General features: G+C 38.0%; 3 protein-coding genes and 1 pseudogene across 3 annotated transcripts in view; 2 read left to right on the forward strand and 2 right to left on the reverse strand.

Annotated features, from left to right (window-relative positions):
- The first annotated feature begins 1,770 nt into the window (after positions 1-1,770).
- Positions 1,771-77,859, forward strand: LOC140228276 (transcriptional enhancer factor TEF-1-like). The gene is made up of 13 exons (XM_072308501.1): positions 1,771-1,892; positions 22,750-23,059; positions 49,365-49,429; positions 58,107-58,169; positions 61,718-61,885; positions 67,275-67,318; positions 68,156-68,342; positions 70,684-70,746; positions 71,800-71,907; positions 72,366-72,424; positions 73,359-73,440; positions 73,994-74,146; positions 74,764-77,859. Exons 2-13 carry the CDS (start codon positions 22,831-22,833, stop codon positions 74,875-74,877), a joined length of 1,335 nt encoding a protein of 444 aa, XP_072164602.1. The 5' UTR covers positions 1,771-1,892; positions 22,750-22,830; the 3' UTR covers positions 74,878-77,859.
- A 10,994-nt stretch (positions 77,860-88,853) lies between these two features.
- On the reverse strand, positions 88,854-99,477 carry LOC140228277 (NF-kappa-B inhibitor-interacting Ras-like protein 2). Its single transcript, XM_072308502.1, has 8 exons — positions 99,373-99,477; positions 97,824-97,922; positions 96,946-97,044; positions 93,674-93,721; positions 92,279-92,380; positions 91,416-91,509; positions 89,812-89,898; positions 88,854-89,076 (listed from the first exon to the last, which is right to left on the reverse strand). The coding sequence occupies exons 2-8, from the start codon at positions 97,920-97,922 to the stop codon at positions 89,006-89,008; spliced, it is 600 nt and encodes a 199-aa protein (XP_072164603.1). The 5' UTR covers positions 99,373-99,477; the 3' UTR covers positions 88,854-89,005.
- A 13,639-nt stretch (positions 99,478-113,116) lies between these two features.
- On the reverse strand, positions 113,117-114,090 carry LOC140228914 (uncharacterized; annotated as a pseudogene).
- Positions 114,091-115,259: 1,169 nt separating this feature from the next.
- LOC140228915 (two pore channel protein 2-like) overlaps positions 115,260-144,179 on the forward strand; it is a 98,560-nt gene continuing 69,640 nt past the window's right edge. Inside the window, exons 1-17 of the mRNA XM_072309182.1 lie at positions 115,260-115,472; positions 119,001-119,127; positions 120,573-120,756; positions 122,117-122,343; positions 122,847-122,928; positions 124,061-124,132; positions 125,037-125,139; positions 126,845-126,910; positions 130,143-130,207; positions 132,750-132,853; positions 136,274-136,355; positions 138,160-138,249; positions 139,447-139,566; positions 140,606-140,704; positions 141,462-141,548; positions 143,082-143,128; positions 143,773-143,866. Of these exons, the coding sequence (XP_072165283.1) occupies positions 115,292-115,472; positions 119,001-119,127; positions 120,573-120,756; positions 122,117-122,343; positions 122,847-122,928; positions 124,061-124,132; positions 125,037-125,139; positions 126,845-126,910; positions 130,143-130,207; positions 132,750-132,853; positions 136,274-136,355; positions 138,160-138,249; positions 139,447-139,566; positions 140,606-140,704; positions 141,462-141,548; positions 143,082-143,128; positions 143,773-143,866 (1,830 nt within the window). The 5' untranslated portion in view covers positions 115,260-115,291. The remainder of the gene's footprint in view (positions 115,473-119,000; positions 119,128-120,572; positions 120,757-122,116; positions 122,344-122,846; positions 122,929-124,060; positions 124,133-125,036; positions 125,140-126,844; positions 126,911-130,142; positions 130,208-132,749; positions 132,854-136,273; positions 136,356-138,159; positions 138,250-139,446; positions 139,567-140,605; positions 140,705-141,461; positions 141,549-143,081; positions 143,129-143,772; positions 143,867-144,179) is intronic.

The raw sequence follows: 144,179 nt of genomic DNA on the forward strand, positions 1-144,179 counted from the left end.
GCCGCCTGAAAATCATTTGTACACGTTATGGTGGTGATGAACATAGATCGAGTTGTTTGTTCAGCCCGCCAAATGCGATGCACAAAAGAACTGGGGAAGATGATGCGCGAGTGCTGTGTCGAGGAACGGATCTATTTTGTTTACTTTGTATGATAACAATATCCCAAGTTTTGTGGAGTTTCGGGGAACGGGGTAGGGCGCAATATGAAACCGTGGCGGTGGAGGCTGTATTCGAACTCGCGAGCAGATAATACTGTCAGCAACTGGAAGCAAAGTGAAAGCAGTGAAAGTGCAGTCAGCTTACTCATATCAGAAAAAGGTATACAGGAAATCGTAGAATGCGTATTTGTTTTGCCGCAGACATGATATTTCACTAGGGCAGTTCTTGTCTAGTTTTATTTTAGTGTGAATGTCCGGTCCCTGTGTTGCGGTGCAACAATAACAGCCCCGCATAAGAGTGGACGCGTCTGAAACGATGAGATCATCGATTTCTCGTTGGCCATTGTTTGCATTGGAGGTTGGGAGAATTTAGAATGAAACAGCAACAAGTGAATCACCTGAGATTTGTGTTGCGGTTTGATTCTTACAGTGTATACACAAATGCACCACTCTACATTCAAAAGTGGCAAAAATTCAACCAGATCCGGTTATCCTTCATGAAGTACGTGTTGGTGTTCCTCTTACCTCATCTTATAACGATTTGAGAGAGCTTCTCAAGATAGTCGTAATTATTCTGGTTAGGGGAATCGCCTATCAGGTTGCAATGCTTGTTAAAAAAAAAAAAAAAATCGTTCATTTTGCGTAGATTCAATTAACGTCGATAATCAGGCCCCTTGAGTGCTCCGTTTTATCAAAAGATAAAATTGATTTTAAATTTCCTTACCACACAGGCTGCCATAGACTTACAGTTGAAATCAACTACAATGTATATAATCGATTTTAACTCTTCACAAAACAGGGCCCAGTCTTGCATTACATATATTAAGGACCTCTATTAAGATCAATACAGTCTTTTTATTATCATCAAGAGGTTGAGTTGAATGAGAAGAATCACAGCTAATCGTTATATTAATAATAATAAAAAAAAAACTTTAAGGATTTTATTCCCACTTAATTTTTCCATTAGCACCAAATGAAGGATATCATAATTACAGATGTTTCGCATTAAAAAAAAAAAAAGAAATCCGAAAATTGTTTTTCCTTTGCTGAGCCTATTGTCAGTTAAACATACTTCTCCCCGGCTAAGAAGTTTGTACCAAATGCACACGTACACACACAAAAGATGAAGGTATTTGCTCTTCATATTTTTTTTTAATGTAAGAAAAAAACAAACAACCAGACTAGAAGCTGAGGTTTCCCATTTCCATTCGATACTCGCTTGAAATCACGCGTTCCTTCCTTTCATCACAGTTTCCATTCTTTTACCCATTTGACACTTCTATCTTCACACACACTCTCTTTCATTCTCTCTCTCTCTCTATTTGTATTTTTTGAAGACCCAGACATTTTAGAAGACAAAGACCGCAAAAAAAAAAGGATTATCCATTCGATAAGAAAAACACCATGCAGAGTGATAATAGGACACTCTCTTCAGATCAAAGCGACTTTACAAAAGGGATACAAGAGCGAGAGGGTGAGCGCTGCGCAGGTGCGGCTGATTTGCGAATCAAATTCTCCCTCCCGTGTCTGGTCCGCGTGGCCCCACCCCCTGCAGCGCTGGTCTCTCTCGACTAGCAGCTACAGCGCGCTCATACCATTCTTCATTCCTCACATACTTTCGGAACGTCTGCTGGAACGTGAAAAATCTTCACTGAAAAGCATCTTTTCAGCCAGAATTCCGTCCATTACCGTCAAGTTCCCGTGCCTTGGACTCAAACGCCTTTGCCAATAAGGTCAGTTTATTCTATTTCCAAATTTTTGACAATTAAAACATGGTTTTGGTGGACGATGTCTTTCCGAAATTCCTGCATCTTTGACATTTTTGCCATTTTTCCGACAGCTAGGACTTCCGGACGAGTCTCGAAGTTCATTTTGTTTTGGTCGACTCCTAAATTGATTTACTTCAAGCTGAGACACCTGAAATTCATGTTACAGGCTAAGATAGTATATTTTGCTCCGTATTCCAGTGTTTGTTTGAGATGTTCTGAGATGAACGCCACAATTCAGAGGCGATACTGGTCCGCTGTGCCTCCAATCCGCAGGTAAAGTATGTGCGCTTCTGTGCATAATCTAACGTTGGTCCGAACGGCCGTGTATTGTGGACACGAGCTGGCTTATTGTATACCGCGGCATACTTCGCAATCCTGCGCAGCTCTGCCCGGACCACAATAGAAAACATGCCAGCTATTTGGTAGTCTTCGAGGCAGCTAGGAGCAGCGACTTGTGCCATGCTAGAGCTGACACGACCGCTGTCTCCGAGCCAAGGACTAGTGTTTGGGAGCAGGGAGAGTTGAGGGTTTCTTCCATATATGGTGCCCGATGCATCTCGCAGAAATGCGCGGCAGACTCGGGCCTCGAGCCGTGCTGCTGGCGAGCCGATAGGCGCTGATTTTCGTTGTGTGGTGCGAGACGACAGCAGCAAGAACATCTCATTCCGCCTGCCTATCGCTCCGCGAACATTTCACCTGCAGTTTACATAGGCAGAGCGCATACCCTCATACCTATACCTGTCTTCCTATCACTCAGACCTGAAGCTAGCCGCGATGTCATGAAAATATTAACACCTGAATACGTAGACTCTGGTGAATACTCTCCATCGTTGTATTAAATGCTATCTTTCGAGTAAGAAACCCGGATTCCTAAGGCTAATGTGTTCATACTCCACTGTAGTAGCCAGTCGAGTCGGGCCTACCATAAAACGTGTATCGATTCCTTTCACATTTCATGTCATGTGTAACAACTACAAGTAGAACAGCGAACTGTACTGCACCGTACCTTGTATAACATTCGTCTTAATTTTGATATGAGCGACATAATTTTGTTTGTAGAAAAGTAGAATCAGATTTCAAGGATAAAGGCAGCATCAATATCTGAAGATGTATGGGAAAGACATGTACACGTGTATCAAGTGTATCTAGATCACCAAATGTCATCAATCTTTAGTTTTCTTTTTTGTTGCCAGACTTGAGAAATATAGGCCCTCTTTTTTTCTGGGAAAGGAAAGAAGGATATGACAAGAGCTCTGCATGTACCCCCACCATACTACCGAGTCCTAGGGTACCAAATGAGATGGGACCTAACTGCTGTTTTACATGTTTTATACCTGTGATAGTATAATATAGAAAAAAAAAATGGAAGCCTTACTGCCATTGCTGCCCTACCATGCCAGTGCCATTCACAAGGTTCCCTAGAACGAAAGGAGGTACATGTATGTGATACCTACATGCTAAAACCTCCCATATACAGCAGTTTTACCCATGTGACATGGTTTATTTTATGGTTTTATCCCTGGAAAGGGAAGTTGACTCTAGCCGAAAGTGATATTCTTATCATCATTCATAATTCAAATTAACAAACTGACAATATTGGGAAAAAACATTTTGAAGAGAAAAGTTAGAATTTTCAAATATTCAAAAACATTTTACATGATAATCAGATATAAATCAAATGCTGGCCATCGCATAAGATCACACTCTCCCCAGAGTTTGGGGGGGGGGGGGGAGCAGAAAAATGAGAAAAATAAAGAAAAATAACAAAAATAACAGAAAAAAAAACTTTCCTCTTTTCCTGTCAGAGGTATTGCCCCATACATTCTAGTCTCTAGGAATGGTGCTGTAGCTTTGCCCACGGTAGCTGCCGCAAGCCACGGTGCGTTGCAAGCTCGCTGTATGTGTAAACAACCGTTGCGTATTGTTAGGGCAGGGGAGCCCTGTGATAAGCTAGCACCATGCCTTTGTTACATGCTGCCATTTCTCTCTCTTTCTCTCCCACTCTCTACCTCTCTGTCTCCTTGTCTATAGTCGCTTGACTAACGGTTGGTCGGACTGGGGCTTTTTTGTTTGTCAAGTCTCTAAACCTGTTATTCATATTTGTTTAATCCCAGATTTGTTTGGCTTTTTTTTGAGGGGGGGGGGGGTGGGGAGTTGGTGGTGACCAGAAATGAGACTACTATCCAACCGATAAACTCACCGATTGCATTTTATCATAGTACGTTGTTCCTGAAAAAAAAATACAATAACAAAACTCGGCAATTAAAAGCCACTATTTCTTATTTTCACTTTTTTTCCAAACTGTCTTTTTTTTTTTTTTTTTGGGGGGGGGGGGGAGGGGCTTTTCAGCACTTGAGCTGGTAGCAGAACTTTTGCGAAAACAACTCATGATTCAAGGTGTCTTATGTCCCCAGAATTGCCATGCTGCCTAAAAGATGAAAAATCTTACTGTATTAAGGCATGGCAGTGTTTAATGTATAGATTTTAATTGATGAGTCTACATTGTATGATTTCCTACAGCGGCGCAAACAGAAATATTACGTGGAAACTCAACATTTGTTCCAAGGGTTATCATACCATACCATCTACCTACTTTTAAGTGCCAAGAGACAGAAAATGACAATGGGGAGACATTTTCATTTTCTGTGTCTGGGGTCGTGTAAATCCGTTTTGGTATATAATTAAGGCTGACAAACCTATTACACACGGCATCAGGAAAAATATGATGGGGCTGAATTTAAACAGACCCATTAGCCTGTTTAGACACTGATTAGATGAATGTCTGATGGTAGGGAGTGCTAAAGGGGTGATGGAAAAACTCAGTACCTGGTAACATAGAATTTATGTGACATGTTTGTCAGCATGCATTGAAATGATATTAGGCATTCTGTACAGAAGACAAAAGAGTCTGAAGCTTTTAATTCTTGCAATTATTATGCTGCACCACAAGAAGCCGATGATTGAATATGTGACTGAAGAGTACAGGCGACTCTCATTATAGTGTAACAAAGTCCTGTGGATTGGCAGTTTCCTTTTGTTATCAGAATTTTGTTATAGCTGAACAATAATGTATGTAAAGATACAAAGATGATGATTTGGGGACTTGAATGTTTCCTTTATTTTAGCAAGACTTTTAACCATGTTTGGTATGGGAACGGGAATGCACTGTATAATACAGTGTACTACATGTATGTAATCAAAAAGGTGTAAGAACATTTTGAAGTACATGTACACAGTGGAGAAATGTCTCAAGACAACAGTTTTGTGATGATGGATATCAAATGTGATATGATGAGATTATTAGTGAAAAAGAATCATGTTCATTCAGTCAGGGGATTGTTGATTTGCGTCATGTTCTTCTGTCATTTTTGTCAGTTCATAGAACATCTATTACTTATATGACTGTAAAACAATTTTCCAAGTAATTCTGTGTTCACTGTATTTGAACATTCAAGGCAATTACAGTACTACCAACCAGTAAATCTTTAATGGCACAAATAAAGTTGGCATAAATTTACCCAAAATTTAATTGCAATTGCTGTGAGCATAGGTCCATAAAAGTTGGCTTTGATGGGGCTTACATACAAGGTCTACAGACATCAATCCCAAACTTTGATAAAAGAACCCCCGAAGACTTTGCTCTTTAAATCTGATTTTATAGGCCATTTTCTCCCAATGAAATTGTTATTTATGGGAAGAAGTACATATGTAATGTTTGATTGACTTACACATATGGATGTATTGCTTTGTTTTATTTCTTTTGGTAATGCTTGCACTTATATTGTTGTGAATGTGAGGTGTCTTTAATGATAATAATGTAGAATAGGAGGGGTATATTGAGATATTTTCAGTGTAAGGGATCTTGTAAAACTACATGTTCTGTACGTGTATATTTTGGGCCATGGAATATTAGCTTTCATATCAAATTTCTGCACATAACAAATATGTATGATTGTTTATTTGCATATGGAATATATATATATATATATATACACACTTTGTACATAAGCAGCAGACACTAGTCACCAATTTTAAAAAGAGAGAAAGGCAAGAAAAGATTCTGATGGTGTGATCAAGGTCTATACCCCATGAAGTACATTTGTACAAGGTATCTCTCCCTTTGATCTGCCTACCAGCAGCACGGTATAACATGTCACCCACATCTAGACCAGAGTGTGGCGTTGTTTTCTTCAGAAGTGTTGAAACAAAATATGGTAAAAATCTGTGCTCCCTACCGCGAGTGGACAAAAGCATAAATGCCATGTCACAACTGCAGTTCAGGAATATCATGTATTCAGATGTAATATTCACTCCTAACCAGCACATATGGGTAGCCAAAGATGATGGTATGAAAATTGTTCCCAACGGTAACTCATATAGCTCTTATGACACTTATAGATTTTATTTTAGTGTCGATAAATGTGAGTACAGCACACTTAGAGTTTTTTTTTTTTTTTTTGGTCTCTTTACTCAAGGGAAAATGGCCTAAATGTAAGATGTCATGGGGCTGCATGTAAATTCTCACAGAATCTATTAAAGTGGCCTTGCAAACACAAAATATTTAAATTATATTGGATGGCTATGAATGGGATACCAGGGAATATTGCACGAGTTAGGGCCAATATTGCACAAATCGAAGATGAGTGCAATATTGGCCCTAACGAGTGCAATATTCCCTGGTATTCCATGAATCAAGGCCATCCAATATAATTATTATCATCTATACAATCAAGTAGAGCAAGCATAAACTGCACAAAATTACGCGGCTTCTACTCGTCTTTGAAGTTGACTCGGCAGTCACATCCCAGCGCTGAAAAGGGGAAGCCCCTGAAACTGCGTGTGAAACAAACACTAGTAAGATGTTTGCGCGCTTGTGAATTGTAACAAAAACGACGCGGACTAGTAGCAAGCGTTTGCGCATTCAGCAAAGCGCTCGCGCAATAGACGAGACAGAATTGAATATGGTATGATGTTGAACGGCAAGTAACAACGGTAGCCTATGGGGAATTAATACGTTGGCCTATGCGTTTCGTTCAATATGCTCTGATGTTGAACGGTAAAAATTGAGCGGACTACAATACGCGTTTTTAATGCGCCGCTAAAACGTCCTATATAGATGATCATCTATAATCTTTCGTAAAAGTTTCTATTGAGTTTACAAAGCATGGCAGAAGTTACTGATGTGAACATGAATATGTTGCAAGATTGCGAGTGACATTTTATCTTTGGTTGCTAAAATTCATATACTGCATTTACATGTACAGTATGTCATGTTACATTTTAAAACACTTGTTCAGGAATCTTCAAAAAGGTTTTGCCATACAATGGAGTGGCATCTGTTATCACATAGAGTTTGTTATCAACTCAGAACCATGTGTTTTGATGATTGAGGTGAAGAAGCAAATATATGTCTTTTCAAAGTTGTGAGTTGTATTTTTGCAAAGTTTTTCTGTGAATTTGTGTAAGTTGTTTGCTGGCTTGACACTCCCTGAGTTTTGCTGCGATGAGGGCTGAAGTGTATTGAAGTTTAAATTCACTCACTAAACTGGACTGAGGGGAATCCCAGGTGAGTTAGTCTGATGAGAAAGTGTAAAATTTGGCATACAATGTAAAGTCATGACTTAATGTATACTATAATTGTTGTACTGTATGACAAATCTGGAGGGGATGACATCAATTTACTCTTTGCATTATATTCATATTGACTGTTCAAGAACTGTTTCATGAAAATTAGGGAAACTTCACAATTTCCTTAATTTTCATCTGATTTTGATCAAACTTTCACTGACATTGTGCTCGTAAGATTTTACTCTTTCCATTTAGACTAACTTTTATTTTAGTGGATTTACCCTTTGATATAACTTCCTTAACTACTGTCTTGATATACAGAGGTACAAGTATTAAATTGCAATTCTTCCCATGATGGCTCAATTAAAAACTGTATACGCCGAATATTTTGTGAGGTTTTTATTTTCGCTAATTTCGCGAGTCAGGTGTTATTTGCGCAATTAAAGACACACGAAAGTATTGACTCTGATCCCGATGTAGATGTGACGTATGTGTGTACTCTTCTCCGTTCAGTATTGGACGCCACGATCGCAAATTTAACCACTCATGAAGTCATCGCGAATTCCTGATTCACGAAAATTTAGACTTGCGAAATACATATGCCGTATACAGTAATTGGTAGTTTTGGCGTGAATTGCTGGGCTTCTGCTAATACCAGTCAGGGAATAATTTTTCTGGTATCTCTTCGCAATTTGCTGTGCATTTTTACACAGCTGCTACACAAACTTAACTTTTGTGTACAGTTGTAGTTTTCTTCCATAGAAGTGTACAGGATATCATTTGAAATATTGTTCATCAGCTAAAGTTCCTCGTCAAAGTAGAGTTAAAAATGTATTCCCTGCCTTTGCTGATATTGAACACAATGTCGAGCTACTCCTACCTCAGAAAAATTCTTTAAGTGATTGTATACATCACCCTGTGACCTGAAAACTACATCGATACTCACTCTGTCAGAAGCCAGTCAAAGTTAGTTGTTTGTTGTCTGGTTAGGGAGGAAAAGAACTGGGGAAAAACAGAAACTAAGAGCAGCAAAAAAACAAGCAGAGATATTGTCAAAGAGAGAAAGATAATAATGACTTCTGTGCAATGTCGACTATGAGTCATCGCAAATTGCCAATGCTTCACCTGGTCCGGACTTTGCTCTCGCCTGTTGACTGTTGAAAAATGCGTGCAAACTCCAAAGTACAAAAGGCCTACATCTCAATGTTCTGTAGTCACAAGTAGTCTGCTGCCTGTAGTCTTGGCAACCAGTCCTACAATGTAGTTTTACACTAATCTGCAGAACCTTTACTATTAGTATTACAGTTTTTGAGAACATACTTTGTTTGTTTGTGTAATGGATATGAATTTTCAAGATGCACACTGTTAGTGTAAACGAAAAGTTTTACAGCTTTTGTTTCAAAAGAAATTCACAAGAAAAATTCTGGTGGCTACATGAAGAAGAAATCGCTAATTTTGATGAAGATTGTGCTGAGAGCAATACAGTCCCATTCCTGACTTCATAAATGTCATAGACCTTTTAGTATTCTTGTAAAACTTGGTGTCATTTTGATAATTTTTACTTGATAAGTATATCAGAGAAGCATTTCTTATTTATAAAGGTGTATCACTTCATATCATACAATAACACTCCTGTATGTACAGGTACACTGTAGTCATCACACATCACAGTGAGTCTTGACCCTTGGATGCATTTATACATCCTGCATTATAATACTCTGAGGCATGTGGATTGACACAGCCAATGTCAGGGCTTGGGGGAAACAAAATGAATGTTGGGCACATACACATGACAGTGGCGGATCCAGGGGGGGGGGGGGGGCGCAAGCGGCGCACGCCCCCTTTATTTTTTCGTTAAAAACAAAAGAAATAAAAAGAAAAAATGAAATGAAACCTGGAAGTGGCACCAGAAATATTAGTTGCGCCACCCTTTACAGAATTCCTGGATCTGCCCCTAGTATACATGTGTAACTACATCTTATCACATGTACGTTTACACGTATACCCTCCCACCACAATGTTTCCTTGACAGGCACAGTAGCCATGGTCACACTGGCAAAACTAAAGAAGTTCAACTTTTGAGAACACTTTGTCAAGTTTACTAGTTCATTCACACTGAGTCTAAACTTCTGGAAGTTTCAGTTCTCGATAATTTTTTGTAGTTAGGGTCACCAGTGCGTGTGTGCAACAAAGAAGAAAGTGTGCGCCATCTGACAGCTGACCAAAGAATGCAGTGGGTACTCTGGAATGGTCATGAGACAAACTTCGTAAGATTTCACCTGCGTGCACTGAGACTGCACAAACTACACGTATGAGAAGATTTGCTAAGGGCTCCTGGAAATTTCCCTAGTTTTAGTGGGACAATTCACAAGAAATTTTGTGAAAAAGTTTTCTAAAAAATTGCAGTCCCATTCAAGAACTGTAGTTTGGCTGGTGTGACCGTGGCTTATGTACAGCTGTACATGTAATTCTGTACAGCTGTATGGGAATACATGTAGTGTATGTCTGTGCACAACAATGAATAATGTTTATTTGAATTATTTTAATAGTTCATTTTTACCTTCTCTACATCTAAGTTGTGAATGACAAGGAACACTTTCGCATCTGATGTTTTGCCAGGGCTATGACCTCTCTTAGCACAGTGTACTTTTGCAGGGTTATTGTTTCACACCTGATATTACAGAAGTTTGGCTAGCACCACAATATCTCTGGGCTTGGCTGACCATGCTTTCAAATGAGGGTTAGCAAGCACCATAATTGTAATTAAACATTGAGCTATCAGGTGCGATACTTAAAAAGACAGGCAAACTTGCATGCTTTCTGTTATTCATTATCAGGACATTGTTTGCAACTGCACCTCCATTATAAATTACAGTTAAAGATTCAAGTCACAGGTGTTCTTGCACAATGGTTTTTAAGCACATTAGTGTATATAATGCAGATTAGTACACTTGATCCTGCAACAATGAAGTTACTGCATCTTATGTTTTGGGGAATTAGTGGAATCTTCACCCTTTAAAGGGAAATTCCAAAGTTACGGTCTCGATTTGATCAAAATCAGATAAAAACTCTCTGGAAGTTATAATATAAAGTTTTTGCTCATTTTGCAAGACAGTTCTTGAACAGGTAATATGCAAATGTCATCACCTCAATTTCCCAGTGATTGTAAAAAAAAAAAAAAAAAAAAAAAAAAAAAACTGATGTAAATTCAATTTTTCTTTTGCAAAAGTGTAAATCATAGTGTTAAATTATGCTGCATGGTATTAACATGAAATTAATGATCAGTCAGATTGGACATAACTGCATTCGATAGAAATATTGGATATAACATTTCAAGATTTTATGTACGAAGTGAATGGCAAGTTGTGAGGCAGTAATGGCATTCTTATCAGAATAAGGGTGCGTTTATCTGGAAATTTTCTGAGATAGAATCACAATCCTATGTCACTGTGTTTAGAAACCCCATTCAAAGGGAGATATGAAATGCGTTTGAGACCAAGATCGCCTCTCTGTGAGTAGATAAACACAATACCGTTTTGAAACGCATTTATATCTCTGAGCTTCCATAGTCGACTTCCAGTATGGTATACGTGCTGTCTACACAAAAGGGCACGCCTCAGTTGACTTCCACTCTCCGAGTCGAACAGAGTTCCGTGAGTTGAATCCCGTATTATACGATGTTTAAATAAACGTGGAACCCTGAGAATCGTGTTTCAAACCATGTTCATAAATTTTGAAATGTGATTCTCTCTCTCTAGTTATAGATACTGTAAATGCAGCGTAACTTTTAACTGAACCAGAATTCCCATTGATAGAAAACTTAATCACTTAAAAAATCTGTGTAGATGCATGCGGTAACATGAGAAAGGGAACACATAAAATTTTAAGTGGAATTGGACAGCCAGTGGAGTAACAGAATGTAAGAAATTGTGCTGTGTATTGTAGCATCCTTTCAATATACTGTAACCCTTTCAATATACTGGGCCTTTCAATATACTGTAACCCTTCTAGTCAACATGAATTTGACCTTTAATCCTGAAATGCTGTGTACATTAGAGTTAATAAGATTTCCACAAAAATAAGATGTTTCATGAATTTTGCATATCATTTAAGATTTTTACCTCGTAGAAGATTTGTTGAAATATTATGTCATTGCAAGAGAATATAGACCAACCAAAAATGATTGATATATATATCAGTAAAGTGGTATAAAAGGCAGTACATCATGGGTGAAGGTTAATACAACATCTGTCAATCGCTAGCAAAGTTATAACCACTGGAATGTTAGTCTGTCATTTGAGATGTCATTATGTGGTCATTTTGGCATAACCATCATGGTCATGTGTCATCAGCAGGCTTTGTAGAGAAATTTCTATTTGTTTTGTGCATGAAGATGCCAAAAGCAAAAACAACCAACTTTTGTTCTTCGTTCAAGTGCACACTGGATGGCATTTAGAACTACAGTGCATAAAAGTGTACCAAAGCTATGAGATGTTTTAGAAAGTGTTCTTTGTTGACCAGTATAAGGCATTCCTGCTGCTGAAAGTTGCAGAAACAACCTTGTTTCCAGGTTTCATAATTCAGCGAGGCATTATGGAGACCTTGTTCTGAAAATTTTGTCCCCTGCATGCTGGTTTCATGACAAGTCACCCTTGACCATGCAAGCCTGCAGTGCTGTTGTTAGTCACCGAATAAAGTAGCCTTTCATTATACTAGTACTATATTACTAGTGCAGAATCTTCACAGTCGATACAATCTTGAGTTGTCGGCTACGAAAATAAATGACTAGACAAGATATCTTTAACGTTTTGTGACCTCAAACCATGACATGTGATCCCTCTTTTTGGCACCAGTCCTTACAATCCAAGTGAGTGTCAAATTTTGAACCTGTGTGCAAGGCAACATGCTGAATTTTCATGATGTGTGTGCACCAATAGTGTCTATAAATTTTTAGTTTGAAGGCAGTGATTCCTGGTTTCACTCTTGTTGGTTCAGCTCCTAAAACTACAGCTCTTAGTGGGTGCGTCGTAAGCGATGAAGTGTCATCTTTCTGTGTGCTGTCCTGTACTGGGACTTGCGGCACCTGTGACTGATACTGCCCAGTGAAGTAGTTTCCGTCACCTTCCTCTTTCTTGCGCATCACAAAAGAAGCCAATCCCCTTTGAATAGCCAGTTGTTCAAAGAGACCGAGTTTCCTTGAAGTATGAAACAGCAGACAAGGAACTACCTAATACCCCTCTAACTTACAGTTGTTGCACATGTGTTCCTGTCCGTCTGTCTGTAATGGAAAAGCATTTCAGCTATCTAGACCCTCTTGTCTGTAGAATGGAAAAGTGTTTTTAACTATCTAGACCCTCCCAGATCAAGGTGAAGTCCATTCCATAAGATACTTTTATATCTGCATCATAATTTTGCGTAGCCAGAATCATCCTCTCTATCGTGGGTGGTTGTGTTTGTTGGCTGCAATGAAATTCAGGTCAAACATTCATTGTGTGTACACACGCGCTCATCGTAGGCATAAATGAAGAATAGCCAGTGAGGTTAGGTAATCGCTGAGTAAATAAAAGATTATGTCTGCAACCACATGTACTGTAATTGGTGGAAACAAGCCTTTCTTTCGTGGATGCTTTTCAGCTCGACTGGCAACCTCAGATTCTTTGTATCTCTCCCCGCCAGGTCTCTCCCTGTACTGCACAACAGGGGGGAAGTTCAGTTTGTTAGCTCCAGGGGAACTTTTTTTTTGCCATTGGACCAACTAGTGCTGCACAAGTCTCCCGGGCGTTGGGGGAAAAGGAACTCTGTCTTGGCTTTGTTTGAATTTGGGGAGACTCTTCTGACTACATCCTGGGCCCTAATCAAATTTGTAGCTGAATTATGAAGGCCACTTCAGCAGAATTGATTGTTTCCCGTTTGCCCCGATTCTTCCGATTTTCCTCCGCGCTGTGACAACTGCTGATTTTCCACGGTGTATTTTTCATCGGGAGAGAAGGGGTTAGAAGAGAAATAAGTTGTGTTGTCATTCATCTGAAATAGTACCATTATAATATTTTTAAACATTACTAGACAATCAAACACAATGTAAAAACAAACAAGAGAACTGTAGAGACAAAATATTTTTATGATACTGTCTTTTCATAAAGTGTACTAATTTCTATACATGTGCTATGTGTATTGTATGCACATTGTAGGTTGCATCACCACAAAAAATTTGAACAATGTATATGACACAGTCTGAGCATCACCAGCATCATGCAGTGCCCTAGAACTAAATCTGGGAGACTGCATTCTCTTCTTCAAGGTGGGTGAAAGGTGTATTTTCCTGGGAGGTGGCATAAGAAATGTCAGTGTCCATTATGTTTGAGTTTTGGAGCTGTGCTTAACAGTTGGTGACAAGTCCATATATTTTGTATTGTCTCCTCTTCATGCAACATGATAGTGCCTAATTTCCATGAGGGACAGTGCACATGGAGGTGTTTAGACACATGTGGCCATATATGGGAATTCACCCAGATTGCGGGAGTTTTAGGGAGGAAAACTGATACCTGAACTCTAGCGTCTTCTCCTGCAGTCGTCACCCCAGCTTCAAACTATGGAAGATCAAAAAAAGGCTTTGCTGTAGGAAAATGCCAAAGGCAGGGATTTGTAAAACATTTTCAATGCTGTGTTTGAGCAAAGTATCCATAATTTGTACTATATGTTTCAAAGTATGTCCGATGTGGTTTAATAGAGGCTGTGGTGGCAGACATGATTATTATATACAAAAATTCATGACATTACATGTTGGTAAAGCTGTTCGCTTAATTCAGGCAAGTCAACTTTTTATATCTTAAAACTTGGAGAACCTTAGAGAATTCTCATCAGGATAAATATAAACAAGTAAAGTTCAGTGAACTGACCTTTGCAAGAACTTGTTCGTGTGAAAAGCTTCCTCTTTTACAGGAGACTGACTGAATTTGCTGGATATGAGGTGAATTGGAGAAGAATTAAGCAGCATTTATAGAAGAAAAATGGAAATGGCTGATTTACTTTGGCTTTGAAGAAGGGAGTTTTCTGCACACGATTCAAAAGACAGGTGGAAAATGAAAAGATGAGGCAAAGAGTTTTAATTTTGGACAGGCTAATATCAAATACATACATACATGTACATGTATGTAGGGCAAGTGTTAGAAATTATGTCAATCATTTAGGCTCTAATGGGTACCTGGGCACTGTTTCATGAAAGTTGTCAGCCCTGACAAATTGTCAGTCTCAGACAATCACCACATTTAAAACAGTCATTGACCAGAGCTTCTCAGCCGATCGAAACAAAGGATTGTACTGAAATTGCCAGAGACTGACAGCTTTCATGAAACGGTACCTTGAATTGAAGAAATCTATTGCATTTTGTGTACTGTGTTGAGATGTGAATTGAGAAGTTATGTGGCTTTTAATGATGAATCGACATCTCCCCAAATAGAGCTGGGTTGATTGTGTATTGTCATGATATCATTGGGGGGAGGGGGGGGGGGTAGACTGATTATCTAATTCACTCAAGTTTTGTTCAAGCCTTCATAACAAAAGTTGTTCCTGACAGCGACAACCAGGAAGCTCTGCCGGTCATAGCAACATCTATACACTTGCAAACTTAATTTCAAGTATTGAATATGCATTTAAATAGTATGTACAGGTGGGTGAAATAGTTTTTTTTTTTTCTTTTTACAACTGAGGGAAAATGTCCATAAATTATAATACATCAAACTTCTGAATAAGCAGTACCTGCCAAACAAAGGGCTTAATGAGTGCCCTTTCCTTTGACTGACATACTGTATTATGTGTTTTTCACACAAAAGGTTGGGCTTAGTTTCAAGAGAAAGTCCAAATTCATGTTCAGAAATTTGGTTAAAGTGTTAAGTTAAGCAAAGTTTGGCTGAAAATATGATTAAACCAAATTGTGAGGGCTCTTACTCATTTGGGGAAAAAAAAAAAAAGAAAGTGTGCCATAGTAATACACTTTCAAGTGGACCTTCTGCTGAAGCTCCAAGGTGTAATACATGAATGTGCCTAGCTGCTAGCAAGTATTCTTTGTAATGTTTAATACCAGTCCCTGGGTCAACCAGAGATGTGCTTGACACCCTCCCTTATTGATGCCCTGAAAACCAGATCTAGCCATCCCCTAGCTTCTATCATACCCTTGTACAGGTGCTCAGCTACATTTTTTTTTTCATTCATGATAAATGTTGATGTAGGGCATATAAAAACATGCAGGTTATAAACCAGAACAACAGATTTGCATCTTTGTGATGCGACAAAAACAGCCTTGTTTCAACATTCACATAAGTGTGAACCTCTACGTAGTTTGTGGAGCACAAGGCTGCTTACAGTGACTTCATTAAGTGATATGCAGTCGCTAATATTCAGCAGCTACAATGTAGACCGTGTGTAGATTGTCTGGAGGCTTTATGGATCAAAGAAAATCAGACACATTGTGCAGCCAGCATTTCATCTGCATCACCATTCAACAATATTCATCAGCACTGGATCTGAATGCCTGTGATCTCTAGTCATTGTGCAGAGATTTTTAGAGAGAAAAATCACACACATTTTGCAGCCAACATGCATTTAAAGATTCATCAAAATTCAACATCAGAGAGTTGTCAGAGCTCTGTAAGTTTTTTTAATTGGTCAGAGACTGTTAGGGAAAATGAGACTCATAGTGCAGCACGTACAGTATCTCATCTGTATCAATATTCATAAGCACTTGAGTCGAGTGTCAGTAGATCTAGTCATTGTTCTGTGACTGAAGGGTAAAAACAAGCCACTCAGTATTCAACTGGTATGTGTTCATTCCTGTTGTGCCTTGCAAGTGTAAATTTCGACAATGAATACTCACTGTGGCATGTTATTTCAACATGTTTGTTCTGTGTTCCCCTGGGTACATGCCCTCAGTAATGCAGATGAAAATTCTGCATCTTCACCATAATGTGGTGACTCAGCTTTCCTAGAATTTATGCTGTAATACTAAACTATCTCACCTGGGATATGGCTGCTTTAAAGGAATGGTATAGTTTCGGTTGAGATGCGGGATTCGGATTCTGACGTTTTGCGAGATGATAAGAAACCAGTTATGAAATATTAAAGAGCATACGATTTTAAGAGGAATTCAAACAAAGTTTCTTTGATCAGAAAATCAATTTTGGAATGGTCGAGATATCCAAAAGCAAAGTAAAACAAAGTTGTCCTATAAATAAAAGATACATGTAGGACCCCTTTGGTTTTGGATATCTCAGAATTCAAAACCAATTTTCATCAAATAACCTTTGAATTCCTTTTAGAATTGTATGCTCTTTCATATTTCATAGGAGGTTTCTCATTATCTTACAAAAAAAGTTGGGAACCTGAAGCCCCATCTCAACAAAAGCTATACTATCCCTTTAAATATTGTCCAATTATGCTATCTTCCCCATCATGGTAATGGTTTGACTGCCATGTAAAATGTCTGCTGTTTGTATCATTAGACTTTGTTAGCTCTTTTATCATAACATAAACAGATAATCAAACATCACTAATAAAACAACACTCACACCTGATCTGTAATTCACCTATACGTATTAAAATGCTTGTTTATTGCCTGTAAGTTAAAGAGACATTACAAAAGGGGGAAAAAAAAACTTGCCACTTGCTCTGATGGGCAAGGGTTCCATACTTGACCAGTGCCCACTACAGTAGTTTTACTAACCAGTCCAGTGACTTTCAGTTGCCCTTAGCGCTTTGGCATGGTGGATTCTTAGCATCCTGATTATGATGGGTATTCTGAAAATGTTGCACATTACAAAATGCCAAAATCCACAATTCAAATGCGTACAATGTTGGCAGTGGAAAAAGAATAAAAAGTGAGAGTAAAACAAACCCCAGTAAAAACAACTGCAAATTGTGTACTCATACCATTTGTTTGTTTGTTTTTTATTTCTTTTTTTATGGGGAGGGTCTGTATGTCATTGTGTTCGGTTGTTTGTGACCAAATTATATTCCATTTTTACCCTCCATAATCTTCATATTTTTGTCTTTTTCATATTAGTGCAAGGGTTTCTATATATGTACAAACACAGTGTATTACTGTGTATCATTCCGGAAATTGCAAAATACTGACTTGAATGCAGATGGTCATGTACATCTGTAAGACCAGGTTTGTGACATGTGTATTGAGATGTTTTGCACACCTCACAAGCTTGTCAGGGGCTTGCCCTAAGGCCTGCCTCACCCAGCAACAACCATTGAAAGTGAAATAAATTCCAATCTTGGAAGTATAAAGTTGTATACAGTTTGAAAGCAGGCGAAATCAATCTGATCTCTCATTACTGAGCACTAAAAATGGAAATGGCAATATTTATAGAGAATATTATATTTTAATGTATACAGCAACAGTGAGCCACATTGTACGTACGGTAGAACATGAAACACACTGTGTTTCACCAGTGTATGTAAAGTCATGAATGTTTCTAACATTGGAACACATTAAGAGCTCATAAGCATTGATGAGCATGCCATCACAGGAATTTATTTTTGTCTTTGCGTGCTGTTGCTAGGCTAGCTACATGTGCGTGTGGTTACTCTGAGGAGCCCTGTTTGAGGGAGTATGCACGAAGACTGAAAACATTCATGAACACCTTTCCAGCTAGTGATTTATCAAAGCTTGGTTATATTTTATAATCAGAGGCAATATCTCAAATATACAAATACACTTTTTTTTTACAGAAGCTGTGAATCCATAGCTCCTCCCCCCTTCTTCTGCAATCTTAGCAAGTCCTGAATTGCCCCAAATTCTTTATTCTGTAGCAACAATTTGTCTTTCTGCTGTTTGTTGATAGCAATACAGATGGTTTTCTGAGGTGGATGATATACGTGTACACATACTGCTTATGCACGTGAGTTTGTGGGGGGGGGGGGGGATGAGACATAAGGTAGAAGCCTTGCAGAACTCTACACCATGGCCATCTTGTTAAAAGATGTATCATTTGTCAGACGATGATTGAACTGATTGAGACCAAGCGGGACACCCGCCCCGGCAAAATATTAATGGATATCTCAGATCGAATCTTGTGTCAGAGCCGCGCCCCGCAAGTGAACAAAGAAAATTTGGTAATGACTGATGCGGATCGCTGTCTGCAATATTCATTCATGAACATGTCCTGCATGCTGTAACGCTATATGCCACTCTGACATCCCCTCCCCCACCCTCACTTTCAAATGTTTTATGAAAGGGGATCTATCACTGATGTCAATTTTCACTTACATCCAGTTGCATTTTAGTAATACCCAGCAAGTTTTGATATCTCTCTCGGTCTCCCTAGATGATGGCCCATTTAAATCTTAAAGGCTGCATGAGGAGTGACCGACAGAAAACATAGAGAGGGAGTGTGTTGTTTTTGCTATTTATTCATTGTATTTGTTTTCTTTGTTTACTTGTTGCTTCTTCATTTTTTATTTATTTTTTTTTTGCTCGATAATGGATATGTTCGGCAAAAATTCCCTGAAAGAATAGGTAGTTTCGTGGCTGTGATTTGATTTGGATATACTGAATAGGGGTTCCAGTGCTTTTATAAACACGGTATACATAAAATCAATCCCACCTGACAGAAATATTTAAAACAAATTCAATGTTTAATTGATATAAAACTGTGGTCTTAGAGCACAGAGATAAAGGCAACCAGTGGAAATGCAGCCTTGAGCATTGTACATCATTCAGTTTTATCAAGCGCAGAATTTCTACTGCGGATTGTACTTGCCAGTTGCAGACATTGTACTTTCAGTACTTTGCATTTCCTTTTGTTTCATCCGTGTATCATATCGTTTGATTTGTATCAGCATTGCCTGGAGTAAATTATTTTCAATAGGGTCCCCCTTATACATGTATGTATACAGATTGCATTTTTTTTCTGTAAATAACAATAACACTGTACACTTCTAGTAGTGTAGCGATTCTACTCGTATTAAAATAATGCTAGTTAATAATACATGAAATAGTGGCAGTGAGATCGTGTCTAATGTATTTTGTAATGTTTGCTTACATGGGGAATACCTAACAAATGTGTTGATCTATAGTGAAGTCACAAGAAGATCTGTGCCGTCAAAATGAAAGTTCAGTTCGGCATTTTGGAGTTCCGAATTGACCCGTGCACTATTCATTGTTCCCACGCTTCCTGCCCAAGCGATTCTCCAAGAAATCACAGGTACAGCTGCAAAAACGGTAGCCAGCCCGGAGAGCAACAGAACAAACCCATTAGCATGGTGCCTGGAATGGATTTGGCATTGTGTTTTCTTTCCAGTTTTGATCAAGGAAGTAGCATTCACTATGAGCAAACGATAATTTCTACAAATGCATCTCCAGGGGGGAAAAAAGGAGAAAATTTTTGAGGAATAGACTTTATAAGCTTTATCTCCTCAAAGATGATATTCTAGTATTCTGTTTTCCTTGCCCCGTATCATATTTATTTCTTTCCTCGCATGATTTTCCTGATATCTTGCTAAAGAGAGATGAAATGAAAGCAGTGTGTTGTGCCTTGCATCAATCTCCAACAGCTGGGATGACCTGATGACAGTTCTGAAAGAAGCCGGATAAGCAGCATGCAGGGGGAACTGAGTGTATTTCTTGGGCCAGATCTATTTCCATGGCTGTTGTGTAATGTATTGTAAAGCAGGTCATGACACAGTTGCATTTTTGTCCCGTTTGACTTGTGAGGCAGAAGTCTTGGTTTGATCAGGAGCTCCTGTGCAGTAGGCTCCATGGTTTGATGCATGACATTGACAACAGAGCTGCAACAGTGTTTGTGGATTGTCAAACGAACCTCTCAAGAAATGTTGGTCAATTCAATGATTGTAAATGATTTGCTTGAAGAAGAGCAAGTGACTGTTGATACTCCCAGCTTCTCTCTTGGTCTTAAGGGTTTTGTTGTTGTTATTGTTGATTGGGGGTGGGGTGTTTTGATGAAAAAGAGGATGTACGCATTGTAGAGTTACGTATGCCATTTTGTATGTGGTCACTGCAACATTCTGGGATTATGAGGGCAGCTAGTGCCCAGAAGTAGGGGGCAGGCTCGTTTGTGTAGAGTGTGTGCACATCCACTTTATGTGTACGTGGTTTGAGCAATGAACAAGTTGAATATTGATCTTCTGCTAGTATTGACCATGTGTGTACACATCTGTACATGTGTACAAGTGCTGGGACAGGTAGCTCAGTAATGCTGTACATGGTATGGGCCAGTCTCCTCAGAATAATATTTACCTATCTAGTGCTATCAAAGGGACAGAGGGTCATCATACCACGCCAGCAGCAGCACATTATTATGACTAATCAGTGAACACATCAAAGGTAATCAGTGTAAACTTAAGTTGATGGTAATATGCACTGCGCAGAACAATGCTCAATTGCTAATACATGCAGTCGTCATAAGTATCAATTCTGCAGTGAAAACGCTTTCCTTGACATTCTTTCTTCTGCATTGTAGAGTTCCAATCATCTATTATGGCAGTGCTCAAAACAAAGGGAGTACTTGGTATTGTGAGATCATTACATGTACAATGTATGTCTGATGCCATAAATGATACTGAGTGATAATGACACTGCTGGTACTACTGACCGTAGAATGCCATACTCATGAAAGACATGATACGCACAGGTATTCCACCTTCTGTTATTGAAAATGTTAATTATTTCATGCAAAGTAATATTGATGTGTAAATAGAGTCATGCATCATTTGTTTATCCGGTACTGAAAAATTGGAAATTGTCACATGAGTTATTTTTTGCGCTTGGATGGGTAAGATGAATTCTGTGGTTTTAATTTCGTGGAATCAAAACATTATTTTGTTTTTATATAGCAAGAAAAAAAAAATGTGTGCTGCTATTTTTGCACTAGTGTCTTACCACACATGGAAATGTGTGAAAACTTCCACTTGAACAGCATTCTTCCCCCTCCCTATGAATTCACACCATTTACAGCGGTAATAGTGAGAGTAACATGGTGACAGTCACATTCAGAATATGAGAAATCAGTCTCACTGGACCGAGTGAAAAATTTATAAGGCAGTATTTTTTATTTTTATTGTAATTGTGAGAATTTCAAATGGCATGATGCCACATGCTTTCAAACTGTAGATTATGCAACAATGGAACTTGTCCAATCAGTCGCATTGATGCAGATATTTTTTACAGTTTAGAGGAGACAAACAATCTTTTGTTTTGGAAAGACAAAGTTCTAGAAATTTTGTGAAGTGCAATATGTGACCTACAATTTATAAAGGTGACTATAGTGGTGAAATGAATCCAGATAGAAAGGAAGGGATGAACGTTGTATGAATATACAGTCAGCATTTATGAATACAATATAATGCAGCATGATTGTTTGAGAGCACAATAAGAATGGAAGTACAATTTGTACATTGTATTGGACACGTGCTACACCCTCGTGAATCAATCGATCACGTTGCAATGAAATAAAAAGACAAATGTGTGTATGTGTGAGTACAATTTTGTATATGTGTGAGCTTACAGATAATCTGCCAATTGGCTCAACTTTTTGTGTAGAAGTGACACCTTACTTTTACAATGACCCCAAATGTACTTTCCCTTTGTGAATAGTTGGTGTGAAATACAACACTGAAATTGTTTTTATTTTTGCACCTACATACACTGTATGTAGTTCTTCTCTCTACTACTGTAGAAACTAGGGTTTTGAGTGCCATCTGTTTGAGGAAAACAATAATTATGCTTAAAAAAATGCAAAAAAAAGTGCACAATATCATTTGAGAAATTACACATTGCTCTAAAGTTTTAAGTGATTTTCTTGTGTAGATCATTTCTCTTTCTTTGATTTCAGTATACATAAGTATAGTTGTTCATGTAATCTCTACTTCCATTGTGGAACATGTTTTGATTGTTTGTTCATTTTTCAAGATTTTTTATATTTTGATAAGTCATTGTTTTGAATGAAATGTTACAGGTTAGTGAAAATTCTACCCAAAATTCAACAAATCATTAAGGAAGTTAAGCATTATGATTGTCGGTAAATTATGTGACTTGTAGCTTGCTTAGTTTGTCTGCGGACAGTACTGTATGTCAGTCATCAATGTCAGTTATCATTTACCTGCATATGAATTAGTAGATTATGTTTTTATTTGATGATGGTTGCACACTGTCAACGACTTTGTGTTGTGTTACGTGTACAAGTTAGTTACTTCATTTACAGCGTGTTGCATCGTTTTTCTTCATTTCTCTCAGATTGTCTGCCTGCCTGTGTAGACGGCATTCTTGTCCACCATCGTCACCGCCAATCCCACCATCATTTCCGACTCCGACGACATGTCCGATAGCTGGCCCCCTGCCCAGGTGCCTCCGGCTCCGCAAACTCCGACCCCAGGGTCCCAGACTGGGGGTCAGACGACTCCGGGATCGCCCGACGACGATTTAGGGAACGATGCCGAGGGGGTGTGGAGTCCCGACATCGAGCAGAGCTTCCAGGAGGCTCTGGCCATCTATCCACCATGTGGACGACGAAAAATCATCCTGTCCGATGAGGGCAAGATGTATGGTAAGTAGCACGCGAGTCCTAGTTTTACATTTGTCGCCCTCGTTTTTGCAAACCATGCAAAGTACAGGTATTTTCCACAAATATACAGTTCACAAAGTCTGTAGACAAATGATAGCAGTAGCCATTTGAAAGATAGTGTGTGTCCAAATATGGATGTGTCCAAATATGTATCAGTCCCAATACTGCCCAGGGGAGATGCATCACATTCTGTTTCACTTCTTCTTTTCTTTTTTTTTCTTTTCATGTATGCCAAAGACTTCATGTACCAGGTAGTCACCTTGAAATAATAATTTATCATACAAATATTACACAATTCAAGTGATGCAAGTGTGTGGCCTTGACTTGTTTGCATTCTGTGCTTCAATGAACTCGCTTCCGTTGCAATTAAGGCTACTGCAAACAACTGTGTTGTTTGTCAGAGTATAATTTTACACCGTCAATCAACAGAGGACCTATGGACCTGCAGTTTGCTCACCTCATGAATAGGTAATGAGCTACTCTGCTTGTTTATGTGTTTGTTTATTGATTTGTTTGTTTGTGTGTTACAGGGTACCAAGTTCAGCTGTTCTATTTTCCATGAGTTGCTGTAAAATGGTTGTCTGAACACTCCCAGGGGGCTCAAAATTTTCCAGTAATCACAAGGAGGTGTGAACAATGCCACAACCATGGCTCAATATTCAGAGTGTGCATTTTGTGCCGAGGGCATCATAACTAAAATATCTGTGAAGGATGCACAAAATTGGAAAACCAGCATATAGGACCTATAGAAGAAAGTGCATGTTTCAGATAACAGTGCTCGGTTTCAGTTTTCTCTCTTCCATTTTCTGCCTTCTTTTACAGCAGTATCTTCTGTTGTCAAGAAGCACAAACAAATACAAACGTATATCTGGCCATATATTCTAGTATGTGCTGTGACCATATATTTTGGCATCGTATATGCCTATAGACCATCATAGAAACAAAAAAGAGATATTATGTCCGGGCATAGATGAAACAGGAGATGGTTCTTCTTCCACTGGCTTGAATGAGTACTTTGGGCAAGGCCTTTTCACCTATAAATTTTAGTTGCGTGGGGCAAGTGGGCAAACTGATAAAGGTAAGTCTGGAAACAAGATTTGCAGTCATGCAACACAGAACTGTAAATTTGAATGCAGAAGAGATAAGTAAATTGTGGAAAGGATACTACAAGTAGGCCAACCTTCATAAATCACAATTTCATATGTTTCATCACCAAATAAACTGAGCATGTTGCATATAGTGAAATATGCTGTTGAATCTCTCTTTCATAAGTAATTCTACGTATTGGTCTCTCTTCTTGTTCTTCTGTTTGTTTGTTTTTTATTATTTCTTTGTTTGTTTGTTTGTTTGTTGTTTTTTTTTTGGGGGGGGGATGGGGACATTTCTGGTTTGAGAACTACAAACCTGCAGAGCTACATGCATATTGGTGTTTGATATGGAGTTGTTTGTGTAGGTCTGCAAAGGGGATGTAGTCTGGTTGTGATGCCTGTCTGAACCTCTTTGGTATGGGTGAGGAAAATACACATAATTTGTTTGCAGGGTCAAAGTTCAAGGGTCACAAGCCAATTTTATCACAAAGCGGCCATTGGACAGTCTTGCAATGAATCATGAGTCAGACCATGTACAATCCATGGTCAGACAAAGTATATCCAGCTGCTTAGTTGCGCTTTCTGTTTTATCTTTACCCATCAGTGTTGAGTTGATTCTTTCTTTCCCAGTTAAATCTTTGGGTATGTATTTTTTTTTTTTTAAAGACATGGTGTAGCCATATTCTTAATTTTTATACCTTCTTCTTTTTGTGCAGTGATGGATAGTTTTATAGTCAAAATTTGTGTTTGTTTCCACTATAAAGGTCGCTCAGGGCAGCCTCAAAGGTTTCTGTAGGTTTGCGTTAGGCTTGCCTGAACTAGTTCATCTGCAGGCATTTGGGGCAGTAAACACGCTTGAATTGGAATAGTACTTCTGAGCTGCCCTTCTCTGACAATCTCTCTAGTAGGGGCCTATGTAAATGTGATGGAAGTGCTTGTGACTGACAAATAAGGCCCCCCTGACTTTTACTGCTTGAATGCTGATGCAATCTGTCTCAAACTCTGAAAAGTGCTACAGTAGTTCCAAATCACATTGTAGACTTCATGCTCCTTCCAAAGATGGAATTAAATACTTGTAGTATGCCCATTTGAAATACCGGTAGGCCTACATTATACATGTACAGCTGTATGTGTGTGATTTGCTATATGTGACAATTTTTCTTCTAACAGATTTGCTGCTTGGATTCAAATGATTGTGTGGTGTATTTTGGAGAAGCCAGATTTTATGATGTCACAAACATTCACACCAATTTAAATCAAATTGGTAAAAGAAGAAATGGTTGTAACATTTTATTTTTCTATAGATCTATTTCAATGCTTTCGACATGGAACAATTTTTTTCCTGCAAGAACCATGTGACCGATGAAGCTGTTAAATTGGCCTTTGCAAATAGAATTTAGAGAGCATGCTGCTTGCAACCCAAAATTCATATCAGTGTCTCAAAATTCTGCTGTCTTCAACCTGTAAGGTTGTCACATTAATGGTGGGGGGGGGGGGGGGGGGGGGCAGCCATCTGCGTTTCACACTGTTTGCTCTTTGACCATTTGTCTAATCTAGTTTTATGAGGTGTCATTTTGTTTCCCTCCCAGTCAAAGTACAGCAGACAATGGCCAGGTAACCTCCCTTTCAAATTCTATCTACCGTACTCGAGAGTCAATGAAGGCACATTATACTATTTACTCAGGCAGAATGAGAGGCAGCTCTGCTTGCTGTTTGAGTAAATAGAGCTGCTCAAAAACACTTTCTGCTGAGTTGTCAGACACCAGCAGGCACAGAATGATGAGAATTTTTTCAATGGTATAGTACATTATAGTCTAGACTGTAATTTTGCCTCCCATTGTTGTACAATGTATGAGGCTTTGGTAGCCTCTTTTGTTCAGGTAATTTTTCTTTTAATGTCTTGATAGTATCCACTTGCATATTTTTTTCTTTTTGTTTGTATTGTGTCACACTATATATTGTGTGAATAAAGTGATTATCAATAAACTAAGATGCTAGGCATTATACTCATAATTTTATATAGTGTACCTCATTTACTGTTAAAGTACGGTACAACTAGTAGGCGCCTACTAGTTCAGTTTAGCTAATCTATTGTCATCAATTGACGTCCTAATGTATAGCCTACACCATCTACGATGTATAATATAGTGCTCAAAGCTTTAAATGCATAGAGCTGCTGACATGTTGGATACATCTCCTTCCCAATACCCAGATACATGGCTGTTTGTGTCAAGTTTATACATAATTTTATGTATGATGAATTTAAAACCATTTTTAGTATTCTCCCTGTGGAATGAGCCAACCAAATATTTCTTTTTCCCTTTCCAACCATGACCTCCATCGGCAATCATTAGTCAAGGAGAAATTTATTCAAAGGGACTGGACATCAGTGCTTTGTATTCTCTGAGTCTCTGTGAAATGCTTTGTAGCACTTGGTAGAACAGTTGGCAATGTTATAACATTTTGTGCTTCAGAATGTCGTAAAATTGAAAAGATCAGAGGTTGAAAGATTTTTGTAGTGGTCAAGCATAAGTCTTAATAGATTTTTCCTGGGCCAAACAAGTCATGGTAATATACATAAAGGCTCTTGAAATTTATTACATATAAGTACAAACCTTTGATCTTACAGTCCACTTAGATTTCAGATGACAACTTAGTAAACTTTTTCTCTTCAAAATGAAAATTGTGTGTATTATAATTTGCTGCACACAATACTTCTTTTACATCAAGCAAGCACAAGTTTGATTTTCAATGCTATCTCTTTAACATTTTGTATGGGAAGATTTTTACGTGGAATAGGTTTTTTTTTTTTTTTTTTTTTTTTTTTTTTATAGACTGACCAATTTGAATAAAATTAAAAACAAGGCCAAAATCATGATTCAAGTGTCAGACGTACAAGTTTGTAGGCATCATGTGTATGACATGGCATTAGATGAAAAAGAGAAGAACACCACAAAATGTGGCAACTTTTCGTACTAGAGTAATATGCAGTGAGCATGCTGGGCTTTTGTGATTAATGCTTCCGAATGAGTTATTTTTTCATGGTGTTAAGAAGTACAATAGTTAGCATATTTTAATGTGGGCCTGTGTGCAATTTGGCAGTTGTGTCTCCAGATTCATGCCATATGTTTGCATTCTATCGCACATGATGCACTCCGTACATTGTCAGTGCAGCCAGGGGCAGTCTCTCTCCTTTCTTGGAATTCTTCCAGATCATAAACATCATCGTTGTTTGATATAATTTATGAGTTCCTTCTAGCAGGTCTTCAATTTCCCTGAGGAAATTGCTCAAATGCACACACAGTGCAACAGCCGCCGAAGGCTCGTCTTCCCAGAAATTGCACATTGAGGAGTGTACTTGCCTGAGATGCTCGGAGAAATCAGGGTTGTGAGGATCGGTCAGGGTGCAAGCGAACAATTTAATGGCAATACGATACCGACACAGATAGTGGTTGACCAGTCTCTAGAGGTTCGGCGTAGATTGATGTTGTAGATTGCAGAATAGTGGTTCTCTTTGAGCTATGCTGGCCGGCAAGTGTTCAATGTTCAGTCTTTTTTTTTTTTTTCCTCCTAACCATACGTTTCACATCATATTTCTTAGACCTCAACAGTGCTTGACTTGCGACAGAAAGAGAAGCTACAGTGTTTGCTAAAGTGTCATTTAGGGCTCTCCAACAAGTTCAGTGTATACAGGTGATACAACGAGATCCAGAAGACCGACAAGAAGTAAATGATTCCTGTTCATATTCGTCTGCTCAAGGTGACTGCTGGTAACTGTAAATATGCTTTTGTCAAGCCTACAAATAAGAGTTAAGTATTACCTGACTCACTGCATAGCTCCATACACATATAAGATGCGAAAGAAAGATCAGTCTGACAAAATCGTTGAGCATTCAATTGCAATTTGAATACTCTATCTACAGCTATAGTTGTACAATGTAGGCCTATGTGCATGGATGTAAAACAGATACCACAAATGGGGAAGAGGTGGACCCCATATGTGAGCTCACTAAAAAAACACTGTGATTAAAAAACAAACAAAACAATTGTATTCCATCTGTTATATGGTACACATGTGAGTGGAGAACATCAAAAGAAGTGCTCTAGAAAAGTCTGCATTTATAGTTTTGTAATCGAGCATGTGCAAGACAAGTAATTTTGTATCTACAGGGTTATGTGCTACTTTATGCCATCATTTGTCCTAAAAATAATCTTTTATCTCCTTTTACCTGTGCAGCGGAATGATGTTGACTTACACTGCATGATGTTGACATAGCAGAACTATGTGTATGTTATAGTTGCTATAGTGACATTAAATTAACATCAGGGTACCCAATGTCGCATCACGTCAAGTGGAAGGAAGGACAAAGAAAGGATACAGTAGTTTTTCTAAGGTTGGTTTGCAAAAAATATATGGAAGACTGGGTTTGTAAGTTTGGAGGCAGAAGGGAGATAGAGTTGGGATGGATACAGACAGACAAACAGACAGACAGACAGACAGACAAACAGACTGACAGACAGACAGACAGACAGACAGAGAGCGAGGGAGAGAGAACAACTGACTCTTCAAGACTTTCCATGTATGTACAGGGCGTAGCAGTGCCTCCATCCAGCTTATTTGTGTGGTTCCTAAGGAAGAGGTCGTGACCTCAAGTAGAGCCCAAGCATCACACAGGTCAAGAGGTCAAGATCAAGCCTCTCAGCTGGGTCAGGCCAGGGGTGGGGTCTCCTTTCTGACTGGCAGGCATCTTGTCACAGGGCTTAGTCTAGGAGCAAGGAGGAATATCTTAACTCTTTGGCTTCTAACTGTGATTACTAATTTCTCATGTGGGGCATGCTGCTGGTATATCAACTCAAGTCAAATGTTTGTTTGTGTTCAGATGAGGTATGCTACATATTGCAATACCAACATACAATGTAGATTCCAGTTGGACAAGAATATAAGATTGTTATATAACAAAATTCTGCTGCTGCTTCTGCTGAATGTTTGTTCTGAAATGCTGAAATTGTCGATCAATGATAAAAGATTGAAATATCAGCTCAGCTACTGCTATCAGAACAATCGTGAAGAAAGATTGTAACAGATTAGATAGCCTGTACAATGAAGATTGCTTTCAGAGTGACCAGCAGCTCTCATCAGCATTCAGGGCAAGTTTTTGACCACTGGTCTGCACTCATGTGGGAATGGCTATAAATTTTTGAAATTTTGAAAGGACTTGACAATTTTTTGTGGTAAACTGTTCAATACAAACTGTGATGCCATTTTTTTTGATTGCTTATTAATCCATTTTAGTTTATATTTTCTTCATTTTTTTGTTTGTTTATTTATTGTAGTTATTCCATATGTCTACCTATTTCTCTGTCTTTACATATGTTTGTTGATTGAATATGATTCATTTCATTGATGTTGAACCATTTTGCATTTAACGGGGCATCAATTTATTGCCATTTAGTGACTAGAGTTGGCGAGTGCTTAATCTTCTTGGATAAATAATGGTCATTTCTACCCACTCTTCCTTATTCATTCCCAGTATTTCATACACAAAACAGAATCTTCTATCTTCTTTTTTTTTTTCATACAGCATGTAAGTGAGCTTGTAAGTTATGCCACGTAGCTGCAACCCAAACGAACAGAGGCAATTTGTTGAGAAAGCGCTGTGTTTAGCGAATCCACCACTTTGGTAGGCCAGGAGGCTGTGCGATATCTGCTTGGTATGCAGGTCATTATTTCTTTGAGGAAATTGAAGCGGCGCTGATGGAGATCTTGTTAATCACCGCCGTTACGGCCGCATCCCCCCACCGGAGTAAACTGCGAGTGCTGGGGTATTAGTCGCGTTGACAAGTGAAAATGGACAAGATGAAAAGCGCAATAATTATTAACTTGATTGCAGACTCTGATTGCACAAGGGGAGAAGGATAGGGAGAAAGGGAGATGGTGGGAGCTGGGCAGGGAAGGAGAAAGGTAGGAAGGGAGGTACATCTAATAATTGGAGGTAGTAAAACCACTTGGTTTTTATCTGGCAAGGTACGTACTTTCATCTCTGATTTTGTGCAGTTGTATTGTCACTGGAGCATGTGTCATGTGTACTTCCTTGGGGTGCTAGCAAATGCTAAATTACTGTGCATCATTACCACATACAGGTAGCAGAAGTGATGCATGATTTTGTGGCATGCTTTAGACTTGCACTTTGTGAGGTTCTCTGGAGAAAAAAATGAAAGCTACAAAGCACAAAATTTTCAGTCTCATAAGAAACGGTGATTGACAAGCTTAATCTAAAGTGTGATCAGAATATATCTACTCTATACGTATATCAAAATCTTTACTTAATGTTGTCTATCAAGATCTATCTATCTATCTATCTGTCTATCTATCTGTCTATCCATCTATCTATCTATCTATCTATCTATCTATCTATCTATCTATCTATCTATCTATATAGATTTATCTATTTACCTATCTGTACTATAGCTGTTATTTTCGCATAGGCACTACAGGTATTTCCACAAATGGGGAAATCACAGACATTTTGCCAATTGACACCAAGGCTTATTGTTTATGCGCTGTTACTGAAGTGTGTGGCAATATTTTTGCATGTTGTTAAATCCATGGTCCTACTGTTATTTGTGAAATTTGCGAAAATTAAACCCTCACAAAAATAACAGCTTTTACGATATCTGTTTGTCTATCTGTGAACCTAGCAAGTACATGTGTACATGTAAGAAGTAAAGAATGACCAGAAGGAAAAAAAAAAACAAAACAAAAACAAACAAACAAGTAGTTGCCTCAAGAAACAATGATGCAGCAAAAATGGCGTAAACAAAAATTTCAATCTGTGATATCTCATCCCAAGTGGAATTGTGTAGTGGGAAACAAGTATCTTAAACTATTATATCTTGGTTGAGGAGTTGAAGAATAGAAAAATTTAACAGGGAAATATTATGAAGGACACCGAGATAGCGGTGTTTATGAACAGGTTGCAAAAAAACAAAACAAAACAAAACAAAACAAAACATATAGTGTACAAGAGAGGGAGAATAGAGATGAGTAGTGGCTCTGTAGCACTACAGGGCACTCAGCACAGCCTCCATTAGATTGCAGTGTTTTGGTTTTGCAGATTGGAATTTCTGGTATGCACGGCATGCAATGCATGGAGACCTGACAGGGGAAATTGACTGATGCACAGCGTTGCCGTGGTGACAAATGAATCACCACTGGCCTGGAAGTCTCATGCTCCCAGTCTCTTGGTTGTGTGGTGAGGAGTGCCGAGAAGCCGAGTATCTGACAGAGTAATATGGGTTACAGGGGTATGGTAGGGACATTGTACTGTATATACCGTAGTAGGCTGGTCTTCAAGTCTAGCAGTTAGATGAGAAGCTGTTTCATTATTGATGATATGATTATGAGATTGGGATGTTCCATTTTGATATGGGAGAAACAACTAGGAGTGAGGGAATGACATGTATGCATTTATACTGTTGTCAGAGCAAGTGATTATTTTACCAGCTTTCAGTTTCAAGTAATGGTAGTGAGACCAACAGTTTTAATCATCATTGTTTTGTTACTGAGATTTAAGTAATTATGTTTGAGAGATTGCATAAATAATGTGTCTGCCATTGCATAGATCATTATTGAAAGAAGCAACTTTTAAGGAAAAGAAAAGAAAAGACACTTGGTGGAAGGAGAGAGTGTGATATATAACGAGTACCGGGTAGCCTTTTTCACTTCTACTGGCAACTCTTGTATATAAACAGGTAATGCTCAGTTACCATATCTGTTGCTCAGGTACATGTAACCCTTGGACATTTACAGTGTATAGGCCTATGCAGTAGATCATCTGCATGCAAGTATCAAGCCTGCTAGCCATAGTAGTTATTCCAGAAATAAGCAGTCTAAAGAAAATTGATGAACATGTGCTCACAGTCATGTTTGTGATTGCAAAATACACAAGTTAAAGAAATGTAATGAGAATATGGCAAATGCTCAAGCAATATGGGTGATTTGATGGCTTGATCCGTTACGAAACTGGATGCATCAATAGCCTTGCTGATCAGTGATCATTTGTATCCTAAACATGGCAACCGTAACAAAAACGTGGTCCAACTTCCAAGCTGCATGAGTAAGTGGAGGCATTATTTTTTGTTTGTTTGTTTCTGTGATCAGTTTTTTATTCATATTTTTGTCTGGAAGTTGTGGGGACTGGCTTAGGGCAGCCTGAGGCAGGTTTGGTATTGTGGGGTTTTAGTGGATTCTGATGATGGATACGTGTTTCGAGATCAATTGTCATCAGAGCACAGTGGGAGTCTGAGTGTAACAACAGGTTCGTGAGCCACAATATTTTGAGCATTTCAAACTCATTTCAAGTGTATGGCAAGAAGGATGGATTGCACCCATCTGGTTGGGTTTGTATCAGGGTGATTACCTGTGATAATAGGAATGTCCATTTCAAGTACATCGCTGTATACGAGGGTGTCCACTACTGCAGCTGTGGATGAAAATTTCTGATGTTTTGAAGAACTTCTTGGTTGGTGCAACTGTAATTCTTGTAAGATAATAGTCATCCACCCCCGAGTCTTCTAACCCTCTGGCAGGAATCTGTCTCACTGTTTTTAAGATGACAAGGAGATTTGCTGTAACGATACCCGTCAAGTGTGAAGAAATATATCCAAGAAACTTTGCGCAAACACGACAAGCACTGTCATTTTACAGTCAAGTGTTTTGCGCTGCCATCAGTTTTCCTTTTGTGTCAACAAGTGTTGCAAGTGAGTGCGAACAATGTCGAGCGTATTTGAAGATTGCGGGGAAAACATGCACAAGAGGGTTTGGGAAGTAGTTTTCAAATAGTTTACGAGAGTGGAAAAGGAAGTGGAAATATGACAGAAATTGGTTGTTGTGAAGAAAACATGTAGTATGGTAGCATTGAGACTAACCAAGGACAACATATCATTTTCTAACAGAAATGGGAGATGGTGTGACAGAGTCAGAGTTGAAAAATTTTGGTTATTGTTTTGTCTTTCTTGCTGTGATAGAATTTCTGTTCCTATATGATAAAAAAAAAAACTCCCGTCCCTCAGAACTTGCTCATGTTTGCTTCATTTTCTTAGGATGCCCCCAAAAGCCTGTGGAAGTGGTTCATGTCTGAATGAGATGTAGGCTAGATAAGTTTGACTCTAGCCTCTTGGCAATAACAAGGACAGTCATTTTTACTTTTTCTTTTTTTTTCCTTCTTCTTTACCTTTTCTCAAAATCTATAAGAATGATTGTACATGTACAATGTATATTTTGAAAGGAAAATACACGGATCTGGCGTGTACATCATCAGTTTATTTTTCCGAGATCAGCGTGATCAGTGATGTTCGGCTTTGACCTCAATCCTTGATCTTTCATCACCATCGCACAGATCCACCACCGTGCCTCCGTTTGCCCCCCTCCCCACCGAATCCTCCACCCATCCTCCCCTCGATCTCCGATCCCCCCTGGCCTAGAGGAACAGGCTTTCACAAATCCTCCACATGTCATCCCCAGTTAAAGTTCTCCCATCAGTGCTCCATAACAGACTTACGTACACTGTGTATTAAGCTCGGAGGAGAGCCGCCATTTGCACAGTTTTGCAGAGTCATCAACCGGACATATGAAAGCAAATTTTGAGCTCGCATGCATCTGAGACTGCCAGATTGTGTCTTTTTCAACAGAGCATTGTCGTTCTCTGTTTGTGTTGCCCTATATGTATCTTTTCACACTATTTATATTTGTGAAAATCACTCCATGCTTGATGGAGGGAATCACATCATCTCCGTGCAACAATGGACCTTGAAATCTAGATGAGTGTGCATTGTGCACCTGAGACCAGATTTCAAGTTCCATAGCACTTTGCCAATTACAAAATAGTAGTCGTCATGACAGTTGTTGTTGTTGTTTTTTTCGGGGGGGGGGGGGATTGTGGATGATTTTTTTTTTTTTTTTAACATTTAGATCATTAAAGGTGGAAGCCATAATTGCCAAAATACACATGTTGCATTTGGAGATTTTGCATAGAAATCGGCCAATTGGAGATCTTGAAATAACTTACATGTATTTCTTAAGGTTAACAGATGACCGTCACATTTTTAGGGTCATTTTTTAAAGAAGAAATGTACATTTGTAATATGCTTATTGTAAAGGCTATCAAAGTACATTCAGTGTTCACGAGAAAGAGGACATGGGGGTGGGGGTGTGAGGATCACCTATCCATGTTGAACTTATGAACTGTGCTCAGTCTGAGACCTGCCCATATGAAATTGTCTTATTCAGAGGAAATATGCTGGAAAATGCAAAAAGCGCGCAAAAGAGAACTCCTACTATTCGCCAATCTGAGAAATGTGAGGTATTGCATGGAATATCACAATTTCACTCCTAAAGATAGTTTGGGCCAAGAGTTTGAGCCATCTGCTATTTTGATATCAAATCAATTCTAGCGATGAAGTTTGAGGGCTGTAAAGATGGTTTTCTTTGGAGTGTTATGACCCATAACGCTGGATGCAGATGGGAGGAAGTCTTTTATTATTGACGGTTTAATGTGGGAGCATTTCATTGGCAGCAACAATGCTTCCATTATAACTTGGGCTATGAGGTACTCTGTTATACATAGTGACAGTGAGGCATTGATAAAGAATATGAGTTGAATGGCACGTATGATGATAGATATCAAGATAAAATTATATTTGAAAGGAATACTGCCAAATTCTGAAGTTACGTCTTTGAAACCTGGTGAGTAAAGGTATTTGTGATATTTTAATCACATGCAGACTGTCTGATAGTAATGTCAGTAACTGTTTGAGATTTTAAACTCAGCAAAGATGGTGTTATGAAAGTGGGAGATGATTTGTGCAGACATGCCATAGATTTTATGTAGTACATGTACAGGGTATATGGGCATCAAGGGAAGACCATGTTCATGTTCACATTAGTTGGTCAATCTTTTTCCCCCACATATTTTTAGGCAGTTTGCAGTATTTGCAATGCTCTCCAGAACTGTATGAATTTTTTTTTAAACAATTTTGTACCAGCAGGTGACATGTTGGACTTACTAATGTTTGCATGGAAAAAGCATAATCAGTATGATGGAATCATACTTGTACACAGACAGACAGACACACACACACACACACACATGCACATGCAATTGTATGTCCTAAATAGATGCAGTCATTCAACCCACTTTAATGCATTCAAGGTTCCCTTTGCAGGCAAGGTGAAAGGGACCAATTTCCCCCCCCCCCCCCCCCCGCCAGGTTAATATGTTACATGATCATTACGTTGACAGCGCCGCGGAATGGTCAATTGCCTTTAGGATTGATAGTCGTGCATCTTTCAAATGTTAGTGTGATCTGCTGTGATTTCCGAGGCATCATTGAGACTTAATCTATTCAGTCATTGTTCGTAGGAAGGAGATGGAAAATTTTATGACAAATATTTTAAAGATGCATACACTGTATGTTTGCAGTGAAAATGATAAGGAGAGGTACATTATTGACTTGTTAATGTATCATATCTTTGAGTTCACTCTCTTAATCTCTGGCTCCTCTTAATACTTAAGGAAGGATGACAACCTTGGAATAAATAAATGGAGGAAAGGTATATCTTTAAAATTTGCTGAACCTTTGCTGAAAACAGTAGCCAGTCGATGTGTTGGTGGCATGCATGTTTAGTGTAGGCGGGATTTATGTTGTCACCTGTTTTTTTCTCAAAATATTATGCAGGATTTGGCTGTTTCTGCTGTCAGATTACATACACTGTAAAGCTTCTGAATCTTCTTATCCACATTTTACATCCAATTTCTTTAGGGGGGGGGGGGTATAGAGACTCTACATGTGACTTTTTAAATATTTTTCTTTTTTTGTCCTCTGCTTGTAAAATGAAACAATCCTGTCTTCAAAACCAACCCACAAATATTAGTTGGTTTGTTTGTTTGTTTGTTTTTTGTTATAGATATAGAAAAGCCGTATGACATTTTCAGGATAAAGGACAAATGTTCTGTGTGTTAGATTAAGGTAAATACTTCAATCAAGGAGCTACTACTAGCTCCTTGCTTCAATCCTCAGCCATACCCCCAAGAAGAGCTCTTCTCTACCTCTTATTCAATGTCCTGAGTATCCTTCACACCAGTCTGAGAGCTTTGTTATTCTTTTTTAATCCATCTTTGATTAGCATTTTTTTTCAGGTTGTGATTACACTGTATGTGCATGATAATTTTACAGAACTCTAAGAAGCAAACTGAATACCTTTTTTCTGGGCTCCTTTAATGGAATGTTATGAGATGACTTTGATTTTATGAGAACAAAAAACTGCAGCTTAAGCCTTACAGTGAATTAGATTATTTTTTAATTTCATTATTTATCGTCGCTCCTCCCCCTCCAATGTTTAAAGGAATGATAAATACTTCAGGCAAAGAAGTCGCATTCTGTGTTAGACTAACTCAAAATCCAATTTGGCCTTGTTTACCAGTTAATGGGACTTTCAAATATGTTTGATTACAAGAAATTATGCAAACTTTTTTTTTTTTTTTAAGCTGGGAGTACCACCATCTTTCTAGAAATTACTATAGGACTACATGTATGTTGGCATGTGCCAGTTGTTGTTTGTTTTGTTTTGTTTTTTTTTTTTGGGGGGGGGGGGAGGGCGTTCATGAAAAATATGCACTCAGACAGTCATTTGTTTAAAGTTTTGTCTTGAAATCATTTGGACTTGGCTTTTGCAGATGGTCCTGTTTTGATTGACCATAAAACAAACGTAACATTTAAAAATGGTTCCGTGACAGTTACTCCCATGAAATATCTGCATGCTAAGCCAAACATGAATTCTACTCACAAACATAACCCTAACCCTTATCCTAATCCTCACATCAAACTAAACCTAAAACCCTATCACAACCCTAACCCTAAGTCCATGGAGAAAATGAGACTGGAGTAATTGTCGCAGGTGCAAATGTAATGTCACCCTAGAAATCCCTTCATAACCTACTCAGTAAAGCAGGAACTGTTGAGGCCCACAGGAAATGTGCATATTTCATACTCATAACCTACCACCATTGCTGGAGGACGATAAAAAGGCAATCCAAATGAAGACAAGGTGGATATCTGTCACATTATCACATATATGCCTCAACTTGATTGTTGAACCCATGTAGGGCAGTGATTTTGGATGTTATTTACAACTGTGATGTCTACAACAAACTTTTATGTAAAGTAACATTTAGTCAAAGGTCTTCTTATTACTGACCCCCCCCCCCTTTTTTTTTTCTAACTTACTTTATCTCTTGATGTTGCCCATCACTTAGAGCTCTGTCAGAAACCACTAACTGCAAGTTAGCAAATCCAGACGGGAGACCTCACAGTACACAACAGAGGGTTGATTACATGCGGAAATCAACAAACCAAAATCACTCAACCCTGGGGTTACCCTGGTCCTGTTGGTCGGGCCAGGCATTCCACACATTCTTTTCACATTCTTCGGATTTTCCCCCCTGGTTTTTCAATCAGACAGGGCTGGGGACACATGATCTGGCCTGTCAGAATGTGTGTTTCTACACCTATTAATTTGTGAAAAGCCCCATCTAGTGCTGAGGACAAGTGGAATGGGAAGAGGAGAGATCCTCTCAGCTTTTGACGGGGGTTTTCATGGAGAAAATTGTCATGTGTATGGAGTATTGGTTAGCACGTAGCTGCTTCTCAACAAAAATAACTTGGCTGTATGATGTAGCTGTTTTGTAGCTTTTGTAGGGTGATGTTTAAGTTAAATGGTAGCTGATTTACATGTATGAGCTCTTTATTTCTTATGTACCGGTACAGTTTCACTGATATTCAGCTTGCAAGGGACTAGATCTCATTAATTGGGTTAATATCATTTTTATGAATGTGATCATCAGTATATCAAAGTGATAATTGGAGAAGCATGTTATCCACTTAAATCTTGAACTGCATTCTATAACCGGATTTTTCTCGTGAATCAAAGGAATAGAATTTTTCCTTTTTCACCCTCACCACACACACAGTAATTCTAAATTGTTGCATGGTATTTTAGGTTGTAAAAAAACATGATTTTTGTAAACCATGTACTATCCACTGTTGGTCATGGAGCAGGGACAAGTTTAATACAAGAGTAACCTTGTACAAGTTGATTGATAATAGACAGGTGAAAAAACAGTTTAGTTGAGTGGAATTCCCAAAACAAACAAACAAACAAACAAACAAACACAAACACACACTAAAGAAGGCTTTGAAAGAACGTCTTTGAGTTAATCATTTTCGTAGAGGACTTACTGTAGAAATAGGAGAAAAGGCAATGTTGATGTGTGCAAATAAAAACAGCGCAAAAATGATTCAACACAAACGAGAAGAAGAAGGGAAAAAAGACGGAAGAAGAATTGCGAATGATGGAATACTGAATGAGCTGCTTTTGAAGTTTTGATACTATACTTACCAGGTCCCAACCCCCTTGGTCAATTTACATGTATATTGCAAGAGTTCACCAGACACATTCTATCACATAGCAACTTCCATGCCTTCCTTTTCTTTGAAGCTGACACGTGATGTCCCAAATTTTAACATGGGACAGTATGGCTTACTAAAGACAAAAGGAGGATGAAGGGGGGGGGGGATAGGAGGAGGAGGAGAGGCATGTCTGTGGGATTCACATTGTTGGAGAGAATAACAAGTTTGATAGGGAGAGCTCCCTGGCACTGTCACCTGGCAGGTGGCTGCGGTTCTCCGCCTCTCCCCATCTCCTAACCCCTCCATTACCACATCGCTCATGTCTCCTCTTGTCCGCATCAGCAGCAAGTGCTGCACCCTCTGTCTGATGCTGATTGAGTTAATGACTGATGGGGGGAAACTGATGGTGGCGACAGACCACCAGCCAGCGCAGATGGAGCCGGAGTCCTGATGCAAATGCGCCGAGGCTGGCAGCCAAGTGGCCGAATTAGTGTCGGGGAAGTGATGGCTGCAGGGAGACACTGCACACGGATTGAAACAAGGGACTTGCAATGGAAACCACTAGAAATACCTTCAGGGAACGGAAACATTGGCAAGGAGGTAAAAAAAATAAATGTGGTCTGTGAGATAGCCACTCACCCCACCCCCTTTGAGATGAAAAGGGAGACGAAAACTCGTCAAACTCTTTTTGTTAACATGTCAAACCCTGGTATCTTCTGGGGTGTTGTGGTTCAACAACATTCTGAGGACTTCTCGTGGCCCACTCAGAGATGTGCGGTTAATAAAGATGTTGGCACGATGCTAACCCAATTTGGTCATTTCTTCTGGGGCAGCCTGGCGTCCATTGACGAGTGGCTACATTGATCCATCCTGGGTACGGGAGAGGATGGCTCATTGAGATGATGTAGACAGAAGGAGAATGACATCAAAAGGGATTAGTCAGTGATATTTCCACTTAGGGATTCACACTGTGCAGAACCCGGAGGATGGAAATGGAACCAAGCGAGGGCGTGTCATGGGAAGATGCTTCTGCAGCGCTTTAAGCAAAGACTGATGAGCCTCAGGAAATGCTTGTCTCCCGTTCTGTACTTGGGACATTGATCCCCATTGAATACCTTGAAGTAGAGATTTTAACCTGTTGTGACATAATCATGAGATCCAGAGTGGGTTGAGTCCTTAAATGACTCATTTCATGGTTCATACCACAAGGTGGTGTACCCAAATGTTGTGTACATGTAGCAGACCCACCTGTCAAATACAGCACTTGCCTGGATCAAGTGTAAAATGAATGTTGGGAAAGTTTTGCCCGCATGCTATCTCTTTGAAATGACATCTAGACATGGAAACAGACATGAGTGCGCAAACTGGGCCTAAAATATCTGTGGCACCCAGGTTGGGTTAATCCCTGTCGCACTAGGGCACCATCACGATCCAGACAACTCTGCCCACCTCCGCATTTACCACACTAGTCTCAGCTCAAGTCTATATGCAAGAATCAAACTAGCTCCATTGCCAAAGAGTCAAGTACATTCTCTTTGTATCATATGTCCCCAGCTGGAATTTTCTGCACAAGCTCAGGATCATATTAGAATGACAGTATTTGTCAACTTTGAAGTTATGTAACTATGGACTTCTAAAGTAATTCAGCGTAGATTAAGATCAAAATGAGACTAAATTAGCTAGTATCAACTAAGTTAGAATTTCATCATTCCCCTTGCTCTCGTGGTCTAAACGAACACAGAGACTTAAAGTAAAATGGTTGCTCTCTCAAGTGAGTTTGATTTCATCTCAAAATGATGCTATCTTACAGACATTAGCATTGCCAGAACAACCAAATTGCAACATTTGCTATCTCGATTTATGCAATCGTCCCTGTTTGCTGTAGTTTGTGCATAGACCGTATCGTCTGGCTACCCAGTCTTTTGAGTGCATCCAGGCAGCATTGGCCGGGCACTGGCATGAGTGAGGCGGCAGAGAGGCAGGCGGCAGAGAGGCGTGCATTCAATCAACCTGTCCCTGGATGGCTGCGAGCCTCCAGGACCCCCGCCTCCTCCTCCCGCTGCGTTCTGTGGCACAGGTGTTTGGTTACCTAGCAGGTTACAGAAGCAACGGACAGGAAGTAGCAGTGGTGCTGTGGGAAGGAATAGACAGATTAGCCTTTGCCCACCGGGTTACTCCCCATGCTCGTGACCCGAGTGAGTCTTTGCCTGGAGCTTCCTCTGCATGCCTGCAGCATCCCGCCTCCCCTCGCATGGAAAACAAGAAAAGATATTTTGAATGAGAAGAAATGCCTGCCAGCCTTTAATTGACCGCAATAGGAATACAACCTCAATGTAAACTGGGACAATTATCCCTTTTTTCTGTAATCGACAATATGGTAGGAGGAATTCAAGGACTGTAGCTGCTTTGACCAACAGGAATCCAACTCTTAGCATGTGGGTGATGATCAATGACTTCTACAAGTTTGTGATCATGGTTTTATCAACACTTACAGGCATGGGGTCTATTCTTTGATTCTGAATATTTTCCATAGATATCAACAGTAAAAAGGTTTTCATTGACATCCATAGTGGAGAAAGGCACATTGCAACTTTAACGATACTCAAAATAAGAAAATTATAGTTAAAGTGTGAATGGGGAGCTTTAAAAATGTCCAAACTGAGATTATCTTCAATAGGCATCAAAAAGTATAGTGTCTTGTACCAGTGAGTGTAAGAGTTTTTTTAGATCTGTTTTTGCATTGTTTTTTAGGCTTGATACTACACTGTGAATGGTAATGTTTATGTGGTGAATAGCCTCTTGTATTGTTATAATTTGTTCTCTGTACGCTCTTGTTAAAAAGCTACTACAGTAGTTTTTGTAACAAATGGCCTGATGTCATTTCCAACTTCCACGCTACTCACTTTCCTTCCTGCAGATCCCTCCCTGGTCCCCCGCATGGTTTGAATTAGCATCGGTAATTGAGACAAACGGTGCCAGAATTACCATCTTTATCCCTGTTTTCAGATCAATCTGATACAGTCGGGGTGCTAAAGTTCGATTCGCTCAGAATTTCTCCCCGTCCTGCACCCCCGTCCCTCTCTGCCCGTCTGTATCCATCATGTTTGTTTCATGTAGTTGCAGCAGGGTTCGTGATGCGGTCCCTCTCACCTAATATCTGGGGACACTTCTGGTTGGGAAGATTCTGGGGTAAACATTCTGAAGAAGCCTACAAAATTGTGTTAATCGACCTTCGCTCTGAATAGGCATTCATGAGCTCTGCTTGGCCTGGCGAGAAGTAGATACGCTCGCTTTACCTCCTCCTGTCTTTAGTTTTTTCCTCCCGCTTTATCACTGAAGAAACAGGAGAAGCTGTGTATGGTGGTGTTTCAAAACCTGAGCCGCTGATCGTGTACTGTATCAAATGTTAACAAAATCCAGGTACCGAACTTAACAGTGCAGAATTAATTGGAAGTCATTCTTTTCAGCTGTAATAAAGTTTTTTTTTTTCTTTTTTTTAAGCCACACTTAAAAGCATTTGGTATTTATCAGCACACTAACTATGAGATCAATAAATCAAATGTATAAACAACTATCGAAGGCAAAAATTATTTGCATTATGTATTATATCAAATGTCATCAAAGAGGGCCAGTATGACCATTTCTTTGTCACAACTCATTTTCATCCAATACCAGCAGGTTGCAATATGAAATATTTTCTAGAATCCAGCTGAAAGTTGGTCACTTGTGCAGGGTTTTCTTTTTGGTCAACGATCAACACATGAAGCAGAGTTCAGTGAGTGTCTGCAGCTGGATGCCATTCTGAGTGGACAAGCCTTTCAGTTAGGCCTTTCAGGGTTTCTCGGCCAACAGGTATCCAAACCTGTGGATTTGAAAGCCACCCTGAGTCTCCATTAACCCTCTGGCCCCCAAATCATCTAAACCAACCCACCGGCATGCAACAGACCTTTCCCTCCAACTCCTTCACATTACATGAAACCAATTCAATGGCGGACTCCTCCCAACAGATTTTCATTCTCCACCAAGTCTGGTTAATTATGATATGCAGTTAATATTTTTTGTATGACAAATGTGATACAGTTTATAGGGCTTTTGTATACATTTGTAGTCTTCTCTTTGCTCTAGTGCGTAACTGAGTACAAGCAGTGACTGTTGTCTCTATTGGGCAATTCCACGCCAAAGTGGACATGACATCTAAAATTTCAAATTCATATTTCCCACGCAATTTTGGTATCAAATGAAAGCTTAAAGTGTGAATTTTATTGATTTGAGTAAAAATGTTTAGTATTATAACATATTCGGGGTCAATTTTTCAATTGTTTAACTAACCTTATTAATTTTCAAAAATGCATAAATTATAATACAAATGTAGCATGGCCTGTATTCAATATTTGAGAAATAAATGTTATGAATTGTTATATTTAGAACTTAGTAATTATGAAAGAAACAGTTCATTTAATATTTTTACGGTTTCCATGATTTGTAACGCTTCAGTGACTTCCTAAAGGTGACCTTGTATTTTGTCCTTCCGTTACCACAAAAAGAGGTCTTTTTAATATTTTATGAAAAATAGTAATATAAAAACCATAAAATTTTCAGTGTAAAGCAAGTTTAGGTAGGCCTATAACTTGGCACCCATCCATCCACGAAACCCCTCCTCTTTGAATAATTATAAATAAATTAAAAATGTCCTTCCGTTACCGAAGCTGGTAACGGAAGGACAAAGGTGTGGTAACTGAAGGACTTAGAGTCTGTTTTTAGCTATTTAATATCCCTAAGATGAGAACACAAATGTGTCAGAACCTACTCTAAGTACCCTTGACTAAATTCAAATAACAAATGAAGCCACACCTCTTTCCTGAATGCAAGTCGACCCAAAATTGGCTCAATTTTGTAATTTTGTGTACAAACCCTATGGGAAATAGTGCTCTTTCATAAAACTCATAAAAATCTGATAATTTTTTTTCTTTCGATCACTTTGATTACTTGACTTTCGCTTAACTATGTTTAAAAAGTGGTCTGCAACAATTTTCTTTGGAAAAAAACCACTTAAACAACAAAAGGGAAAAAACAAAGAAATACAAAAGAAATTCAAGAAACAATAAAAAATAAAAGAATTGAGATTGATTTTGCAATTTTTTATCACTACATTTGTTTAATACCTCAAAATGAAGATCCACACCAAGAAATGTCCATAAATTGCTTCACATTAGTATTCTATGGGCTAAAATGTAATTTATTGAATAAATTTGCATAATCAATTCATATGATTAGGAATTAGCAGTATTTTGAACAATCTAACTATGGTCTCGTGTAGATTACTCTCCAGGGTGATGTGTGCAGATTTTAATCATGATTTATTTACGGGGGATTAAGCAAAAGAAAGAAAAAATATCACATTGGACTACAAGGATTAACATTAAAGTTGGAAATAACATCCTTCACTGTATGCACACGAAGCTCTTTGTCCTTCCGTTACCACACATTTAATGAAAACATTGTGCTGTAATTAAAAAACCAGGTGACATGTTTCAAAGTTGAATACATAAAAGTAAAGCTAAAACTATTCGGATCAAACTGTATACCTGCCACATATGAAAAAAATTATTAACCTTAGAGAGGTTTAATAAAAACTAACCATAACCCATCTTCCCCATACACTTTACACAGACGATCTGCATGTCCTTCCGTTACCGTCCTTCCGTTACCACACACACATGGACATTATGTGGTGTAATTAAAAAATAAATAAACATATTTGAAAGTCAAATATATTCCATTATAGCTAAAACTATGGCAATTAAACTGTATACCAACAAATTAAAATAGCTCCATAAACTTCACAGAGTTTTGATAAAAACTAATTTGCCTGAAAACCCATGTCCATTTTGATGTCCTTCCGTTACCGACCTCATTAATATGCATATTTCATTACTCTTTAGCAGGTATGACAAAAATTTTGGTGGAAATTATAGTCTTTGGCTCTGGTAATACATCTCTGTAGTTTGAAATGCTGTATCCATCAAACTTTTCTTAGAGTACTTTTTTAAACTGTGAAAATTCTGTCTGAATGTCCTTCCGTTACCGTGGAATTGCCCTTTTGACTAACGGGTCAAACTCTGCGTTCCATATCATCGCGCCAAAGAGCAAAAGTATTACATGGCAAACAAATTAAACTGTGTTCACACAGGTTTTTTTTTCCTTTCAAGACCTCACCTGTTCATAAGGGGAACATAATCTTATTTGCATTCTGCTTGTGCAGCTGGTAAATTTCTGTATTCTGCTTCTGTAAATATGGAATCATGACTCAGCATCACTTTCTTATTGCATTCTTGAATTTATGGAGATCTGAGGGCAGTTTAATGTCCCAATCATGCAGTATCAATATACTGCAGACAATGCTGTATACTCTCTGAATAGATAATGGGATAGAAATTGTAATTGTTCTGGCTATAATGCTTCTGAACTGTATACCAAACTCACCTGTGAATGGGAGATATTTTAGGTTGCCATATAATATGTTAAAAAAGTTATGTGTCGACTACTGTAAAACAATATTTTCGCGGCATGAAATTTTTGCGAATTGGAGCCGACGACCTTTTTCGCATCATGAAATTTTCGCGAGCTGCCTGTAACATTCAATGCATTTAGTGTAGACAAGAATGTTCACATGCATTTGAATTTTGCGAATCTTAGCTCTCGTGAAATTTGTGAAATTAAAATGCACGCAAACATTCCTCATTTTACAGTACCCCATCTAATTGTGTGAATGAACCTCATGTGTGTGGTTGGACGTGCAGGGTATTCTGAATGTAAGGGGAGTAATTCCCACGTCAGATACTACTGACACTGCTTGCTCGCATGAGAAATTTGGACGTCATCGATATTAACCAAAAATCAGTATCGACAGCGAGAGAGCCATATATCCCGTAGGGATGGCACACAAGCAGGCCACAAATGGGTTGCACTGCCACACATTTGTAGATGAAAATGTCTTGGAGGGGATTTGTGTATGAGAAAGAGTTGGCATGAATGAAATCCATGCATTCAGATTTCACAGATCAGCTCAAGTTTGAGCAGAATCAGAGAAGCTTTCAGAATTTTATGGCACTAAATCATTTACCAGAAGCATCAAATAGCAAGCACACATAATGGAATATTTGTGTGGCTTATACTATCTTGCAGTGTCTCTATCTTATCGTATATTGCATTTGTAAAGAAGCAGCCCTCTTTAGCACAATATTTTTGCTTTCTGTGTATGTGTGTCTGTGTGTGCATGTTGGAGGGGGGGGGTGTGAAAGATCAAAAAACAGGATCATAGAAATCAAGAGCCAGTTCATTGTGTAACATATCGTAGCAATCAATTAACGTTTTAAGGAGCATGACATTTACATATTAAAAGGGTGTCAGACCTACCTAGGAATCTATCTTTCTGTGACCAGAAAATGCAGTAAATATAAAAGGTAATTCAAAGTGTGTGTGTGTGTTGTTGTTGTTGTTGTGTTTTCTGTTTTGTGGGTTTTTTTTTTCAATTCTCATTGCCAAACACCAAGATATTAGGAGCTGAAATTTGACTCGTGCCGTTGCGAAACCGAATATCATCTGCAGGCAAAATTCTGATCGTACTGAAAGGGGTCGCAAGAGATGGCCTGTTTCGTCTTGTTTTCTTGAACTCTTTTTGTGCTCTTTGCTTCATTATACAACAAAACAGGGAGCATAGTAGTGTCAGAAGATGAGAAAGTAAGCTGCAGATTACTCATTGTGGTTTGATTTAGCATGAGATGTTTCAGATTACTTCTAAATTTTGTTCATTTCTTTTTTGAATTGGTATATTACTCCACATTTTCATGTAATCATAAAGTTTAGAAATGTCACTTGAGAGAAATATTCATTAATTATTAATCAATGAAAATCCTATAATTCAATTTTTCATTTTTTCAAGGGGATGAATTTTCAGGGTGACTGCCGTTGAATCATACTAGTGGGACTTGCCATTGCTATAAAAGCATGGTCTGTATGATGAAAGAATCGAGCTCATAACAGTTCTGGAGAGAGACTGGGTAGATATTTGTTTAGCAGCTAGCATCAGATCCAATATCACATTTTCTGTTTTGCAGATGGCACTGCAGCCGTGTTGGATGTCTCGTCCAAATCTACAGTGGTGAACTTGAGTTAGTCTCACTGTAAGGGCTTTTCAGAAAATTTCATTTCAACACCATATCTGGATTGCTTTGCATTATGGAAGTATACTAAGTCTATATTGATTACCAGTGACAGCCAGTGTAAAGGGGGAGGGGGTAAAGTTAGGTGATTCCCAACCACTAGAGGTAAACTTTCCTTCTTTTCTTCAAGTACTATATAATCAGGAAAGTGGGTTGCCATGTTGTTTCCGAGAAAAAAAGGAGTATTTTTAGTGACAGTGGCGGGGAAGACTAGGGGAGAAGAGAATTGAGGAGTGGCAGGGAGCTCCAAGACTACTCTTGACCCCAATCCAGCTAGAAACTCTCCCCTCTTCAATCTCCATGTCTGTTTCCCCATTTGTCGCAATCCATTATTGATATGCCCTACTTTTGCCCGCTCCTCTGGGGTAGCATGAATACGAAATCAGGGGTATCATGGGCTGCCGGGTGCGGAAACACAATCGTGCAGGCACAACCCGAAGAATGTCCAGAATCCTGTGCTACAGCTGATTTTTTTCCCAATGCGATCGGCCTGCGCCAAATTCTCGCAATAGCTGGAATGGTTCCTCCTTTTTGCAGCCCTTGAACAGGGAGGAATTTAACAATGGGCAAAATTTCCCACGAAATTGTTTTCTTTTTTTGCCTGTCTTTTATTTCGTATGGGCATGAAAATATGGTAAAGCCATGTGGTAGAAGGCCTAAGACAATAGACACAGTATTAATGGTAGGGTGAGGAGAGTGGCTCACAAAATCATAGTGATGATAGAAGAGGCTCTTTTCCAATCTCAGTTTACAGAAATATTAGAACCAGGGGATATTTTCTTTCGTGGTACAAGAATGGATTCTCTTCTATTCATTTTTTCTTTTGTTGTTGATTGTTAAATGGCCCTCATGGATGCCTCACTCCTTGTGAGAGATTAGAGAGAAGATAGGCCAATGCTTTCAGTTATCTGCGCTGAAGTAACTGATTCTTTGTATAGATTTCTGAAACGAGTATAAAAAGAAAAATGTCTTTCATTGCAATGAAAAACTAATAAACAAACAGAACTCACAAGCACACAGGCATTCTGAAAAAGATTTTAAAGAACAGTCTTGAGGTTATTACCCAAATGCACATGCAATGTAGGGCCTGTATGTACAGTACACTGTATACGCCAAATATTTCACGAGGTTTTTATTTTCGCGAATTTCGGGAGTCGGATGCTATTTGCGAAATTAAAGACACACAGAAATATTGACTCTGATCCCAATGTGAATGTGACATACGCATGTATACTTCTCCGTTCAGTACAGGACCCTACAATCGCGAATTTAACCACTTGCGAAATCCTCTGATATTCGCGATTCGCGAAAATTTAGACTCGCAAAACATATGGCGTATACAGTATTGTAGAGTACATATATTTCCACAAATGAGGAGGTCACAGACATTTTTTTGAGATGTTGTTTTTCGCGATTTGACACTGAGGCTATCGTAAGTGATCTAGCATGTGGTGATATTTTCATGTGATGTTAAATTTGTGGCCCAACAGTGATTTGTGAAATTCATGAAAATGACAGCTTTTACAGTGTAAAATGTAAAATTCAATTCAATCATACTACATTTCCATCCGACAAAGGTAATGATACAAGGTGGGCCTATAGGTTGGCAACCAACAGGCCTATTGTTTTAACAATGGGTAAGAAGTGCAAGTCAGTTGTATAATTAATACAAAATATATGAACAGATGCTCAACATATAATGGGAAAGCAATGCATATTTGCAAGGCTGACAAATGTATATTTGTAATGTATCAGGTATGTATTTATGTTTGTATGTTTGTATCTTTGTATGTGTGTATGCATCTGCCTGCATACATAGAAATTATTAGGGATGGACCAAATGATAGAATACTCAGTTTGGTTACAGAAAAGTCACGATATTCTCCCCTCTATAGATCGCAGGAGAAATGCTTGTGAATTGAAGTCTATAAATCCCCTTTGTTGAAGACTTGGTGATCGGATGAAGTTGAATCTGAAGCGTCAGACAACACTGCCCTTTGTGTTGGGTTCACACTGAGCGAACCTGACTTGAGCTCACCGTTGTGTTTGGTTATGTAGTCTGCTGGTTTGTGTCCACAGGGCGTCCAGCTCAGCAAACTTTGGGCAAAGGGGAAGGGAAAAAAAAACCAGAGAGGAGAAATCCCCTTATTTGTACATGTTTGTGAAATGTTTGAGGGGGGGGGGGTGGTTGTCTGTCTCATACAAGAATCTGTTCCACCCCACCAACATCAAGTTCAGCAGCAAGCTGTGAAAAGCAAGTTGCAAACAATAGACTTACTAGGAGTGCCGACAGTTGAGCCCCAGGGTCACAGGCGCACTCGGGTGTGGAAAGATGAACTCAAAAGGATAATGGGTTGAATGGTAGAGTGAGGGGTTTATAGAAATTTCTCCCCCTCAGAAGAAGAGAGCCGATATCACTCAAACAATGCATACTCAAAAACTTATAAACTTTGTGGTTTGATACAGTTTGATCTTTATGCCTATTGTTTTCCCTCTCTTCCCATCACTCAGGTCGAAATGAACTCATTGCAAGGTACATCAAGCTCAGGACCGGCAAAACAAGAACGAGAAAACAGGTATACACCCCGCTTCCAAATGGAAGAACCCCAATTTTTGTGCACACTTTTCCTGGCAAAGATGTACTGCACGATATTGCATATGTTTTGTGGTCTGTATTTTTGTTTTGTGATGATTATCGTACTGGTCTTACTATTGCTTTTCATATTTGTTTTGTGGACCCAAATGATACCTGACGAAACCTGGACCAGACAAAAACAACATAAACATTTGTTCATCATTGACATTGCATTCAAACAAAAGTAATTCATTACACCATCAAACATTATTTAACACATTGGTCACATGTTGCACATCAGAAGGGTGGTCACCATAGTGTGTCATACAATGTATGTTCAACTTATGGTCATTGTGTTGCACATTGGTGTATTCTACATGATTATGAGCTTGTCTCGCCTCCCAACAAATAAGGGCATTGTGTTTCCCTAGTTTTCTCATCCCCTCTCCATCTGTATCCTGCCATTAAAACTTTCTCAAATTCTACATTGTAATCTTGGTGGATTCACAACTCAGTGTTATTTGCAGCAGTAGGCCAAGACTTGTTGCATAAAGTCTTCTTTGCAATTCTGTTTGTCTTACACACTCAATTTGTCAATCTCATATACAATGTATATATTACATTATGTCGGGCTCTCAGAACTTAAAAGCAGACATTCAGTTTTTTGAGTGTGATTACTTGGTAGTCTATGTTTTGATGTTATCATTGTGTAGTTCTACATTGTCATGATTTCCAGAAGTGAAAATAGAGATACGGTTGTATTGTGAAGGACACAAGTTTGCATCTGTGGGCATTGCTTCAGAATTATTACAGATCACAGTCAAATGTCTTTTGGTGCAGTATAACAAAATTTGTTTCCTGTCAAAAGAAACCTTGTGCATCATATTTAGCAGGAACACGTAGCAGAAAGTACTCCTAATTACACTGTGATCTATCTTTGAATCGTCAACACTGTAGCCGGCAGACCTCTTTCTATCACCTCAAACAATCACACAACTGTAGATGTTAATCAATACGAAATCTTCTATGTACTGAACATGAATACGTAGGAGATGTGAATCCACCATATTTTCACTATCGCTATCCTTTCACTATCGCTTGCTCCAACCCCCCCCCCTTCTCCGTGGTTCTCATCAATTCAAGATTCTCTTTGAATTTCTTTGCAGAATTTTACTTCAAATTTTCCCTCATCATGATGCTACCTTCAGAATAAATAGTTGTCTAGTGACTGTATATTCTGTCTCACACTTATACTGTTTTCTTAGAGTGTTCCTCCAGAACTCCCTTTATGTGGCTAGTGACAGACTATGTCTTGCCGTCATGAAAATATAATTATTTACTCGTGCAAAAGAGGTGAAGGAGTTGGCCCTTACTGGTTTCCTGGTAGAATATCCCACATTTAAACACTCCTTATTTCTGCAAAATTGAATCAGCATATGGTGTGTGGAATGAAAAAAGGATGAGATTGATAAGCATATGCTAGTTTGATGATTTACTGGTACCATCAAATTCCTCACAGTCAGTTTGGAATGATGAGAAGAAGAGACCTTTTGCTTCTCTTGGCATTTTCTATCTCTTTGCTTTAAAAAAAAAAGAAAAAGAAAGAGATATTGTTGTCTTTGACTGACTAGTAGAATCAAATTCTTACTGTTACCAGGTTGAAAGAATCTAAACACATCCTTTCCGTGTTTGAAGAGCTAGAATATAGTGCCGTCAAATGAATACCCCCCCCCCCGTTTTTTTTTTTCTTCCTTCGATACATGTCTGTCCAAACATGTGGGACTTGAGTTTACTGGGAACGTTCCTGGGCGAAGTGGAAACGAGGGAGACCAAACAATGGGGGTATGCCACCCTGAAATGTATCATTTGATGCTACATGTACCTGGTAACTCAGATATGAGGGAGGCAGGGGGAGAATTTACTGATGTTGCCATGGGAACGTCATGTCCACATGCGCAATATGCTTCATCTGAATTACTCCTTTCTCACACACTTCACTCGTGATACTCCACCAATCAGGAACAGGAAGTCATTCGGATCCCCCCCCCCCCCCAAAAAGAAAAAAAAAAAGATAGAAAACCCCAAATGAAACAAAATAGTTAAAAGAGAAGACAAATGCCCATTGCCATGACAACTACAAACCGAAGTTCTTAGCTCCGTTGCATTTATATTATTTTCCCCCTTCCCAAGATTTCAAATGAAAAGAACCTGACAATATTGGAAGCGTTTCGTGTCCATTGTGTGTGCAGAGCTCAGCAATGTTTGTGTAGGGTCAAATTTTATTAAAAACCGAGTGATATGAAGAAGCAAAAGTCACAATCAAAGCGAGCCATGCTCTCTGTGACATTTACAGTGTCAGCATTAAAAAAAAAAAGAAGAAGAGGATGAAAAAAAAGGTTTATTTCAATGTCGCTCAAGATGCCATCCAAATCACTAGCAGCAGCAGCCACAAATACGTTAGCACCAGTGATAATCTGGGAGTGCATTGTGGTAGACGCCAACAGTGTTAACTGATGTAGTGTCGTCATCATCATGATGCAAGTAGATGGCACATCTTCCCTGCATTCTATTTGCATAGCATCCTCATTTCAAATTGCAGGATTATGACAGGTAACGGGCCACTGCAGGCATTGCTTAGTTATTGTTTTCTTTCCATTATTTTGCATTGTGAAAATATGACAATTTTGATGATCCTTCAAAATCTCTTCAGGAGCTCAAACCCAAGATACCGTTTTCTTGTCATCTAAGCAGGCATTGCTATTATTGTTTTGCTTGTAAAAAGTCCAATCACATGTTGATGATAACAAGTTACTGTATAAGCAGTTATTTTCGCGAGGGTTTAATTTTTGTGAATTTCGCGAATTTAACAACACGCGAAATTGTCTCCATGCGTTTTGTTAATAGAGCATTAACGTAAGCGTCAGTGTCTATTCGTGAAAACACATCTCGCGAAAATGTCTATGACCTCGTCATTCGCGAAAATATCTGTGCAAAAATAATGACGTATACAGTATCATATCATTGAGTTTCAACCACACAAAACAAAAACAAAGAGAGAAATTATGTTAATCAACAAATGATTTGCAGAATACTCTCATATGAGGCAGAATCAAATATAGATACATCCTAAGAAATTTAATAAATCTTAACCCTACGAGAAAATGCCAAACAATCACTCTTCTTGAATATTATTCCATGCCACATGTTTTCCACTTTGTTTATTTAAACTTCCTTCATTGGTTATGTCTTCAAAGCTGCAATAGTTGTCATCAGATGCTCATATTAACTCCATAATCCATCCCTTAACATGGTTAACAAGTGTCTCAGATAATCACTCCTCATCTCACTTGCATCTTTTGGTTACATCCCCATCATCATCATTGTCGTCGTCTCAAATTTATTGGATACAGGAGTGATATTGCCAAGTAGGAATTCATTCTGCCCCTCAGTCTAGGGGAAAAATGAAGATTAAGTACAACAAAAGATGAGCCGAAATTGCTTGAATTTCCTGCCGGATGATTTTCCCCGGACAGATGATGTATTTGCATTGCCGACAGATAATATGTGCCTGTTGATTTGCATGCAATATTGGTGTGGCAATTTGTGAAAGGGTTTTGTTTGGCGAGGGTTTAATCTCTGATCATGTAAACATAGAGTTTAAGGTTGTCTTTAAAATATGACAAGTGCATATAGAGGATAGGACCCTTGTAATGAAATGTAAAATTCATGTATGTTTGATTTGCTAAAATCATATGAATCTTCATGCAGTGTACATGGTGATGAGAAAGGGGGAAAAGGGTAAAAAGCTGTATTAAGCGTGGAATTTATTAGGTAATTGCATCATGATTGTATCCAATAAATTCTCCTGAATTCATACTATTGAAGCCCTGATGTAAGTTATTGTGAGTAATAAAAAGTCATATTTTAACACACTGTATTAGCATCATGACAGATAAGAAACCATGTAGTATTTTCTCTGTGTCTGTATGTGTGTGTACAAGACACACATACAAACAGAATACATACAATTTGTACATACATAAATACATACGTACATACATACATTTAGGTATAGCCATATATCCCTAGTTGGCACCTTAGGGAGACATATTGGGGGGAAGTGTCTTCATTAGGGAGACAACTGGTCATTAAGGAGACAATTTTTGTGTCTCCATTGCGTAAATTGCCATTGAACATGTATTTTAAAATTTGCATATAAAACAAATGGAAATGTCTTCCAAATGACCCATCTAGGAGTATATATATACACATATGTATATGGCATCTAATGTGACATGAATATGTGACATTAGAATGATGAGATATTATACTGACATTCATTATTGGGTAATGACTGGACTACTCTTTGATCAATTTTGATTGCAACATATTGTTTTGATTCTTTTGATAACACTTTAAATGTTTTATTGGTGGTTTGTCATAGTAACCAGTGCTGCTGTACCTGTGTGTGTGCACTATATGTATGTATAGACATATGATTTGTTCGATAAATTCACATATTATGAACATGAGTTGCAAACGGGCAACTGTGTTTGATGTGTGTATTATCATCACTATTGACAATGATCAAGTATTGAAGAAATCTCCATTTTGATTTATCTCTCTGTTCTCTTCAATGTTGAATGTGTGACTGATGTCACGGCTGTGTGAAAAGGCAATTATCGTGTTGTTAAGTTATGAACTGCCTGGCTTTGCTTTTCTTGTTTTCATTTTTTTTTTTTTTTTTTTTTTAGTTAGCAATACAGGGTTAATGTCTTTCACTTCCAGTTGATAACACCAGTTGACTTTTTTTTTGTCTTTATAATATAAACTTTGATCAAAATGTGGACTGTTAAAATGTCACTCAATTCACATGTTGAATACATTTCATTAAAGAATTATGATATTTGATAAGTTTTTGACACTCGAAAAAAAATGCAATAGTCACTAAAGAAGACAAGGATAATGGTTTTAAGTTAGTAGTTAATTGTGAACTTGATTGAAATAAAAGCAAGTGCTCAGTGGGATTAGTACAGGGCAATCAAACTTTTATCTTGTTATGCTATATTGTTGTTTTTGTTTTTGTGACTTGCTCTTGTAATTTTGTGAAGTATACATGTAAATATGCATCTTGTTGTCAGTTTGTGTTTATTTCTTTGATTTGCTTTTGTGCACATTTGGGGTCTAATGGTTTGGCAACCTTTGCATGTGCTTGGATGTTCTTTTTGTTCTTTCACAATGTTTTATTTTGCACTTGACACCATTATCATTGTAAGCATTCCCACCTGGCACCAGCAGCTCATGTTGGTGCCACGACCCAGGTCATGAGGAATCATGTTTGGAGTGTTGCACATTTGAGTTCACTAGTACACTAGTACGCAGTTTATTTTTGGATGTTTTATTTCTTTTTTTTTTAATATATGTTGTCTTTATACTTTCGTTAATGGCTTATTTGTGTTGTAGAATTTGGTAGTTGTTGCACGTCTGCCTGATCTATATTTTTCCCACAATATTTGTTAGTTAGTTGTTTGTACTTGTGGCATGTGATTAGTCTGTTGTTTTTTTGAATTCATGATTTTGTCAGGTGGTTGATATGTATATATCTTTTTTTTATCACTCACACAAATCCAACTGCAGCCGCACAAGTTTTAAAAGGGTTTGATTTGTGGTGATAGGATGTGCTTGTCCAGCTAAGCATTTTTGTTGTTGTTCTTACAGAAACTGTATTTTTTCATGTTTTTTTTTTATACTGTGATAAATTTTCTTCAAAATTCATTGGCGTTGAGATTTAAAGGCAAATTGAAATGCTTTGTTAGGAGGATGGAGGGCTAGAGGGCATATATCTGGCCAGAGAGCAAACTTGCTTTCCATTTGGTCGGTAATAATTGTAAATAGACCATGGGAAGTAATACAAAAAGTCTTTGTATCATTTGGATCACAAAGGAATGAGAAGTACTTTGTTTGTTCAAATTCATTCTTCTAGTAACCAAAAAAAAAAAAAGAAGAAAAAAAAAGAAGAAGAGAGAATCAAATGTGACCTTTGTGACATTTATTTGATACAATGTTCATCTACTTGAAAAAGTAATGACACAATTAAATCTAAATGCATATTACTTAGTTTGTCTACTACGAGGTGTAGATGTGATTGCAGAGCATTCACAAATTGCAGTTTGCTAGCTCATATAGCTATCAATGTATATGTATGTATGTATGTATCATGTATGCATATACACATGCAGCCAATGATAACTCTCAAAGATTCATTATTTCATCGCAACTTTTTTTTCTTTATGTAAATGGACATTTCATCCATATAATTCCTTGCCAAATTTGGCTTGTTTGTGCTACATGATCTCGACGTAGATGGCTTAAATGCATCATGTATTTTAATAAGTTGTTTATGATAGCAGGAAGTCCTTATTAAGCAGTGCAGTAACAACATAGGGGGGGGGGTTACTGCTGAGATTGTTTAGTATATAACCCTTTTTTTTCAGCTGTTTTAGGGAGATGGATATATGTCAGATATATCTTGTGGGTTGTGTACAGACATATATGTGATGAGATTATATAGGGAGGAAGTATATGTGACCCGCTACAACAAAAGGATCCAAAAGTCGGGGGAGGACAATTTTCTGGAAATGGCATGACATTATTCTCTTACTCTTCTACTTTAAATTCATATATAGCACAACTCAAAAAAGTACTCAGTTGCGGAGATATCAATAATTTTATTAGTGTATGTCAAGTGGTTGAGGAAATCAGAGTTTCGAGAAAAACGCCTTCAAAGTTTTCCTTCCGACGTTATCATGATCAAGGGCAGGCAAGACAGTTTGCACCGCTTGACAATAGAAGGCATGCTCTTAGCGACCTCCGCGATGTTCATTCAAGCTTAGCGCCAGCAGTCTAAGCATGACCAATCAGTAATCAGGATGCTACGCACTGTCCAATAAGATTTACCTCGCTGCTAGGGGCGGAGTCTATCTGCGGCGCTAAATCCAAATCTTCAGACACGTTTCTGTTACGTTGAAAGTCAGAAAATCATGGCTCAGAAGAAACGCTGATTTCTTTCCTTTCCTTTGATCATTTAGCTTCGAAATTTCGGCAGATGATAGACAAAACATTAAACTACAAAATCATGCCAAAAATAGAAATACGATTGTTTTGACCAATTTTGATGATGTGACTTAAAACTCAATTTTCTCGGCTCAGCCGTCAGCGACTTTAGGATCCTTTTGTTGCAGCGGGTCACATATATTGAACAATTAATTTGTTGTGATGGTGCTGATTTAAATATCGAATACCTGTGTTAATAGATGTATATCAAAATCACATTTTTAAACCGATACAAGTCAGGATATATTGTGTAGTAATATTGCTAATTTGCAACTAGTTCAGTTTACAGTGAGACATGCTAGTAGCAATAGGCACATAAACATTCAAACATGTAAATCATGTAGCTTATGTTTTATAGTTTTTCATGATTTTCCCTATTGTCAAAAATTGTGTATTTTTGAGCAAGTGACTGTACAAAATACAATGATAATGCCCAAAATATTCATCTTCTACCCAGCTCTCATAGATGAAAGGCATAATTTCCCATTTGCAGATGAAACAAAAACCCAGCAATAGTGCTTTGAAATAGTGCTAAATTGTGAGTTAGGGATAGAAACAACCACTGTAAAAATTTGAATCAGTAAAATCGACATTAAGTAAATATTGTTAAATATACAAAATGTGAACAATAGTTATAATAAAAATGTTTCCAGACTAAACCGTCTACAGTTACTGTTTATTAAGAAAAATACTTATATCTCCTTATATTTTAGGCTTTTTTGTGAAAATTTTATATTGCAGGATGTTTTGTGATACAACTGACCTACACATATATTTGCATCAAAAGTGATATCTTGAACATTTTTGAAATCACTGCTCCCAAATGTAAACTGGACCTTTAATGCTATTTCATTTTTACTGTGTATTTTGATTTTGTCCTGCTTCTTAAAACAAGTAAATTCCCATTCAGTGGAACATATGTGCTGTAATGGTACAATGGGTCATCAGTTATTAGTGAGAAACGCTATGAGATACATGGCATCAAATTTCTTGAAAACTCAACACTTTGAAGAGTATATATAATCTTTAATAATTCTTTGCTCATTATGACTTAACCATTCATACATAAATAGAGCTACCCAGTAGTGAGTTTTCACCATGCATGTACCTGTTATTTTTTTCATAATTTAAACTGAAATTTGATATTGAATTTAAACAAATTGAGTTTTGATAAAGCATGCTAAAAATGTTCAGTTATCTAATTTTTAAACTAAAACATATTTCTTTAAAGATCTGCTGAAATTAGTAGCCTTGCCATACCAGATGGACTTTGTTTGGTATTACATTATATCACTAGGGGAAAACAAAATCTGTCATTTTAGAATGCTTACTCTTTACATTTGTACTAATATCGTCTGTGTGAGGTTATGTCCTAAAGAAAGGGAGAAAATGCACATTATTCATACACTGTGTAGTGGAAATTTCTCATCTCACATGATTGTTTTCTGGGAGTGGGCCTTTGGGAGGGATTTTAGCGTTTAATGTAATGGATATTGAGCGCAGAAGAAATGTGAACAAAATGTGCAAACCTCCAAACATTTCCCCCCTCATTACCTCCCTCACAGGTGTCAAGTCATATTCAGGTGTTGGCGCGAAGAAAAGCGAGAGAACTCCAAGCACTATGTAAGGTACGCCACCCAAGGGCTCCCCCAGTTGTGAGCCAGAGGTAGTCTGTGCAGTGTGCAGAAGGAATCGGGAGAGCTCCATGGCTAGTATTCGCTCAAAATGAGTGCCTTCCAAATTCTCCTCACCGAGCAGAGCAAACAATTCATACAAAAATTATTTCTTGCTTATTAGTCTTTTAAAAGGACATACAATATGCTGCTTGAAGGTGGGAGTTTGTAAGTATTTTCCAGATGCATTGAATCAAATGCAATCTTGCATTTTTGGGGAATACATCAGCTTTCAAATGAATAGGCAATGTAGTCCTAGAGGGTGTTTGCAGCAATTATGGAGCACACCTATGTCAAATCCTGCTCTTGATGGTACATACACGTTAAACTTGTGCTCAGTGGTTCTTATCGTGATGTAGCACAATGATGGATCCAATCAGTGACAAGAATGATGTCCAGGATAATCCTTTTGTTTCTTTTTTTGATGATGAACTACCCACACAAGGAAAGAATTTGATCAACATAACCAAATCAGAATGAGTGATAATTGTGGGCTAAGAAAAAAAGGACATCCAGAGAGGTGTAATGCCGGTTATCACATTTCATAGAATAATTTAATTTGAGAAGGGGTCTCTAATCCCATGGGAGATACTTCCTTCCTAGCTCTGCACAGACTTATCTCTGGCTTGAACCACTGGAGACCTATGTGTTTTATGCATGTTTAAAGCCTTTTTTCCAACTCTGTTTTGTACATTGCTTGTTCTTCACCCGAGTCAGGTCTCCAGTCATATCCAAGTGCTTGCAAAGCGAACAGCAAGAGAAATTCAGAAACAGTTCAAGGTAAATGGCAAACAAGTAAGTACTAGTTTGGCAGCGGCTGCAGCCCAGCCGTTCAAACCATGACAAAGGAGTGATGGCTCCCTCTGTCACAAACGTTACCTCCCTCTATCGACAGGGGCAGGTTAGACGAGTTCATGTTGTCAAACAGCAGTTGATCTACTTTGCAAATCCTACAGTCGGTCTAGGACAGTTCAAATATTTAAGCTTTTATTAATTTCATGTGGGTGTAAATTGAATTATGGATCCTTCATATCTTTATTGACCTTTCTTCCAGAGATTCCAGTGTACCTCTGAATAAGCTTGATAGGATGTTCAAACTAGAGAATTACTGACTGAGCCCCCTTTGTCATTGCCCAATCTGAACAAAATTGAAGCGGACAATATTGACCAAATTCTCTTGTAATAATGATTTTCGCCGAACTTGAGGATACTTGAGTCTCTCATGGAAAATGGGTCCACCCTTCCACCCCTCCACCTGCTAGAACTTCAAAAGTTTAGCAAAGGAAGAAAACCGCGCTCACAGAAAATGCACCTTGACTTGATGCAATGATATGTAGCATCCTGTTTACCTCAACCGCAAGAAAGACTTAAGATGCTCCCCTGGCAGGTTTTATAAAGTTTAAAGGTCCAGTTTACCTTTGGGAGCAGTGATTTCAAAAAATGTCAAGATATCATATTTGATGCATATGTGTAGGTCTGTTGTATCATAAAACATCCTACCATATGAAATATTTGCAATAAAACCTAAAATATAAGGAGATATCAGGGTTTTTCTCAATAAACCGTAACTGTATACGGTTTAGTCTGGAAAAATTTTTATTATAACTATTGTTCACATTTTGTGTATTTAACAACACTTAACATCGATTATACGGATTCAAATTTTGACAGTGGTTGTTTCTATCCCCAACTCACATTTTAGAACTATTTTATAGCACTAATGCTTTCATCTGCAAATGGTAAATTATGCCTTTAAAGGGTGTGTACAGTTCTGGTCAAGGTGAGGATTTAGCTTTTAACGTTTTGCGAGATATTCAGAAACCACTCTATGAGATGTCAAAGAGCATGCAGTTCTTAGGGGTATCAAAAGTTTATTCGATAAAAATCGGTTTTGAAATGACTGAGATATCCAAAAACCAGGTGAAACAAAGAGATCGTAATAAAGTTGTGTCATGTCGCCTTTTATTATTAGCACTTTTTTGGATATCTTAGCCATTTGAAAACCAATTTTCATCAAATAAACGTTGAACCCTTCTTAAAATGACATGCTCTTTCATATTTCATAAGAGGCTTTTCATTATCTCACTTAGGAATATTCAAAACATGAATCCCCACCTCAACCAGTACTGTACAGTCCCTTTAAAACCACAAGTAACTGACTTTAAAAAAAAAAAATAAATAAAAAGAAACAGACATGGGCATTAACATGCCAATCATTTTGACAGTTTTGTCCAACTTGGTTGCTCACATTCCTTTGATTTTTTTTATATCAACAATGTTATGGGTACCAAAGGAGTGCCAGGATCATAGTGTTATGGGGTGCATATGTCCATGGATGTCTAGTTGAGAATTCCCTAATGTTAGGCAAAACAAACATGATGTTCTGTTTTCAATTCCAGAATGTCTGAACTTTTATTCGAGTCGTGATTAACACCACTGAGCTGAGCTGACAAAATAAGAAGAAATTATAAAAGAAATGAATATGAAAAGTCAATCTAGAGTGCTTCATGGATTGTAGTGAAACAAAAATCTGTGACATACAACTGTATGACCTGTATGTGAAAACTTCAGCTACTTGCACTCTCATAGAACAATATTTAATTCATTTTCTACCTGACTTATCTCTATTTTGGTTAACCAAAATCAAAGAGACTTTAGTACCACAGGGCAAATGAACATCCAGATCTCCACATTAGTGGTGACCCAATGGCTAGGAGCCAGTAAAAATGAAGGTTGAGCCACCAAATTTCTGAAAAGATAACCTTTTGGTAGCCTGATTGGGTAGCCCAAATTAAAAATGAAATTTTATGTTTCCTTGTATTTCAGGCCACTACATTTCTTGTTTAAGCCGCCAAAATTTTGAATCCAAAGCTTTTTCTTTCCCAAATGGGCCGCCAGAGATAAATTTTTGTTTCGAGCTGACACCAGTCAAACTCATGTCCTTGTGTTCCTTAGTGCAAGCTTACAATATGTATGTGAACCCTGTGAAAGAAAGAAGTTGATAACGCTTTAACTGTGTGATTAACATTACTGACAAATCCAAAGGGAAAAAGATTTTAATGAACATTTGTTCTGAGCCACTATATATTTAATGTCAATCACAGAGTGGAAGGTAAATGAAAAAGTCCCCATTTGTCCATTTTAGAATGGCTCAATGAGACAGTGTATACATAGTGTATATGCACACAAGTCTGGATGTAATACAACAATCCCTCATTCTTTATATACCTCTGACTACAATGTCTTCATCTTATTTTTAGATATGTCTGATATGCAGTATTCTTGTGGATGTGCGGCATCATCATGCGAAAATCAAATCAGAAATCTGAAGCACAACACAGATGAAACTTCCATATTCACATGTGGAGCTAATCATTGTTTAAGGGAAAGGAAACAAACTGCTGTTTATGTTTTGTATTGCCTGCTGGTACCCACAGTTTTGTCAAATATGTGCATATTCTGCTTGTATCTTCCCTCAACCCCCAAAATATCACCCATTGCAGCAAGATCAGGCAACCAAGGACAAAGCATTGCAGAGCATGGCTGCCATGTCTTCAGCACAGATAGTCTCAGCCACAGCCCTCCAGAACAAAGTGCCGGCACTTGGGCTGGCCGGTCTGGGGATGCCGGCAGGTGTGGCTCCGTTACGACCGCCCTACCCGGGAACACCGGTAGGTTGTTATCCTCGCAGCATGCATCATTGCTACCAGGTTGTCTGGACGAAGTCATTATTTGGTCATCTCATGCAAGCCTGTGTGGTCTTAGGAATTTTTTTTTTCTTGTTTCTCAGTTCAAGTTATTAAAGGACAAGTCCACCTTCATATAAATAAGGATTGAAAGAATGCAGCAATATTAGTAGAATACATCAGTGAAAGTTTGAGGAAAATCGGACAATCCATTCAAAAGTTATGAATTTTTAAAGTATCTGTGCAGTCACTGCTGGATAAGAAGACTACTATGGTATATGATGTTGCAAGTGTACAATGATATAATGAAAATAAAAAGAGAATTTCACAAAACTTTACTCTTTGAATAAAGTGCACATTTCTTCGTCTTGTTACTGACGTATGTTAAGGGTAATATCATTTCCACTGCCTTCTGAAAGAGGGAAGTCGAGTGTTCTTTTGTTAGGTGAGAAAAATGGAAATATGTTGAATTTTCTTTATTCTTTCTTTATATCGTTGTACACATGTGACATCACAAGCCATAGTAGTCTTTTCATTCAGCCATGACTGAGCAGAAACTTCAAAAATTCATAACTTTTGAACAATTTGTCTGATTTTCCTCAAACTCTCACTCATGTGTTCTACTGATATTGCTTCATTTACTCAACCCACATGTTTATGAAGGTGAACTTGTCCTTTAACTTGGTGTTCAGATAAGGTATGAATTATTCTCAAATATTAATATCCTATTGTTGACTTTGAAGTCATATTGGCTATACCAATCAATCTTGCTTCTTCCTAATTTTCTGTTGAAATGATGGGTAGGAAATACAAACAGTTTGACACTTTAATCAGAGTTTATCAGATACCATCTCATGTTCATGTATGGATAAAGCTTGAGAATACACACAGAGAGGATGCTCAATGGCGAAGGCCTATCTACACTTTTTTGTAGATCTACATCAGTGCGAGATAACCTCTGTACATGTGACCTGACTTTGCAAAACCAAACTGTCACTTTGAATATTCAAGCCAAAAAAGAGTGTATCTGGCTTAGAAGAGAAGCTACAATGACAGCTATTAATTGTCCCATTACACTATGACTTTGTGGTCACACTAAAGCAGTATTTTGAAGGATTGCCTAGGGGTAAACGTCTGGAGCCCCTTTCACGAAGTGGTTTGCAGTTTTGATGAGGCTGCAATGATTGCAGTCATTATGGAGGCAGTCAGGAAACAACCAATCAGTCGCCGGTATTTACAGTGCTTACCCCAGCAACTGCAATTATATTACAACACCTTTACAATAATTGCAAACCACTTCATATGAAACTGGCCTTAACTCTGTCCTCGTGACTCCGTCTCTCTTCTCCAACTACCCCGCACCTCCCCCCCTCCCCCCCCCCCATAAAATGCTTGGGTACCGTGCATATTTCCAGGGGTCAATGCACCATCCCTCACACTCCAAGTCAGAGAGAAGCATCCTACCTGTTTCCAGGGATTTGCACCCCTGCTCAAACCGGAAGAAAGAAAAAGAAGGGAGAAAGAAACATGTCATGCTCTATTTCAGTGAATCTGGTCTTTATCAGCGCTAGTATTCCCAAAGCTGTCTGGTGCAGTCCTAGCTTTGATGCCAACAAATCAATGAAGTCCCCTCTTTTTCTTCTTCTTCTTTTTCTTCTTCTGCATGTTTTTTTTTTCTTTTGCAATTTACCTCCTGTTTTCTCTCTCTTTATGTTCAGTGCAAGTTTGGTTTATAGGAATAGGTTTTGTAGCATCTCTTGAAGTGAGAGTTAAAGGAGATAATAAAAAGGCTAGGTGCAGTGAGATTCTTTCAGGAACAGATTTTATGGTGTGTGTAATGGTGACACTCACAGCATACATTATTAGCACTTGGCCCTATTCTTTTTTTCCCTTTTCCGCAAGCTTTTGGAAATAATTAGTGTATGCTCAAATGCGTACATGGTTGTGTGATGATGCCAATGGCTGTTCTTTTCTGCTGTGGAAAATTTGTGGGGCTGTGTGTAGACAGGCAGTACTTTCTTTTTCATTTCCTGTTGAGCAATGGATGTTCATGGGGTACTTTGATGCACTGAATGATGTTTCGTATTCCTAAGTTACTCTGTGAGGAGTGATGTCTTTAATGAAACAAAAAAAAAATCAAGCAATATTGACTGCTCTGCTGTCATTTAAGCCCGGAGGACAGAGAATAACTAATCCCATCCTTCAATCCGAAACATGCTAATTGATGTAGAATACAAGTCACAACTACCTCAGAATCGATGTCCTTTTCTTCCTTCCCCCACTCTCTGACCACAATTAATATGGATACTTAATTTCTATATGATACTTGTAGTGAGTTTATCTTCATGAAGGTCTCCGGTCCATGTTGACCATGCATGTCTTTAATCTCTCCATCAGTTTCTTGTTCCTTCCTTGTGAACACAAGGCGTGTGGCAATACATACCTTGAGAGGGGTGAAGTATCAAGTATCTGTCAGAGAATTGGACTCGGTGGTCTCCAGGTGCTCTGCGAGGGGGGCAAGTGTCGGGAGGGCTCCCCATGGGCGCCAAATGGCCGTTGGGTGCTACCCAAGGCTCGCCAGGATTAGGCGACCAGACGAATTGCCGAGGGGGCCCTCACGATGCGATTCCCAGAGCCGGCCCCAGGAGGACGGCCGTTGGCATGAGTCAGACAGGCTGCCATCATCACGACAGTCGCTGCGAATTCTCTCTCTCTCCCCCCTCTCTCTCTCTCCTCTTCAGTGACCTTGAATATGGCCTCAAGACAGATTAAGTCCTTCATTGTCATGTCACGGCAGAGCCTTCACAAGTTGCTTGCTCGTTGACTCTCCTTGGTAGTGAAAGGATTAAATGACTGCTTCTCTTGGAACCCAGATTCTTCCACAGTGTTTGTGGGCAAAGAAAAATAACAACAACAACAAATGGGTGCTGTCTGCAGGTGTCACACACAGGTGGACACATCCATTTCAAATTGGTGACATTCCAAGTTTTAAGGTGATCACCAATAGATTTGTGCATCCAGACATGGAAATGGCCTTCGTATTACGCACCTCACATCCCCAGACGGCTCGCTCAGTCTATTACAAAAAGAAATCCAGTTGTCCTGTGCCCCGTGTAGACTCCAGTTTCCTCTTCCTAATGTTCGCACATGCACCCACTTCTTCCTTCTCCTTTCTCTCTCTCTGACTCTATATCTCTCTATCTCTATCTCTGTCTCTTGTCTACCTAGATTATCATTTAGTTTTCATTTCCGTTCACCTGTATCTCTGTTGCCCCCCAAAATCATCCCCATATCTTTTTATCTGTCTGTATTTTTTTTTTTTTCATTCTTCTCTGTCTTTCAAACTCACCTTCTTCCCCACCCCCCACCCCCCACACTCATTCCCATTCTTCACCTCTGATTGCTTGGCCGAGGATATGTTTCCTTTGTCTGAGATCTGATGGTTAATTCAGAATATTGCCCTCAAAAGTTGCTGGGTTCAAGTATTCTGTCTGCCCATCTGACGGGGCAGTCTCGTTCCTTCTGAGTTTGACAGAGATACAAGTGCCCCCAAGTGCACAAACACTCTTAGACAGGGACGTCGGAAAGATCATCAGTCGGTCTCTTGAATCGGCTTTGGTGTCTGATGTACAATTTCCTTTTTCCTTCATTCATCTAGTGCTCAAGAACTTTGAAGTATACTCCTATGAAATAAAGCTTACTCTTTCTTCTTCCACGCAGGGGATTTTTTTTTTTATTATTATTATCATGTTCTTTTGGCTGTCTTCTCTTAGTGAGACTATCCGTTTTGCATTTAGATATTTTATCACAGATGTATCATCCTCTTCACATGCACATCTGTGACATTTTACCGCATAAAATATTTTACCCTCTCAACATATTGGGTGATGGCATTTTTTGCCTCTGAAATCACATGCGACATTTTGACAGACAGCCCTAGAGTTACAGGCCAGTTAGGTGATCTGGAGTGCCATATTCTTGGCTCTGTATCAGTGAAAGCAATGGTTGAGGGAAAGATTGAGAGCTGGTGTAATTCGCAGACCAACCATGCACTGACGAACATGATGATCACTTCCTCAGTTCCTGTTCCCTCCACATGTGGGTCCCGACTGCATAAAATGTTGGTAACTTTTACTGTAAGTGGTAACCCTGCAGTCAAATGGTAACTACCATAGCAACACTATTCTATAGTCAATCAAGGCCAAAATATTTCCAATGGGTACCATTGATTGCAGAATTACCATCAGTTGTTATGTTACCATAGTTTTATGCAATGGCTGTCCTCGAGTGCCCCACCTGAAGCATTGTACCCATGTGCCCATACCTGGGGCTTTATCACATTATCATCACGATTATTAATCATAATAATTGACACCTTTAAAACTTGGGAACAACTCAAATGCCTGAAGCTGATTGTTCGTTGTACAGCAGTGGTCATGGTAATTGCTACTGTCATAAGTTGCTATTTCTTCCGTCATGATTTTTATCTACCCCTTCAATGGAAAGGGATTGATGGTGATATTAAAATTAGGGCCAGTCAATAGTTCCTAAAAATACACATGACCTACATACTGTATATACTGCGTATGGTGTATTGAACTTTTCTTTATCATTGTGAATTTTGCGAGTCTGGAGCTATTCGTTATTTTTAAAACACACGAAAATGTTAACTCTGATCCTGTCATAAATGCAATGTGCCTGTGTCCATTTCTTTCTTCATCACTGTATTCCATGATCACAAATTAAACCACTCGCAAAGTTGTTGGGGGAGGGATCTCCTGATTGGCGAAAGATAAACTCGCTAAATATGGCATATACAGTAGTCAGTAGTTATCTAATGTAAAGGTCTGCTGCCTGTGCAGTCATGCCTCATGATTTAATACTCCTCTTTACAATAAATGAATGAGATCCTCCTTCATATGATGTCATCCTTGTCAAATAGCAGAAAGAAAGGAGCTTCATTTAACCAAGCTTGTTTGTGTAGAGCACCCTGCTACACAGGGAACTAAATAGAGACCTTCTTAATCAAACAGAAATTATCCATATATTTAGCCTGCATGATCTCTATAGATCTAGTTGGATGCACACCACTTTGCTAATTTGATTTAAATGCCTACAGCTCCACATGGATTTAAAGATATGCTGATTACTCGTAAATTGGATGCATGTTACATGCTTTTTCAGTAAGCAGCAGGGCACATACATGGTTGTCATTAACTTGGGGTCAATGTACTCTGGGGAATCGCCACAGACCATGATGCCAATTGCCACGGCATCATTTCTGACTGGTAATAGTGTGTTTGCAATCACACGTGTACACTGCATTATTAAAAAAAGGATGTCTTTGTGTGTGTTTCTGTCTTGCTCCGTACAGCAGTTATGGCAGCCGGGATTATCGCAAGCCGGGCCATCTCAGGAGTAAGTATCTCGGATATCATGAGGGAAATTCAGGGAAATTCAGGGAAGCATGCAAGTTAGGCTTGGTCTAGGGGAAGATGCATTCCAATGTCTTTTCGTTGATGATATTAGTACATTAGCAATGATTGACAGGTGATTTCACTGGCAGATTCTTGGTTGGGAAGTTTTTTGTGTGGACATATCTAAATAATCTGAAGAAAAATAGTAGGAATATAGAATATGTGGCTTGTGTTTAGATATTGTTTGGCCACATAAGTGATGATCAAGGGTATTATGAATCAATACAAGTCAACACACAGTTGTATTGCATGGTTCCTTTTAAAAATGGTGTCATGCAGTTGTAGCTATGCTACATACAAGTATACCCATAGTGAGATGAAGTTAAAGTACCTGGTAGTCCACATTTATTGACTGTTGTTTCGAGACATCTGTTCCAATCAGGGCACACAAAGCACAATAAGGGTTAATGAAGTTTATATTGCAGATATAGATCTGTAACCTCAGACATACGTGCATCCTCGTTCTCTTCCCTTTTCTTATCCTAATTCACACAAAATGAAACCTGAGAGATGTAAACGCTTATGAAACAGAATCCTTGCATGAGTCAGTGTTTCAGGAATGACTAAGTGTGCAAGAATTTTCTGGTTTCCTCACCAAGACTTGTTTGCCTTGAGAGGTTGCAATCAGCCACTAAATGTTAATGAGCAAAAAAAAAAAAAAAAAAATATATATATATATATATATATAGATCAGTGGAGTCGGGTTTGGGAGAGTTAAGTCAATGGCTGACTTTTGTCACTAAGGGGAATCCCCGCATTTTTTCTTTTATGGCCTCAGCAGCATCAAGCCTTTCACATCGGTCGGACAGCCCTACCCTCCCATCGCTACCACAGTGAGTGAGTACGCGTCGGGAATGACCCCACAGAACGTGCCACCGGCGTGGGAAGGCAGGTCCATCGGCATGCGGAGGTTACGACTCGTCGAATTCCAGGCGTTCATCGAGCGGACGCGGGATCCCGAGAGTGTGAGTTTGTTACAAGAGATGCGTTCAATAATAGAACTTTGCAATTACCAGCCTTATGGAACTGCATTTTCATGGTCTTCAAGGCTGCTGAAATTTTTGATCTCTTGGACAAGATATTCGTTTATGAGTAGCCAAATTTGCATACTGACAGTCATTGCATATTAGAATGAAACCCTATCAAATGAGAGATATATCTTTTATCAAATGAAAAGTTCTGAACAAGCCTCTGTATCTTTTACACTTTATAATGTAGTCCGATGTCCAGCAAAGAAGACTTGCGAGATGATATGAATCAATTTTTGTTGGGTTTTTTTGTGTGTACAATTTTGAATGAATGGAATTTCATTTGTTATAAATGTCTTGCGGGGGCTTAAAAAAGATAATTAGTATCTCACAGCAACTTGTGTGTGCAGTAAGTCAAGGCTTAATTAAACCTACGTGTGCCTATTGCAAGCTTTGTCATCAGCAGCCAGTTAATCCCTCCAAATATAACCTAATAGCGTAAGTTAGCAATATCTCTCAGGTTTGATAAAGTACCTCAGAACAACAGGAAGGCCATGGTGACATGATAGGGATTAGGGATTAGGTAATCTCTATTCATTTGTATTTATTGTCTAGACATCTGTGCTACAAATCAAACATAGTAAGGATTAAGGATATCCTTATTTACTTGCAATATCATTGCCCAAGACTGGAGACCTAGAACTGAGACCTAACTGAAATTAAAATCCTTGCGATATCACCAAGAGGTTTTTATAGTGACAGAAGAAGAAGTTTAACAATTAAATACAAAATATTCACAGCTTTGCTGTTTTTTCATAATTACAATGAAGTCTTTGAATGACAAGTTTGTTTTTTTTTACCCTGAAAAAAGCAACAACAACAAATGAAACAAACAAACAAAACTGAGTCATAGTATAGTTGTAAGATATGTTAGAGATAACAGTTACATTATGATCGGTGCTTCACAAAAACTTTTTTTGTGTGTGTTTTTTACATCCGCTGTGTCATTACAAAAATTGTCTGAGGATTTGAATGGAATTTTAAACAGATACCTCTGAAAATCTAGGGCAGCGGCCATTCTCATTTAATAACTGCGAGTTTATTATGCTGACTGTTCTGTGTTTTGCCATTACCTAAAGTTTTGTGTCGGGAGGAAAAGAAAAAATCAGAAATCTCAAGGTGCCTACTTGTCTGGTCATCTTCGAACCTGTAGAATGCATGGGTCTCTTACAAGGGCTGTTTAGGTGTCGCTTTTTGTGTGTGTGTGTTTGATCCTCACGTTGGAGTAACCCTTGATATAAAACATTTTCAATTTGTATATATATATATGATGATTTTTTTTTTTCCACCAGAGGGGAAAAATGTGGGTTGTTGTCTTTTGAATACTCATCCAAATATGAGCACCTGAGAAAAATTTGGAATATGCTCCGTAAGTGGGAGCTTGTAAACACTTAGCATCCTGGAATGTAGGTGACCCTTTGGCAAGCCAGGGATGGGCCCTGAGGTTGAGAGGCATTCATGTATGAGAGAGAAACATCTTATTTTCAACGCTCTTTATCACAACGGGTCGAGAGAGATGGGATGTTCTACATTGCAAACTCATTTATGGAGAATTTTCTTAAGAGGAAAAAGCATTTACTTTGTTGCACTTCATCAAGAGATTCTGAGCCTGCCAAACAAACAAACAAACCAAAACCAAACAAAACAAAGCAACAAAAAAATGATTCAGTTGAGGCAATCTCCAGATTGGAAACATGAACTAATACAGCCCACGTGGGCAGAAAAGTTTTGCTTTTTAGTTGTGAATGTGGTTATACCTTACTTTGAGTGAATGTGTATTTCAACTCTTCAGGGTAAACAAGCCCTGAGATGAAACAGGCATATTTCAATATGGCTCCTACTGTCCTCCAAAATTTGAATTTACACAATCGAATGCTCTTGTGGCATTCATACCAATACTCTTCTTTTCGTCCAACACATGTTGTTGTTTTCTCCCTTTGGACGGGGCAATGATATGTTTTCACAATCATCGAATGCAATCTAAATGCTGATTGGATAAGATTTCTACTGTTCTGAATTAAGAAATTTTGGCTGTCCGTACATATCTATAGAGTCTGATGAATGTAGCTGAATTGGCCTGGAGAATGGAGCGGAAATCAGAATGATCTTATGCATAAAAGGTCATATACGTATTAAAGTATGAAGCAATTTTTAGAGTAATTCACTTGATAGGAAAATCTGGCGAGCCTTCTGGGAAATTTCTCTTCAGGAAACCACTTAACTATCATTCTCTGTTTGGTTTTTTCTTCCACTCTGTCCATGCCCTTCCCCACTCCAGTACAACAAACACTTCTTTGTTCACCTTGGTCCAAATGTCAGCTTCTACGATCCACTCCTGGAGGTAAGGAGGAAATTCTTTTCACATATTTCTGACTCTTGAGTAAAAACAATTAGCTTGAGACAATACTCAAAAAGCTGTCTCTCACATTGAGAACAAGGAGAGATACAGACGTTTGGTTGTGCAAGACCCTTGTAGATTGAAACTATGGATGTGTTACACAAGTTCTCATATTAGAGATACTTTTTGTGAGTGTACTTGTGAAATACGTACATCACATTATAACAATGTACATTGGAATATGTGATGAAATCCTTGTGCTGCTTACGTCTCATTTTCATTTCAAGAACCCTGGTATGCCAAAATCAAGAATGTTAAGTCCCAGAGAAGCTAGTTGTTATTACATCATCATAAAGATAGCATGCAAGTCAGCGTATCACTGGTAGCACTGAAGTGTACACCTCGTGGTATTCTTTCTATTGGCATTCTCTGAGCAAGCCATGTTTAGTTGTTTTCACCTGTAAATCAAATACACATGATATACAAATATTATATGAGTTAAACGGGCAGGCTCAGTAAGGAGATTAATAACCTTTGACCTTCATTTAGCCAAGCACTAAAAAATGTAATATCAAAGAGAGAGAAAAAAAAAACAACAACAAAGCATGCAATTGCTCACATTCTTTATGCTGATATACTGCAACTAGTGTGAAAGGGACTGTTATTAGAGATAAGGAACTTCTGCTAAATCATTGCATATTATCCATTCAAGTTTTTAAGCTGCATAATATTCCTTTCATATAACAGGCATGATTATCTGTAGATTTCAGGGTTTTTTTCTCAAGTCTATATACATTTTACTTTTTCCATGTATCAAAATCACCTGAAAATGTTGATTTCCGATTTTTTCAACAAACCTCAATATCATCCCTGTATATCAAGATCTAAGGTTAAATAGACCAAGCACAAAGAAAAACAAAATAAAGAAATGAAGAGAAAAACAGATCCAATCAGATCTATCTGATATCCTTGTGTGATGAGTCCATGTTTACTATCTTCTGTTGATTCAATGCCCCGCTGCTCACACCCTCGCCTGCTTATACGCCGAATTTACAGGCTGTAGATGTCAGACAAATCTACGACAAGTTTCCCGAGAAGAAGGGCGGCCTCAAGGACCTCTACGAGAAAGGACCGTCGGAGGCCTTCTTCCTCGTCAAATTCTGGGTGAGTGAAAACCCGATGGCACGCCAACCCCACTTCTGTGACACTCAAGTCTCCGAAGATATTTCAAGAGAATTGTTACATGACAAATAATGATAGGCTGAATTCTGTACAGGTTCATTAGAATATAGTATAATGTCTCTTTATTTTCATTCAAAAGACCTAGATGTGAAATAAAAAATGATATAATATATTCATGACAAGTTAGAATAACAGGGTTGACCTAATGTGAATATGTCAACACTTCGAAAAATTTGGGAATATGTAAGAAGTACTCAAAATTCTGCATGAATAAGCCGTCTCACGGGTTTGATTTAGTCTATCTCAAGTAATGTGCTTCTCTTTTTTTTAATTTTCCTCTTGTGAAATTTATAATTGTGTACTCCATTCAAACTGTGCATAACCTGTAACAAAGACCACTGTGAAAATGAGGTTGTGCCATTTTATGCGTGTATTTGTAGGCGGACCTCAACACCAACATGTCTGATGAAACAGATGTCTTCTATGGAGTGACCAGCCAGTGAGTGTAATCTTCATTTGTCTTCAAAATGTAGAAAGCTGCCAGACAACATTGAGAAATTATGTAGTTTAATCAAATCATTATCATGAATTATTTTCTTCATAGCTGTTTGGTAGCAGACATAGACAGTCAGCCGCAATTTTCATTTTGGGGAGTTTAGTGCAAATTGTATTAATGAGCTGTTGTTTCTTTCATGAAGGCATGCATAAGATTCAGATGTAATACAACAATGACAGAAGTTTATTGTAAGGTCTTGGAGTTTGGCCCACAACACAAGCCCTTGCTAATCTTTGTTCAGCAACTTGCGATTCGCATAGTTTAACCCACAGAGAAAACAAGACGGTATTATGATTTGGCTTTTGCAAAATTTACTGCAGATTTGTGGAATTTCACACCAAGAAATATTGACAGATGAACATAACTTTGAAACATTTGAGAAGTATGAAGAATGACTGGTTACATTTGCTGTTCGATGCTGATGTAATTTGTTCAGTTTAATTACCCTTTACTGTAAAAGTGGATATTTTTGTTTGAGTAATTTTTTTCGCGCTTGGCTAGGTGAGATAAATTTCACATGTTTTTTAATTCTGCGGAATTAAGACATAAACTACTGGAACAAGCAAAAATATGTGTGTGTTTTTACTTTCACGCTAGTTTCTGGTTATGTGAAATTTGTGAAAAATTTCCACTTTTACAGTACCTGGTATAATTTACTACCCTTCACACATAAGGATTGTGAGTTTAAAGCATGGCTTAAAACATGCAAGTATTATCATATGTGTAACTTAGCTGTGCCAGTCTTTATGCTGCACAGTCAATGGACTATTGGTTGTGAGAGTAATAGTAAGGCTAGGGTATTCAATATTGTATGAATGTGTGTGTTTGCATCAAACAGTAACTAAACGACATGTTTGATACCTGTCTTTTATTGCAGCTACGAGAGTGATGAAAAGATGACCATCACGTGTTCAACCAAAGTCTGTTCATTTGGCAAACAGGTGGTGGAAAAAGTTGAGGTGAGTTTTCGGTAACTACTAATCTGCCATGGACTCATGGTGAAATAGAGGAAAAAGATGGAGGGGGCGGGGGGGCGGGATGGTGGTGAAAATCAAGTAGTAGCATATTTTTGCTTAGCGTACAATCAAACCTCACTGATAACATCCATTATCATGCTTACCAGGTATTTGCTCAAACAGGACGTTTGACATCAAAATCTCATATTGTAACAATTAAGGAGACAATGTTGGGGTGAAAAGGTGTTGCCGTGATATACCGTGGCATGACCCAGATGGGCTTTGAACCTCGAGCCCATCTCGACTGCCATGCAGACACACGGCCAGCTGAGCCACCTTTGCCGTCCCTGCCAGTGCACCATCATATAACACACCATACGACTGCACTGAAAATGTCACCATCCCAATGGACATGAACTGCCTTTTGTAGTGAGAGAGTATGGAGGAGTGATGCGTACGATTTTAAATGTCAAGTTCTACCAGCAATAGCAAGTCGCTTCCTTGCAATCAATCAACCCCCTTGTCTCTCCCCGCTCGTCTCCCCCTCAAAAATCAGACGGAGTACGGGCGCTACGAGAATGGCCACTGGATCTACGAGATTGCCAGGTCGCCCATGTGTGAGTACATGATCAACTTCATCCACAAGCTGAAACACCTCCCCGAGAAGTACATGATGAACAGCGTGTTGGAGAACTTCACTATACTTCAGGTTAGTCCACACAAAAGACTACAACAGACAACTGACAACAGACTTTGAAGACACCCATGTTTTGATCTTCAGACCATTTACTCTTTAGTTTGCTTCAGAAAAATATGCTCTCTTAAACCATTGAGGAAGGACTGATTTTGCTATAACACTAGTTTCCCATAGACACCTGCCAGAGTATTCCCGGGACTCGCCTTCAGTGGGTTAATGTGTAGTCTTGCATGTCAGAAAGCATAAAGTTAGCTAGCTGGGAAGTCCAGCTGGAAGTCCATCTGTGTTAGAGATCAAGATTTGATTATCTCTTCAAGAAAAATTTGAATTTAAAAAAAAAAGAAGAAGAGCACACTTTTTACTCCCTCACTGTTTCTCAATATGTAAGTGCCACCATCAGGCTATCTAGAAGACTTTCTCAACATTTCAGCAGAGAATCACCATGGAATAATGTCATACATGTTAGTTAATCACTTTATCTGTTCTAACTGTTCATTTCGATAGCACTCTATTACTTTGTTTAATTGGCATTGTGTTACATTTATGTACGAAAAAGAAATGCAGGAATAAAATCAATCAAACCGAGTCTGAAAAGTGTGCTCACGCTGTCTCGTATGTTTGACTTGCAGGTGATTTCCAACCGAGACACCCAGGAAACATTACTATGCATAGCTTTTGTGTTTGAGGTGTGTACCAGTGAACACGGGGCACAGCACCACATCTACAGACTGGTCAAGGACTAACGCACAGGCTGTGAGACTGATCCCTATGCTGGATACAAACGTTGCTCTTTTTTTTTTTCCTCGCAAAAAGACTCTCTAGCGAGTTTTCTTCTATGCTACCCACCTGTGCAAAAACTGCCAAGTTTTTAACTCATTTCTTCTCCTCTCCATTTTGGTTCTTTTTTGTTTGTTTGTTTGTATGAGAATTTTGTCATCATGAAGCGACTGCCAAACCAAATGCTGACAGCTAGTCTCTGATCGTGTTTAAAATGTTGGCGCACACAAGCCATCGTATGAGCTGCGTCTTGTGATGTTTAGTGGAGCCCTGCCCTGTGGAATCACGCCCAGCTGCTGCAGTGATGATTAGCCCTCTAGCGCACAGAGGCCACAGGAGTGTGGCAAGACGCGGGCCAGTGGGAGAGGCCTGGAGATTCCCCGCCGCCGTGATGGAGAGAGCTTGGGAAAGAATTGAGCTGCAGCCGCCACCTCCCCGAAGGAATCATGAAGCTGCTACCCTTGGCATCAACTTGTCAGTGTGATTCATGTTCCTGAACTCTTTCTGCAACCTCTTGTCACCGATGAAGATGCCTGATCACCCAAACTGTATTTTGTAAGACAAGTGAGGAGGTACTACTTTAGAATTAAGTCCTTCAAAGATCATGTTACCATTATTGTAAGAACTTTTGTTGCTTGTATTCTCCCTCCCTTGTTTGTAGGTTGACAGTATGCTGCAGGCCACTGCTAGGACCATATGCAATGGGGATATCCCTGTGTGCTCGGTTTAAGTGTGCCACCCTTTGCACGACGCGAGGGGGAGTTGCTAAAGCTTGTGTCTTACACCAAACAGCATTCATGTATTCCAGAATCCTAAGGTTATGAGAATGGTTGTGCAGAGTTGGGGGAAAAGAGTGGTGGAGAGTGTGGTTCCTGTCATTCCTGAATGAAGTATTCGGGATGAAGATGGTATTTGGAGGGTTTTGTTGTTGTTTTTTCCAAACTCAGAACTAATCAATGCAAAGCTTCCCAAGAGTTTAATTATTAAATGTCAGGCATAGTTGAGATATCAGAACTGGAAAATTTCTCCCCATTCTTCCGTTTCTTATGTTTTTCCACTCAAATCTCTCCAGCAAATGATTTCTTATTTTGTTTGTCCCACTCAGACAAACTCTTCCCTTTGACCTCATGAGGTCGTTTCTTGTTGCCATTTCTGCCGTCTGTGTGGGGCTCCCTCTGTGTTCACACATGTGTATGCAACAATATGTGTGCATGTCACAAGAATTTCTACATTGATATTGCACATGGGCTGTTTTCGCTAGTTATTTGTATTTTGATTCAAAATGTGCTGATTTACCTGTGCTTAAGAAGTTGAGGTCACAAGTGTAATAAATTGCAATGTTGCAAGCTACTACAATATTTAGCTTTAACTCACATGTCTTTTGAAAAGAAAATGAATAAACAAAACTGGTTTCAGCCTTTGGGTTATCTGAAACTTCATGTGGAAGTTTCGTAGTAAAGAGATTTTATCATGTTGTGAAACCTTGTCCAAGCTCTAAACAACATAAGTGTCATGCTTTTTTTTTTTCTTTTTTCCAAGGCTTGGCAGAGAGTTCAAGGGACTTTTTTTTTCTCCAAAAGATAAATGAAAGCCAAAGTATAAAGCAATGTCATGTCTGTGAAGGGTTCTGAAAGTTCAATGTGATGTTATTTGGCTGACAAATGCAAGTTTGCTAGGTAGTGCTGATGAGGAAAGTGTAGGCAATGCTGACTGTGCTCTTGTGTATGTGTTTTAAAAGACAACACGACAATCGAAGGCCATGAAGAGTACATGCCAAATCAGGATTGGTCTATCCTCCAGCGCTAGCACAGTGATGGTATTGCAAAAGAGACAAGTGCCTTTGACAGGCTTGTTGCAAGCTGTAACAGTATTATCAGATGCAGTGGCATAGGCACTATATGTGTGTGCTCAAATCCTCATAGCTGTCATCCCTTACCAGCCCCCCTCTCGCCCACTTTACACATCAGCCCACAACCACCCTGCTGCCTATGATTTGGGGCAACCCATGTGCAGCTAGAGTGCAGTGGTAGTCCATCCATATAGACCTGGACCCAATGGCTGCAACATTTGTTGGTAAATGGCTGCCGCAACGCCGTACTAAGCTGCCTCTCTCGTTGAATATGAAGAAGAGAACAGCAGCATGAATCCTAGGCCAAATTTGTTTCAAGCTTCTATGGTGACCCAGTTGATGTGATTAAAGTTTCAATTTTTGATATTCATATTGCAAGGATATTAGCCTGTCAGAAAAGAAGATGTCTGCAAAGTGATTTGCATTAATACATGGAAAATGTGTGCAGTCTTGAGATGCTCATATTTACAGGGTCATTGTAAAATTTTCACACTGTCATGAATTTTGTAGGGTTTATCACTCCAAGAAAAAATCCCAAGATGTTTTATGCACATACACAAAGTTAGCTTTGAGTTGAGCCTTTCTGACTACAAGTATAAACTGCCATGAACTAGAATGTGATAAGCTGTATTGATGTATGTAGGACCTGCTTCCACTGAAAATAGTGTTGCTATTATGATAACTAAAAAAAAAAGAAAAGAAAGAAGTTTAATAAAACCTTATTGACCTGTCATGATCAATCATTCATAGACCTGCTGTGCAACTGCTGTAAAGAACTCCCAACAAAAATTTGGATTAATGTTTAACATTGTGTAACAAGCAGATTTACAGTGACATCGCTTGTAATATCTAAACAATGAACACTGTCACTTTAAGCATCTAAGTATTTGCACTGGCCAAAATGTAAATTATATCTAAATCATATGCTCACTCACATTTTACTTGAGCAGTGTTTTGTTTTTTTCTCATGTACCTCAGATTATGTAGCACCCCAAGATTTGACAGAGGGTTCTAATAGCAAGAAACAAATCTTATCATACATGTAGTTTGGTGTGACAGTGTGAGTTTGGAGTTACCCTTTGCAGCTGCCGGAAATTACATGCTTCAGCAGGTAGGCTGGAAGTTGATTTCACTTCATCAAGTCTGTGCCCCCAACTGCTTTTATCCTCCCTTGCCTTCCCAGACTGCATACAATCAGAGCATCGAGTATTCAAATCAACAGGGCACATTAGTGGTGTCTGATCACTGCGAGATTAACTCTGTCATTCCCAGTGGCAGTCGTGCTGCTTGGGTTGTCAATGCTATATTCATGAAGTGGTCCTGAGTGGGTTCAACCCCATTGGATCGTATAGGCTGGCCAGTAACATCGCTGCACAGAATTCACCGATGGAAGATGTGTATTGATTTTTTTAGCTGTCAAGAAGTGTGATGTGATGTTATGTAATAAAAAAAAAGGAACTGCACTGGATGTGTTCTTCACAAAGGCAGATTTTCATGCATTAAAATGTGGAGATAGCTCCTGCACTATAGCACAGTAATGCTGGGTAAAGCAAACACGGAGAATGTAAGGTTGTATTGTTGTTGTTTTTATCCCAGTGTGACCCTGAGAGCACATGTGGTTACTCTACTTTGTTGTCACCAAGCACCATTTGTTGTTTGGCTGCGTGGTCCGCTGTGAAGCCAACAAAGGCAAAGAGGGTTTTATCAGTGCCTGCTATTATCGAGTGGCAGAGGTGGAGATGTTTTAAGGCTGACTGGTTGTATGTCTGATCTCCGAATAGTATTCTCCCAAAGTCACAATCATCAGACGGTATGTGTTCCTTGTTTCTCATACTTAACATGTTCAGTGTCACAAAGTGTGTTGCATCACATGAAGGAATAAAATGCCAAAGCTTAAACCAAGATTTTCATGCTTGTACTTAAACCAAAAAAATGGACTTGGGGAAACACAGGGAAGATGACATTGAGAAAGATTCTCTCTCTTGTAATTTGTTTCTCAGATTTGCATGAATGTGTTATTTTTCTATCTCATCAATCGTGTCTGGAACTCAAATCCTTTGTGTCTTTTCAGATTCTAATAGTAATACTGGAACTGAACAATATTTTCTTGAGCCTATGACAGAGAATTAGTGTTTTCTTTGTGGAAGTATGTGGTGTCTATTTTCACTTAGCTTTCTGGAAGAGGTGACATTTGTAAAAAAATGTTTATGTTTTGTACAAAGAATACTATTCCATATTTACTATTTATTGTTGCTTGTGTGTTAGCTTCTCTTAAAAGCTGTCGTGTAACAGTATGATGTCGAATTAAAGTTATGGATAGGATGGGGTCCTTGTGAACTGATGTTCTGAGAGAGGAAATATGTGCATTTGATTTGTAGGTCTACCTGTTTCTATAAGAACACACAAACAAAACTAAGTACTACCAATACATTTTTCCATGAAACCAGGGATGTGTTTATCCATGTGAAGGTAACAAGTGTGTCACCCAGTAGATTGTATGTTGTACTGCCCAAGAAACTGAGCAGCTGTTGTAAGATTGTGGCATATGAGTTTGTTAATACTAGTTTGAGCACAGTTTTCTATGAGGGACATTGCATGGTTGTATGTGCACAGTTAGTGCCACACTTACCCCCTTTTCGAACGAGAGAGTTCTCGTATCGATATACGACATATGGATATACAATGTATGGATGTAGAACGTTTTTCGCATCTGAATGCCCACATATCGATACGTTGTTTCAATATGGGCGTTTTTTTGATACGATGTTTTGAGCACCACTTCATACGATTTTCCTATATCCATGCAACGTTTTTTTGCATCTGAAAGCTCTCATATCCGTACATTGTATAAGTAGGCGGGGCTTATTTGCAACACCCGCTTGGGGCCCGACCTCTACTACAAATGAGTCCAGCACAAAATATAAATTATACAAAGCGCAAAGCCCGCACAAATTTCGTACTGCGCAATGGAAAGACTCGTACATATTCATGAGCTTCCTATGAAAATTCAGCCAAGCGTGAGGTCTGAATGCTACCATACGAATAATCACATAACGGCGCATTGTGTCTAAATGGACTTATATCAGTACATCGTATATCCACACATCGTATGAAAATACCATAAGTCGGTACGTCTGAAAGCACTATTAGATGCAGGAGAAACACATGCACATTTTTTAAATACCAACTCTGGCATTTGCAAGGAGGAAGAAATGAGAATGAGTGATTTCCATTGTGACCTTAACTGAGTTGAACTAATAAATCATTGTTGGAACATGATAGTGTTACAGATCACTTAAATTTGAATGCTTTATGGTTGTAATAAGTGTGAACAAAGGATTTATGAAGTTTGATCCTTGTTACACCCATTATTTCTGTAAAGAAATAGACAATATCTATTGTTTTCTGCTTCTGCTGTAACCTAGAATATTGGATGCCCACATCCTTTTTGTTACATGGTATGTGTTTTACTTTCTATTCCAACTCGTGGTTGTTTCTTTTCACGTAGAAACAGTAACTTCCTAGGACACTGTCTTGTGTTCATTGATGGAGTGATATTTCTCAAATACTGCTTTCAGTTGTGGTTAAATGAATTGTGTCAAAGAGTAAGACATTTCATTTCTTTATTAATTCCACAAAAGGGAATTCTTTTTGATTTAGGGGTGTTCAAAAGAAATGTAATGATTATTGCCTTTGTTTCAAACGCATCGGTGCTACGTTTCACGTTTTGTTTTCTTACTACAAAAAAAAAGATAAAAAGATGTACAAAATGTAACATATTTTACCAGAGAAACTTTTTACAAAGCTTTTGTAAAGCGAGAAGATGTTATATCATTTTACCTGGGAATAGTGTAAAAATGCAGCATATTTTCTGAAATTTTGTTAAGTGTATGTTGTAGACATTTTATAGGTTTTTTTGTGTGTGTATTTTGCATGCAATGTCTGTGGTTTTTTAATCATGATTATCACTGAATCAGTACACATTTCTATATCGTTTTGTTTGTTTCGTGATGTGCAAGCTTGTTTCTTCCATTTCTAGACTCTCCAAAACTTTTCAATTTGTGACTTTATTAGTGTTATCATGCATTTTTATCAATAGTTATTTTAGTAATGGATAGAATTACTGGGACCAAATCTAAAGGCAAAACACGTTGCTCCTTGTTATACCTGCTCTTTTTGATATATCTTCCTCTCCACAAATGCTCTTTGTTACCTACCTACCCTTCATAGAGCTGGGAAAAAAATATTGATAGCCTAGGCAAACGTTTTTGTGTACTGTTAACAAGGCAAACTTGATATCTTCGTGGATTGGATGCTTTTATGATGCTACATGAATACTTTATAAAGTTCAAGTCATATATTGGCAAAGTTTCTGATGTTAAACCTGCGTTGATTTTTGCTTAATTTTGTGATAAACGATCAGTGCCCGGAGAAGGAAAGTGCTGGACCATGCATTAACTTTCAGCACTTATCCATTCTACAGTATTACTGCTACGATACAAGACTGCTTTAAATACAGAAGATATATGAAACCATTTGAGAAGGGGGAATCAAATGTAGGGGCGCATCATCTGCCAGAACTACCATCGTATTTCTCTTGGTGTCGTCTGTTTCTCTTCCTCTCTGGTTTGGGAAGACTTTTATGTTGTCTAATCCTTCTTTCTCATTAGTCCTTTCTGTGCTAGGGACTTTGGACAGTGTGTACAATGCTATGGGGTTTTCTGTGCCAATCAGTACTCCATGCACACAAAGGGTTAAGGAATACTGTATACGCCGTTATTTTTGCGTACAGTTATTTTTGCGTACAGATATTTTCGCGAATGACGAGGTAATAGACATTTTTGCGAGATGTTTTTTTCGCGAATCGACGCCGACGCTTACGTTAATGCTCTATTAACAAAGCGCATGGCAACAATTTCGCGCGTTGTTAAATTCGCAATCCAACTGCAATTCGTGAAATTTGCAAAAATTAAACCCTCGCGAAAATAACAGCGTATACTGTATATGAGGGTGACATTTCTTTGTCCGCTGATTCAGCTGATTTTGTTCTCATTTTCTGCTCCGTCACACAAAGATTTGATTTCTTTACAACTCCTGTGTCAGTTTCAATAAGTGTATTGTGATTCAAAAGTGCAGATAAAGCAAAGCTAAGGATTCAGATATGGTATTGACCGAGGGGCAAGGGGGGGGGGGGGGAATAGGATATGTATGTTCATAAAGAATTCTACAAGTAATGGATTAATGGCAATGCGTAATTTTTTTAAGAACCGATATTCACTGTTTTGCTGCCATTAGTATTTCAATTCCTATTGTAAGGAACAGATAGATGTATTGTATTCTTGTGATTTTGACACTGCTCTCATACTTTTTTTCAGTGAAAAAAAAAAATCCAAAGATATGACAAAAACTACAAAGAAAATCTGAGGATAGATAGGTAAAATTTACAATGCTTGGGCAAACAAGTGCCTCTTGATGAACAAATGATGAAAACGTGCAAGAAATGCTGTGAAGGATTTGTTTGTTCATCGGTGGGAAAAACTGACAAAGATTCATGTCCTGTTGCAGATACCCATCTCATGTGAGGGCGATGAAGAAATTTACCTGTGGAAGTGGCACTGAGCTGGCTCACACTTTTTGAGTCCTCAACAATACACCTTGATTTGCATATTTACCATTTGTATTTTAATCTCATGAGGTCATATGAAGGCATCTCCTGTTTATTTTATTATATCATTTATTAGTATTATTATCATTTTGTTGTTGTTGTAAAGGGGCAAAGATTGTTGCTCAAGGATTGTTTGTGTTGCTGTAAGAGGTGATCTGGGTTTTCTGTAGGGGGTTTGTTTTTTTTTTTCCCCCCCTTCATTAACTGTGCTTGATATGCAAGCTAAATCGTCTATTAAAATGGTCATGTGGATATAAGTGGTAATGACAGTGTCTTCAAAATTATTTTGAGAGGAATCAATTAAACAACAAAAATGATCTCATAAGTGCCTGTCAGTCAAAGAAAAAGAAAAATCTATGGTGTTACACAAGTGAGTTTTTACTGTGATGTTTGTTTTTATGACAGTCACCCAAACTGGAATGGTTTGGGATGAGCGGAACTTACGACGTAGATGTTGTATGCGAGTCTTTTTCTGTGTTTGTAACTTGTACGATGAAGCGTACAGAGACTGCAAAAGATTCTTCTTTTCATTCATCTTTTGTACAAATAAAAAAGGACAAAAGTTTGCAGAAATACCAATGTATCTAATTTGCTTGCTGTAATCGAGTGTCTGATTTTTATTTTTTGTTGTTTACTTGAAATAAAAAAAAAAGCCATGAATAACATGACTTGCTGCATAGTCTGAGGAAAGAATTGACAAGGTTTTCAGCCTACATTGCCAGCAAATACAGTATTAATGCAACATTAAGTGTTTACATGTGCAGCTTGACATGCTTGCATTGTGACTATCACTGACTTGTGAAAACATGGGGAACTCTAAAATTCCATTTCTCTGATGTTGTGTCTAATTGGATGAAACTTCTACCATTTGGTATTTCTGGTTAAACTTCATTTTTATTGAAACCAACTTCAGTGTGGTGTAAAATCACACTTCATACTTCCAAAATTCACACCTCACAACACACCAAAAATGGGATATCCATCATGAAATGTACCATGTGTCCCCCCAAAAAAAATTGCAATAGGACCCTCCGCAATGATAACTTTAAAAAAAGTGAATCAATCCCTATACAATTTCAGGGTATGAAACTATAACTTATTGCCCACATCTTACTGAAATCCCATTTGCTTTGCTTCAGTGGTCAAAGAGAAATGAGGAATTTTGTAGAGCATGTCAGGAATCTCTTCCCTCCAAGTTCTGTTCGTTGTGTTCACAGTCCAAGAGCATCCAAGTGCTAAACTTGGAAGAATCAGACTCATGACATGCTTTACAACAAGCCATATTTTTCTGTGACCGCATAAACAAATTGAATGGGGTTTTCTGCAAAACAGAGCTAAGATGTTGTATTATATTAAGACCCTGAAGTAGCATTTAGACAGTTTAGTCATATTGGGAGTTATCAATGCGAAAATCCGATAGTAATTTTTTTTTTTTTTTTTTTTTTTTTTTTTTTGGGGGGGGGGACATACTGTACTTTAAAGTTGTCATTTTCTCAATTGTCAGTATATTTAGCTGTAAGGGTAGGTAGTTCCCAATTAATTTCTTTAATAGCTTTTAACAGAATTTGAATATGTGGTTGTGTGTACACACAACAGTAGACCCTGGTATTAACCCGTTGAGGACGAGTTTCGAGTATACTTGGGCAGCTGTCTGTGGGAAATGTGTGTTGTAGCAAAATCAGTCCGTCCACAACAGGCCAATGATAAAATGGTTTTTCTTGGACCTCCAAAGAGCATTTGACGTATGATACTCCTCCAGAAGTCATAGAGAGTATGTGCCCTGACACATCAAGGTAACAAGTAGGGGAGTGTGTACGCTTTAGAAAAAAGAGAAACTTTAAATATTTATGCCTCCATCCCAGATGATTCCAAAGGTATTATGTTTCAAATTTACACGTCCCTTCTGTCAATTCCTCTATCCCAGATATTATCATGATCTACAAACAAAACCCTCCATGGATTTACTCACTCAAGTTATGTTTAAAAAGATTTAAAAGTGCAGAAAACATTTTGGGCAAAATCCTACAAGGTCAAAGGTTACAGGTCGCCAAAAAAAATAAATAAATAAAATAAAATATCCAGGGGTAACATCACCCAGGAAAGTCCAGTGCCAATATGATATTAAAGGAAGGGTGGAAATAAAGGCAATTTTTTACATATGATCATACAGGTAGTTCAAAGGTCATCATATTCCTGCTAGCAAAAATTGTCATTTCCAATGGTAATGCCATCTGGCAAGGATAAAATTAGACAATTACTGTATACGCCAAATATTTTGCGAGGTTTTTATTTTCGCAAATTTCGCAAGTCAGATGCTATGCGTGAAATTAAAGACACAAAAATATTCTAATTCTAATTCTCTAATCATGCTATGAATGTGACGTATGCGTATACATCTCTCCATTCGGTGCAAGGCTCCACGATCACGAATTTAACCACTCGCAAAATTGTCCCGAAAATCCGATTTGCAAAACTTGCTAAATATATGGCGTACACAGTAGCTGAATGCCAGAGTGAAAGGTCATAATTCACTGTCATCTGACATACTCCTTTCCTGTAGACAAGACATTGCAATGAAACACTCACACCACCCTTCTGTTCTATTGATGAGACATTGCTGTAAAACACTCATACCACATACTCCTGTTCTATCCACAAGACATTGCCATAAAACACTCATACCGTATACCAATACTCCTCCTTTATTGACAAGATATTGATATAAATCACTCGTACCATTTACCAACGCTCCTGTTTTATCGACAAGACATTGATATGAAACACACACACCATATCTTTTTTTCTCAACAAGACATCTCTACAAAACACTCATGCCACATACTCTTACAACTGACAAGACATTGCTATAAAACACTCATTCCATACTCCTGTTCTATTTGGTACACGTATACTATCATATTCCTTTAATACTGGTAAGTCATTGCCGTAAAACACTCATACCATTGTGCTCCTATTAAAGTATCTTTGATACATCATCATGATTTATTTCATCAAATACTTGTGAACTTTGTCCCACTAAAATGTGCACATACTGTCCATGTAACTATTCATGTGCAGGATGTGTGTAATAGGACTGAATACAAACACTGGAAACAAGGTCTAAGTACAAGAGTCCTTACTCATGTGAAGTTGTAATAGATTGTGACTTTTCAATCAATTCTTAGCTACTGAGATATGATTACAGTAGTAATATCAACATGCAATCACTGCAACTCTTCATGAACCACGCCCCATATCAATTAAGTACCTGTATTATATCCCTCACAACTATCTTACTTTCTATCCCCTTCCCCCCCCCCCAAAAAAAAAAAAAGAAAATGGAACCCACATTAATGCTAGACAAATAAATACATATAAGAGTTACTTTGAACTACGTATGCATATGAAGTTGATGACATATTTCCAGCTAAGTTCAGAAATGAGCTTTGATTCACGTGCAACCCTTTTCTGATTCTCCTGGAAATGGGGCAAGAAGATAATGGCCCGAATTCATGAAGGTAGTTTCAATCTAAACCATTGTTTAGGCAAATTTCTTCTGCATAGATATGATTGACAGATTGCACACCCCCAACAGACATCCAGTAACAAAGGCGCGTTGCTACGTGCACGTCAAAGGTATGCCTATTTCATGCTAATTTTAGTCCATGGTTTAAATTCAAACCATCTTTGCAAAGTCGGGTCTACATGTTGAAATGTCAAACTGATACTAACAGCATCCACGTGCATTATTCACTAAACAGCCTGCTGTTTAGGAGAAAGGTAGTACCACATTTTCTTCACAGTATTTCATTAATGCAATCATGATTGCAGTCAAAAATGGCATATCATGGTGCTGAAGACGAAAATCCATCACATAGCCTTAAATTAATGACCCCCCCCCCCCCCCCAATTACTGAGCTCATCATCAGCTAATATGCTGATCTTGCAGTAAAACATAATATGAATCTACTAAACCTTCTCGCTTTTTCATTGCCTTTGTCCATCGGGCTTGAAACAAGAAAGCAAAGTTTGTGACGGAAAGCACAGTAATGACGACAATGCTCGATCATCCTGCTGGAATCATAGAAGCTAGCTGGTAGTGAGATAATCTGTATGACCTTGTTTATGTATACAAATCTCAAGAACTCTGCAGATTTGACTTACTATACCAGTCTTTGGTCCAAATATCACACAAGAGTACCTGGAGCCAGGATAGCACTTGCTGTTGTAAATCTGCCTATTTGCATATTAATTTAATGACTGACAAACTGTAATAATTATGGTTACTCCATTCCTTTACATGACGTGGACGGTCAGTCAAATTCTAACTTGTCATTTCATCTATGACTGCAGGTAAGAAAAAATATCATGAATACAGTCTAGACAATTGAGGTTATGCAGGTGAGAGATTTACCTAGCTACAAATACATTACTCCTACTTAACATCAGATACTCTGATAGAATATCTTTACTACTAAAGCACAACTTGGAATGTAAACAATAGCATACACTTCGTAACATAGGGTACTATAGTCCCTGGAACATTACTAAAATGTAGATGATGATAAATTGCCTGCTACGAGTTTCATTCATTTTTTTTTTTCCAAAAAAGAGAAGAAAAGCACCTGGCATTCTCTCCTGTACCGTTTACATGAATATAAGTAATCCACAATTTGAATATAAGTAATCCACAATTTACTGCTGACAGCAGTAGCATTCCATGAATGGGGCTGTTAAGACTCGTACAGACTCTCCATGAAGACATATATCCAACATGGTTTTGTAGTTAAATAGCGCAACTACATCTTGACATGTCTACTCAAAACATTGCACAATGTTGTTTTTTTTTCTGTTTACCTCACATGAGGGTCACTCTCTCGCCGCCCCCCCCCCCCAGCTCTCTCTCTATCTATCTATATGTCTCTATCTCACTCTCTCTCTTGTTTGATTCAATTTTAAATTTATCTTTTTTTTCCTTTTCCACAGTGATGTAAAGCAGGGATCGACATAAGCGGTGGCCGCGTGGCCCAGGGCCACATAAAATTGATGTCGGGCCACCAAAGTTAGGAAAAGGTTATCTTTTGGTGGTCTTATCGGTCAACCAGATTCAAAATGGATTGATTCATTTCCTTTAATTTCGGGCCACCACATATCTTTTTCCAGCCACCAAAATTTCAGATTTAACCATTTTAGTGGCCCAAATGGCCCACGAGAGAAAGAAGAAGAAGAAGAAGAAAAAAAAAAAGCTAGTATCATGCCCTGTGAAAAGACAGGCAGTCCCTATAATTTACAATCAGATTTCAGTTCCATCAAGCATACAAGACAGTGCCAGCTCTGTCCTTCCTCTCATCTTTGTATTAAAGGGGTGGTAAGGTTTGGGTTGAGGGGGGGGGAATTCAGATTTTAACTTTTTGTGAGATAACTTAGAAACCACTTATGAAATGTTCAAAAGCATACAATCCTATTTGATGAAAACAGGTATTGACATGCCTGAGATATCCAAAAATAAATTAAAACAAAGTGGTCCCAATACAAGGTGGATCACACCTTTCATTATAACCTCTTTGTTTTTGGATATCTCTGTGATTTCAAAACCAATTTTTTATCAGTTAAATGTTGAATTCCTCTTACAATTGTATGCTCTTTGATATTTCTTAACCCTAAAGGGGCCGGGCTTTTTTGGCTATGCTAAGACCGGGGGGGGGCGGGCGGATTCCGCCCCCCCCCCCCCCCGAGATCTCGGCCATCGGTGGTGCGATCGCGATGAAATTTTGCATGCGTGAGACCCGCGTCATAATCTACAAGATTGTGTCATAAGATTTTTTGAAACAATCAATTTCTAATTTTAATTAATTAATTATGCAAATTAAGCTCAAGGTGATATTTTAGCTTAATTAAAAGCATTGAGAGTCTAATTTTTGATCTGTAAATCTGTTTTAGCATATTCAACAATTGTACATCACAAAAACTTCCAAAACTCATTTCAATTCTTATGTATTTTATTGTTTTCAGAATTTCTTATGTATTTCTTTGTTTTTCAACTTTTGTTTTTTCTTTGTTTTTTCATTGGAAATTGTCACTGACCACTTTTCTACCATAATTAGCACAAAATTAATCAATGAAAGTGATTAATTGTAAAAATAATCAGGTTTTTATGCCTTTCATGACAGAGCACTGTTTTCCATAGGAAATGTACACAAAATCACAAAATTGTGCCCGTTTTGGAGCGACATTCCGTGACAAAAATGGGCGTGGCTTCGCAAAAGTATGCGCGGACGTTGCAAATTTGGTCTCAAAAGTTGCGCGAGACTTGAACGAAGAAAGTCAAGAAGCCTCGCGATGAGGCCTTCTCGCGTTACAGAATTATAGCGCGAAACGTCGAGGGGGGGGGCGGATTCCGCCCCCCCCCGGCCCTTTTAGGGTTAAAGAGGCTTCTCATTATCTCACACACAAAAAGGTTGGAAACCTGAAGCCCCAGCTCAACCAAAACTATACCATCCCTTTAACAGTTCTGTATCATTTGAAGTCATGATCTCTCCTTTGTGTTAGGCACCAGTGCCAAGAGTCTCTAACAGTTCCATCATGAATCCCCAGAGCTCTGAAGCTGGCGTGGCTTGAAATTCCGCACGGAGAGCGCAAAGCCGGATTTAGCTGCAAGACGGAGAATATTGGGGTAAAGAACAAGTGATATGAGAGGATTGCTGGTTGTGAGAATGTTGAAAGAAAATGTCAACGTGGAGATTAGGCGTTCTGCATACTAAGGGTTTTTCAATTTCAAACTCTTAGGAAGTGACCTATGGTACGCAAACAAATTTGGCATACATTCATCCCTTGTATGCATCATATCAACATGTTGCATTAAAAAAAAAAAAAAAAATCAAAACAACTCCTCAGGGCTGTCTAATTGCCCCATTCTTATCTCTCCTACTCAATGTACCCTTCTCACAATAAAACAAACAAACAAAACTGAAACAACCCAAAAGGTGAATCAGAGATGTACTTATTGATCTTAGTGTTTCTTTTTTTTTTTCTCAGACTTCATCACCATACTCCCAAGTCTTCAAACTTCCATACCACTGGAACTAAATTGATATTCAACTGTAATCCTACACAGTCACTTTTCATAAAATATATCAGATTATGGTACTAACGGTAAGTCATCATACATTTTGAGCATACATAACAAAAAAGAATGCACATATTTGTACATTCTTCATTGAGGTTAATGAATGAAGAAACATCAAATTTATTCAAGTTTCCATCAACACACACTTGCTTCCCCTTTTTCCCATCATCTTAATAGTATTTCATCACCCAAATTGTTGCTAAAATCACCAAGATTTCAATACAAGTATTTCCACTGTCTGTCAATGATACCAAACTCACTTGGGGGCACTGTTAGTTTGGTGGCCAGAAAGATGATTGGCTGCAACAGAGTGTTCCGTGTTGCCACGGTGACCTCATAAAAGTGAACTGCCATTGGAAGCAAAAGAAAACTTAGTCATAGTACCATTCCAAAAATAGTTACAATTACAGTCATATAGGTCTTTGAAATCAAGCCAACTCAGAATGACATTAATCATGCCATTAAACAACATTAACTATCTCCCAGGAGTTTTTACTATGCAATGTATCTCATAAACACTACATATAACCTTGACTTTATGACTTTATCATAAACAATGACTACTACAATGAAATCAGTAACAAATACACAGTGACGAGTTTGGCTTTATACCAAGGTGAGTCAAAGGCACCCAGTCAATGAACATTTGAACTGGATGGGTAAACAGTAAAACAGTTATGGCAATTTGATGCCAATAAGCAGGGCTCGACACTAACGGTGGCCCGGTGGCCCGGTGGCCCGGGGCCACCAAAAACGCAAGTCGGGCCACCAAAAATTCGGAAATTAAGATTTTGGTGGCCCAATTGGGCCACCAAAAAAAGTCAGATGTTTGCCTTTACTTTTGGAAATGAACAGCGGTAACAATCGGCTCCGTAAGATGCTAAAATAAATTTCAGATGTTTGTTTTTGATTTTGGAAATGAATTTAGACATGGGTACCTGTATCACTTCAGTAATGCTGAATATTTATTTTTCTATGTTTAGTAGGACCGATTTAGTTAATGTTTTTCCTGATTTTTTTTTTTTTTCGGGCCACCAGATTTTACTTTCGGGCCACCAAAAAATAAAAATCAATGATTTTGGTGGCCCAATTGGGCCACCAAAAATAAAAGTGAGTGTGGAGCCCTGCAATAAGGCATCTTGATTGTGACATTGCTTGTCGAAGGTATTTTTCTATGAAATGCCATGAGGGTCACTTTTCTGGAAGGAAAAAACAAAACAAAACAAAAACAGAAAAACAAAGAACAAAACTGTATTTCTCCATGAGTCTGCTGGAAATATGTTAAGTACATCATCCAGACAGAGAAAGTCACTAGTCAATCAAAAAGTTCTTCTAGTTGAATTATCATTTGATTTTAAATACAGTCACAATTGCCTTCCATATTCATCATTGAAACGCAAGACAGAGAGAGAGAGGGAGAGAGAGTGAGAGAGAGAAAGGGAGAGTGAGATCGAATATGAGCACTCCATGCAAATATAATTGCTGTAAGGATGATATGACAACAATGAATTCAGGAAAAAGCAATGGTTTTTATGACTTTTTTTTTTCATTTTTCTTCACAACAGGAGTGCTAATTGGAAGTTCAAAGTTTATTAGGGCATGACCACTAAAAAGGGCCTTCTTTCCCATTATTCAAAGACAAAAGCGCATTCTGAAGTCATATGTGAAAACAACAACAATAATAGTAGTAGTAGTAGTAGTAGTAGTAGCAGTAGTAGTAGTAGTAGTAGTGGTAGTAGTAGTAGTAGTAATAAGTAATAAGTAATAAGTAGTAGTAATAATAATAATAATAATAATAATAATAATAATAATAATAATAATAATAATAATAACAATAGATAAACAGGAGGAAACATGGCCTTACCTCTCTCTTTGACAGCCCAGTCACTAGCCATCCTGAAATCAACCTGTCTCTGATCATGAAGGTCAACTTTGTTGCCTATCATCACAATGGAAACCTGCATCATTTAGAACAATGGGAGGGGGGAAAAAGCATGAAGGATTGCACATCATCTTCAAGTCATCCATTACTTACACTATGTTTGTCTGTTTGTTTGTTCATTTTTCCATCTGAGAAGATGGCTGGATAGCCCATATTCAGCTACGTTAAGCGGGTCTTCTATGGGGTCCAGTTGGATGTGAGGTGGGACCACTTCACCGGGTTAAACACCCTGCTCTTTGCGATGAACGAATGAAGCAGGATCTTTTATGTGCATGAGTTGTGACTCTCTCACACACGGGACCTCTATTTTATGTCCTATCCGAGGGATAGGGATATGAGTACACAAGTACCTGTTCAATGGCATTCCTTGCCTTTTCCTGGCTCCATAATATTGGACACATATATGACCACCCCCTCACCCCCCCCCCCCCCCCACACACACACACAAAGAAAGAAAAAGAAGGCAGCAAGCAGAAAAAGACACAGGATGAGTGTAAACAACATTCCCAATGGTGATGACAAGAAGACACACTATGAGAATTAAGAACAGCATTGCGGAATTCTAAGGGCTGAAAAGGCATATTTTGGGTTGGGAAAAAGTATTTTTAACTTTCCTTGCAATAGACATGTGGTATAGTAACACAATCTGGGAAAAGCAATATCTTCCATGAATCTTGCAGTATTTTTGCCAAAAAAGACCCCCAAAACAAAACAAAACAAAAAGTAATGAAATACTGGGGGGAAAAAACAGTTGGCATTTCTGACTGGGGTTTAAGAAAACTTACCTCCTTTTTATCCTTCTCCCTAAGTTTGTCAATCTCCTTCTTGATTTGTTCCAGCTGTTTGAAGGACTCAGAACTGGTGATACTATAAACCAGTAGATAGCCCTGTGGAGACCACGAGAGAATATCACAAAGACTTCAAATATAATTTGTGGAATACTTGCAGCCAAATTTTAACAGGATGATTTTGACAAGAAATGACACCCTAAATCTGTTGAGCTCTAACAACAACTGGAAATTTGAAACCATTGAATTCTTACTTCACGCAATTGGTCTTACAGGGTATTTACAGCAATCCTGTACTAATATGAAGAGAAGCACTTAACAGATTGCATACACCAAAAGGCACAATTTGAATTACACACAAACCATGTTTTATGGAGTGATTCATCGGATCAAAACAGCAAGGAAAATGACTGCATTCACATTAAAGAAAAATAAGTGCATAACAAATGTGGTAACATTAACCAACTGTATCTCATGGTGCATCTCAAGTGTAATGCGCCTCAACCTGAACACAAATAAATATGTTATATTTAAGGTTCATTTACCATTTCTAAATATTATCATTTCACAAGAAAGAAAAAAAAATGTTAAAGTTTACAGGTTTGACAATGTCAAAAGACAAAGAAACAACAGATATGATAGCAGGAATAAATATGCTGTGGTTATTTTCTATTGCATTTTACACCCCAAGCCTTTCTCTACATAGACATAATAATCTAAAGAGGCTTCTCAGCATAATTAATGTCATGACAACAGTAGCTGCAACGATATTTACTGCCATATAACCATAGAACTGAAGCTTGTAGGAGCTAGTGTTTGCAATACCCAGTCCTGCTGACCAAACCATGGCCTGGTGAAACCTATTTGACAATAAAGCCACCCGTTCATTCAATAATACCAAGGCACTAATGACACGAGATCAGTGGCTATGGTGTTAGATAAGCCAAAGACAATGAGTAGGCCTACCTCCTGAGGCCTACTGGTGTAGGGCATGTGCTCAGACACAGGATTAAAGTACAATAAGGACTAGCCTGGGGTTGGAATCCTTTCTTTTTGCCAAGTGATAACAATGCTGCTACCTCTCAAACACACAGCCCCTCTTATAAAAAGCAGTGCAGGGTTACTGACTTGCTGTTCAAAGCTGTAATGTTGCTTATGCTCATGAGATCACTTTGCTGTGTTATACACATTAAACCACCAGGCATCTTTCACTCCATATAGCCATACATCTCATCAACACCCTTCAAATTGATATTAGTTACTGATGACAACATTTATTAATACATTCTTGTTGGTATCTGCCAAACTTGCTGTGTGTTTGGTGCACTTTATTCACCTATACCATGGCACTAGAGGAAAATTATAAACTAGAGTATGCATTTAGGTACTTACATCAGCCAAGCTGTAGTAATGTTTGGACAGTTCCGGTGAAGTTGGTGTCTAGGAAAAACACAATTAATGATAATTTAATCAAAAGTGTCAGCGTATAATGTGTATGGTTTTTTTTTTAATGCACTATGTGTGATGTTAGTTATGATCTAAAATAGCTTTATGTTTTCACAGATGAGTAATGACATCATACTGTACATCAATTTTCTGAATGACCCCATCATTTTCAAAACACAATTTGATCCACTGGAACTAAAATTTGGTAGTAACTCTTCAATCTTGATTCCTGGTATTGTGATAGTTCTATATGCACACTGGAAATGAATGTTTAGCATGGCAATCACAGCTAGGCAGGTGTTTACTGTTGATATCACCACACCCTACCCAACACCACCATTATTCTTATGGGATGTCTTCAGTGGAGATTATCCACTGGACATTCATTCAACTCTAGAGGGCAGCAGACCCACTGCCCAAACATGCATTTTTTTTTTTCTGGAACTTTGAACAGTGCTTTTATCTGTTAAAGGTCCAGTTTACCTTTATGTGTAGGTCTGTTGTATCATAAAACATCCTACCATATGAAATATTCGCAATAAAACCTAAAATATAAGGAGATATCAGGGTTTTTCTCAATAAACCTTAACTGTATACGGTTTAGTATGTAAACATTTTTATTAAAACTATTGTTCACATTTTGTGTATTTAAAGGGGCATTCCAGACGATTTTTAAAATTTCACATCATGTAGTATATAAATCAGTAGCTCCATGTATAGATTCGCGGAATTTATTGTGGTCCTCGAGCAGAGAAATCAATAAATTCAAAATCTTAAACAAATTACACTGAACAGTGTTGATGACAGCATAGCCTCACATATTTTAGAAATGTAGTAGTGTTATTCCATTACAATACCGCTTGCTCAACAAGTTCACCTGTGTAGAATCTAAGCATGCCTTCTTCTTTTGTTCTGCTTCCTGGAGCCCCGACTCATGCATTCCAATGGTGAGGCTGCCATGTCATCATCCTTGCTCATTGCAATTTGTTATAAATTTTGAAAACATTCTCATTCCTCATCCCAAACACAATAAATTCTGCAACTCTGTACTCAGTTCAACTAATTTATAGTTGTTCAAATGTAAAAATCTGAAAATCATGTGGAGGTCCCCTTTAACAACACTTAACATAAATTATACGGATTCAAATTTTGACAGTGGTTGTTTCTATCCCTAACTCACATTTTAGAACTATTCTAAAGCACTAATGCTGGGTTTTTGTTTCATCTGCAAATGGTAAATTATGCCTTTAACCACAAGAAGTGGTGTTGTTGTTATTTCATTTTTTTTTTTGGGGGGGGGGGGCAGGGGTTATTGCTCATCAACACAGTTTGTCTCTATTCAAAATCCTGTCGTACATGCAGAAATGTTTGTCTTTCACTCTTAAACAGATGATTTTTTTTTTTTTTTTAAAGGGGGAGGGGCTATACATACACACCCCATATGATATCAGAAAATCCTCTCACATTAAACACAACTCTCTTGTTAGACCCTGGTTTAGCACTTTGTCATAGTTTCTACTATCATCAGTTTCAAGAAATTCAAAGGATAAAATCTTAAGATTTGATTTGACACATACATATCATTCAATTCAACTGTAACCTGTTGAGGATGAGTTCCAAGTACACTCGGGCAGGTGTCTTTGGGAAATATGTGTTATAGAAAAACTAGAAATGTCGCTTTGGCGACTGGTATGCCTCCGCCATAATGCATGATTTTCCCAATAGGTCTAGATAGTACATGTGGACAATGTGTGATTACATTTTCACAAAATTGGCAAAATATTGAAATGACAAGATTGTCACAAATGTGTTGAATGTTCACCTTCCTTGACCTAGATTTAATTGGATGAATAGGAGAGCATGTATCTAGGGATTTAAGGACTTTAACTCGACTTTGACCCATTCATACATTTAGGCACTGAGTAATTTTCAAGGCACAGGTGTGGAGAAAAAGTGCAATTTCTGAATTGAATAGTAAATTGTTACCATTTTCATCTGGCCCTTGACCCTAAAATTCATAAGATAATCACTTTCAGGTAGAACATGCATAATATGTACTAAGTTTCAAGATAACTTGAGCCACTTCCGAGATATGGAGGAAAAAGTTAGTTCAGCACTTTCACTTGATCTTTGACCTTTTGACCTTTGAGGCAAAAAAACAAGAAAAAAAAAACTTTCCAGAGAATTTCTATTAGGTTACACATGTATGCATACACCAAGTGTAAAAAAAAAAATAACCCTGCTGGCATTGCATGATAGGAAGGAAATAGTAAAATTTTGAAGTGTTGCACTTGACCTTTGACCCCTGACCTTTGACCCCATGAACCCTACATTCTCTAGATAATCACTTCCAGTCATTATATGTATATAATATGTTCCATGAAGATACCTTGAACAATTTTCCAAGGTATGGAGAAAAAAAAAGAAGTTTTAATATTTTTACTTGACCTTTTGACCTTTGACCTTTGACCTCATGACCCAAACTTTCACCAGAGAATCTTAATTGGGTAATACATGTATACACTAAGTTTCAAGAAAATATCTTCAGGCATTCAATAGATATGGTGGAAATAGTGAAATTTTATGTATTTGACCCTGACCTTTTGACCTTTGACCTTTGACCTCATGGCCCAAACTTTCACCAGAGAATCTTAATTGGGTAATACACGTACATGTATACACTAAGTTTCAAGAAAATATCTTCAGGCATTCAATAGATATGGTGGAAATAGTGAAATTTTATGTATTTGCCCTTGACCTTTTGACCTTTGACCATGAGCATGTGCACCCAAAAGTTGATAGGCACAACTTCACCCCCTAATACACATACATGCCAAGTTTCATTACGATACCTCAACAGGTTTTGATAGTTACCTTGTCCACAAAATTCATTACGGACGGACGGAAGGACGGACGGACGGACGGAAGGACGGACGGACGGACAATCCGAAAACATAATGCCTCCGGCACCACTTCGTGGCGGAGGCATAAAGAACAGTCTGTCCTCCTGTTAAGCCATATGAACATCTTTATGTCTCAGTCAAGGACAACATATTAAAATGCCTGTACCACTACATCCAGATGGATTAAAATATCTTATTCAAGGGTCTTGCAAACTTATCTTACCAATCATATATAAACAATTATTAAAATGCCTGCAGCACTACACACAGATGGATTAAAATATCTTATTTATGGGTCTTGCAAAATTTTCTTACCAATCCCTTGGTGTCATAGAATCTCACACGCTCCCTTGTCCCTCTGCTCGTTTCAACATTGGCGACATAAATGTCCTCAATGGTGGGGAATATCTGGTCCTTGAAACAGAAACCATGATGCAGAAATACCATGAAAGTGAAGTTAGGTATAACTTTGTAATAACTACATCATATACATTTAATGCACAGACATCTGCTATCCTACAGTAAGCATAGTCAAAATACACTGTATACGCCATATATTTCACGAGTCTAAATTTTCGCTAATCAGGAATTCCCGACGATTTCGCGAGTGGTTAAATTTGTGATCGTGGAGTCCTGTACTGAACAGAGAAGTGTACACACGTACGTTACATTCACATATGGGATCAAAGTCAATATTTTCGCGTGTCTTTAATTTTGCGAATAGCACCTGACTCGCGAAATTCGCGAAAATAAAACCTCGCGAAATATTCGGCGCATACAGTACTTAATATCAAGACACTTCTCTGTGACTGTGTAACAATGTCACTTTCTTTGCATTTGAATTCTCCTTAATATCTTGAGTCAAATCAATTTGTTGTACATCAAAACCCTCATAGATGTTTGGAGGCATGGCTACCACAATTCATCATTTGGGAAAAAAAAAAAGAAAAAAAAAGAAGCTAAATTCTGTTTGAACAAAAATATTTTTGCCACTTGAAATATTCAATTTTCAGGCCCAGTACAGAAATAATACTTTCAACTCAGATGATACAATTTTACAATCTATAATTTCCTCAAGATGCATTCTGATTCTTGCCAAAATAAGCAGAGCTGCGAAGAGCTACCATTTAAATACAAAGGCCTCGTCAGTACAAAAATCAATAATGCAGCAGCAAAAATAAGCCAACTAGTACCTGACCAACACGATGTGATCCGTAGATGACCTGTTCCAATATGGCAGTCTTCCCCACCCCAGCTGAGCCACACACAACCACTCGACACGTCTTGCCCATCTTAATCAATCCAGGGAATAGCACGAGATGGAAAAAGAAAACAATAGTTACTGCTAATACCAAATGCATGCACAACCACAACTGAAGTGGTTGGGCTACACGGTTACACAAAATAAGGCTATTTAGTCAGACAATAAAATTGAACACATCATCTATATCTGTGAGGATATTGTTATTGGTGTTATGGTTTGTGCAATGCGACTTGATACTAAGTACTTGGTAGCATAGGAGTTTTGTGACTTTAAACTGGAGATGGTGGGAGAGGGTGGACTCATTTAAGGAAAAGGTAATTTAAAGGAGCCATCCTGAATTTGGCTGAATCAGTTTGGGAGATTACACTTTAAGAGGCTGTTCCATGTCCTAGAAGTAGTTCAAGGGCAGAAAGAGTTACTGTATGTATAGCAAATTTAGTATACATCTGTGTTTAAACTATTCAATTGGTACCTCAAACTGGATTGAATATCAGTTAAAGCCAGGGATGGTACTTCTGGTTGAGATGGGGATTCAGGTTTTAACTTTTTGTGAGATAACTATTAAACGTTAGAAACCATTTACACTGTATATCAGTATATGAATTAGATCTAAAGAGCATACAATTTTAAGAGGAATTCAAGGTTTATTCAATAAAAGTAGGTTTTTAATCTTAAGTGTCTGAGAAATAAAAAAAATAAACAAGTGTTGGTAAAACAAAGCTCTAAGTGGCCCTTAGATTCTAAATATGAAAAGGTGCACAGGTGGGACCCACGAATTATATTTGATAAATATAAACCTGAAATAACAATCCCTGTCTCTATCATTCCAACCAAGCTTTATTTAGCAATTAATAGATATAGCATTGAAAAGCCTGCTTTCACTATATCATGAGCTTCAGATGGAAAATATAAAAAACAAGAGGAGGTGGGGATGAAACTATGACAGACAGCTGTTGAAATTATACTGTAAACCGGTAGATGATAATATCTCAATATAGACAATGGCATGTAAATGCCGCAGTGGCATCGATACCAAGCCCTATTCATGTTGCCCCATATATTAACGTTTGTGTTAGTCAGTCGGTACAACGCAATACATGCCAAGACTCTTATTTACTGATTGTGTACCCGAAACGGTAACGTACTACTGATCAACTCAATGACCCAAGGTATTTACAACGAGGTTAGCTATCATCATGTTTTTGCCGTATTTTCAATCAATTGGCCACTTTTGTTAGCACAATGACATCATGACATTGGTTTAGGCTGGCTATACCAAGTTTCTGACGCGGAAGTGGGAAGATCGCGAGAAGGAAGACCTCAAAAATTCATGCAGGCATTCTAGCTCACCGGCACCGCGGTGCTGCTGCACTTGATTCGTAGAATTCGAGTTTACTTCTTGGATACTTGCCAGCGAAATAAACACGAACACTCAAAATTAACTACATAAAACATATAAAAAATGCATGCATAATCACCTCTGTCTCTGTCAAGGAAGAGCAATTTCGTATCCCTGCAAATTTACATGGTGTGTGTGAGTCACCGATGGGACGTGATGATGACCGCTAAGTCATGGTCCTCCTATAGCTCCTTGCTTTGCCTTTGATCGCTAGCATAGCTAGCCTGCGCCGCGCGCATGCTAGCTGCGTCCTCCGACGTTCTGCCTCGCACTGTCTTCCATGAGAGATCTTTAGGGATCCACCAGCGGCGGGTGGCTATCGATGGCAGCACTCGCTGCCACATTTCTCGCTGCAAACACATAGCCTATAGCCTATTATATATACTGTACTAGTTAATAATTATGGTACAATTCAATTTCATTCATTGTCGTCGTTTTATTTTCATTTTCTTTTCCTTTTGGTTTAATTTCATGCGTTGATTGGTGCTCACCTATTTAATGCTAGGCTGTGATCTATGGGTTTATGCATGAGTATTCATTCATTCATTCATTCATTCATTCATTCATTCATTCATTCATTCATTCATTTATTCATTCATTCATTCACCGAATTCATTCAAAGTATCACATTTCTAATTTGGGTAAATGGGTAAATGGGTAAAAGTATTATGTTGATATTGTAATGTCTATTATGCATTGAACACGTTTCTGAAATCATCACTCACATTTCTCACACTTGATGACAAAAGATGAGAGAGCCTCTTACCATCATTCTACTTTCTATCTGTACTCGGAATCGTTTATGTGAATGCCTTTCTTTTTCATGTACGATTTACTAATGATTATGCTCTCGATGAAACCACCAAGTAGGTTTCAAGAGTCATATAATCATATCGTATTCCCATTGATCCCATATTTATGCCGCCATTTAAATAACTATTTTAAGTATATTTGTGCCAAACTGGAGCTGCCACGCCCGCAGACAGGAAGACAATCTATTCGCGTCTCATTGCATATAAAGATCCACTAAAGATAGCATTACATGCAGTCTTTATGATAATTAATTTTCGTCATTCCTATACTTATAAACAATGAGCGGTATTTTGTCGGTAAAGACACTGTACATAGGATGCGCGAATATGAAATGCGCAAATAATACTATTGCCTATAAATCGCACACTTTCACGTCATATACAGCTCATATTTATATTTTGGGACAGGATTGACTTTTGTTACTTCATCATCAGTGTCATTTCATCACCCCTGCAAGCAATCGAAATATAATATACCCGATGTAGGTTGAGATCAGTCCAAAAGGATCCCGATTGACATGAGACTGGGAGTTTGTTTAACAGCAATTTAAGACTAGATAAGAAATATTGGTTCTCATCGATCCATCATAATACCATCATATACACACCACCTTATAAAGTTCAAGAACTTAAAGGGTGTGTACAGTTCTGGTTTAGGTGAGGATTTAGCTTTTAACATTTTGCGAGATAATCAGAAACCACTCTATGAGATGTCAAAGAGCATGCAATTCTAAGGGGTATCAAAAGTTTATTTGATGAAAATTGGTTTTGAAATGGCCGAGATATCTAAAAACAAGGTGAAACAAACAGATCCTATAATAAAAGGCGTGGCCTGTCGCCTTTTATTATTATGACTTTTTTGGATATCTCAGCCATTTGAAAACCAATTTTTATCAAATAAATGTTGAATCCTTCTTAAAATTAGATGCTCTTTCATATTTCATAAGAGGTTTTTCATTATCTTACTTAGGAATATTCAAAATATGAATCCCCACCTCAACCAGTATACTGTACACTTCCTTTAAAATTATGTCATTATCCATGCATGCATGCCGATAAAATCTGTAGTTATGAATGCATTTAATGTGTTTCTGAAAGTGCCTATAGCGGTGGTACATTGCTGATGTCATCCTTATTTTCACTTCAATACAACTATGAAATTGTGCACGTGCATCAGGGCCAATTTATATAGCCGTAAGACAAAATAAAAGTTGTGTCATCTCATATTGCAAACAAACTTGTTTAACTTGTTTGTTTGTTTTGTGTTTGTTTGTCGGATCTATTATGGAAGAGAAAGTGTCGTTTGTAAAAATATTGATTAAAAACGGCAGTGTCATTATTGATTGAGTCAGCATAATTAGGACTTGTAACTGTGTTAGCTGTATATATCTTGATACCTGTTAATTTCAGTTTTTATTTCAGTTTTTATTTCGTATTATTCTTTAAATGATGGACCAGGACGTTAATAATAATAGTCATCATCACAGATTTACTCTTGCATGAAAGACAAGGAAGTCTTGTTGAAGTGCCTTGTAATATGGGTACCACGGCAGGAGCGAGGGACTCGAATGAGATCTTGATATCAATGCCTATTACATACTAGTACCTCTTCTTACGCAGTGACGGATCGGGGGGGGGGGGGGGCGCATCCTTCAAGAAATAAAAAGGAAAATGAAAGGGGCGCGTGCGTCCCTTCTTTAATTTTCAATTGTTGTGGCACCAGAAAATTGCGCTGAAGTCTCCCTTTTTTTTATTTGCTTGTCAGCTGATTAAACCCGGAAGTGCATGGCTCCAGAAATATTTTGTGCCCCCCCCCCTTACGGAATGATCCGCCCCTGTTATACGTCAAGCAGTGGCCTAGGGGGGCAAGGGGGGCACGTGCCCCGGGCGCCACTCCTTGGGGGCGCCAAAAACGAAAAAAAGAAAAAAAAACGAAGAAAAAACGAAGAAAAAAAAAACGAAGAAGAAGAAGAAGAAGAAGAAGAAGAAGAAGAAGAAGAAGAAGAAGAAGAAGAAGAAGAAGAAGAAACAAAAACAAAAATCTCGCCCGCACGGGGGGAGGGAGAATGGGTGGGGGCAGAAAACCAAATCAAACAAGATAAAAACAAAACATGAATTCCATGTTTTGTAAGCTGAAGTATACAAATTTTCGGCTCGCTCGCCAAAATTCATCAAAATTTATTACATTTAAATCAGCCTCAAAAGACCCCTTTTAATGCTTGAAAAGCATATCATGTGGACTTTTTTTAAGTCCCTACCGGGATGGGGTTGAACACTGTTGGTATAAATCGTTATCTATATAAGGCCGTCACTAACTCACTATATCTTGATTAGAACTGTAATTCGAAGATTTGATAACCAAAAATGACAAGAATTCCATGTTTTGTAAGCTGAAATACAAAAATTTTCGGCTCGCCAGCTGCGCTCGCTCGCCAAAATATATCAAAATTTAGGATTGCCTATTACATTTAAATCACCCTCAAAAGACCCCTTTTAAGTGCTTGAAAAAGCATATCATGTGGACTTTTGTCCCTACCGGGATGGGGGTGGGGTTGAACACTTTTTCAGAAATTAGGGGCGCAAGTTTCGCGCTTGCCCCGGGCGCCGTTTTCCCTAGATACGCCACTGACGTCAAGTACTAAGTAATTTGATCGGTCTGGATACTCGTGGTGTATTTACCCAACTGTATAATTTTACATGATAGTAGATTCCGTGGACGCAAAAATAAACACATACAGTGAACCAAACTTGAGGAAGATCGGATTTTTTCCAATATACACTGTAGGCTGATTTTTTTCAGAGTTTTTATTGCTTTACAGGGGCGGATCCCGAAATTTCGTAAAGGGGAGGCTCCTTTACAAAAATATAGGGTGCGCACACACCACCCCCATTTTTCTTTTTATTTCTTTTCTGTTAAAAAATAAAGAGGGGCGCTCGCCTGGTGCGCCCCCCCCCCCCCCGATCCGCCACTGAATACCGTGATACAATAATCCTTACGCCATGCATAATCGCTGCATGGCTTAATAATGCTTAATAAATAATCATACCAACAATGGTGTCACAGTGCCAGGAGAGCGATCTATTAAAACAAACAAAATGTTAAATGTTCATGGTACAATGTATCAGTTTCAATGTAGTCGAAATTGGTTTGCTCGAAGGTGTCAATCAACCTCCCCCATACAATATAGGTAGGCCTACTCGTTTTGGGGCTATCAGGGCTCTCACATTCCCCCCCCCCCCCCCCCCCAGGAGGTGTACCTTTGTAAGAGACAGGGAGGTAAGACCTCGTAGGATTTTTTTTTTTTTTTTTTTTTTGGGGGGGGGGTTTCTCTCATTCTCTCGCTATCCTTGTTTTTTTCTTTTACGAGCTCACAGTGGGTGTGTATATATATATATATATATATATATATATATACATATATATATACATTTATTATATATACTGTATCGTGTATATACAGTGTGTGTGTGTGTGTGTGTGTGTGTTGTGTGTGTTTGTGTGTGTGTACTGTGTGTACCACAGAACTGTTCTGTGGTGTGTACCCACTGATTACTCCTCACGTGACATCTCACGCTGAGACGACTAAATTATGGAAAGCCGTTTCAACTTTTAAAAAAATTGCGTCTCTTATTCGTTCAATTCAATTCAATTCAATTCAATTCAATTCAATTCAAAAGAACATTTATTTCCAGATCAATTCATGTAGAAACAGTAACAATTCAGTAATGATAAACTGGAGGTGACAACTCAGTAAGCACAGCTTGAAGTGCGGAGTGCACCTTTAACATTTGAAAACGTAATTACTGAATCTGACTGAAACATAGCTAAAAAGACACTAATATACATTGACAAGACGAAATACAGATACACAAGAGACTAAAGCTAAGGATGCAGGAGGAAAACAGATGGAAGAAGGAAAAAGAGAAAGAAAAGAAAAGAGAAGAAAAAAGTAACATTGAGGAGAGGTAAAGAGAACCCAAAAATATACAATTGTATAATACTAAAACAAACCAAGGCAACATTGTACATACATGTACATGTATAATTTATATGCATTTTAGTGAATCAAGAGAAATTTAGCAGCCCTCACTATAAACTACCTTGAATATATGGATGAATACAACTTTTTCTTGAGTCTTATCTTAAAACAATTTTCCTATGCATTACATTTACTATAGGCCTACGTGACGTGTAGTACATGTATAGTAGGTTCCATAATTTATCGAAAACATCAAGAAAAGTCCTTTATTAGCTATACGAAATTAATTATCAATTATCAATTTTTAAACTAACAATACAATTTTATATAAAATACTATGGTACTTTCCATAAATAGATCCATGTGAATTAAAGCTTTACATGTTGCTTATTGGGAAGAAATGAATCTTCTTGCTGTGGTTCAAAATCCCACAAATCAAATGTCAATTCTTCTTATGAATTCCTAGTTTTAGAAATGAATTTGAATTTGATTGTGGAAGAAAAAAAAAAACAATATCCAAACGGCTTGCCATAACGGAGTGTCTCACCACGCAACAGATGATCACCGGTCAACTTTGACTTGGGTACGGTACAGGTACGTACGTGAGGCAGGCTAGGCATTTCGGCGAGTACGGCGAAACTACACGTAAAAATTTAACAGCAGGTACACAGCTAGCTAGCTGGCTAGCAGTACAGTCAGTGCAGTACCCTACCCCGAAAGGTGCCGGATGCGCGTGACACCCCTCAGCCCTTAGCGTAGGTAGGTGTTGGGAATCTTGCGTGGGCCTGGCCTGATGGACCAGAAAGACTAACGTTTTGAATAACTTAGTGTCTCTTACATCAGTACCAGAGAAGTGACCCACGGGAGATGACGAATGTGAAGTTGATTGTCCAAGAACTTCGTCAGATTACGACCGCTGGTGGTGGTGCCATAGACATTGCCGACTTCTCTGTGGCAGACGACTGCTGCAGCTGCCGGAGCTGAGCCGCCTTTCCCTAACGTTAGATCCCTTTTTGGACCCAAGCAGATGCACAAGACCTTCCTTGCCGCCTTGCTCACCTTACATACATCCCATTTAATTGTAAAGGTAACTGGTAGTTAAATGATAAAGGATTTATGTTGAAGTTGCGAGCCTGTACCGGTGAAAAAAAGAAAAATAGAAATCTAAAATTTTAATCCTCGTCTCGCAGCATTTATAAATATTTACACATAAGAATAAGAAGTAAGAACTAACTCGTTAATGTTAACGTTAGAACTTCTTACATACTGCACAATGCAAGACCTTCTTGAATTGAAGATAATCCTCATAGTTAGCACACATAGACATTCCTAATCGGTGTTTAAACATGTCTTTGCCATTCATGCTTTATCAATGGAGAACAGGTGGTTGGTTAAAACGATGAGCTTGCACAGGTGCACAGTTATGAGTTACCGTTCTGAAGAATGTCATTTTAGTTCTTTACGTTCATAGCTGAGACTTCTGCACGCGTGTAAACTAAGATACGACCAGTACGAGTCAACAGTCTGATTTGGCGGGGCTTTCTACCATAGTGAAATGAAATTAGAACTGTAGGTGAAACTGAGGAATATTTTCTAAGATATAAACTTTACTGCCTTTAATCAAAAGCTGGTCGTGTGCAAAATTGTGTTGTAGGTCCAACCATACCGGCGGTACATAGTAATATACTAATTGTTTACTGACATTACAATTTACATGCAGAGTAGACTAAGGACAATGTAATATGCCAAGGTGCCTATTTGTGGCAAGGGCAGATTCATTGATAAAACTGCCTAATCAGGTGTGAGAGTACTCCCACTTCCCATAACATGAGTATAAACTCCTTCTTTTGTTCTGTTTGTGAGATTAAGCACACTCAATCAAATGCTCTTTTTATACCTGAAACTGCTCCTGTCACACACAAAAAAGGCTTCCCGCTACAAACAGGGATACAATGTAAGTAATCTACGTAGATTACACTTGTCACTTGGGCTCAATATAGTTTCACTAAAATGTGAAACTACATGTAAGCACTGGTGTAAATGGATTCAAACTTGTTAGCACCAAAACATTTGATTTAAACTATTTTTCAAACCCCAAATCAGTCTATTTGCCTTTTAGTTTAACAACCAAAAAGAGAAATGACAGATCAACATCTCATTGTACACAGAACTGTAGTAATCCCATCCCCATGTGTAGTTTACTGTACATGGTGCACAATCTTAATTCTTAGTTTTTGGACCTGCATATTCTGAACTTGATGATAATTAGACATATTAATTATATTGTGGAATATTATCAATAGGGTCATCTATTATTATTACCATGCTTCGCTATTGTAACATCTTTAACGATGTGTGGATGTGATGGAGTATTCTGCCATTCCTGAAGGTCACGACTAACTACAAAAGCAGCACATTAAGCCAAAGATATTGGACTGGAGACTCTAGTTAGGTTGTTGTCTGTTCAGCTGACCATCTTGTGTAGATGCATTGACACCAAGAATCATAACACTTTAGCTCCATTGGACCTACAAAGCATTGTAAGGCGTGTGCGTATGAGATGTACGACTAGTGCTGTGCGTGCCTGCTATGAAGTTTGCCAGCCCTGTAGAGTTGCAAATTCTGCAAGTAATCTGTAGAACTTTACTGTACACTGTTGCCCTCTGCCTCTAGTAGGAGGTTACAACAACTGTCATTTAGGCTTGGAAAACAACAACAACAACAACAACAAAACAGTGAAAATATTTCAGTTTCAGTTGGTTTGGATGTTAAAGGGCGGGTCTTTTAATTTTATAATGCATGATCATATGAAAATACTGTGTCAATACTATTAGAAATCACATATACTTTTCTTCAAAGAGATCTGTGAACTTCAAAAAACTCAGTTGAAATCGCCTAAATCGCTCATTTTTCGGGTAGTCGGGAACGCCCCCAGAAAAAGCAAGGACCGGTCACGTGCCTTGTCAGGTGACACTGTGACGCACCAACAGGAACTCATAGTGCGACTGTCTCGCCTAAACTGTACTTCACAGTGCAGAGATCTTGTGTACCGGGGTATTTGTAGGAAAGTTGGAGAAAGTATTTCAAGAAAATGCCGAGGAAGTGTGCCGTCATCACCGCAGCAAAGACACAAAAGATGGGGTGTAAGTCTGCACAACTTCCCTAAAGATGACGCTACTCGAAAAAATTGGGTTCGTTGAGAATCATTTGCTGACGCGAGCCCAGTGGGATAGATGGTCCCTTCTACTACGATGTACATTACTACGCACTAGGTTGTACAGCCTCGTATGGAGTGATCGCTTGTAGTGGAGCTAAGTAGTGCTGTATACTCGGCTAGGATTTGCGCCCAAAAAGAGGATCCTGGAGCCCATAGCTATCCCTGTTATCAAGCTGGGAAATGGAAGCTAAACTCATCGTCAGAGAGCTGAAAAACAAAGCGGATCAGCAGTTCTGAAGCTGGATCAGAGAAAGCGGGTATGTTTTGCCACTGTGTAGACGACTTTTATTATACAGTAGCTATCGTACATGTACCGTAACTATACACAGCCCAGTCGCTGCAATAATCGCGACAGGGTTCGCACGGCGTCTGGTCGGCCTATAATTGCTGTATCACTACTAACAGTTTCACGGTTTCGATAGGTTGATAAGCTCCGTCTGTAGCGTTTTGAGTGGAACATCACTCAATGTCAGTAAAATTAAGATCATGGAGGGATTTTAATGTACTAGTAGTCAAGTTGTGTGCTCATTAAATCGTACTATACTATGAAGTGAACACCTCTAACGTTACATTACTAGACCTAAAATTTATCGAAGATTAGTAAGACATTCACTACAACACAGTTACATCGGTACCTGCGTGTAGCTATCGATTCTAGATACCACGTAGTACTTGTATGGGCATATGGGGTCAACAGTTACCAACTGAGACCGCGTACCAGCCAGCCAGCCGGGCTGGCTGGCTCTGTATATTTTCATCGCTGCTACATTAGAAGGCTTATCAATCATACATATTCAGTAACAGTTAATTCTATGACTCTGACTTCTGCTATGACAGCCTTGCTTCCCCATTGAGCTCTAAAACTTGTAGCCAAATGGTTGGATGGTGTGTTCCAAAACATATTATTAGATTGTAATTGATCCAGGACTGGCCATTATTGTTTGTCTTCACTTGCCCATTAGGCAAGTGAAATCTTCAATGTCCATTTTTTTTTCTTGCCCCAAAATGTTGCCTATATTAGTTGACTAATGTAATGCGATTTCATATTTTACATGTGGAAAAAAAAAAGTCACTTTCCTATCAGACAAGGAACTTTCTGCAGTCAGTTATTTTCAGTTGTCATCATTACAATTTCACTTGCCCTGGTTATGTGGGGAGGTACCGGTACTAATGGCAGTCATTATTTGTGATTACCGGTATTTGCTTTTCCCAAGAGTTCCTACATGCATCTAGTTAACCACATTCTTGCAGGCCTACATAAACAATTAAAAAAAAAAATTCAATTCCTCTCTGTGCCATTATTACATGTACTTACAGGGTTCATCTGGCAGCATTGCACTACAGTGTACTACACAAATTCTGACAGGCAGTGAGCTCGATAAGAGGTGCAACAGGAGATCTGCTCTACCGGATTGTGAAGACGAACAATCCTGGCTCTTCTAGCGTGAAGGTTCGTAAAGAACAGCGTAGATATTTTATGCAATATTGGAAGAAAATGAATTCACATTACTCAGAGGAAAATATTAGAATGGCACAATTTGTGAACTACACATCTTATTATTTGTTTGTCTCTGTAGAAGCATGGCTTTCTTGACCACTGAGTACACATAAAATGATCAATTTTAAAAGGTCTAGATATACATTTTCTCTTTTTTGGGGGTGGGGGGGGGGGGGGGGCAGGTCTTATGCCTGTTCCACTAATCAGAAGTCATAGAAGGGAGGCAGTCAGTTGTCCATTCTGAAGACCAACACTCCACCTGCCATGCTATATGACCAATGGCTACTTGTGCATTCTCAAGTCAAGTCTTTGCATTGAGGAGGGCAAACCCCAATTTTTATATGAATTTGCAAAGATTTTTGATGTCATTATCAAAGTGGTGGTGTCTGTTCATGACACCTCAAGAAATGTGTTGCTAAAAACCAGTGCAAACAACTTAATTCCATCTATTTTGTGTGTCTCTTTGTTTCTTTCTGTTGAATTTTCTACAGCACAGGTTATGATGTCCTTTCTGCTGTTGTGGAGTACAATGACAAAACTCCTGCACTCTGCCAGCCTTCAACGCCTCCCCTTGTGAATGCCTTTGAGTATCATCCAAGGGAGGAAGTTATTGAACATCAAAGGAGACAATTTGCACAGTCTGACAAATGATCTGATGGGTTCAGGAATCCTTGCAATTGAGATTGAAGTTCATACAATGTATTCAATACTTGATACTGTGCAAATAGTGTTTAATTGTTGCGGAATGATGTTTCAGAAGACTATTTTCATCTGTTCTTATGTCAGATGGTAGATACAAACACTCAAAATTTTGTTACACATACCCTGCATTCTTATACCTTCTATTCATGAGTGATCACTGTTGTATTGTGTCTGTATAACGTGTATGTTGCATTTCATCACAAACAATATGATGCCAATTTGATATAGTGTTTCAAAGATCATTTATTTGCCAGTTGAATATTGTCCTTTTAATAGCAAAATCACAATTCATTTACAATACAACAGTCATGTGAATACAAAAGGAAAACTGTATTTTTTTGTTGTTGATGTTTGAAGCATACATGGCCATTTTTATGGACAGATGAGCTTGCATGCTAACACAATTCTCTAGAGATATTCAGTGTTGTAATGGTAAGTTTAGAAGATTTCTACATGAATGCTGTCCCACACGATTTTACCATTGAATGTTTGCTGTTAAGATTAGAGCTCACTCTTATGATCAAATATTAATATCTTTGACAAGGTAATTTAGAATAAAATGTGTATGCATTATAGAACACAACACACTCAAAAAGAGATGGAGAAAAATATTGTAGTTTTGGGAAGGAATGCAATAATTTACTCTTGGTATATGATTCACAAATTTATGAAAAAGGAGCACAAGATGTGTGTATGTAAGGCATTAGCATTTTATATAATCTTCATCTGACATGTTGAAGCAGACTGGGGCCCTGTTACTCAAGTTCTGAGACTTGGAATGCCTCCACAAGGGGGGGGGGGGGGGGGGGGACCAAATTCATAATGCAATGCTAAGTCTAGTTGGGGAATTATTCTGTTGATTTCTATAATGGTTCTCCATACATAATCATTGAAGTCAAGCATTAAAAGTTAAATAAGCATTGTTTTTTTATGAATATGGTGTCAGGTCTCTTTATGAAAGAACAGTTGCAAGGTCACTCAGTTTAAGAAAATTTGGTATGAATTGATCTTGCTATGACTGGGACTCAGACATTCATAATCATTCATATCACATCTGCATGCAGAGGTACTTTTGAAAACGTGCACACAAGCAAACACCCACATGCACATATGCTCACATATACATTCACACATTTTTACACATTTTAAAATATTGTGTGAAAGATTGAATAACATCACTCACCTGTACTGTTTTGTATGTTTACACGTGCAATACATGTATTATGTTATCCTGAATTTGAGTTCTGTAATGTCACTGATAGATTTATGTATGAGGAAAAAAATCACAAAGCTTTTGATTTAATGTTACATGAGAATGTCTCATAGTATTGATATGAAATATACAGTATGTACATATATGTGCAAAAGATAACTCTTCTGGGCTGATTTGATTTCAAATGTGGATGTCACTCATGCATGCTTGACTGATCAGCTGTCATTGTTCCAGTGGAATAAATCCCATTTTGTTCCAACATTAGGATATGGAGATAACACACTGGTAGGGTTTTACAATCTCATTCCTGTAAGTACACTCCCCCATCTTTTCCTCATTCCCTGTGACTAATTTTCTTTAGTCTCCTATCTATACACACATCAACACACACACACACACACACACACACACACACACCTCTGCCATACTACATACATACCCACAAATACTTTCAATCAGGCATCATTGGAACACTCCCACCAATATCAAATTGCATACAGCTAGATGTACAATTCCATAGAAATCTTACTTAAATACATTGTATGTGCATATCTATGAGGGGATATATCTATCCATTCCATGAAGGGGGCATCAGACAAACATAGGGCAAATATATCAATGATATATTAGTCCTATGTGTGTCTGATGTTGGTGTGTGTTTGTGCATGTTTGTATCTGATATGCCAGGCCTGGATATGCATCAGTGTACTGAGGGTGTGTGTATATGTGTATGTTTTTGCATTTCCATGGGTCTGTATGAAGCTAATCCATTTCTTTTTGTATATAAGGATAAATTTACACTACCGGTACATGTACTGTATTACTACAACTACAAATGTATGTATAGAAAACACAACACACTTTTTTTTCCATTTGCTCACAAAATATAATTAGTGTAATCAGCTGGAAGGAATGTTTGACAAATGTATACTGGTTCATGACAGAACATTACTATATGAGCCAGTTACATTCCAGTTCAATGAGTTCGTAACCAGACTTGGTCCTGTTCTCTAAATAGAGGCTGTGAAGCTATTGCCGGAAAGGCCACAGTATCTTAATTGTATCAGATCATTATCTATTTCTTCTGACCATGACTGACAACATAGCTGTTCAACGTGTCAATTCTACACAATCAAAATTATCTTCACTTGTATGGTTGTGAAAGTGTGATTTTCCAATTGCTAAAACATGCAGTAGGCCTACATTACAAAAGAGAGAGGGAGAGCATAGCAAGAGTAAGAATTGAGACAAGAGTGCATTTGACATGCAGCCGAACCTTGTTATAATGAGGGTCAATGGGACCAGAGATATCACCCCTATATATAAGATCTTGTTATTACTACAGTTTGTCATATCAGTGCTTATAATATTGAGGTTCCACTGAACATGCATCAATAAATTACAACAAAATAATACATGATCATTTGTACAGAGAGGCTGAAGTCCAACAGCATGTTTCCCAGTTGTGTGCCTTGATGAGTGGGTGTTGGAAGCTGCATATCATCAGTATGACCACATAATGGACAAGGTGTCTGACAAAGTATGCATGTGACTTTCGCAATGTACAAACTTATCTGATGCATTTCTACAACCATGTTCCCGTTAAGCAGATCGCAATGTGACAAGTCACATTCTACACCCGATATCAGTGCTGCATATACAGTCTTATTACAGCCTATGCAAAATGAAAACGTGTCACTCTTTCTGATGGATAAGTTTATCACATTTTCCTCACAGCAGACGATGGCAGTAGGACTCTCACATTTTGGCCCACAAATTTCCAGCATCATCTCACCAGTTGCCAGTGTATGCAACATGTCTTGATCACCTGATATAGAAACAAAAGTGAAACGAAATGGAATGCAAAAGGAGTAAAATTTGATAATCCTTTTATATGACATCATGTGTTCATCTAGAAATTTATCTTGAGAATAGGATTTAAATTAGACAATGTGAATGGGACCCATGGAGTATGGTAGTCATTATTTTGTGTACCTGGTACAACTGTATAATGGCAGCATAAAATAATAATAATAATAATAATAATAATAATAATAATAATAATAACAATAATAATAGTGTAATAATTGACAGTGCTTATACAGCTCGTAACAAAAAGTGATAATGTCCCTATGCACTCAAGAAATAAAAAATGAAAAGATTATACAAATATATCCTACAAGGCTACATGTACTTTTGCATTATCTACGAAGACAGGTCCAATATATTTGAATAAATTACTGGAGTGCAGGACTGAAATCACACATGGTGAATTAGATATTGCATTCTTTTGATGGGTGCAATTGCAAATTGGCAGTATAAACAGCATATTGTCAAGGGAATATAAAATGGCAAATTTGCATTATTTCAGAAGAAAAATTGAAAAATTTGACAAACAAACTCACTCATTATCTGTGGCATCCGTTTTGGCACCTTCTCCATACTGTTGAGCATATTGGTGATAAGCAGCTTCCAACACCCATTCACCAAGGCAAACGGTGGAAAATCCTGGGTGTGCTGTTATACAGTTTATTTGAGCATCTGCATGTCGGCCGGTCGTTGTACTGCTCGACCTCCTCTAAGACCGGGTCAGCCTTGTGACAGCACAATGACTCCCGTGTTGTAGGCATTGGCACACAGTTCCCACATTGGCACCTGAAGAAAGAAATACAGGTAAATTCAGGTTTACTTGTTGTGTAACTTAATTAGTTTTAGTCATGTAGTACTGAGCTGCCACACAATGATAAATTGAGACCAATCCTTCAAGTTCAACATGCCAACTATTGCCACAGAGATTTACATCTACACCAGCCTCTTCAGTACTTTAGTCTTTAGTGACTTTACTGTCTTGTCCACACATTCCAAATAGCAGTAAGTCAATAAGCAGTAACTAACTGTGGCATTGGTAAAAACCTGTACATTGTAGAGAGTCTAGAGTATTATTACAACTTACAAGCAGCAGTTTTGTACTTCCAACATTTGTGACTTATACTTTTTTCTGGCCTATACAGATATACTACTGTTATTACTACTACTACTGTTACTAAGGTTATATAGAATATAGACTCTCAAGTAGATAATTACCAATTGTTATTCCCCAATCGTGCGGGCTCGTTGTCATCACCCCGTCCCCTGAGCTTCCTCACCGCCGACTGCTCCGGGGGCGGGAGGTGCAGCGTCTGGTTCATACTATACGGGAGTAAACCCAATCGCTGTTGAGGCCGACCAACGCCAACGGCTGCTTCTCCTGCTTGATCGGGGATCTTCGTCCTCACCATCTCGCTCGACATCCGACTCTGACTCCCTCTCTGACTCACTCGAAACGGTAGCGGGGCATGAAATGGGCGACTCGATCTCGTCGTCTGAATCCATCATTTATTCACACGTATTTTAGAACTAAAGCTACACAGGTCAGCGACCGACAGAGCTGCTAGCTAGAGCTAAGCTGAGGCGAGCGCTAGCGCTATAAGATACTCACGATCGATATAACATTCTAACATCTACCTACCTTGGATCGAGATATCGATATAAATTTAGACTGTTAACCAGTGTCCCGTAACAATATGTCGTTACGACCTGCACACGCACTCACCAGTTGCAATGTACATTCAGCAGTTAAGAGGCTGTCACACACGCCTACTTGTCTTGTTTCCTGAAGGAAATGTTTAGTCTTTTCCAAAATGTAAACATGATCCGAAATGACAAATTATTATAGGTAAAATACTCGAAAAATGTCCGAGTCGCCATTAAGTCGCTTCTGGAATATATAAACAACATATTTAAATCCTTTCTTGGGATGTGCTACTTGCAAAAATTGTGTATTTTGTGATTCAAAAGTAGAAAATCTATCTATCATTGACACGCTAGGGCAATGGTGAGAACTTCTTGCCTTCGCGGGGGGCTTCCTGTTGGTACGTCAAATCGCACTAGCCAATCGGCGGACAATTTTAGGGGGCGTTCCCACATTTGAGTGGTTTTAGAGCGATTTCTGACTACTGGTTACTTTTTAAAATCTAAAAATGTCGAAATCGTGTTAGTGGACCTGTATAGAGTCTTTGTAGCCCCAATGTTCACCCTAAAAGACCCGCCCTTTAAACAGTGACTTAGTGCTCACTAGCTTTGTGGATGTCTAAGGAGGGACGTTGTGAGACTTTGCTCCCAGGATTACATCATTGGATGCACCATTCTAGTCAGCTGACCACTCTCTCATCAAAGACAAAATTTATAAAAAGAAAATGAATAAAAAGTGTACAAGATATTTCACTTTTTGCCAGAACCCAAGTCAAATGCAGGACTGAGAATCACCAACAAGTTCTCTTGTCCAAGTATCATAATGGTGCATTGAATGTATAGTCACAATCTGCATTGCTGAGAACAAAGATAAAACTATTGGCTAACTGATATACCCTACTCAACAGGAACTGAGGTGTCAAGGCAGAAGGATTGATTGTAAGCAATGTTCCGTACCATTTATAACAAAGTCATTGATGGTGCTGCCAGCCATGTCAAACCAAAGTCGGTGATTAATTGTCCTTTGCAGGGGAACCTCCAGTGAAAGCAGACGTCATCTGTAGCCATGGAGAGATATGATAGCAGTGGTAACAGCAGTGATGACGATGACCCCACCGTTCCAATCACCTCCAAAATCTACCCCGTTTATGCTCGTCACCACAGTGAGCGAAACCAGATAAGTCCTGCATTCATCACAGGCAGAAACAGTGCAGTGCTGAGCTTTGACAGTGATTCGAATTATTGTGGTAAGTTGTGGAATCGTATAGGAACATGCGTGATTGCCTAAAAGATCTAATATTGTTTGATTTTATATACACATATACACGAATTATTGTGGTAAGTTGTGGAATCGTATAGGAACATGCGTGATTGCCTAAAAGATCTAATATTGTTTGATTTTATATACACATTCTCAAAACTACTCATTATTATTAGTTGCATATATTATGTGGAACTAATGGTATGAAGATTACTAGCAACACAAGGCATTTGAAACAAAGCATACAATGCCCCCCCCCCAAAAAAAAAAAAAAAATAGTATTGCTTGATGACATACAGTGTGATTAAAACTTTGACTCATTGTCATGACTTTCGAAAAGAGCTCACATGATTTGCATTTTGTTTTTACTGTAAAGTTAACATGCAACTTTTCAGATATAACACTCTGATGGCAAGGACCATTTACAGACAGTCTTATTTTCAGTTTGGAATCTGTGCTGTTCTGGAAAGAGAGAAAATTAAATATATTTTTGTTTACAGTCTAACAACACATCTCATGATTTGCTTTTGAAATTTGATATCCAATGTTGTAGATAAAAGTGCTTCTGTAGAAATTCCCCAACTCTCAAACCCAGGTAATATTCTCTACTACATTAAAGTTTCTCCACCACACTTTCCAACCCATTGAATCCTAACTCAGTTTCCTTTTCAGTAAAATACACCCATTAGTATAATTTTCTCCTCATCTGTTTCCCATGTTCATCTTGGCTGTTATTAATAAATCACATCATGACAATAACCCAAATATGAACTCCATTCAGTTTCAGTTTTCTTGATGTTTCATGTGGTGTACCATTGGGAACTAGGATATACTAAAACTGGATTTTACTGTATGTCAACATTTTGATTATTTAATCTCTTTTTAATTAATTTTAATCAATTGTACACTGTGCATATTTGAACATTGAATATGATCCAACTATACAGCAAAAACAAGGAATGGGGAGGGGTGGCGGAGGGCTGTCTCAGAGTAGTTCTGATAAGTCTGATCAAATTCATTCTATTGCACTGTATCTGCTATAATATTTTAGAGAGTTTGTGTTTTTGAAAATTTCACAAGCTGGATGCAATTTGCAAATTTAAGACACATGAAAGTACATTCAATGAATTAAACTCTGATCCCGACATAAAATAATAATAAACTCCAATAAACTCCAAATTTTATTGTCCAAGAATGGAAATTCATTTTGCCCAATTGATCGTGGGCCCGGCAGCCACTGAGCAGCGCCAGATCGACGTTGCTCTAACCTTTTCAACTGTTGAACGGCAAACAAGGTAGCAGCAACTCCCATCTTTTAACGTCTTTTGGTATGACGCGGCCGGGGTTTGAACCCACGACCTCCCGATTGTGAGGGCAGCCGCTCTACTCACTGAGCCAACACATCCATGGATGCTACATGGATGCCACAAATTGTCGAGAAGTCAATACAAAAAATGAGGCTCGCTAAATAAATGGCATATGCAGTGTATGATTGTAAGTACCGTATTTACATGATATAGGACAGGATATCATTGTAACCCTCTGTAATCATGCATTTAATATTTACTTCAAATTTTTGCCTTGAGTCTACATGTAAGTATCCCACCAACTAATACACTTAATATTAATGTAATACATCTACATATAATCCAATGTTCTGTATTGATCAACATGTTTATTTTACTAGTGTCATGTACCACTGAGCAAATATCAAAGCCTGATTACAACAAGTGAGGTCAGCATTGACACTCTTTATGCACTGTATACTTTATACTGCGTACTGAGGAGATGTCCTTGATTGTGCACAATTAACTGTATCGGCGAAGCTGTGGGAGATCAGACACAGGCTAGTTCAGGAGGAGATGGCTTTATGGTTATGAACATTTTCTCTCGAAAAAATGCATTGGAATTTGAAGCATCTACTGCAACATTGTTTAAGTGAAACAGTACATATGTACATAATAGATTATGTAAAAGACAGTCTGATATACATGCATGACCAATTAAATGTACTGCAATTTACTGTACATTCAAACATATACACTGAATGTAAATCAATATGTACCCCCTTAGTCGCTATATCTCTCTTTTGTGCCAAAAACTGAACATCCCAAAGCAAGAAGTTCAGAGTGGTAGTCTGTTAATGTTCTCTGAACCACAACTTCCATATTTGAGAATCTGTTAAAACAACGAAACTCTGAGAGAAGCTATGAAATGAATATGACTCCCCCTTTTTTTTTTCTCTTTTTTTTTTTTTGCGAGACAAATAAAAAGGTAACAGTTGTGAGATCACTATCCCTGGAATAAGAGGATGTTTGAGGTTTTGGCTGCTCTCATTCAAACATGTTTACCTTGCATGTATGACAAACCACATTACCATATGCATACCACAGTGCCACATCATGTTATTATTATGACAGATAACATGTTATCGATGTAGAAAATGAGGATACATGGGGGGGGGGGGGTTAAAAAAATTATAATGTTCTCAGTTGTATTTCATGGAGGCTGCTGTACATGTAGTTACAGTATCTTATGTGGATGTCTTACATTCACACAATCATCACTGTTCATGTGCCAATGTGGTTTTACTCAGAATTTCCTGATTTGTTGAATTTATTTAGTTTTCTAGAAAAATTTCTTTCACTTTTAGCAGTATCGTGTCTCTTTCATGGGATAGGCTGAACTGAACATATTGAGCATGAATTTGATCATTGTTGATTTGAAAGACTTGAATATGTTCCATTAATGGGATGCAGATGGAATAGCTAAGTGATATGAACTGTATAAATGATAGATTAAATGCACACACACACACACACTCACACACACACACACACACACACACACAAAGTCCCCATGCTTTATGTCATCAGGATAATAAAAGTCTAACCATGACTGAATCCTGAAGGGTCTACTGTATACGCTGTTATTTTTGTGTACAGATATTTTCACGAATGAGGAGATCACAGACATTTTCACGAGATGTTGTTTTCGCGAATTGACATGGAGGCCTACATAAGCGCACTACTACATTCGCGTATGGTGACATTTTCATGTGTTGTGAAATTCGCGGTCCAACTGTGATTCGTGAAATTCGCGAAAATTAAATCCTCGCGAAAATAACAGCTTATACAGTATTTCAGACATATATTTCATGGTGTATGCAGATTATTGGTACATTTGCAACTGAGTAAACTGTACAAATAATATGTACGTGTTGAAGAGTTTGACATGGAGAGTATGGAAAAGTAAATGATATCAATGCATTTCTAGTCTTAAACTTCCTGGATAATTAGGCTTGTATGATGAAGTTTGTTTGTTTTTGTTTTTGTTCTTGTTTTTTACACTAGTAGTTTATACAACCTGGTCAATGTAACTTATACCTTCATTCTCTATTGCTACTTAATACAGATAGAAAAGTTGTGTTCTTTGGTTTCACTTTAGTTTTTGATTTTTCATGAACAATGTGTAGTCTCTTTCATAGTCTGTGAGTTACTGTTATGCTTCACAGATCCCAAAGCTCTGTTGCAAGCTGTGGTCTTTGTGGAGGATGCAGTCAAATTCCGCAACATCAAACACAAGATTGATCCATTCTCTCTGTGGTACTACAGGATATACTACTCATGGCCCATTCAGTGGTAAGTTTAAGTGATTGGAAATTTAATTTGATTTGACTTCATTTGATTTGATTTCTACATTCCTTTTCTGTACAAGAATATAACATATACTACAGTAAATTGAACAAAGTAATATTTGAACATAGGTATTACGTAGAGACTGGTAAATGATTGAATTAATGTACAGCAATGTTTTTTTGTGTTAATACAAAATAGTGACAAACAGGTGTCATTTTATGCATTAAAAAGTAAGATTCCACATGCCTAGTGTTCAACAGACAAATTAAGCAAAATGTAAATGTAATATGAATGTTGGGGACCATTATCATAAGCAGATGTGTGATGGGGATAATGGCCACAATAAGCCAGTTCAGGGTTCCACTTTGAGCATAAGCAGAAAAAGGTCATCTGTACCAGCAGAGCATCTTGGTATTTAAATTCAATGAGATAAGCATCTGTGATATAATAATTATTCAAGTGAACTTTATAAGTGGTGCTTGCCAGCACATCCACCTGACAGCAAAAGCAGTATCTGACAATATCAACAGAAAGAGATTGTTAATACATTCAATGCAAAATAATGAAATGGATGCTTTCCAAAATGCCAATGGAAGGATCATTTTGGTCACCTGGTCTAGCATGTTCATCCTTTGTTTGAACATGACTGATGAATTCCATAAATCGTTATGTTGGGCAAGCTTATGCCTTCTGTCGCTTGAAACTAGTGGAATGCCTAATCAACTGAGAAAGAAGAAAGGTCATTTGTACCCATGTGCCCATGAACTAACCCCGAACTGGCTTATTACGCTGTATAATCATAAAAATTCTAGATAGCTGGACTTCACATGTGTCTGGACAGATCTTGAAATTTGCCACTGGATAATTTTCAAGTGTACAAAATGCTGTACTGCTGTATCATTTAAGTCTGTGTGTATGTGTCTTGTACGAATCAATGTCTGAAAAGGTGAATATGGGAGTGCTTTTTATGATGGCCCTTTATTGCAGTTTTAATAATGGGGATATGCAACTGTTTGATGGCCTTGGTTGTTGAATGGATCCAATCAAGTGGTCATTCCATTCAGAGCATAAATGTGTAACATGTGCTCATGTCTGGATGGTCAGTAGGGCTTTTGTGTGCATTGTGAATCTACCTTCTGAATATATTTGATTATGATTCCGATGCTCCATAAAAAATGAAAAAATCATAGGCCCAGGGCTATTTGGAAACTGATGAAAAACCTACTCTATGGACAAGTCCTCTTTTAAAGACCTTTTTGAATTGTATCAGTTTACATACGTGTTTGTATTTGTATAAAATTACATACATATTTGTATTGTGATATTGTTTTGTTCTTTTTTCTTTTTTTAAGTCTGCCACATTAAAAAAAAAAAACACACCAAGCAAACGAAGAGAGCGTACAACAATTAATTGTGTCATCATTGCCCTTTTCATGATTTCTTGGCAGGTTGTTGTATCTGGCCATCTTCACCATCCTCATGCTTGCGTTCTTCGAACCTCCGTCCTCCCTGACAACTCACATGAGCTCAGACCCACGTTACATGGGCGAACGTATCACACCTTATTGTGGGATTACCGAAGCAGTGGAGATGCTGTGCTTGCTGATCTTCCTGTATGATGTGTGCACTAAGGTAGGAGCTGATCCATTCGTACCAGATATCATGGCTGATTGCATGATTCATCTTCAGTTTTCATATTCTTTCTATATATATCAGTGGTTGAAGGAACAGCTGGCAAGGGAGAATGGAGTGTGTTGGTATGGACATATGTTGAGGAAGGGTGAGGATGATGTCCTAAGGAAGTGCTGGAGTTTAAAGTGAATGAGCCATGAGAGCGAGGACGACCAAGGAAAGCGTTGAAGAGACAGGTGGAGGAAGAGGTTGGAAATGTTGGCTTTAAAAAAGAAGATGACCCAAATGAGAATAGATGGGGAGAAGGTGTGAGAGCCGTGACTGCTCGAGTTTGGTAAATTCGGCCAGCCCTGTTATCGGGGACAGACCCAGATTAAAACTGGTGTGATGATGACGACAATGATTATGATGATAAAAAAATTAGATTTTGTTATTGCAAGAAGATTTTCCCATTGCAGATTATTTTAACGGGCATGTCTGTGGCACAATGTGCACAATATAGCAAGCTTATTTCAGAAAATCATAACAAGTTTCTGTTGGTATGAGTTTTATTGGTGAAGCAGTCATTATTTCCCTTTCTTGCTCTGTTTGTTACCACACAATGGGAAGAATGGGGGGGTTAAATGATTGACTACATCTTGTACACTTTAAACACACGCAAACATTCAGTGCAGATCACACCTAGATATTTAAACAAAGTGGAGAGGTGACACTAACTGTGAAGATTCAGTTTCCCTGTCAGTGGCTGCAGTATGTAGCGTACTATCTGCCAGTTTACACATGTTATCGTAAGGGATGGTACTGACTGATTTGAGGCTTGATGTGTAGAAACTGTCTGTAGTTTTGTATACATGTGTGTATCTTCGTCACAACCCATGGGTGCCTGTTTAAACAAGATTCCATTAGAATAAAATGATTTCTACCGTCCCAAGTATCTCATTGTAATGCATTTATCTGTCACATTTTCATGAGAGACAAGAAGACAGCCTCATCCTCATTTTTTTTTTTTTATTGAAAACGTTTTGAAATTTGTTCAGTGATAGGATTACAGAGATCCACATGAATGAGACAGAACTCCTTGCCACAGTATGTCCACATGCAAAAAAAAAAGAAAAAAAGAAAAGAAAAGAAATGTCGGACTGTACCTCCAAATCCATTCGTAAAGGTACTTTCTTTTCAGATGTTAATTTTGAGTCCTCGGAAACAATCAAGAAAGAAAGAACGCTAGGAAAAGGATTTTTGCATCCAAAACTTGGGAAACATTTTTGTACTGATATATAAATAGGACTTCCGCCTCTGTGGACCAATCTCCTATGCTCATGTTGATTGTTAACACTTCTTGAAAACCTTTGTCTTTCAGTCCTATCTCATTGGGCGAAAGGAATTGATGAAGAGCAAATGGCTGCTAGCCTACTTCTTGGTCATTGCTTTTTCCCTTGTCGACTGGCTGGTCTCTGTCAACTTCAACTGCCAGATACATACACTCAGACTTCGCCGCTTCCTCAGGCCCTTCTTCCTCATACAGAACTCGCAGTTGATGAAGAAGACTGTGAGGAGCATCAAAAACACTCTGCCAAAAGTAGCAAGGTTTGAAAACGAGAATGATTTTTCTGTGGCCTACATGTTTAGTCATCCACTTGTGCATCATTTCTCAGTTCAGTCAGCAGATTTCATCAATTTTCTCCATGAGTAACTTGCTCTGCAATGCCATGTAATTTCCTGTTCTGTGGCTAAGACAAACTCCTTGAATTGCATGAATATGTATGTTGATGTAGGGCAATTTGTCAATCAGTTGCAATGAAAACATCTCGACGGAAGGATTTCATGAATTTGAATAGCTCCCTGAATACCTTCAAGTATTTGTCAAATGTGCTGAAATCCTAAGTCAATTTCGTCTGAAAGCATTTTTACAGTGCTCATTCAGAGATAACAATCTGTAGTTGATTTGGTATATTCCCATTTGGGGGAAAGTCTCATTCTTTGTGTACATTACTCATTAATGGGATCCTGGAATTTATTGAAATTTGTGAACGTGATAAACACGTTTCTCTAAATATACATGTATATGTGTTGACATTCTTCCTTCTCAGTGTGATCCTCCTGCTACTTATCCACATCTACTTCTTTACAATGTTTGGGATGTTGCTGTTTCCACGACCTCAAATGGACAAGGTAATGAAGAGTTTTAGCCATCAATCATAATATGCTACTAGTATCATCAATCATAGGAGACTTAGAAGATGACATTTACTAGGTTTCGAGTTGGGGGGGGGGGGGAGGAGATATGAAGGCTTTAAACAATGCACTCACTGACGTTAAAAGGGACTGTACAGTACTGGTTTAGGTGGGGATTCATGTTTTGAACATTCCTAAGTGAGATAATGAGAAACCTCATATGAAATCTGAAAGAGCATGTAATTTTAAGAAGGATTTCATGTTTATTTGATGAAAATTGGTTTGAAAATGGCCGAGATATCCAAAATAGTGATAATGATAAAAGGCGACAGGCCACACCTTTTACTAGGATCTCTTTGTTTCCCCTTGTTTTTGGATTTCTCAGCCGTTTCAAAACCAATTTTCATCAAATAAACTTGTGATACCCCTTAGAATTGCATGCTCTTTGACATCACATAGAGTGGTTTCTGAATATCTCGCGAAACATTAAAAGCTGAATCCTCACCTCAACCAGAACTGTATACACCCTTTAATGTAAGGGCTTTCACATGTAACATGAAAATGTTCTACCATTACATCATAGGACATTAAAGGAAGGATTAGAGAGGAAAGTTACATGAATCTTTAGACCTTGATATTTGAATACTGAAAGCTATTTACTATGTTTCTTGTATGCTGAATTTGGGACTTTGATTTTGCATATGAAATGATTAATGTTCATTTATGCTGCACCACATCATTTCATTTAGAGTTTGTAGAGTTTTTAAGAGGTTCTAGAAACTACATACAGAGTTATAAATGATGCACATCTCCATCAAAAAATAGGACCATATCATGCAAATGACTATATTCGTTTACATACTGCTGTGACCAGCTAACACTGACTAACAATTTGAGCTAGGTGCTAATGGAAGGCAGATCTAAAGAGACATACATATGCTAATCATATGGAATGAATGTGAACATGAAAAAAAATCTGTCACAATTTATTTTAGTCACTTGTGTCACAATTTTTGATCTAACTAGTGAACAACTCCCAGTTGTTGTTTTTTTTTTCTCCTTCCTTTTCATCATGTGCAGGCAACCACTGGCTGTACAGTTATCTTTACATTTCTATTTTCATTTTCAGCCAGAGAAAGATATAAAAAATGGATCCTCAGGCCTCTTAAATATCACCATCAATGCCACTTCATCACCAATAGTAAGATTGCTCTTTTGCTTATTATTTTTTTGATGAGTATATTTGCTAAATTATGTGAGTTTTGTTGATTAAGTTTTTTTTGTGTGCACCATCTGTTAAAGGCTCACTTTGATTCTTATGCTGCTAAGTGGGAGGCCTTACAGCTCACGGGTTTTCAACATTTCATATTTGCTTTTTATGAGTGATATTAGTTCATATATATTAACCAATTTTAATGCAGTATGTAGGCACAGACTCACACACATGTAGTGAAATCCCAATACCTCCCTCATGTGCAATGTAAACCTTTCTCTAAATTGCTAGTCTAGTTCAAAGACCTGACATATATGTGTTCTTCTCATTCCTGAATAGAACAGTGTATCTTCCATACACAAACTGAAGCCTGCAAATAGCAGTTTCTATGCTGAACACCCAGAACAGATATTTTGAAACCTGTAGAAAGAAAGACTAAGAAATAGTGGGCTGTGGAGTGAAGCATCCATTATGTACCATATATTATATTATGTTTCGTTTTATATCTTTTACAGTTGTTGTTTTCTTTTCAGGAATCTTGCGAGCATTGAATTTGGGTCAAGGACTTCTAAGAGAACAGGACACTGACAAAATTGTGTGCATTTTTAACTCTTCAAGCCTGTAGAACCCCTTTAAATCTGTTTCATAAGTATACTACTGTAAATGCCATATATTCAGTGAGCCTAATTTTTTTGTGTGAATTAGGACTTCTTGGCCATTTTGAGAGTGGTTGAATTTGTGATCATGGAATACGGTAATGAACAGAGAAATTATGTGTGCAGTTCGCTTTCATGTGGAGATCAGAGTAATTAAGATCAGAGCAAACATTTGGTTCTTTCTGCTAACCAACATTGAATCCATCCTACTGGTTGCTGTCTGTGATGTCTTGTAGAATAATGACAGGATATATCAGGAGGGTCTTCAGCACTTTTCCACCATCGGAGATTCCCTCATGAGTCTCCTTGTGCTTCTCACCACAGCAAACAACCCCGACGGTGAGTGTACTCTTCCGCTACTTCTCTCCTATCATGCAAGATGGGCTCCTCAAACTGGACTGCTTTATTATTTTAGAGGTGTGGGGGTGGTGGGAAGGTAGAGAGGGTCAAAGTCGTCATGAAAGTATGTGGCATTTTACTACAGCAAGATGGGCTACTCACACCAGATAGATGAGTGGGGGAGGGGGATTGAGCTAGTGGGGGAGGGGGATTGAGCTAGAGAGGCTCAAGTCATCATGTGTTTATGTGTCTTTATAGCACTGCTAAATGGGCTACTGCTACTCAAACCAGAATGCTCCGTTACTTCAGAGGGGTGGGGGTTGGGAGGGTCAAACTTTATACTTCATTTTAATACCAGTTGATCATTATCTATTGGATACAGTATGCATCCACTCAACACTTCACCAAAACGTCACATTTTTGAACGTTGTTTGGATGCATATTATTCTTGCAAATTTGTTCAGAACATGTTTTTAAAGTATGAAGGAAGTTGTTTATTTAGTCTGGAAAGGAATTTTCTTTAAATATTTACTCAAGCAATTAGATCGACAGGGCTCTCTATTCCATGCTTCTGTTTTGGTTGGGATATTTCGATCACATTCTCCTTGCGAAAGGGATCGGAAGATGTTTGCAAGTAAATAACAGGATATAATTGTGGTCATCTGTGATATCTGTTTTCTGGAGTGTCATTTCTGCTATTGAATGAGGAAGGAAAATGTGGTTTTACTGTGTAAATGTTACACCTTGCAAACATCATCACGAGCTGTTTTTTTTTTTTTTTTTTTTTTCTTCCTCCTACTCTCACTTCCTCCATCTCTTTATTTTGTCATTTTCCTGTCGTACTATTTATGAATGCATGTATGTATGTATGTATGTGTGTGTGTGTGTGTGTGTGTATGTATGTATGTATGTATGTGTGTGTGTGTGTGTGTATGTATGTATGTATGTATGTATGTGTGTGTGTATTAACCATGAACGTGTATGAATGTATGTATGTAACCTCTCCCTCTTATGGTATTTCATCTCTTACCCTCTCTTGTGGGGTTATTCCCTACTTGGTCCAATATTGGTACATAACAATGACTGTACAGTTTTAGTGTTTATCCATGACAGTTCCAACAACTACACCAGTAATATAATTTGCAGTTCACATCCAAGCCTGTGTTGACATATGTCCTGTATTTGTAAGAAATCTTGCCACTTATAACCGAAACAAAGCAATAAAGGTAGAGAATGGCAAGATGTGTTTTATATTTTAAACAAATAGAAATAAACAATAAAAATAGATAATCCCACTTTGCACCAGCACCAACACCAGCTGACATTGCTGCTCCAAAGAGATTTATTTTACTCTTGGTATTAGCAAGTGAATGTAAATGAATCATATACATCTGTAGGATTCTTTCCAGCACAGATGTACCACATTACCATTATATTTCATTTATTAGGTATGATGAGTAAACTAGAATCCCTTTAAAATTCATAAAAGTGCTCTGAAAATGAAATGATTAATTTGAAATTTGTTTTATTTTCACAGGTGTATTTGGTACTTTGTAATGCTTAGAGATAGAAACATTGTATGATGCAGTTATTGAAATATAAGACAGCTTAGCATAGTCTTTGCATGTTTGTTTTAAATGATTACATTTTTTTTTTCAACAAACTTGTTGCCTCTGCATTTACCTTTCAATACATTGATTTGCAGTAACTATGCCTGCCTACCAGAACAACAGATTTTATGCACTCTACTTCATCATATTTCTTGGAATCGGTAAGAATGTCTACATGCCAATATTTCTTTCGTCTCAGTACTGATAAGTACATCCTTGAAATGAATCAATAGGTGTAAAGGGTCAGAGTTGGACACGCAGGCAAACTTCACTGGACTTCATGCTGCACAACTCAGAGCCTTAAATTATTTGGTCATCAGTTCAGTCAGCTGCCGGCATGTCGCTCTGCCATGTGATCATCAATGTGCGTCAGTTGCAAATTTATCCACTTCAAATGACCTCGGTTTCCTTTGAAAATATCAATTCTGTGGAGTCTGGCCATGCCTAAACAAATAAAGACAAACTGCTATCTGACTGTAAACATGTCTGGCAGCTGAAGGGCAGCTGAAGATGCCTTACAATCCAGATAATGTGACGCTATCTCTGGACTCTATTACAAGAAAAGGCCCCTTAAGTAAAGTTAATGGTCAGAATTAACACTCAAAGGGCTTATGTTTGTCTGGACAAGATGACGGCGGTGCGAGCTCAAATTAAGCGATGTGGCACCCTTTCGTAATATCAGTCAGAACCATGCTACAGCAATGACATAAATGAACAAACATAAACATTCATTTGGGCAGAGTAGCAATTTTTTATTGTCCATGAAAAGTTTATGCATCCTTGAAACAATGCTTAACCTCAATCAGGGGACTTGAATATGTGACCGCCTCATTCAAAACCCACAAAGAGTTGCCAATTTGGATCCTGTGTAATGGACCATAGTATGTCATTTGATGTGACAGGCTCAAATTTTTAAAGTTTGTCTAACCTGGGAGAGTAGTCTTTTTTTTTTCACCTACTGTCAAAATGTGGCTGCTTAAAACAAACAGATATCAAGATATTACTTTTTCTGGACCTTATTTCTGGACAGGCGATGCTTTCACTGGGAAATAGAACATGTCTTTATTGATACTTCTGCACAGTACACTTGAGTGACCCCAGTCTTTCAATCCTCTTTTCTCCCTTTCCTATGGAACTGCACCTCTTAACTCTCTTTTATTTTAATCAGTTTTTTAATAGATTGGCATTGTCCATTTTTTTTTTTTGGGTAAAAAGTTATGTATTTTAAAGAAAGCTTAGTACTTTTTCAAACTATGTAGAAAAGTGGAAATTCATTTCGGCGAACTGTTTGTTGGTTTTGAACTGTGCAGTCACATATGAGAATATTTACTGTGTGCATACACTCCTTGGAAAGCCTTCATGGGGGAAAAAAATTCCCCTATGAAACATACAACGCACTATTAGTTACAGGATTTTAGCATATCACCTTCCCAGTGTAAAGCAGGAAATAACATTGCCGTTTTTAAAATTGAATGGAAAACATTATTTTCCTGGTTCTGTATTCAAGGCAAACTGAGAGAAATACACAAATATTGTTACAGTCATCTGACGGATACGTTATGGAGGTGTCCGTAAAGCACTATATTGAATAATTTTCATACATTTACTTCGGCTATGTAGGCTGTCTGTTGTATGTCTCCTTGTGGCTAAGTACAAAACATTGTCTTGCTGCAAATGGTCACTCTTTGCTAATGGTCACTCTGCTAATGGTCACTCTTTGCAGACAACCTCATAAAACAGTCTAGTACTCACAATTAGTCTTCATGCTCAGGATGTTGACTCTCCACTGTGTTGTCAGAGCCGAGGAGCTGCTCTAGTAATAGCCTGTTTGTCTACTTCAGAAGGAGGAATCAAATCAATTTGCTGTGTGCTTTTAAAGAAGATGTCAGAAAAGAAATTTGTGTTTAGTTGGAAGCAGTTTGTGTAAGAGGCAAATCACTAATAAAGCTGGTCAGACTTTGATAAAAGCCAAGGAAGTGGTAAGATTATGACTGTCAGCAGATCACTTGATGAAGCATGTGAAGACTATGTGGAGTTGGTATCTTACCACACATGACTTTAGTGCCTCCTTACTGTAAGAGTGGAAATTTTTGTGGATTTCACATGACCAGAAACTAGCGCAAAATTAAAGTACGCGAATATATTTGCTTGTTATATGTGCCACTATGTTATGTCGCGATTCCACAGAATTAAAAACATGCGAAATTCATCTCGCTCGCCAAAGCGAGAAAAATTACTCATGCAAAAATATAAACTTTTGCAGTAATACTTCTAACTTGTAATATTTCTTAAATTTGCATGCCAGTTCTTATTTCTTCTGTCATTAGAAGATGTAAGAGCATGAAAAACTTAGACATACTTATCAAGCAATATTCTTTTTTTTTTTTTTTTTTTTTTGGTGCGGGGGTGGGGGGAGGGAGAATTAATGATATTGAATCATTTAAACTTTTCATATAAAACAAGAGAATATTGTAAGTGCTTCTAGATGTTGTAAGTGGAGGGGCTTTGTGCAGGTGCCAGGTGCATAGAACATTATATTTGTCACTTAAACTGACAGGCAGATGGATTTAAAGGACAAGTCCACCTTCATATACATAAGGATTGAGAGAATGCAGCAATATTAGTAGAACACATCAGTGAAAGTTTGAGGAAAATCAGACAATCCGTTCAAAATTTATGAATTTTTGAAGTATCTGTGCAGTCACTGCTGAATGAGCAGACTACTACAGTGCATGATGTCACATCCGTACAACGATGTAAGGAAAATAAAAAGAGAAGTTCACAAAACTTCACTTTTTGAATAAAGTGCACATTTCCTCGACTTGTCACTGACGTATATTGAAAGAGAGAAGTTGAGTGTTCTTTTATTATGCGAGAAAAATGGAAATATGTTGAATTTTCTTTATTCTTTCTTTATATCGTTGTACTCATGTGACATCACAAGCCATAGTAGTCTTCTCATCCAGTCATGACTGAGCAGAAACTTCAAAAATTCATAACTTTTAAACGGATTGTCTGATTTTCCTCAAAGTCTTCCTGATGTGTTCTATTAATATTGCTGCATTCATTAAACCCACATGTCTATGAAGGTGAACTTGTCCTTTAAACATTCTTGGTTTTAGTCCAGTTTTGCTCAAATTATCACTGTGCTGGTGCTACTTTGCACAGCTTTCAAAGAAACCTTACTTTCCCCTTGTCTTTTCAATACTTTTTTTTTGCAACTCTTTTTTTTTTTCTTTCTGTTTTATCTTTCTTTCTTTCTTTCTTTTTCTTTTAAACCCATTGGATATTACCAGGGGTACATGTTTGAGAGGTATCAGCATTCTATATGATTCACGCCTCATTCGTAATCTGTTGCTAATATTCAGCCTTTATTGCCCTTTGATTCAATAGGTCTCTACCTGTTCTTCAACATGCTGACTGCTGTGATCTACAATGAGTTCAGAGGTTACCTCATTGTGAGTGCTTCATGCTTTCTGGTTAAAGACCCTTTTTTCTTCCTTTTTTTTTTCTTGCCTTTTTACACACTTGGATTGCATGAAGAATATTTAGGAGATTTATCTGAACTTTGCCTTTTTTTATTGGAGTTCTGTTTGTCACATAGGAGTCAGTGATTTAAATCTTTATCAGCTACACATTCTTGACCTGATTGCTTTTGAATGTTATGTTTGTATTTTTTTTCTAGATTACCGGTAGTTGTAGTTTTGTTCCTGATATGTGTTACTGTGTTTGTGTGTATACATAATGTATATATATTTATGTTAATGCATTAAAAAAAAAATAGATAAATAAAAAAAGTTTTTGTGGAGATTTTGTTTTATTATCATACCACACTACGTAAGTGTTAGTATAACCCAGTCACCAGTTTTTAAAAAAGATTTCCTGGAAATGATAAGAGGGAAGTGAATGAGTGATCTTTGGAACTTATAGAGTTGACAAACTCTCAGACACTTGGACTCATATTACATACAAAGTGTTTCAATTGAGTTGCTATTGATTTAGGGATCGTAAAGAGCGATGTATTCATTTCATCCAAAAATGGCAACTCAAGTGCTTTTAGAGTGCATCCTTTTCTAATTCCCAGGCATTGTGTCTTTTCATCATTTAAAAGAGAATGGACAGGAAATTTTATCTATGTTTGTATTGTACATTTGTTCCTGTATATTTTTTTTTCTGCTCTTGCACTATATTAGGTTCAGCTTCCTTGTAAAGAACAAATGTTCCTTTCTGCTGCTCTCAGAATTATACTCATTGTTTTGCATCCATCTCTCGTATTAAGTCATTCTTGCACTTCTTTCCTTTTCAGACGCAGAGTGTGAAATGAATATGAATTGCATTGAATTGAGTTGACTGATGTGCGAAAAGCTGAGATTTGAAATTTTTACCTGTTTCAAATTGAATATAGGTGTAATAAGATGAGAGATTATATAATGATATCCAGTGTGGTGTTCTATGGCAGCAGATTTGTAGTCAATGGAATGGTCTTTTTTTATGTCAGCAGTAACAAATTAATAATGATGATTACTTGTACAACTCAATATTTGCTCTGAAAGTTTTGTGTATTCTTGTCACCTAAAAAATAAAATTATAGTGAAGAGTTCAGATTGACATAGGTTAATGAAATATGTACAAGTGTCAAAAAAAGTCACATCATGTGAATTGAAATGACTGTTGTTTACATCACAAAAGGATCTATGCAATAATGGATTTGTAGAGAAGAGACTACTCAATGAACTTTTGTAACACTGATCCTAAATACCGTATATTTTTTTTTTTTTTTTTTTTTGGGGGGGGGGTCAACTTTATCTCTTCATTGTGTATCCTATTAGTGAAATTTAGAATGCTTTCATAATGTGTATCAGATATCAAAGAGGTATTTTTGTGTGTGTGTGTTTTCTCATGGTCCAATTTTTATTTAAATCTCAGCTCTGGGAGTGATGTGGGTCAGTGTTAGTATCTTATCTACCTTGCAGTGACAATATGGTATCATGTTTCAAGTCTTTGTTGAGCCATGTTGCATAAAAACATGCAATCAAACATAAGTCAGAAAATTGAACATGTATCAGGTATCAGCCAATTAGAATTGAGTATTCAGAGACTTTATGTTTGATTTTCCAATTGTGACCCTGCACCTCAAAACAAACAAAAAGTCGCCAGACATTAATTTTTAGTTGAGAACATATTCTGAAAGAGCAGACTTTAAGCTTTAAAATGATGTATAACTCAAATCAAATGGACTCTCCTAACCTATCTAAATATTGGAAAGAAAGCACAAACTCGGGAAAAGTGTGAACTGAGAAAAGAGGCTCTGAAGTACAGTGTCTATTCAAGCGCTTAATCTTTACCAAACCGTGCTGGCTGTGCGATGAATGGGACAAAAAACAGGAAGTAAACCACCAGAGTAACAACAATGAAGGGATTATCAGATTAAACTGAAATTAAGCATGCCTCATTAACACATTCTGTCCATAATTAATGCTAACTTTCAAAGTAGTAGCATTATCCTTTCAAAAGTTATTAGAGTTGAAAGTGAAGAGTGTGGACAAGGTTTTTCAGAAATGAAAAAGGGATTCTAAAGACACACCTAATCACACTATTCTACCAAAAATGTTCGAGATAAACTGCTAAAAAAACACACTTTCCTGCCCGTTTTATGATACCAAATTTTAGCATAATGTAAAAGAAGACCTGCTCTTTCAGAAAATATAAAAAAGTCAAGTTCGGCTAGGTTGACCCATTTCACTTATTTTCAGTCCTCGCGCAAAATCAATGTGTGCGACTTTATGTTCGTTTTGAGGTGCACGGTCACAATTTATGTTTGATCTCAAATTTTATGCAATAGGGCGTAGCCTTCTTCATTTGAAATTAATGCAGTGGATCCTGTACAGGTGTTATACGTCCATTTTGTAACCCGATTGTTATCTTACTACTAGAGATCAATGCAAGCAGTGGTGTTGTACCTCCATTTTGTAACCCTATTGTTATCTTATACTATACCAGAGATCGATGCAAGCAAGTCACTTCAGGAGGAGACTAGGCTTCCAGGCAGCCTTTGAGATGCTCCGGGCTCAGCTGCACACTGTGAATGGTGGTTCCATTGGAAGGTATGTCAGTATCCATGCCTACACACACAAATACACACGTACACACACACACACACATACATTTTAGAGCACAATACAGGGATGGCTCCAGGAATTCCATAAAGGGGAGGCGCCTTTGCAAAACTAAAGGGGGTGCACACACCCCGCCCCATTTTTTTTTCTTTTTGTTTCTTTTATTTTAACTAAAAATAAAGGGGGGTGGGGCGCACCCGGTGCGCCCCCCTCTGGATCTGCCCCTGCAATAGTTCAGTAGTGCATACAAAATACAGGCTTACAAACCCACAAATGTTCACACTTTCTAAGTTGTGTGGCAGGCATGCTTGCCCAAAAACACTTCTCATAATATGCCACTAGGATACTCTAAAGCCTTTGTAGTCACAGTACCATATCATGTTTCATCAAGAATTGAACATGCTGTGTGATTCAAGCATGCGATGATGTGATAGCTCATTCGAGTAGGTGAAGGCATACTTCCTGTGCACTTCCTAGAGTTAAAACAGATGTGTGAGACCTTTTTACAAGGCTGACTTTTCATTTTAGTTGGCACTTAATAGCCCACCACTCTCTGAACTGGCATTGTGAGTACCTCGGACCATTTTCAACAAGTTTCGAGCTACAGCATGAATATCCTATCCTGACATATGACTCTTGAAACCAAGAGCCTCAGCACAGTGCTTGAGAAAGAGCTGCCAATATGGCAGAAAGGTCCACTTGTCTGATACACATACAGTGAACCCCTATTATAACGAAGTCCTTGGGACCAGCAGTTTTCTTTCGTTATATCGACATTGCATTATAAGCGAACAAATATATAATACAAAACATAGAGTGGATGATCTTGTGGCCTGAATTTCTACTTAGTTGTAACCGGAATTTCGTGGTTATCATGTTCATTGTAACGGGAGTGCACTGTATATATTTAGAGAGAGAATTATTAATTGTTGGGGGGGGGGGGGGAGATAAAACAGAGAGAAAGGTTATCAAATTTTTATGCCAAATGACTGTTCCTCCATAATGATCACTAAGTATCATCATTAAATGATGTTTTTCAGGTCAGTGATTAAGTCTGTGCAGAGAGTGTACACTTGCATTCATGACTCTGTGCACTTGTTTCATCTTAATGTGGTTTCAAATACTTCAAACTGGTTTCTGCGTGCCGCTAGGATCTCTGATATAGAAAGTCTCTCCTTCAGTTTGTAAAAAGAAGGACACAGCTTTCGTACCGGGGACATTCAAAGGCAAATATAGCACGCCATTGTGAATGTTTGGTTTGTGGTTTTTGACCGACAACTCAGATGCTTCCTATCATTCAGGGATGCCAAGTTTGGTCAGGATATGGAGGTCAGACAAAGTTTGTGACCCCAGTTTTGACTGTCTGGTTTAGGTTTACATGTAGGTATTACTCCAGCATGGCATAAATTTGCTCTCCCAGACGGCAGCATGGTGCACTGTGTAAAAAACAAGTATTGGTATTGGCTGTGTAGACGTTCAGCATGTTGCAGTAAAGTGCAATGAAGTGCAAGGCCCTTTTCCAATGCAGTAAAGGCAGAATTGTTAGGATGGTATTCCTGCAATTTTGAAATTGTGGTATAGATTTTCAGTGGATCGACAAAGTAGAGCCAAAAGAACTTGCTTGGAGTGATGTGCTGTTTAATGTCCAGCACATTCCTAACAAAGTCATTCGACAGACTGCTGGCACGTAGCCATAGCCACACAATGGCATCTATCCGTTGACACGTATTGAGTGCAATGTGTTTAAGCTAATTACCCAGTGAACTGAAACTCTTGTTTATCTAGCAGAAAAGGGTCACTAGGCAGATTTCTGTTTTTGTCAGTGAACCATCCCTGTTCGAGAAAAGTTGTCATGTTACAAGGTCTTCGATGAAGTGGTGCTCTATACATAATGTAAATAAAAAAATGTGATCAGTTTCACTATGCCTCAGTAGTTTCACCCACAACAATTTTTTTTTTTTAGTTTTTCTTAATGCTTATGTAAGGAGTAAGATGCTTATTTTGCCCAGTCTCCTTTCCATTTTCAAGATGTAATGTTTGCCAATATTATTACCTCCGCCAAGGGAGGAGGTTATGTTTTCGTTACCTTTGGTTTGTTCATTCGTGTGTTTGTCCGTGTGCAAAATAACTCAAAAAGTTGTGCACGGATTTGGATGAAACTTGAAGGAAAGGTTTAGAATGATACAAGTAACAAACGATTAACTTTTGGTAGTGTTCCGAGAATTTTGGGGGAATTTATGAAGGATTTTTTATATTTTGGCAGGTAGGGTCAATGAACTTGGGAGTTCAGGCTGCGCGTATTTGAGGTTTGCATGCGCGCACTAAAGTGCGTGCTCTAGTTTCTGCTAGGGCGAGGCGCGTCGTGCAGCTGAGGGTTTATGACGTAACAAAGGCTTCTATATTGGGAATGGGTGTGTTAAATCACCGATATCTCTATGGAAGAACAAGATCAGTAGTGGAAATGAGCTGCATGCTTGGCGGAGGTCTGTGCTCTCAGAGTGCTTTTCTAGTTAGTAAATGTATTTGTTAGTATTCATTTATGTTTTTCTAAATAACTTTGTAAGTATTGTAAGTAGTTATTTTTATTTTGTTCCTTGTTGAATTTTGTGCATTCTCAAATTAAATTCTGATAATTGTCATTGCCATAGTCATTGTTGGTAGATAAACATTGATTATTTTAGAGCTTGAAATATTTTTGGAAAGTACTCAAAAAGGAAAGAATGCCAAGTTTTACTATTATTTCACATTTCATTTTAGAGCATCAGAAGAATTGAGCTTTCAGTAAAAGTTAATGTTTCACTTGTGCATGTGTAGAACCAGCAAATGCAGAAGAAACTGTTAAAAAAAAAAGATTGTGACAGTTTTGGCAAATTTAAAAATTTGTTGATAAGTTTAGAATTTTAGAATGCATCCCTCTATAAATGTAAACATTACGATATGGGATACCACAGTCATAAAATCGTATAAAGAAATTAAAAATGGAATTTTGCAAGATTTGATTTCTCTAGGATGTCAAATAATGCTTGTCCCATCTCCTACAGAAAGTATAGGAAATTCATATCCTTGCCGTAATACGTGCCAGTAACACTCCACAGGTCAAGGGAATGTGAACATTTTTAAGGATAAGACAAATTATATCCAAATGACAAATGAGGAGTGAAAAAGACAGTAAATGTTACAATAATGCATCTAAGATGATGTTCTTGATGTGACCTTTCAAATCTTGCAAACATTTACATAGTTACCAAATTCTCAGTATTGTGTTCACTAAAGCTTTTCCATAATCTGTTGCTGTTGTTCTACTATGTCCATGGAATTTGATGTAAATTATTTTACTTTGTGTAGATTCCTCCTCCTGGTGTATTCTCCATTAAGGATGTGAAAACCGTCTTTTTGTTGTCTCACTAGGTGCACGGTCAATGTTAGCGTTGTGAAGTCCGTTGTTCTCCAGGCCAACATACCAGTGCGAGCCAAGAAAAACATTTTGAGGGTGAGTCATTGTGTGCAGTGATTGAGAGTTGCAAGTGCTCTGTTTGCAAGTTAATAGACTACAACCAACAGTCTGCTGAAAGAAGATCAAAGCGACCACTCAAATCAAATACTGGATCATTGACATAGATGAAGGTTTTCATCATCATGTTGAAGATGATGTGATCATACAGACTGTAGGAGGGATGATGCATGTTGTAGATGATGTGATCATACAGACTGTAGGAGGGATGATGCATGTTGAAGATGATGTGATCATACAGACTGTAGGAGGGATGATGCATGTTGAAGATGATGTGATCATACAGACTGTAGGAGGGATGATGCATGTTGAAGACGATGTGATCATACAGACTGTAGGAGGGATGATGCATGTTGTAGATGATGTGATCATACAGACTGTAGGAGGGATGATGCATGTTGTAGATGATGTGATCATACAGACTGTAGGAGGGATGATGCATGTTGTAGATGATGTGATCATACAGACTGTAGGAGGGATGATGTATGTTGAAGATGATGTGATCATACAGACTGTAGGAGGGATTATGTATGTTGAAGATGATGTGATCATACAGACTGTAGGAGGGATGATGCATGTTGAAGATGATGTGATCATAAAGACTGTAGGAGGGATGATGCATGTTGAAGATGATGTGATCATAAAGACTGTAGGAGGGATGATGTATGTTGAAGATGATGTGATCATAAAGACTGTAGGAAGGATGATGCATGTTGAAGATGATGTGATCATACAAACTGTAGGAGGGATGATGCATATTGTAGATGATGTGATCATACAGACTGTAGGAGGGATGATGCATGTTGAAGACGATGTGATCATACAGACTGTAGGAGGGATGATGCATGTTGTAGATGATGTGATCATACAGACTGTAGGAGGGATGATGCATGTTGTAGATGATGTGATCATACAGACTGTAGGAGGGATTATGTATGTTGTAGATGATGTGATCATACAGACTGTAGGAGGGATGATGTATGTTGAAGATGATGTGATCATACAGACTGTAGGAGGGATGATGTATGTTGAAGATGATGTGATCATACAGACTGTAGGAGGGATGATGTATGTTGAAGATGATGTGATCATACAGACTGTAGGAGGGATGATGTATGTTGAAGATGATGTGATCATACAGACTGTAGGAGGGATGATGCATGTTGAAGATGATGTGATCATACAGACTGTAGGAGGGATGATGTATGTTGAAGATGATGTGATCATAAAGACTGTAGGAGGGATGATGTATGTTGAAGATGATGTGATCATAAAGACTGTAGGAGGGATGATGCATGTTGAAGATGATGTGATCATAAAGACTGTAGGAGGGATGATGTATGTGCTACCTTTTATCACATGGCAGCTTTTACTTCTACTTGTTGCAGTAGTACAAGTAGTAGTAGTGGCAGTAGTACTAGTAGTAGTACATGTAGTAGCAGTAGTCGTGGCAGTACTAGTAGTAGTAGTAGTAGTAGTAGTAGTAGTAGTAGTAGTAGTAGTAGTGGCAGTAGTAGGATTAGTAGTAGTAGTAGTAGTAGTAGTAGGATTATTATCATTATTATTATTAGTAGCAGTAGTAGTAGTAGTAGAAGGAGGAGGGGTAACAGTAGTAGTAAAACCAGTAGCAGCAGTAGAAGTAGTAGAAGTAGTACTGCAGCTACCATCACTTAATTTCTGTTGCCCTGACTAGTGCCGCTTTTACCATTGCATGTGTGATTTTGATGGCCATCACTATAATTTGTACTTGTATGTATTTTTCTTTGTGTTTCGTGTGACGTAGGAGCTTGATGGCAATATTGGAGGTGTGCTGACATCATTGGAATTTCAGAAGTTGTTTGATTGTTTGGACTACCAGTCCGAAGGCAGTGAGGTAAGAATCACTACGACTTAAGTTTTTGATATTCAAAAATAATCTATTCATTTCCAAGAAGGGTAAAAAATTAATTGGACACTAAAAATGTCAGTCACCTTCTGCATATGGTGGCATATGGTGTACTGTGAATGCTAGACTAAGATAAAGACTGTTAGCAAGATTCTAGAGATCAGTGATTATAGTCCAGAGGTATCATTCAGTAGGTATGATAACAAATTTGATGTTAACGATGGAAATATACAAAGGCTGCTTTCAATTATCAAGGATAACAATCTTCCCTCCCATCATTCACTGACAATAGAAAATTCCTTTGAAGGGAGTTTAACATGTCAGTTTTTTTCTGTTCAGCCAAGCACTAGGGTAGAAATGCATAAGAAAAAAGATCCAAAGTGAATATGTGGTTGCTAGCCAGCATATCACTAAAGTTTGGTAGAAGCCTGAATCTCCTATTGTGTGTGGTTTACCTTATTGAGTAGATAATGATCTAATAAAATCATAGTATGAAGTCATCCTTGTTTGTTGGGTGTTGTTGTTGTTGTTGGGTTTTGTGTGTGTGTGTGTGTGTGTTTGTGTGTGTGTGTGTGTTTATTTTTTGTTCTTGCTAAAAAAAAAAGGTAAAGGGAGTTGAGAGCAAATATAGGATCAGATAAATTCCTCCTGAAGTGAATTGACTAAATTCATCCATGTGGATTGTACCTCATTTCACATTTATTTAGCCTATAAAGCCTCCATATTGGATGATGTCAGATGAAGTGTTGAGAAGATGTAACCCAGTCATATTCTCTTTAGTTCAGGAGTAATTGAGAAAGTATTAAATGTCAGGATTTTGGTAGTTACCTGTGAAATGTCTCCAAATTTCCTGTTTGCTCGAAGATTACAATGTATAGTGGAACTCCTGATTTTAACAAGTGAGCATTATTGTGTCAAAAGCTTCTATCATCTTTATACTTTTATGTACTTGAGAGTTTCAGCTGGTAGTATGCGTCATACCATGCCCTGTATGAATTTCAGCATTCGCCTCCTTACCATTTTGTATGAAAGTCTTTTAATATTAAATTGATACTTCACTCTTTCCCCTTTGTCAAAATGTAGTACAAATGAATAACTGAGAATCCACATATTTTCATTTCATCGGTTTTGTATCTTTTGAATTTCTTTATATTTCTTTATTTTTTTCCCCTCTTTTATCATCAGATATGCTCCCCACGTGTGATTAATCAGCCGCGATTAAAGAGACTGCAGTCTATGATCCTTCATAGATTCTTTGGCTATTTTGGAACATTGGTAGCCCTTGTAAACATTATAATCATTAGCGTAAGTATCGTACACATGCTTCTATTCTGGTCCGACTATTTCCAATAATGCAAATTTATAATGCCTTTCATAGAAACATTGTGTATTCAGCCCTCACAAAATGTCATGTGGTGAAATGAAGAAAAAATTACAAGGAATTATTTGAAAGAAATGGTCATGATTTCAATCGTGAAGTATACGCTTCATTCACAAAGAGGTTTGTGGATTTACAGCTGAATGACTAAGATACAGACCTATCTTTCCCAACCTTGCATATAAGTTGAAAAAAAAGATTACATAGTAGTAGCTAATGTGACAGAAACCTGTATTGAGTGCAACATCTTTCCAGGAAACTCAGAATGTCATGTCTGTGATACTTCTATGATTTTGTTGGAAATCTGCTCTAAATTTGTTCCACGTGCTGAGAGACGTGATATATTTTGCCATGAATTTGTATGGAACTGCTGTTCCCACCTGATTTCTCACGGTTCTACTGCATTCATAGTTTAACTATACATGTAGTTAGCTGACTTTGCAACTGCTTCAAGTGATATGAAAATGGCAAGCTTCAGAGTGTAACTCAAGCCGTCTTTGAGTTTACAAGCAGTACAAGATGAAAGTGGACTTGGCATGAAAGTGAAAGCAGGAGACACTCTATGATTTGTAACGGCATCTTCCGGTCACCAATGAGTGTCCAGTTCAATGTAAAAATAATGAGTCACAACTAGCAGTTGAATAGTTAATGGCTAAGTAGTAGTGGTGTTTGTTCTGCAGAGAGGCCCCTTTGAGTGTATGTCCACACACAAGGTGACTTTGGGGATGAGGGCTGACATGCTGAAATGCTGTTTTCTGAATATGCTACTATGGTTGTAAGAACCAGTAACAGATACCAGAGATACCAGTTTATATGTGACCTTTGTCTGAATCTGTTCTGTTGGTAAATTTCTTTGTCTCTGCCCTGTTAATGTCCCTTTCTATCTGTACCCCTTTGTGGGATTCCCATCCACTCATCTCTCTATCTTTCCATCACTCACTCTATCTCTCTCTTTCTTCAATATAGGTCGAGATTGAAACTCTGTATGATGAGAGTTTTTACAAGAAGAATTCGCTACTGTCCAGTGTCAACTTTTCCTTTGTGCTCTACTACTGTGTGGAACAGGTAGGGGTAGTCATGATGAAACACTGAAGTTGCTGGGGGAAAATAGTGACATTATCCTCTGTTAGGAATTCAAATTTATAAGGAGTAAACTGTCTGCATAGGGGCACTGTTCATACTTGTAGGGTAGACTCTATGAAAATGGTGTATCATTGATGTTCAGTAATGATCAGTTGTGATCCGCAGCCATGGGACCATTTCCAGGTGTTAAAGAATAAGTGAAGTAAAGAATACATCAAGAATGTATAAAAAAGGCCCCCCCCCCCCCCCAAAAAAAAAAAAAAAAAAAAAAACCACCAAAAACCAAAAACCAAAACAAAACAAAACAAAACAACAATAACAAAAACAAACAACAACAACAACTTACAAATTCAAATTCTTGGTCGCCGAGTTGTTCAGGTATATCTCTTTATGCAACATAATAAACCCAACGGTGATTATGATAGTCTTTGATTTTTTATAGTCAATATTTGTCAAGTGCTGAGGGCATGTAGTTTGCTCAAATCGAAACTTTGTCATTAAATCTCCTTCTGTCCAAAAATGATATGGCTAAAATTTTGTTGTATGGAAATACTTACGTTTGAAGGATATGATAAATGTTTGCAGCATTTAATTCAGCATGTTTTACATGAATGCATCATGAGAGAATTAAAAAAAAAGAAGAATATTTTGAAATATTGAATGAATGAAAAACAGGCAACTGATCATCTGAAGAAATTATCATGTCTAGAATTTTTTTTTTTTGTTCTGTCTGTTTAAGATTATGAAGCTGTGGGCAATGGGCTGGAAGTACTACAAGTCATCCATGTCAAACATTCTGGAAGGACTCTTCACAATAGTCCTACTGGTAAGTGTGTTTCAAGAACACCTTCACTGGTATTCCATGTCTTTCATCTTTAAAAGGGAATGAAACCCAAATATACATGTAGATTGAGTGAATGCAGCAATATCAGTACAGGACAGCGATGAAAGTGCGAGGAAAATCGGATAATCGATTCAAATGTTATGAATTTTTAAAAGTTTTTGTGCGGCTATGCTGAATGATGGAAGTATTACCGGTTGTGATGCACATATGAAGAACAATATAAAGAAAATATAAAGAAAAATCAACATATTTTCACTTTTCTAGCATAGTGAAAGAGCACTTGACTTACCTCTAGAAAGCAGGGTAATGATATCGACCTTAAAGGTAGGGAATCCCATTTGCATGCCTTAAATGAAGAGTTGTATAAACACAGTGGTATGTTGAAGAGAGCATCATTTTAGAAACTCCCATAAAGTATTGAAAGTGGAAGGTAACATTTAGTACATTTTTATTGACCGTTAGATTTTGAATTGAATTTTTTTCGGGGCTCACCGTAAATTCCAGTACATTACTAGGCTACCTTTGCAGACCCAGGCACTGCATGTGTGTCCATCATGTATATTTTGTGAATAAAGTTCACCAAAACTTACAAACATTTCTATATACATTCTTGCCACACACTCTATATGTTATTACATCAGCTCTTGTACTTTTAGATTTGTGTTTATAGATAAAAAAAATACAGAAGACTGCAACAAAAAGGCTTAAGTGTGGCTGACACACAGAACTACTGAGTAGTTGAGTTTTGTGCATTATTCAAATTGTAGATAACTGTTGACTTCCAAATTTCTAAGCAGTGGCCTAAACAAGTCCACTGAGGTTCATATTTAATGTTTTGCTGCATTTTAGGAGTTCTGTAAAAGGTATCCCCTACCTTTAACATACATCAGTAACAAGTTAAGGGAATGTATACTTTTCATTTAAAAAAGAAAAAAAAAATGGCTATATATCGTCGCTGGGGCGACAAGACCTCATATCTACAAAATGTCAAATGTTCAGGAGAGCAAAAAAAAAAACATGGCAGCCAAAACACTGTATCCAATGGGATAGACATTCCTTTTACATGTCGTGGTGGCTTCATTTTTGGGGTAAGACAGCTAGGATTTGGACAGGACATCACTCTACTGATTATCTGACCGTTAATCCAAAAAAGTCATTTTCACCAAAATTGCAGATACAAGGTCTTGTCACCCCAGCGACGATATGGTATACCAATTACCTGTTGTAGTGGATAGAGATGATTTTGCTTAGTCATCTTTGTGGATTAAACAGATTAGCCTGCCTGACAATCATTTTTTGCTAATCTTACATGCTGCTGCACAGAGATTATTTTCTAACTAATTTAATCATTTAAACTCTCCATGAATCCCTAAAAGTCTTTTGTTATGTATTTGATAGCATTCCCCATTGACTGACTGTAACATGTGTCTCACTTCATTGGATTGTGGACAGGACATCTAATGTGATATTCACAAAGTATTTTTGTTTCTCTTTCTGTCTTTTATTAACCAACAGCTTGTTGCAATAGTCCAACAGGCAGTGGAAAAGAGTCATATGGCCGAGTAAGTGTGTGTTTGTGTGTGTGTTGTTGTTTTGATTTTGCATGTATAGATATCACAAATTTTGGTGTAGTTTAAGCGAGTACCGAGATTGCAATTGCTATAATCCTGAAGAATCCTGAAGTGGCACATCATCTTGGATGTTGGCATGAATTTACACTACAAAAGTTCATCGTTGATAGGTAAAAATTGAGAGACCTGTTCAAAATACTTGCCCCAGCACTGAAAAAAAAAAAAAAAAAGCTATCCCTGGCCAACCTCTCCTTTTTTTTAAACCCATCGAGGACGAGTCCAGAGTATACTCAGGCAGAGGTCTGTGGGCAATGCGTGTTGTAGCAAAATCAGTCTGTCTTCAATGGGTTTGATTCATTTATTGTATTGTGTGTGTTCTTACTGCAGTTAAACGGATACAACTTCCTGAGTGCATGTTACATTGAACTGAAAGTGAAACCTTTCATTCACTTATTGAATTGATTTCATGCAATACATGAAAATAAATCTCTCTGCCAAGAGATTTTGTTTGTGTTGTTGTTTTTTTCTTCTTCTTTGTGGCAACTGTTTAGCTGTGTAGTTTGTTCCTTCATTTCTCACGGATTTTCTGTGGAGATTCATGACTTTGTGCAATATTGTATTTTGCTGACCCACAGCAAACATAATGTCATCATTCCCGTTTATGACTTGGTGAGGATCATCAACATACTCATCATGTTCCGTCTCTTCAAGATTGTCACTCATTTCAAGGTAAGTGCTGAGGCTAGTTGTAGTGGTGCTTACCAAAGATGACATAAATCACAACGTACTTGACAGGGAAGAAATTCCATCTCCAGATATGTAAACTTCTGCAATATCTGATGACAAGATATATAACGGAGGTACTCTTATTATCCCTTGGATGACAAGACCTTGCATCTCAATTGGCATATATATACAAAAAGCTCCTAATTCAATTTTGAATTTGAAAAATACTGGTTTGAAATCTAAAACATTGCAATCATTAATGCAATCCAAAATAATATTTGTACATGTTTTGATGTTAACGTTGATATTTTATTCA

This window comes from Diadema setosum, chromosome 5 (genome assembly GCF_964275005.1).
Source record: "Diadema setosum chromosome 5, eeDiaSeto1, whole genome shotgun sequence".
In the NCBI taxonomy this organism is placed as follows: Eukaryota; Metazoa; Echinodermata; class Echinoidea; order Diadematoida; family Diadematidae; genus Diadema; species Diadema setosum.

What these genes read in the sequence shown, in the direction of transcription:
- LOC140228276 (XM_072308501.1), top strand. Translation starts at nt 22,831, where the DNA reads ATGTCCGATAGCTGGCCCCCTGCCCAGGTGCCTCCGGCTCCGCAAACT. An exon ending in AACTCCAAGCACTATGTAAG is followed by an intron (nt 58,170 to 61,717) that starts GTACGCCACCCA and finishes CACCCATTGCAG; the next exon opens with CAAGATCAGGCAACCAAGGA. An exon ending in GGACGCGGGATCCCGAGAGT is followed by an intron (nt 68,343 to 70,683) that starts GTGAGTTTGTTA and finishes TCCCCACTCCAG; the next exon opens with TACAACAAACACTTCTTTGT.
- LOC140228277 (XM_072308502.1), bottom strand. Translation starts at nt 97,922, where the DNA reads ATGGGCAAGACGTGTCGAGTGGTTGTGTGTGGCTCAGCTGGGGTGGGG. An exon ending in GATCACATCGTGTTGGTCAG is followed by an intron (nt 97,045 to 97,823) that starts GTACTAGTTGGC and finishes TTCTGTTTCAAG; the next exon opens with GACCAGATATTCCCCACCAT. An exon ending in TCTATGACACCAAGGGATTG is followed by an intron (nt 93,722 to 96,945) that starts GTAAGAAAATTT and finishes TGTTTTTCCTAG; the next exon opens with ACACCAACTTCACCGGAACT.